This window comes from Nannospalax galili, unplaced genomic scaffold (genome assembly GCF_000622305.1).
Source record: "Nannospalax galili isolate Female #2095 unplaced genomic scaffold, S.galili_v1.0 scaffold445, whole genome shotgun sequence".
NCBI lineage: Eukaryota > Metazoa > Chordata > Mammalia > Rodentia > Spalacidae > Nannospalax > Nannospalax galili.
The window spans coordinates 1,389,267-1,507,186 of record NW_008354184.1 but is presented as its reverse complement, the minus strand read 5'-3'; the positions used below and the strand labels follow the sequence as shown (position 1 = coordinate 1,507,186).

At 48.5% G+C, this 117,920-nt stretch overlaps 3 protein-coding genes across 10 annotated transcripts; 1 reads left to right on the top strand and 2 right to left on the bottom strand.

Moving 5' to 3' along the window:
* Positions 1-43,598: 43,598 nt before the first annotated feature.
* On the bottom strand, positions 43,599-74,840 carry Kcnj4 (potassium voltage-gated channel subfamily J member 4). Of its 4 annotated transcripts, none has more exons than XM_008851261.3 (2): positions 74,818-74,840; positions 43,599-45,429 (listed from the first exon to the last, which is right to left on the bottom strand). In XM_008851261.3, exon 2 carries the CDS (start codon positions 45,388-45,390, stop codon positions 44,056-44,058), a length of 1,335 nt encoding a protein of 444 aa, XP_008849483.1. In that variant the 5' UTR covers positions 45,391-45,429; positions 74,818-74,840; the 3' UTR covers positions 43,599-44,055. The 4 variants fall into 4 exon arrangements, with proteins under 4 accessions (XP_008849483.1, XP_008849481.1, XP_008849480.1 ...); XM_008851259.3 differs by lacking the exon at positions 74,818-74,840 and adding an exon at positions 73,850-74,021; XM_008851258.2 differs by lacking the exon at positions 74,818-74,840 and adding an exon at positions 68,506-68,605.
* Positions 74,841-79,077: 4,237 nt separating this feature from the next.
* Positions 79,078-90,689, top strand: Kdelr3 (KDEL endoplasmic reticulum protein retention receptor 3). The gene is made up of 5 exons (XM_008851257.3): positions 79,078-79,345; positions 83,328-83,428; positions 87,473-87,631; positions 89,058-89,310; positions 89,838-90,689. Exons 1-5 carry the CDS (start codon positions 79,255-79,257, stop codon positions 89,876-89,878), a joined length of 645 nt encoding a protein of 214 aa, XP_008849479.1. The 5' UTR covers positions 79,078-79,254; the 3' UTR covers positions 89,879-90,689.
* Positions 90,689-113,116, bottom strand: Ddx17 (DEAD-box helicase 17). Of its 5 annotated transcripts, XR_003846811.1 has the most exons (14): positions 112,568-112,920; positions 108,455-108,605; positions 107,367-107,466; positions 106,113-106,246; positions 105,855-105,920; positions 102,564-102,705; positions 101,889-102,049; positions 101,628-101,800; positions 100,127-100,237; positions 99,906-99,967; positions 99,093-99,152; positions 98,712-98,829; positions 96,110-96,345; positions 94,928-95,065 (listed from the first exon to the last, which is right to left on the bottom strand). XR_003846811.1 is itself a non-coding variant. In XM_008851253.3 (13 exons), the coding sequence occupies exons 1-13, from the start codon at positions 112,615-112,617 to the stop codon at positions 93,073-93,075; spliced, it is 1,959 nt and encodes a 652-aa protein (XP_008849475.1). In that variant the 5' UTR covers positions 112,618-113,116; the 3' UTR covers positions 90,689-93,072. The 5 variants fall into 5 exon arrangements, 4 of the variants coding, with proteins under 4 accessions (XP_008849475.1, XP_008849476.1, XP_017658240.2 ...); XM_008851253.3 differs by lacking the exons at positions 96,110-96,345; positions 98,712-98,829 and adding an exon at positions 90,689-93,578 and having other exon boundaries at positions 94,823-95,065; positions 112,568-113,116; XM_008851254.3 differs by lacking the exons at positions 96,110-96,345; positions 98,712-98,829 and adding an exon at positions 90,689-93,578 and having other exon boundaries at positions 94,829-95,065; positions 112,568-113,116.
* Positions 113,117-117,920: the final 4,804 nt, after the last annotated feature.

Below are 117,920 nucleotides of genomic sequence, written 5' to 3'. Positions count from 1 at the left end.
TTATTATTGGTCTTTTTGAGACAGGGTCTCCCTGTAGCCCCAGTTGGCCTGGAACTTGCTGTGTAGACCAGACTGGCCTCCAACTCACAGAGATCCACCCGCCTCTGCCTCTCAGTGCTGGGATTAAGATGGGTGCCACCACGCCTGGCTTTATTATTTTTATTTTATGTGTATGAGTGTAACGCCTGCCTGCATGAGTGTAAGTGCACCAGTGTTATGCAATGCCCACAAAGATCAGAAGAGCGTGTTGAATCCCCTGGAACTGGAGTTAGGACAGTTGTTCTAATGGTCTTCTGCAAGAGCAACCAGTGCTCTTAACAGCTGAGCCATCTCTCCAGCCCCTATTTTTATTTTATATGCATGAGTATAATGCCTACATGTAGGCACCCATGTCATGCAATGCCTGGGGAGTCCAGAAGAGGGCATCACATTTCCTGGAATCAGAGTTACAGACTGTTAGCTGCCATGTGGGTGCTGAGATTTGAACCCAGGTCCTCTGCAAGAGCAGCCAGTGCTCCCAACTGCTGAGCCATGTCTCCAGCTCCCATATGTAATTTTTTTTAGCAATAAAAATAAATCTAAAAAATCTTCAAAAGAGAGAAACCCTCCTATGGGTGTCCCATAAACACTCCTCAAGAGAGAGGCTATATCTGGTCTAGAGGTTGAGGTAGGGGGACACGTTCATCCAGGCTGGTCTATGTCTGCCCTGTGGCTCCTCCCTTCTCCCCAGTGGCTCTGTCTTCTGTTACACTGAGAGGTGAGCAATCCTTTCAGCCTCCCCAATTCTGTAGGTCTCCTTTGGGGAGTACATTCCCAGAAGGGCCAGGAATGCCTGTCACCCACTACCTAACACAGGAAACTAAAATCTCCCATATCCCTTTTTTTAAAATTTTTAAAAAATTTTATGTGTATGCGTGTATTGCCTGCATGTATGTAAGTGCACCCGTGTTGTGCAATACCTGAAGAGGTCAGAAGAGGCTGTCAGGTTCCCTGGGACTGGAGTTACAGACAGTTGTTGGCTGCCATGTGGGTGCTGGGATTCAAACCTGGGTCTTCTGCAAGAACTGTCAGTGTTCCTAACTGCTGAGCCATCTCTCCAGCCCCAGGTAATGGTTCTTAAAAAAAAATTTTATTTTTTTAAATTTTATGTGTATGAGTGTATTGCCTGCACGTAAGTAAGTACACCCATGTTCAGTACCCATGGAGGACAGAAGAGGGGGACAGATCTTCTGGAACTGGAGTTACAGATGATTGTTAGCTGCCATGTGGGTGCTGGGAATTGAACCCAGATCCTCTGCCAGAGTGGCCAGTGCTCTTAATCCCTGAGTCATGTCTCCAGCCCCATGTTCTTTTCCAAGGCCCCTTGCCCTGCCCTCAGCTCAGCCCCACCTGGTTACATTTTGCCTGTTACCTCCCCATCTCTCTGGGCTTCTCCGACCCTCTGCTCAGCACAATGTCTTTTGTTTGTGCTGCTGTCAACAGTTTCCAAAAACATCCCCCTCCACCATCTGGGAAGCAAGGATTCCCTCTCCTAGGACACACAACCACTCATTACATGGGCCTCAGGACCAGGATGATGGCTGCTCCTTATCCTGATTCCTCAGCTCAGGAGAGTTGTTATGATTCATGTCCTGGCCATGTCACCTGTCGTTCCACAAACACTTCCTGATGCCAGCTTCTTGCAGGGTCTAAGAAGTCCACTCCAATCCTGCTCATCCAGAGCTGACTGGCCATACATAAGGAAGATGGGCAGACAGTATGGGAAAGAACATTCTAGTCTGAGTTGTCCTCTTGCTCTCTGGGGCAGTCTATGATGCCCACCACACTGTAAGGTTAGCACTTTACCCTTGCTGAGCTATACCCTCGTCCCTGGGGGCTTGCTGAATCGCTGTACTGCCCAGGTTGATCTTAAAGTCTGGATTCAAGGACGCCCATTCCCTCACCCTCCTAAGTGCTGGGACTACAGGTGTACTATCATATCTCTTTTTTGTGTTTTTTTCTTTAACTCTAAGTGAATCACTATCTAAATACAGCTGTGACATGAGTTCCCCATAACCAGACCGCCCCCTTATCCCTCCCTATCTACAGAGAAACTAGGGAGTTGACAATGCGGTGGGAGTTGGCAGGACATGAAAGAAGGTAGAATTTAAATGAGGGAGAGGTGGGGGGATTGGAGGGGAGAGCCCCAGGCAAATGCTCCAGGATCAGAACTTCAGCTCACTGCTACTCTTAGGAAGTCAGACAACCAGGACCCCCTCCCTCGGGAGGTACAGGCATCATGTTCTCTAACCCCAGGACCACTGAGGAGTGTATCCAGCAAATTGCCCAGAACAGCTTTGAGTCTTGTGTATAGAAGGGGAAGGGGGATGAGGTGGGAAGAGTGCACTGGCATTTGAAGCATTGGCAATGTGCCTGGCTCCCCACCAGGCAATTATTATGCATTTGGTTTAATTCCACAGCAATCCTATGGGCAGAAGGTCACCACACCTGTTTATAGGGAGGAACTCTCAAGGCTCAGATAGTTTCAGAGAACCTGAGGCAAGGTTATACAGGGTCTTTTCCACACCCTCCCTGGAGTCTTAGTCTGCTGAGGGGCTGGACCCCACTCTGCTTCTGCCTCCTTGATGTCTACCAACAGGGACCTGACCCTGGCCTCTGAGGCCTCTACTAAAAAGTCTGCTTGCCCTTCAGGATACCTCCTGCCCGACTCCCTAGGGATGCTGGTGACCTCTCTGGTAGCTATGTCTATGGTAGAGCTTCTGTACCTAGAGAGCTCACTGGGTGAGGCAGTGGGTATTCACTTAGAGTTAAAGAAAAGGAGGAAAAACAACAGCTTGTCATCTTAATTGATTTTCAATCTTAGTCTTCTAAATATTCTATTTATTGTGTGTGTGTGTGTGTGTGTGTGTGTGTGTGTATGTGTGTACGTGTGCGCGTGCACACCAGAGGTTGATGTTGGGCATCTTTCTCAATGACTTTTCACCTTATTTATTAGTTTATTTATTTACTTTTGAGACAGGTCTTAGTATGTAGCCCTGGCTGGCCTGGAACTCATAGAGATCTGCCTGCCTCTGCCTTCTGAGTGCTGGGATTAAAGGTGTGCACCACTATGCCCGGCCCTACCTTACCTTTTGACTCAGGGTCTGTCACTAACCCTAAAGCTCTTTAATTTGTCTAGACTAGCTGGCCACAAGTCCTGGGGATCTGCCTCCCCAGCACTGGAATTATAGTGACATCTGTGCCCAGTTTTGCTGAAGATTAAACTCAGACCCTGCCTGTGCTGCAAACACTTTACTAACTGAACCATCTCCTCAGCTTCTAAATATTCTATTTTGAGGGCTGGAGAGATGGCTCAGTGGTTAAGAACACTGGTTGTTCTTGGAGAAGACCCAGATTCAAATCCCAGCACCCACATGGCAGCTAACAACTGTCCATAAATCCAGTTCCAGGGGATCCAACAGCCTCTTCTGACCTCTGTGGGCATTGCATAACATGGGTGCCCTTACCTATATACAGGCATAACACTCATACACATAAAATAAAAATAATAAATAAAATGTTTTTTTAAAAAATTCTATTTTAAAGCCGGGCGTGGTGGCGCATGCCTTTAATCCCAGCACTTGGGAGGCAGAGGCAGGCAGATCTCTGTGAGTTCAAGGCCAGCCTGGTCCACACAGTGAGTTCCAGGACAGCTGGGGCTACAGGGAAACCCTGTCTCAAAAAGACAAAAAAAATCTATTTTAGCTGGGCATGGTGGTGCACGCCTTTAATCCCAGCACTCAGGAGGCAGAGGCAGGCAGATCTTTGTGAGTTCAAGGCCAGCCTGGTCTACATAGTGAGTTCCAGGACAGCTGAGGCTACAGGGAGACCCTGTCTCAAAAAGACCAAAAAATAAAAAAATTAAAAAAATAAAAATTCTATTTTGGAGCTGGGTGTGATGGCGCACGCCTGTAGTCCCAGCACTTGGGAGGCAGAGGCAGGCAGATCTCTGTGAGTTCAAGGCCAGCCTGGTCTACATAGTTCCAGGACAGCTGGGGCTTATAGGGAGACCCTGCTTCAAAAAGACCAAAAAAAATTCTATTTTGATATTGATAATACACATGTCAACATGACATGATCTATACACCTATGCTATGAACAAATAAATGTATATCTGAATACAAAATACATGCTTGGGCTGAAGAGATGGCTCAGCAGTTATGAGTGTTTCCTGTTCTTCCAGAGGACCTGAGTTCTCCTCCCAACACCCACATCCCTCAGTTCACAAATGCCTGTAATTCTAGCTTCAGGGGATGCTCTCTCTGGCTTCTGTGGACACCTGTACTTATATACACCCCCCCACACACAGACACACGACTAAAGAAGACAAAAAAAATGCGTGCTCAGCCAGACATGGTAGTGCATACCTTCAATCCCAGCACTCTGGAGGCAAAGGCGGATCTCTGTGAGAGGTTAGCTTGCTCTACAGAGGGAGTTCCAGGCCAAACAGGGCTATAAAATAAGATCCTGTCTCAAAAAAAAAAAAAAAAAAATCTTAAAATATTTGTTCAGAGCCAGACATGTAGTTTATATATTGTCAGCAAGTATGTGAGACCCTGGGTTCTTCCTCAGCACTTCAAAATCATGCTGTGAGGCTGGAAAAGCTTAAAGAACCTTGCCAAACTGCAGTTTCCTTACCTCGGAAATAGCCTGGCAAGATGGCTCAGCAGGTAAAAGAGCTTGCTGCACAAGCTTGACAACCTGAGTCTAACCTGGAACCCAGGGTAAAAAGAGCTGACTCCACAAAGTTGTCCTCTGACTGCCATATGTGCACTGTGGCACACACCTACCTTCACACACACACACACACACACACAAGCATACACATACCAAAAAATTAATTTTAATTATTTATTTAAGGGGGGGTGCTGGAGAGATGGCTTACTGATTAAGAGCACTGACTGCTCTTGCAGAGGACCTGGGTTTGGTTCCCAGCACCACATGGTGGCTAACAACCATCCATAACTCCAGTTCTAGGGGATCTAATGCCCTCTTCTGGCCTCTGTGGGCACTGTACACATATGGTGCATTTACATACATGTAGGCAAAACACTCATACACATGAAATAAATAAAATTATGTTTAAAAAGAAAGAAATTAGGTTAGCTATACATAGTCCTTGGGTGGATTGAAAGAGAGAATGTGTGAGAAGCCTGTGGCCCAGAGCAGGCAGGTGAATGGAAGATGCAGTTATTCAGTTTCAGAGGACAGAACTGGGCCTGGCTGGGCCTCACAAGAGGTCTCTAGGTGATGGACATAGACCCTGCCGTGGCAGAATTCACCTACTCAGGGAGACCCAGTTTGAGCAGTGCAGACAGAGGTCAGGATACTAGTTCCTGAAATTTGGAGATTCTCCCAGAAACCCCTGATGCCTGGCACAGATGACATAGAGTTGTTTTTGGAAACCAGGCCAGTTGGTTCAGTGGGTAAAGGCACTTGCTGCTAAGACTAGCAATCTGAGCCCCATTTCTGGAAACTACATGGTAGAGAGAGAGAGAAATAACTCCCACAGATTGTCCTCTGACCTCCACATAAATGTAAAAATTTTTTTTAAAAAGGGACTGGACAGATGGCTCAGGGGTTAACAGCACTAACTAACTTCTCTTGCAGAAGACCCAGGTTCAATTCCCAGTACCCACAACCATCTGAAACTCTAGTTCCAGGGGAATTTGATTCCTTCTTCTGACCTCCATGGGCATTACATGACATGGCTACACTTACATACATGCAGGCAATACACTCATACACATAAAATTAAAAATAATAAAATATTTTAAAAATAAATTTAAAAATCGACCAGTTATCAGGCCAGAGAGCCTCTTGGGGGAAAGAGGCAGCCAGTAAAGGAACAAGAAGGTGCTAGCTAGATGTCCTGAGATGGGATCCTGACTCCATCTGGTTCCTCTACTTCTCAGTGTCTATTTCCCCATCTATACGGTTGCAATGTACCTATTTCACAGTATCACTCTAAGGTGGGAGATATTCTTGGTGCAAAGGTACCTGCTTAGCATGCCTGAGTCCCTGGGTTCAATTCCCAGCACTAATAAATAAATAAATAAATAAATAAATAAATAAATAAATAAATAAACAAACTGGGCAGGTATGGTTACACACGCTGGTGATCCTAGGACTTGAGGGAGAAGGCAAAATGTTGAAAAAGTTCAGTGTCATCCTTTGCTACCTAGCCAGCTCAAGGCAAGCCTGGGCTACATGAGGTCTTGTCTGAAGAAAAAATAAATAAATAAAAATAAATAAAAATAAAACCCATGGTAGTACACTCCAACTGCAGCACTTGAGCGGCAGAGGCAGGTGAGTTCAAGGCCAGCCAGGGCTACATAGTAAGAGCCTGTCTCAAAAACAGACAAGGGCTAGAGAGATGGTCCAGTAGTTAAGAACACTTGCTATTCTTCCAGAGGACCCGGGTTAGAATCCCAGCACCCACATGGCAGCTAACAACTGTCCATAACTTCAGTTCCAGGGCATCCAAATCCCTCTTCTGGCCTCTGTGGGACACTGTATGCATGTGGTACACTTACATATATGCAGGTAAAACACTTCATACACATAAAAAAAATAAACAAGCCTGGTATTGCTGTAAAGCACTTGGATCAAGGGCAGGCAGGCAAGGCTTACTGTGTTTTACTGGTCTATTATTCTTTTGTTTCTTGAGACAAGGTCTCCCAATGTAGCCCAGGCTAGCCTGGTACTTGAAAACTCTCAATCCTCTTTCTGCCTCTGTCTCTAGAATTCTGATATTACAGGCATGTGCCTCTATGTCTGACTGGAGGTCCAATTCCTGACTAGACCAGTGGAACAGACAGAACAGTTCCTAGGTCCAAGACTGGGACTTGATTCTGAGTTCTAGGCCCCATGGTCACTCTATAATGACAAAGAATTGTGGCTATGCAATAAAATGTGTCTCAACTCCCCCTCTTCCTTGGGATCCCCAGGGAGCCTGATAGCTCTAATACCTACTACCCAGCAGGCCAGGTGGAAAGGGATGGCCAACTGATGGTGATGTGACTGTCCTGACACTCAAGTGCCACCCCAGCCCTGGGTCTTTGCTTCTTACTTGGTGGGAGTACACAGTGCTGCAGGTCACAGGAAAGCCCAATTAGAGAGCCAGCATGCAGCTGCAGAGCTGGGACCAGTGGGTTGTGGGAATTAGGACTGCCTCCCTAACTAAGGCATGGCCACAATGTCAACTGAGTCTACTGCCATTTACCCAGCCCCCCTGAAGATGGCTAGGGAATTCAGAAGGTAAGGGACAGGGTAGCCGGCATGAGCAAAGGTTGACTGGGCCCCTCAAAGCAGGAGGCCTGGCTACCTGTGGATGGACAGGCCATGAGGGCAGATGGGGGCTTGTCAGACTCATCTCACAGAGGAGGAAATGGAACCTCAAAGAACAGATTCCTGTTTTCTCCAAGCAAGTCCCAGCTGAGCCCAGAGCAGTGATGACTCAGCCTTGACCTTCTGGTTCCACAAATCCTCTGCTCCAGAGCCCCAAGGTCTCAGCCCACCTCATGGCTGCTCCCCACATAGATTTTTTTTTTTTGTCTTTTTGAGAAAGGGTTCCCCTGTAGCCCCAAAGGGATGATACTCACAATGTAGACCAGGCTGCCTCCAGAGTGCTGGGATTAAAGGCAGGTACTACCACGCCTGGCTCCCACATGGAATTTTAATTTGATTTGGGGGATTTTTGAGATAAGGTCTTTTGTGTCCCAGATGAGCTTTGAACTCACTATGATAGCTAAAGCAGATGGCTTTGAATTTCTTTCCCACTTCTGCCTCCACTTCCTAAATGCTGGGATTATAGGAGTGTACCACCACATCTGGTTTGTGCAGTGCTTGGAATCAAACCCAGGGCCTTGTACATGTTAGGCAAGTAATCTACCAACTGAGCTACATACTGGTGCCTTTTTTGTTTTTTGTTCTTCTTGGAAACATCCCATATACCCAAGCTGGCATTGAACTGCATAGTTGAGTTTGACCTTGAACTTCTGATCCTCCTGCCTCTAAGACCTCCCAAGTGCTAGAATTACAGCCGTGGGCCACCAAGCTCATGAGGATCTTGAACAGAGCACATCTTCTGATTGATTACTAAGCTCTGCTTCCCCCTATACCTTTTCTTCCAGTCCCCATACTCTGAGCCTCTTTCCAAAGTTCACGCCAAGGAATTGAACCCACCAGGGGCCTAGTGGTCACTGGCCTTGCCTCAGGGACACCATCTGTGCCTATCCCACACAGAATGGACAAGCACTGACCCTACTGGTGCATGCCCACTTGCTACAGACCCAAAGATACCCCCATTCTGGGAGTTTTCCTGAGCTCAACCCCCTCTTTTCAGCTCTCTCCCTACTCTGGCTCCTGAGCAACTTCCCCTGGTCCAAAGCCTCCTTTCAAACACACCAACCCCTTTCTGCTTAAAGTAGCTGTTTAATCCACACATACCTGAGGAGGTAGCTTTCTGCCTCCACTTTTCAGAGGACAAAGGTCTTTTCTAAGTTCCCATAGTAGGAGGTAGAGTTCCTGATCTCTGGGCCCGGGGAGATCTGCACTACCTCCCTCTCCCTCACTTCCTTCTCCTGGGGCTCAGAATGGAACCCAATCACTGCCCATCCCTCACTCGTAACATTATGCAGCCATTAAAAAGAATGATTACACATGCCCCCAATGACTAATAGCAACACCAGAAGATGCTTGTGAGGATGTTGGGAGAAAAAGCCAGACATAAAAACTGTAAATACGGCAAGAGAAAATGACACCAAAATGACTAGACACCAGAAAATAGACTAGAAGGGAACACACCTAATCCTCATGCCGTTCAGCTTGTGTCTTAACAACACGGAGGATTTCTTAGATACTTCTCTCCTGTCAACTGATACACACTTTTTAAAAAAAAAAACAAGGAAGGCATCACATAAAACAACAACAACAATACTAATGATAATAATAATAATATACTTGTGGTTGAAGTATTTGAGACTTGTTCCTTCCTCCTTAACTTCCCTGGCCTCAAATCCTTCCAAAACCTGCGTTTTCAGGACAAGATAAATATATCCAAGAATCTAGGAAGGAGTTTGGGAGCAACCGGTACCTCCACAGACCTATGCCCAGCACTTTCCAGGCTCTGCCACCCCCCTGCCCGACCCTCTGTCCAGTTCCTACCCTGAGTTTCCTTTCCCTGGCTTACCTGACACTGGGAGGTCTGCCTCCTCCGGGATGCGAGACACGCACACCTGTCGCACCAGGTGAGGACTCGCGGGGGAGGCGCGCGCCAGGAAGGAGGGAGCCAGCGGGAGGGCGGGGCCGTGACGTCACTCTCCGGCCCCGCCCCAGCTTCCCAGCCCTCGGGGTTCAGGGTTCGCGTGCTTGTTGGATGAGACTGGGACACTGCTCTAGACACTCACGCCCTGCATGCCTGGGCTCCTGGCCATCTGTCTGACCTGCCTGCTCCCCACTCCCCACATTCCGCTACTGTTATAGAGCTTTCAGTTCCTGGGACTCTAAGTTCAAGTCACCTGCGGTGAGGAATAAATTCAGGCAGAGTTTCCATCTCTTCGTACTCCACCTCTACTTTTCCCAGACCCCACCTCCAACTCCTAAGAAGGAGACAGGGAGCAGGGAAACGTGGGAGAAAGGAGCCCTGCGGGTCGGGATAAAGTTGCGTTGGGATCTGAACCTGGATGTTAGCAGCTGTCTCCAACCTCTTGTATTATCTGAGATTATAGCTGGCAAAATTCCTGGGTGAAATTGCCAGCTTATAGGTGGCAGCTGAGGTAAAAGAGCTTCACATCTTTGGAAAGGTTCCAACTACCCCCAAAAGCTTTAAAAAGCTGGAATTCCAGCAACCCCATTTTTGGAAATCTATCCTAAAGAACTCATCTGGAATGTATGTATTGTGGAGTACTTTATGCTGGCAAGAACTGGAACAAATCTTTAGTATCCAACAAAGTGGGATTGCTGAATAGCACAAGCATAATGGAATATTAGGCAAGCGTCAAAAGGTATGTTTACAAACAGCTTATAATAATATGAGGAAATGTTATAACATTAAAAGAATTAAAAGTAGGATGTAAATATTTACTGACAGCAAGATTGTAGTCGTAGTCAAAAATAAAACACTGCACTCAGAAGAAAATGCTTGCTGTGAGGGCTATGGGTAGAGGCATGGTGAGGCTGGCTCTTGTTCTGACCTTTCTAACAAATAATGGGTTTGTTTCACTTTATGACGTTCTTTTACTTTTATTTTTCTCTTGTGCTAAGGGCCTTATGGATGCTAGGCCAGCACTCTTCCTTTGAACTACATCTCCATCCTTTTCTTAAAAAGTTCCCATTACTTGGGCCCTACTTCAAACTGGAGAGCCCCCGTCAAGCAATCCTTAAACTGGCCTGAGGTAGTTGCTTCCTTACAAATGAGGAAATGCAAGCCTGAAAGGCAGGTTCCCAAATCACATGGGTAGAAAGGGCCAGAGACCTGTCTTTCTTTCCAAGGCCAAGAAGGTATCTTTAAAAAAAAAAAATGTATGTGAGGCGTGGTGGTACATGCACTTGGGAGACAGAGGCAGGTGGATCTCTGTGAGTTCAAGGCCAGTCTGATCTACATAGCAAGTTCCAGGCCAGCTGGGGCTTACAGGGAGACCCTGTCTTAAAAAGTAAAAAAAAAAAAAGTCCAGGCATGATGGCACATGCCTTTAGTCCCAGCACTTGAGAGGCAGAGGCAGGCAGAGCTCTGTGAGTTTAAGACCACCCTGGTCTACATAGTGAGTGCCAGGCCAGCTGTTGCTACAGAGAGACCCTGTCTCAAAGAGACCAAAAAGAAAGACAAAAAAAAAACCATTTTATTCTATTATTTCTATTTTATGTGTATGAGTGTATATAGCCTGCATGTATGTAAGTGTACCTCTGTTGTGCAATGCATGAAGAAGTCAGAAGAGGGCATCGGATCCCCTGGAACTGGAGTTACAGATGGTTGTTAGCCACAATGTGGGTGCTGGGAACCAAACCTGGGTCCTCTGAAAGAGCAGGCAGTGCTCTTAACCACTGATCCATCTCTCCAGTCCCCAAGAAGTTCACTTAAAGCAGATATCTGGCTAGTTCCTGGACTAAAAGGGCCACCAGCCTCAGTTGGACATAAGGGAGTGGTGGGGGGTGGTCATCTTTGGGCTGACTCAAGGGGAATCTGTGATAGAGGTAACCCATGAGTGTGGGGGAAGAGTCCCAGTATGCCCTCCTCTGGAGGAGGAGCACCTCCCTCCAGAAGGCCCTCCAGGGACAAGAGGACTGAGGTCACTGAGGAAGGAGTGGGCTGAGAGGCCAGTTCAGCTCCCTGTTCCTTCACAGCCTCTGTAGGCTTTTCTGAGCTAAGTGTTGGTAGCACATGGCTGTAAGCTCAGCACTTGGGGAGCTGAGGCAGGAGGACTGTGAGTTCGAGGAAAGTCTATCTCAAAACCAAAAAAGATAAAAGAAGGAGGGAAGGAAAGAAGGAAGGAAGGAAGGAAGGAAGGAAGGAAGGAAGGAAGGAAGGAAGGGAGGGAGGGAAGGAAAGTGATGTAAGGGAAGATTCAAACCTACTTCAATAAATACCTCTAATAAAGACTTCATTAAGACCCTCACAGGATTTCAGCACACTCAGCAAAAGCACTTCTCTTAGACCATTCCGTATTCAATCCTTAGTCGTGTTCCCCAATTTGTATTTTAAATGCCCTTTTTTTTTTTTTTTTTTTTTTTTTTGTTGAGACAGGGTCTCTTTGTGTGGCCCCAGCTAGCTTGGAACTCATTATGTAGATCAGGCTGACCTTGAACTCACATTGATCCTGCCTCTGCCTTCCTGAGTGCTAGGACTAAAGGCATGCACCACCACACCCAAAATATCTTTCTATATTTGATTTGTGTAAATCAAAGGCCTGCATGTTGTGTGTATCCTCCCACATGTGAAGGTCAGAGGTCAACCTATAGGAGTCAGTTTTCTCTTTCCACCATGTGTGTTCTGGGGATTAAGCTCAGGTTGTCAGTGTTACATCACAGAGGCTGCCCCTGTTGAGGGGATCAGCCATGCTTACACCTTATCTAGTACCTTCTCTGTGCTGCCAACTCCTAACTTGTAACAGCTCCAGGGTAGGGTGGAACAAAGGAAGCAACTTCTTAAAAGACCTACACTTCTGTCAGGTCTAGAACTTTGACCAATCTGCTAAACTTAGAGACCCCCTCCCCTCTAAGCTTAGACACCCTTCCCCTCTAAGCTTAGATACCCCTCCCCTTCCCGCTGAGCTCAGAGACCTCTCCCCTCTGAAGTCTAGAAGTGTAGGGAATTTCCTTTGTTCTGTGGGTCACTGCTGGCTCTCAACCATGTCTCAGTTTCCCTGCTTTATTAAAGGTCTTGATCACCTAAAATCTATCTCCGCACCTCCCTCTGCCCTGAGGCTGTGCTAAGTACCTTGAATACAAGACTTATGTCTCCACAGGCTGCTTTTAAATTTTTCTTTTAAATTTTCCCCTTAAATTTTCTTTTGATTTTTTTTTTAATGTATATGAGTATTTTGCCTGCATGTTTGTAAGTGTATCACATGTGTGCAGTACCCATAGAGGCCAGAACAGGGCCAACAGATCTCCTGAAACTGGAGTTATAGATAGTTGTTAGCTGCCATGTGGGTGCTGGGAACTGAACCTGGGTCCTCTGTAAGAGCAGTCAGTGACCTTAACCTCTGAGCCATCTCTCCAGTCCCCATGATTGCCCTCTTTAACTGAGGACATTGAGGCTCCAAATGTGAGGGGACCTGCCTTTGCTGAGTCATTTAGTAATTCCTTTCAGGAGATTCTGCAGGGCAGAGACACCGGGAAGCTCAGTTCCTGCTTTGGTAAATATGGACATGGTTGGACCATCAGAACTGGAAGAGAGAAGAGAGAAGATAGCAATGGTGGGAGTCTTTCCAGAAGGAGGAGTGCCACAGCTGTGCTTCCAAATATGTGTAGGAGTTTGCCATGGGGGATAAAGGCAGAGAACCAGGCCTGCCACCCGAGTAAGGCCTGAGGTGTGCGCTGAGCTATGGCCAAAGACTTCATTACTATCCGAGGACAAATGTCTGCCCTTGGGCAGGAGGAAGCAGGAGAGGCGCGGGCACATGACATGTTTTGTGAGCAGTGCACAGGGCCCAGGCTAGCTAGAAAAGGATGGACATCCACACACTGAGGGCTGGGCTGAGGGCTGCAGGTGGATGTGTCCCTGCCTGGCAAGTGGATGAGGAAACCAGCTGTAATCAGAGGAAACCAGGTAATCCCACACAGTGCTCAGGAGACTGAGACAGGAGGATTATGAGTTCCCAGCCAGCCTAGCCCTCCCCATCTCAAAACAAAACAACATTGGAGATAGAGCTAGGAGGGTCAGTAAATTTACTGCAGAAAGAGGAAAGGCCCCCAGGCCAGGTGCTCAGCTGCAGCCTCAGGGACTCTGACCAGAGATTCAGATCCCTGAACCACTGAGTTGAAAAGAACCCCAACAAATCTAGGGTGAGGCACCCATTGGAAAACATATAGTAAATCTCTGCAGAGGTCCAGAAGAAAAATTGGGGCAAGTCATGTTTTCTTTAGTATATAAAGAATACTTACAAAAAAACACAAGAAACTAAAGCCCATAATATAATGTCAATATGACAAAGAATAGTAACAGGTCAGTCATAGAAAAGAAAACAGGAAGGTAAAGACAGTGGCTTCATGCAAGATAAGAAAAATATAAATTCTGTCCTTCTACCATATGGGACCTAGAGATTGAACTCACTCAGATCATCAGCCTTGTCAGCAGGCACCTTTACCCACTGAGCCATCTTGTTGGCCCATGGTTTACTCTCTTGCTAGAATACTAGATATTGAATCCAGGGCCTTGAGCATGGTAGGCAAGTGTTCCATCACTGAGCTATCAAAACCCCCCTTGCCACAACCTTCCTTCACCCTTAAGGCAGGATTATCCCTATCTAACCCAAGTTGGTATTGAACTTCAGAGTCTCCTGCCTCAACCTCTCAAATGTCTGGGTGAATCTTCGTCATTGCCTCCTTGTTTTCCAGCAGAGGAAACTGAAGCTTAGCATGGGAGAATGACACCCAGGTTCAGAAGCCGGGTACACTGGAGGCCAGTTCACACCAGTGGTGCTGGTACCACCTCCATGCCACCCCAGAGGCAGAGCAGCATGACCAACATCTCGTGGAAGTGGTGCCTGCTTTCTTCAGTCTAAACTCTCTAGTCATTTGACTAAAGTGGACGACTGTTTGCCTAAATCCCATTGTAGTAAAATAAAAAAGAACTAAGCTAACTGAGGTCACAGGGCTGGGGTGGCTGGGCCAGGTTCACCAGGGACTTTGTCCTGAATTTGCTGGCTTTCTGAATAGGCCTGGATTTGCAAAGAAAAGCAGTTAACTGATTCTTTGAGGAAATTAAGAAGATTGCTTTTCTGATTGAATTATGGCACTTTCTTTCAAGACTTAATCCGCCCCCCCCCCAAGCCTTTTAGATCTTTCCAAGGAGCCCCTTAGTTCTGAAGGCTGCCTCCTACTATGTCAGGCCCTGGGCAGCCTCCCTGGAGCTGCCCTGCCTGGCTTTCTGGTCCTTTCCCCACAGCCCTGAGGCATTTCTGGGGTGGATAGAAAGACAGGGAAAGTCTTGGAGGCATGGGGAGAGAAAGGAGCCCCCTGCCCTCCCTGGCCAGCTCAGAAGCAAGGATTTCATGAAGGCTGCCAACATAGTGCTGAGACCAGGCTATGCCCTGCTGTAAGTTACTGCATATTGTATGAAGCAGTGGTCTTCCAGGCTGTGCCTTGCCCTAGGAGACTCCATTCTACAAGTAACTTTTGACTCCACTTTAATGAAGAGAATGGCAGCAGACCCAGACACTGCACCACCTGCCAGGCACCACCCATCCAACACAGACTGATAATGCCTTACTCCTTCAAGTAGAAAGGGGGATACTCTCTAAGTTTAGGGTGAATTAAAACTCTGGGGGCACATGGCATATTCAAATCATGTTAGGGAAACCAGGGCCAAAGAACTTATCAGACATACCAGACTGAGGAAAGGGTGTAAGTCCCTCATCTGTACCCTATAAAGTGATGGACACCCAGCGATGTCCATGATGGACACCACCCAGCCATGATGACATGGCTCCATATCAACCCATCATCTGATACCTGGTGTATGCATTGAGGACAGAGGACTCGGATCAGTCCCCCAAGTTGATGCAGCCTACTCAGTTGCTTGCCCATCCACCTGTTTGTTGATTGGACCTGGACCTGACCAGCCATTTCCTGCTCCAGACAGGTTTGGTCTTTTCTTTCTATTTATTTTTTAAATGTTTTATTATTATTATTAGGTCTTTTTGAGACAGGGTCTCCCTGTAGCCCCAGCTGTCCTGGAACTCACTATGTACACCAGGCTGGCCTTGAACTCACAAAGATCCGCCTGCTTCTGCCTCCCAAGTGCTGGGACTAAAGGCCTGCGCCACCACGCCCAGCTTTATTATTTTAATTTTGTGTGTATGAGTGTATTGCCTGCATGCATGTAAGTGCACCTGTATTGGGCAGTGCCTGCAGAGGTCAGAAGAGGGCATTGGATCCCTTGGAACTGGAGTTATGGATTGTCTTTAGCCACCATGTGGGTGCTGGGAACCAAACCGAGGTCTGCTGCAAGAGCAGCCAGTGCTGTTAACTGCTGAGCCATCTCTCCAGCGCAGGTTTTGTCTTTGAACTCACAGCTGAATTCTGCAGCTTTGCCCTCAAACCTGACTCCAACAGTAGCTCCCTCCCAACACTGGTCTGGTCCTTACCTTATCAATAGAGACTCTTTCTCAGCTGACTTCTGAAACTTCTTTAACCTGTTTTCATTCTGCAGCCCATATATATGTAGAGAGCTTTGTGGATGTATTTTCTGAGTACTGTATGATATGAGTGTCAATATTAGTAATTAATACCGAAATAAAGAACTTGTATTCACATCAGCCAGGATACCGAGGTAGGTGGATTTTATGACAAATTTCTGTCGTTGAAAACACTAAGCCTTATAAATTTATTGTTATTCAATAAATTTAGCCAGGTGTGGTGGTGCATACCTTTGATCCTAGCACTTGGGAGGCTGAAGCGGGCAGATCTCTATGAGTTTGAGGACAGCCTGGTCTACATAGTAAGTGAGTTCAAGACCATTCAAGGTTAAAAATCTATATTCAAATTAATTTTAATTATTAGCCAAGCATGGTGGTACACACATTTAATCCCAGCACCTGGGAAGCAAGAAGATCTGAGTTCTAGGCCAGCCACAGCTAGTGAGACCATGCTTCAAAAAAAATGATTAATCATTATGTGTGTGTGTGTACATGTGTGTATGTGTGTATTTGTGCAGTCACATGCACATGCAATGGAGTATGCGTGGAGGTTTGAAGACAATTTCTTGGAATCTAGTCTCTTCTACCTTTAAGTGGGTACTAGGGATCGAACCCAGGTTGCCAGGCTTGCACACTAAGTGCCTTTACCCATTGAGCCATCTCACTGGCCCCTAAAAATGTTTTTCAATAAACTGCAACTCTGCTTTATACTGGCTCATCCTGACCTTCTGTTCTGTGTTGAAATCAAGGATCAGTTTTACCAGAGTGGAGGAATTCCTCAGGCTGCTGCAGGTGACTCTGAAGCAGTGTCCTCAGCCCTGCTGCCACTGACACTTTAGGACTATCCCCATCAGTCTCTCAGCCTCTTGGGGACAAGGGCTACAGGGTAGCTCCCCTGGATCTCAGCAGCTACAGAGGAATGAGTTAATCACATTGACCTCCCCTTCCCCAGCCTAATGATTCCCAAGGTGGGGACAGAGCTTGGCCTCTTCTTCCTCTCTCTTCCTCTCTCTCTCTCTCTCTCTCTCTCTCTCTCTCTCTCTCATTTTGTTTTGTTCATTTCTTGCTTGTTTTTTCCTTTTCTTTCTTTTTTTTCCCCTTGAGACAAGGTCTTCAGTAGCCCAGGCTGGCCTGGAACTAGATACATAGCTAAGGTTGGTCTTGAACTCCTGATCCTCCTGCCTCTGTGTCCTGGTGCTGGAATTACAGGCTTATGCCACCACACTGGGCTTCTGCTTGGGTTTTTCTGTAAGAGAAGGTGAGATAGGATTTAGGGGTGGGGTGGGAGATGGATTCCATTGACCCAGAGTGAAGTCCCTTCCCAGCCATCTACCACCCTGATCCCAGGCAGCAGGAACCTGCCACCTCAGGTCTAGATCCTCAAAATTTAACATTCTATGCAGCTGACAGAGCTCCCCATCCAGTCTCTAGTCCTCTGGCAAGCCACAGAAGGAAGGGTGGGTTCCCTCTCCACTTGACTTCAGAGGGTGGTCAGGCCTCAGAGAGGGACAGGGCTTTGTCCAAGGTCACACAGCTAGAGGGAGGGAGTGTCAGGACTCTGGGCTCCTGGGGGAGAGATTGTCCTGTGGACAAAGTAGAGAGTCTTGAGGACTGCAGGATCTGGACCCACAGGGCTAAGACTAAGCTGAATCTGGGTGGAGAAGGGTTCTCCATGCTCCTGGGAGGTGTTGAGGTGGCCAGCGGTGAGAAGAAGGAGTGGACGTGGAAATGTTTGGGCAGTTCCAGCAGATCCAAGGGCTTCCAGGGCTGCAGGAGGAATCATCAGGACATGCCTGGGCATGGCACTCTGGAGGCACAAGGTAGGCCAGAGGTGTGAGGCCTGGCAAGGCAGGGAGGCATCTGTCCCTCACCCTGTACATTTGAGAAAGGCCCCAGGAGCCAGGTGTAGTGATGAACACGTGGAGGCTGAGGCAGGATTGAGAGTTTGAGGCTAGCCTATACTACATAGTGGTATGTCTCCAAAACCCAAGGGTTGGGGATGCAGCTCAGTGGTAAAGCACTTGCCTAGCATGGGCCAGGCCTGGTTCTATTACTTGTGCTTCAAAGAAAAGAAAATGAGAAAAGAGAAAAAGAAAAAAGGAAGAGAAAGGCAGGTTCTGAGGAGAGCCAAATCTACCTAGCAGGAGCCAGGAGGTCATGGTGTTTACCAGGCCATGAAGTGCCCCTGGGCGTCTCTCCCACCCATGCCCTGTTTTGTCTTTGGGAACTTTTTTTTTTTTTGGGAAACAAGGCCTCACTATGTAAACCAGGCTGGCTTGGAACTCAGAGATCTGCCTGCCTCTGCCTCCCTGGTGCTGGGATCAAAGGTGTTTGCCACCACTTAACACCCCCAGGCTTTGGTGCCTGAGGTCAGTGACTTGCTCAAGGTCCCATGTGGCTGGCTTTAAATCTGGCAGGAGGCCACCAGGCCTGGCTCTCTTTGAAACATACAGACCTCTAGGAGAAGCAACAGGAGCAAGCCCACAGTGGGAGCATGGGGATGTTCTCCTTTGCTGTTTATTGTCTGGAGGAGCAGGCTTTGAGGCAGGCTGGAAGTAATCCCCACCCTCATCCACTGAAGGATCCAGGCCTCTGTTTTCCCACCTGTAAGTTGGGGGTGAGAATCTCACCTTGAGGACCTCACAGAAGTGAAACCCAGTGTGGGGGGTCCAGCAGGTCCCTCTCCTCCCTCCCATCCAAGGAGTCTGCAAAGTCTGAAGTCTGTGCAACCTGCCCTGTCTGGACAGCTGGCTGCCTCTGGACAGAGGTGCCCTCCGGAGAAGGAAATTCTTTGAACTTCTTGGGGATGATGGAGTGGGATGAGGGTGGACATAAAGATGATGCTGTCACAGCTCTGGCCCCACCCTGACATTCCAGCAGCTGAAGCAGGTTCAGTAAGTGCTGAGAGAGTGCCCAGTCAACTGCTCTAGGCCCTGGCCCTGTCCCTTGGCATGTCCCGCCCTCAGGCATGCATGACTCCTGCTCCAGCTGACAGAGCACATCCCATGGGAATGATACCCCCCCCCCCCAGCAAGCCACATTTCCTAGAAGGTTGTAGCCACAATCCAGAGAAGGAGAAATGTGGACCTAAGATCACACAGCAAATGTAGGACAGCTGGAACCCAGGACTCTAGACTCTCCTGAGTCAGGCTGAGCACTCCATGCATGCTGGGTAGGATCTAGAATTTGTGGAGTTGGAAGGGGCCCACATCTGCACAGTTTTTTCCTCAGAAAAAAACAAGGTCAACCTTGAAAGCTAGAGGAGGTCGTTCCTAGAGAAGAGTAGGTGAAAGCCAGAGAGTGAGGATAAGACAGGCTTCAGGGTCTAGACTGTAGCAAGGTCTTCTGGTAAGATGTTTCTTGAGACCAACACAGGTGCCCATAGGGCCAGTTTAGGGTCTGGCAACTAAATATCCACAGGTGTCTATAGCAGCTGTGTGGGGAGAGGCATGTGAAACCCCCTCCCCAGCTCTCTGCCTCCGGTGGTGCAGGGGTACCACAGGGGTACAGCAGGGGTGCCTCCAGTCTTGTCTACTGTGGCTCTGAGTGTTGGTCAATGGGACAGGGCAAGATGTAAGAGCATGTTGACCTTGTCCTCAGCCTCTGGCCCTGCTCCCTTGTCTCATTTCCTGTTTCCTGCCACTGCCTTTTTGGGACACAGTCTATCTCCTTTCACAATTTTAGGGAACTTATTTATTTCCTTCCCTCCTCATCCTCCTCATCCTCCTTGTTTTCCTCCCCCTCCCCCCTCCTCTATCCTCCTCCTCTTCCTCCTCCTCCCCCTCCTCCTCCTCCTCCTCCTCCTTTTCCTCCTCCTTGTCCTCTTCCTCCTCCTCCTCCTCCTCCTCCTCCTCTTCTTTTCAGTACCCAAGGATGGCCTTGAATTCCTGGTTCCTTTGCTTCTACGTCTCAAGAGCTGAGATCATAGAAACCTTTCTGCTTTTCTGCTTTTTAGTTTTCTAAATTAAAATAATCCTTAAAATTATAGTAAAATGGACACTACATGGAATTTCCCACATCGAGTATCTCTAAGGTTTGATGACATTATACAGATTCACACTACTCTGTAAACATCACCACCATCCATCTCTGGAACTCTCCATCACTCCAAACTGGAACTTAACCCCTCAAGCATGAGCTCCCCACCTGCCCCCATCCCCCAGCACCCACAATTCTTTGCTCTGTCTCTATGCACTCATCTGCTCCAGGTCCCTCACACAAGTGGAACCAGACTCGTAAAAGGTCCTATTTTTGTCTTTTTGGTGGTGCTGGGGATCAAACCCAGGGCCTTGTACATGCTAAGTGAATGCTCTGCCTCTGAGCTACATAGCCAACTCTAATCTGTTCATTTCTTCTTAAACAATTTTTTATTCTCTGGTTTTTAAATATTTTATATTATTTTTATTTTATGTGTATGAGTATATTGCCTGCATGTAGGTAAGCGCACCTGTGTTAGGCAGTGCCTGTGGAGGTCAGAAGAAGGTGTTGGACTCCTGAAACTGGAGTTAGGATGGTTGTAATCCTCCATATGCTAGGAATCAAATCCGGGTTCTCTGCCGGAGCAGCCAGTGTTCTTAACCATTGAGCCATCTCTCCAGCCCCTTAAATAAAATTTTTTAATGAATTTATTTTTTATTTTATCTGTATGAGTATTTTGTCTGCATGTATGTAAGTACAATGCCTATGCAATGCCTGTGGAGGTCAGAAGAGGGTATCAGGACCCCTAGAACTGGAGTTATGGATGGATGTTAGCCATCATGTGGGTGCTGGTAACTAAACCCAGGTCCTCTACAAGAGCAGCCAGTGCTCTTAACACTGAACCATCTCTCCAACCCCACCCTACCTGTTCATTTCTTAAACTCTAGGACAGTCACCTCCTCTAGGAATTAGACCAGGTGTTTGAGTAAGAGGCTTTAGACCTCATTGACCACCCCAAGCCCAGATCCCAACCCTGACTGAGGCCTCCTCACTCCTCACCAGCCTTCTGGCCACAGGAAGAAATTCTTCACATTTCTTTGAAGTCATAATGAGGGTGATTTTGATGTTGGTGATGATGGGGATGATGATGATGGTGGTGATGGTGGTGATGATAATGATGATGATGGACAGGAGGAATCTTAGGCTCTCATTGACATTTTCTCTGGGACAGACATCCTCCCTGGTCAAAGTGGTCTCCAGAGACCAGCATTATGTTTTTCCTACCCCCTGACAAGGCTGTTTCAACTAGATTGGATTTGGGGTGGTGGGAAAGAGTGATCCTAATTCTTACCTTGAAGGCACCAGCTCATCTTACCCCGCCCCTCATGGCCCTACATGGGGACACTGGTGGTTGTCATTGTCCCTGTCCTTCCTCCTTTCTTCAGCCTGGTGGCTCCTAGAAACCTGGCCCAGATTCTCCCAGCCTCCTCCCACTGCTGGTCTGGGATTCCTTATCTGAAAGGCCTTCATAGCCTCAGCCAGGTCTCACAACAGAGGAAGTTGCTCACAGGCTCTGGAACTGCAGCATGCTACCTGGGCCACTGGGAGGGCCCTTTTTTCTTCTTCATTTAATGCTATGAGTGAGGAAGGCTGGGGAAACTGAAGCATGGAGTAGTGTCTTGACTTCTTGGGGTCGCCTTAGGTACCCCCTCTCCTCTGGGCTTTAGAGTCACATAGAGAAGCAGTGTACTGGGCCCCTGCCCGAGAAATGGATGAGACCCAAGGCCAAGCAGAGCTGGGGTCATTCCAGTCAGTCACCCTTCCAGGTGGGGGTTCAGCCTCATCTATAAATGGGATGTAAGATGGCCCCGCCTCTCAGTGGGTGGAGCTGAATCACCTGAAAGGCCTTCAGGTCTGGCCAGTCTCATGCAGGGCTCTATCAACTTCTGCCCCAGCCTTCCTTTTCTGCCCCAATATGCGAAGGTGGCAGTCCACTGATGTAGACAGGGAGACAGGGAGATTCAAGTCCTGGCTCTGCCTTCATTCTCTTTAAACCTCAGGATCTTCTGCTATCTCTGATGGCTATTGTGCTGTGGGTGCAGGATGGATTGTTCTCCTGGCTGCAAAGGCCATAGCTTTGTCCCTCCCTCCTGAGGTGAAAGCCTGTCCTGAGAAGATGGAAAAGAAGAGTAAGAGGCCCAGGCCTGGCAGAGGCCAAGCCCAGGCAGTGGTGAAGGGTGGTGGGTTGAGTCCAGAGCCCTGGAGCCTTCCTGCCTGTATGCACTGGGGTCTGTAGAGTGGGCTGACAGTTGCCAAAGAAAAGTAAAGAAGGGGAATTGCCACAGACCTGGAGGGAGGCGTGAAGACAGAACCTCCATCAGTCTCGGGGTCAGCCCTGCCCTGTTCTCAGTCAGTGTTAGGGGTGTGCAGATCCCTACCCCTTTGGGACTCAATGCCTCCTTTGGGATTTTCATAGGCCAGGAGTTGATCTTGTGGCTGTGTGTCCTCCAGGGACTGGTCTCCCAGCTCTTTGTCTCCCTCTGGAGAGTCTAGGCTTTTGTGAGACCAAGGTAGACCCTACTTTGTGAGCAGGGACACCAGGCCAAATCCTCTCACTGTTAATTGGTAGATCTCCCTCGGAGATTGACAGGTCTGTCAGTAGTCCATTTGACAGATAAGGAAACAGAGGCTACTGGGGTGAGACCACTTAAAGATCTCAGGACTGAGAAGTCCCTCTCACCTTACTCTTCACCCCTCACACCCAGGCTGGGCTGGAGCACTAGGGATACGCTCTGCTGCTGCCCCCATGTGGCCACTGTGGGCCCTACATGCCAGGTACTGAGAGTCTACACATCCAAGTCAAACAGAACAGTGTACACATCCCTGCAGGTGTATTCTGAGCCAGATACATGATGGAGCTCCACCCGCTGTTTCCTCTCTGATGGGGAGGAAAGTCCTAGTCCACATAGGTGGCAGCTAGACAGTACCCATTCAGGATGAATGTGACAGGAATGAATTGAGGGTGTTAAGTGGCAGTGGGATTAGGGACAGAAAGGCCTGGAGCCAGTCAGTGCCCTACTGTTCCAGAAGAAACTCTGTGTGCATTTGTGCAAAGTAACTCCATCGTGTCTCAGCTAGAGCTCACCAGGAAAGCCGGCACCTGCGGAGGAAACATCATCCTCCCGAACGCCTCCTCTAGTCTCCCCACTCCAGTCTGCAATTGATGTGCTCAGAGTTGACACAGCCCCTGCAACATGAGGGACAGAGGCCACCAGGGGTGCTCTGCTGGGAGAAGCTACAGGACTTGGGGGCTGAGAGTGGGGGCCAGGAAAAGATGGCCCTAAGCAGACACTCTGTAGGACTGACCCTGGGAAGGAAGGGTCCTGGGGCCTGGGAACTACGGGGGGGGAGCTGGGGGGGGATGCATCTGTTCTCAAAGGCAGGTGTCCTTATAAGACCCCACCCCAGCTATTTGACAGATGACATAATCAAGGTTCAGAGAACAAGCAGAAGGCCAACCAGCTCAGGCCACCCAGGGTCACCAGGCATGAGTGCCAGAATGCTGAGCTTAGAAGGAAGGGTCCTGGGGCCTGGGAACTACGGGGGGGGAGCTGGGGGGGGATGCATCTGTTCTCAAAGGCAGGTGTCCTTATAAGACCCCACCCCAGCTATTTGACAGATGACATAATCAAGGTTCAGAGAACAAGCAGAAGGCCAACCAGCTCAGGCCACCCAGGGTCACCAGGCATGAGTGCCAGAATGCTGAGCTTACCTGTTCCAACCTCTCCCTGGAGCATTGCTATGGCGGGGGTGGGGGGGGGGAAGCTCTGAGGCTCCCACAGAGGCCAGCTCCATTGGTGGCCTTGAGGAGTCAGCTTACCTCTTGGAGTTTCAGTTGCCCTACTGTAAAATGGTAGAAAATGTCACTCTTTAGAGAGATTGGGAAGATTATATGTAAATGTGTTTGTTTATGCTGCGGATTGAATTTAGAATCTTATGTATGCTAGATAACACTGAGCTACACTCTCTGCCCTCTTCACTTCTTTAAGACAGGGTCTTTTTATTTTTTAGATTTTTTTTTTTTTTGGTCTTTTTGAGACAGGGTCTCCCTGTAGCCCCAGCCATCCTGGAACTCACTATGTAGACCAGGCTGGCCTTGAACTCACAGAGATCCACCTGCCTCTGCCTCCCGAGTGCTGGGATTAAAGGTGTGCACCACCACGCCTGGTACTAGGTTTATTTATTTTAATATTTAGATTTTTTTTTATGTAATATTGCCTGCTTGTCTGTGTGTTCCCATGTCATGTAGTGCTCACAGAGGCCAGAAGAGGGCGTCGAATCCCCCTGGAACTGGAGTTATGGCAGTTGTTAGCCACCATGTGGGTGCTGGGATTTGAACTGGGTCTTCTGCAAGAACAGCCAGTGCTGTTAACCCCTGAGACTTCTCTCCAGCCCCTAGATTTATTATTTGTGCATATATGTATGTCTGTGTATGTATATGGATGTGTGTGCTGATACCCACAGAGGCTAGAAGAGGGAGTCAGATCCTCTAGAGCTGGAGTTATAGTCAATTGTGAGCTGCCTGACATGGATGCTGGGAACTAAACTCAGGTCCTTTGGAAAAGCAGTACGCTCTCTTAACTGCTGAGCCATCTCTCCAGTCCACCCCCTCTCTCTTTTTTTGAGACAGGGTTTCCTGTATCCCTGGCTGGTCTCAAACTTTTTATGTAGTGGAGAATGACTTTGAATTTATAACCCTCCTGCCTCCACTTCTGGAGTGCTGGGATACAGGTGTGTGTAGCACATCTGGACAGAGCCCAGAGTTTTATGCATGCTAGGCAAACACTATGAACTGAGCCATATCCCCAGACCATGAGTTGGGAGGATTAGACTTTTGAAAGATTACTTTTTTTTTTTACTATGTGTATTTTGTGTGTTTGTATGTCCGTGTGAAGGTTTATGCACATGAGTGCAGTTGCCTGAGGAGGCCAGAAGAGGGTGTTGATTCTCTGGAGCTGGAGTTACAGCTGGTTGTGAACCACCCAGTGTGGGTGCTGAAAACCAACTCCTGTCCTCTGCAAGAGCAGTATGTGCTCTTAACCTCTGAGCCATCTCTTCAGCCCTGGATTAGACTTTTTAAAGCATGGTAGTGCCAGGTGGCAGGTGATGGGCAGGGGATGGGCAAGCCTTCCCTTCTCCCATCTAAACTAGAACACTTTCCCCGCCCTCGTGGCCTCTGCCTTTGGCCAAGGCTTGTTTGTCTTTGAGAAGGAAACCAGCATTGACTGAAGGAAAAGTCTACTCTAATCCAATCACCGTGGGAGACTTTGACCCACAGCGCCGCTGACCTGGGACATGGTTGCCATTACCGAAGGAGTATGAGTCCTCCTGAGCCCAGGCATCTGAGTGGCAGAGCCTGGGCTCTGACCACCAGGAGGTATTGCCCTGTGCAAATACTTGGAGGGAACCAAATTCTGGGAACAGGACTTCAGCCTCTCTTGGGAGCATTCAGCAAGCTCCCCCCCACACTCTGGGATGGTGGGGGGGTGGTTTGAGTCAATGGTCAAAAAGACTCAATGAATAACTGTTTCTGGGCGATCCAGAGGCATCACCTTAAGACTCTAAAATGCTACAGCTCTGAAGGGCCAGAGGCTGGATTACTTGGGCACCTATAGTATAGCTTCCACAAAGACACCTTCAGGAACTGTCACTGGTTGTTGCTTCTAGGGATGAGGGTGGAGAATGCAGAGGAGGAAGGCTTACTTTTCTGTTTGAATGTTTCTATTATGGATTATAATATGCATAGATCATAATGTATTATAATTATAATACATCCCCATGTGCCTGTTTAATAAATGAATTCAGAAATAAACACTCACCTGGTGAGCTCCCTAAACATGAGCCGCAGCCCCAGCAGGGCTGGGGGTGGCAGGCAACCATGATGAGTATCCAGGTGATGCTGTCACAGGTGGCCCTGGACTATGTATTGGGAACAAAATCACCAGCTGGGTCTTCTTCCTGCTGGCCACTCAGCCAGGCTCATTTGCATGATTTTCCATATATTTGCATGACGTCCCTAGTTCCAAATAAAGCCTGTGTTATCCTTTGCTTCTACCATCCTAAGGAAAGCTTTTCCCTCTTTCTCCTCCCTTAGACCAGGCTAGCCTCAAAAAACCCCTTCCCCATCACTCCCTATACCCCAAGCTAAATATGTCATCCATGTACATCCCCCAAGGCCCAGCACAGAGGTCACCTCCTTCAAAGTGTTCTAACCCTCCCTGTACTACCCAAACACTCCTCTTTCTGTGTTCCTACACCTCATTCAATAGGCTGCCAGGGATCCCAGGAGACCAGACCCCATTGGACTTATTTTGCAGATTCAGAAACTGAGTCTTGGGGAGGTCACGTGTCACCAGTCCTGTATTTTACTCTTCTTTGAAAAATATTTATTATTTTTATCTTTATGTGTATGAGTGTTTTGTTGTCATGTATGGAAGTGCACCCATGTCATGCAGTGCCTATGGAGGTCACAAAAGGATGTCAGATCCTGAGGCCGGAGTTACAGATGGTTGTTAGCTGCCATGTGGGTGCTGGGAATTAAACCCAGGTCCTCTGCAAGAGCAGCCAGTGCTCTTAACTGCTGAGTCATCTCTCCAGCCCCTCTTCTTTTTTTTTTATTTTATGGCGAAGAGGGAGCCTGTAAATGCCGTAGCACACACGTGTGGAGGTCAGAGGACAACTTGTGGGAGTCAGTTTCCACTGTGGGAGTCAGTTTTCTCCTTTTACCATGTGGGTCCCAGAGATTGAACTTAGGCCATCAGGCTCAGCAACATCTACTGAGCCATCTTGCCAGCCCCTCTTCTTTTTATAATTTTATGTATATATATTGGTCTTTTTTGAGACAGGGTCTCCCTGTAGCCCCAGCTGGCCTGGAACTCCCTATGTAGACCAAGCTGGCCTTGAACTCACAGAGATCTGCCTGCCTGCCTCTGCCTCCCAAGTGCTGGGATTAAAGGCATGCGCCACCATGCCCAGCTAATAATTTATATATTTTTAATTTATGTGGTATGTATGTATGCGTGTGGGTAGGTGCGTGTTCACATGTGTGTACATGCATGTGGAGGCCAGAAGCCAATATGGAATGTCTTTCCTCATTCCTCACTGTCATGGTTGGCTTCAGTTGTCAACCTTACACATAGCTGGAGAATTGCCTCTATCAGATTGACCTGTGGACTTGTCTGTGAGACACTTTCTTGATTGTTGGGTGACATGGGAGGGTTCGGCCCACTGTGGATGTTGCCACCCCTGGGCAGGTGGTCCGGGCTGTATAAGAAAGCAGGCTGAGCACAGGCTAGGTGAGCAAGCCAGTAAGCAATGTTCCTCCATGGTCTGGCTTCATTTCTGCCTCCAGGTTCCTGCCTTGACTTCCCTCAAGGTGGACCGTAACCTGGAAGTGTAACAAATAAACCCTTTTCTCCCCAAGTTGTTTTTGGTCAGAATGTTTTATCACAGCAACAGAAAAACAAACTACAACACTGTCCTTTATTTTTTTGAGACAGGGTCTCTCACTAAACCTGAACTTCAGGGATCCACCTGTTTCCACCCCACTCCCAGCTCTGGGACTGCAGGTCATGCTACCATGCATGCTTTGGGGATCAGAACTCAGGTCCTTATGCTCTCGTGACTGGCACTTGTCTGACTGAGCATCTCCCAGGTCCCTTTTACTCTTTTTTTAATTTTAAATTTTAAATTATTTATTTTTAATATTTTTAATATTTCATGTATTATTTTTATTTTATGTGTATGAGTGTATTGCCTGCATGTGTGTAAATGCACCCATGTTGTGTGATGCTCTCAGAGATCAGAAGAGTATGTCTGATCCCCTGGAACTGGAGTTACAGATGGTTATTTGCTGCCATGTGGGTGCTGAGAATCGAACCCAGGTCCTCTGCAAGAGCAGCCAGTGCCCTTAATGGCTGAGCCATCTCTCCAGGCCCTGATTTACTTATTTTTATTTGTACAAATATTTTGATTGCTGGTATGTTTACCAGTGTGTGTGTGTTTAGTACCCACAAAGGCCAGAAGAAGACAGAACCACTGTGTGGGTACTGAGACTTGAACCCAGGTCCTCTGGAAGAACAGCAACTGCTCTTAACCCCTGAGCCACTTCTCTAGCCCTCTTTTAATTTTTTTAAACTCATATTTATTTCTTTTTTATGTGTATGAGTGTTTCGTCTGCATGTAAGTGCACCACATGTGTGCAGTGCCTGAGGAAGCCAGAAGGGGGCGTGAGATCCCCTGGAATTGGAGTTATGAATGGCTGGTTGTTAGCTGCTATGTGGGTGCTGAGAACTGAACTCAGGTCTTCTGCAAGAGCAGCGAGTGCTCTAAACTGCTAAGCCATCCCCCAGCCCCCTTTACTCTTCTTCTGAGTTAGTGTTTTGTTTGCTTGTTTTGCAGGGCTAGGAATTGAACCTAGGGCCTTGTGCATAGTAAGCAGACACTCTACCACTGTGCTATGTCCCCGGCCCTGAGTCAGTGTCATTTGCATTTTGTTTTGCTTTATTTGCTTTAATTAGGTCTAAAATTACCAAGTCATCTATGCGTAAGTAAAAATATTCCAACTCAGAAATAGCTGGGAAAAAAAAAAAAAAAGGAATCCCTTCTTTTCTACCTCTCTCCCCCAATCACATGCTCTAGGATAAGCCACTGTGAACAGTCTGGGGTCTCTTTACATATCTCATTTGCATTTATATACAGATGCCATATATGCAAATCTATTCACTGTGCTGATTAGTTTTTTAACACAAACTAGAGACACCTGAGGGGGGAAAAAACCTCAATTGTTTTTGTGGAGGAATTTCCTCCCACAGATTGGCTTGTGGGCATGTCTGTTGGTATTTTCTTGATTGTTAGTTGATGCGGGAAGCCCACTGTGGGCAGTGCCATCCCTAGGCAGGTTGTCCTGGGATGTATAAGAAATGTAGCGGAGGGGCTGGAGAGATGGCTCAGTGGTTAAGAGCACTGACTGCTCTTGCAGAGAACCTGGGTTCGATTCCCAGCACCCACATGGCGGCTATGAACCATTCTTAACACCAGTTCCAGGGGAATCTGAAGCCCTCTTCTGACCTCCACAGCATTGCACGACACGGGTGCACTCACATACATGCAGTCAATACAGTCATACACATAAAAAAATAATAAAATATTTTTGAAAAAAAGAAACGTAGCTGAATGTGGCCTGGGAGCAAACCAGTAAACAGGGGTCTTCCACGGTCTCTGTTTGAGTCCCTACTTCCAGGCTCCTGCTTGAGTTCCTGCCCTGACTTCCCTCAATGATGCATCATAACCTATAAGCTAAAATAAACCCATTTCTCCCCCAAGTTAGTTTTGCTCAGTGTACAGCAACAGAGAGGCAAACTAGGACAAAATACAGCATTTTATTATGAGCTATGCATGCAAACGATATTCAGTTGAAAAAAAACAATAGAAATACCCACCCATGCACTCACTGTTCATAAAAATTACATTTTAGGAGCACACCCCTGTTTCCCCCACAGGCGCACCTCCTCCCATTTTTCCTAAGGGATAGACCATATACTATATTTCCCTAAATAATAAGTTTGAAATGAGAATTGCTAGATTATCATGTGTGCAACATGTTCAACTTTATTAGTCAAGACTGAACTATTTTCCAAAGAGATTCGACTAATTTACACTCCCACCAACAGTGGTGAGCGTCTTGGCAGATTCAGATCCTCGCCAGATCTGGCCCTGTTCAACTTCATAACTTCTGCCAAACTGTGGGAGGAAGATTCCAAATCATTGTGCCTCTAATTTGCGTTTCCCTGATTACTAATGATACCGAGTATCTGCTGTGTTTATATCTTCGTGATCTGTCAGTCACTGAAAGGTTGTGATAAAATCTGTAATTAGATACAGGTTTTTTCATTTCTCCGTGTTTTGATAAATATATATATGTATATATCTTTTTAATATTTCATTTTATTTTAAACTTTTTATTTATTTTTATTTTATGTGTATGAGTGTTTTGGCTGCATGTATGTAAGTATACTTATGCATGCAATGCCCGTGGAGGCCAGAAAGAGGTGTTGGATCTCCTGGAACTGGAGTTATAGATGGTTGTGACCCCCTGTGTGGGTGCTGGGAACCAAACCCAGGTCCTCTTTAAGAGCAGCAGGTGCCCTTAACTGCTGAGCCATCTCTCCAGCCCCATGTTCTATGTATTTTGAGATAATGTTCCAAGGCATATAAGAGTTTAGAATCATTACATCTTCCTGGAGTTTTATGTTGCTTCATTGTTTCTAAAAACGCTTTTGCCTTGAAGCCTAGTTTGTCTGACATTATTATAATGACACATCTTTTGATTTTGATCTTTTTCCAGACAAAGAAGGGCAATTCGTTGCCTCCTCCTCTCCTTATCTGAGTCAAATCACTTCCAAATTACAAGTTGGCCTTGTAAGAGGTGACTCAAGTTCTTATTTTTAAAATATTTTTTATTACAGAAGCTTTCAAACATATACAAAAGTACAGAATAGTATAAAATGGATCCCTAAGAGCCATCAGCCAATTTAGATATAAACCAAACAGCACATGTAACCCTCCCATATTAACTTAAGGCAAATCTCATGTCATATAAATGAATCCCTAAAAATGAGTATTATCCTCAAGAAAGGGACTCTTGGGCCAGGCATGGTGGTGAGCACCTTTAATCCCAGCACTCAGGAGGCAGAGGCAGAGGCAGGTGGATCTCTGGGAGATTGAGGCCAGCACAACATGGTCTACATAGTGAGTTTCAGGCCAACTGAGACTACACAGAAAACTTGTCTCAAAAAAACCACAAAAACAAAAACAAAAACAAAACAAACCCAAAAGAAACAACCAAAAGGCTTTCTTTTAAAAGAGGGGACTCTTCATTTTAAAACATCCTGAACCCCATTAGTATTCTATAAGAAAAATTCCCAGCCGGGCATGGTGGCTATGTCTTTAATCCCAGCACTCGGGAGGCAGAGGCAGTCAGATCTCTGTGAGTTCAAAGCTAGCTTGTCTATATAGCGAGTTCCAGGTCAGCTGGGGCAGGGAGACCCTGTCTCAGACAAAATAATAATAATAATAATAATAATAATAATAATTCCCTAACATCGTCAAATGCAATCTTTTAGTTAGTTTTGTTTGAGTTGGAATGTAGACAAAGGCCCCAGGTTATGATTGGTTGGTTAATGTCTCTCAACTGTCACCACTCTGAGTGTTCCACCACTGGTAAACAACACTTTTCAAGTAAATTACACCCCCCCCCATGGCATGCAAGCAACCTCAATTAAATGTGGTAGGGCAAGCATAAGATGTGAACATAGGAGGGGGGCTTGTGGGTACAAAGAAGGGGCTCAATAGGAAGAATAGGGGGACAGGGAGGATAGTGGGGGGATGTGACCCAGTCTCCCCAGCTCCATGGTTCCCACTCCATCTCTTTTGCCTTCTTTGTGATTTGTTTGTTGAAGTTAGGTTCTTTGTGCTTCATATAAAAATGAGTTGCTAGGGCTAGAGAACCAGGTTTGGTTCCCAGCATACACATGGTGGCTAATACCCATCTGTAACTCCAGTTCCAGGGAATTTGATGCCCTCTTCTGGCCTTCACGGGCATTGCACATGGTACACTTACATACATGCAGGCAAAACATTCTTACACATAAAATAAAAATAAATTAATCAAGTAAAAATGTGGGGCTGGAGAGATGGCTCAGTGGTCAAGAACACTGGCTGTTCTGGCAGAAGACCCTGTTTGAATCCTAGCACCACATGGCAGCTAACAACTGTCTGTAACTCCAGTTCCAGGGGATCCGACAGCCTCTTTTGTCTTCCTTGGGCATTGCTGACATGGGTGCACTTACCTACATGCAGGCAATACATGCATACACATTAAAAAAATAAAAATGGTAAAAAAATTGTTTTTGGTCTTTTTGAGACAGGGTCTCCCTGTAGCCCCAGCTGTCCTGGAACTCACTATGTAGACCAGGCTGGCCTTGAACTCACAGAGATGTGCCTGCCTCTGCCTCACCAGTGCTGGGATAAAGGCGTGCACCACCACGCCCAGTGTAAAAATGGTAAACTTAAAAAAAAAAAAAATCAAGTGTTGTTTTGAGGCTGGGTTGACGGCTTGAGGGTTAAGGGCACTTGCTACTCTTGCAGAGTTTGGTTCCCAGTATCCATGTCAAGAAACTCACAACTGCCTGTAACTCCAGCTTCAGGGGATCAGAACCAGCTCTCTGGCCTCTGCAAGCACTCATACACAGCCCCCCACCCCACAAACAATTAATAAAATAAATCTTTTTTAAAAAATATGTTGTTTAGGGGCTGGAGAGATAGCTCTGTGGTTAAGAGCACTGACTGCTCTTATAGAGGACCCTAGTTCTGTTCCCAGCACCCACATGGAGGCTAATGACCATCTGTAACTCCAGTTCCAGGAGACCCAATGCCCTCTTTTGGCCTCCACGGGCATTGCATGCATGGGTGCACTTACATACATGCAAGCCAAACACTCATACACATACAAATTTTAAAATGTGTTGTTTAATAAAATACTACACATAATCATCTTTAGCAACAGAAATTTTTATCATACTAGGAATTGAATCCAGGCTTCATCAATATTGGATAAGCACTCTGCCATGGAGACACAACCCAGTCCTGATGTGTGTGTATGTGTTTCTGGAAATCAAACCCAGGGCCTTGCACAACTAAGACAGACACTCTACCACTGAGCTTCATTCCACTTATTGAGACTCATTGTGTGATGCAGAGGAATTTGCAATACTCCTCCTGTATCAGCCTCTCAGGTGCTGGTGTGCTCACCACACCTGGGTCCAGTTATTGTCATTTATATTTTTATATTTTATTATTTTTATTTTATGTGTATGAGTGTATTGCCTGCATGTGTGTAAGTGATATCTGTGGAGATCAGAAGAGGGTGTCAGATCCCCTGAAACTGGAGGTCAGATCCCCTGGAACTGGAAGTCAGATCCCCTGGAACTGGAATTACAAACAGTTGTTAGCTGCCCTGTGGGTGCTGGGAACTGAACCCAGGTTCTCTGCGAGAGCATCCAGTGCTCTTAACTGCTGATCCAACTCTCTAGTTCCCCCCCCTTTTTTTTTTTGGTCTTTTTGAAACAGGGTCTCCCTGTAGCCTAAGCTGTCCTGGAACTACCTATGTAGACCAGGTTGGCCTTGAACTCAGAGATTTTCGCCTGCCTCTGCCTCCCAAGTGCTGGGATTAAAGGTGTGCGCCACCACACCCGGCCCCAGTCCCCTATTTTTATTTATATGTATATATGTCTGTATGTCTTCATGTGTGTGCAGGTGCCCTCAAAGGACAGAAGAGGGTATTGTATCTCCTGGAGTTACAGGTGGTTGTGAGCTGCCTGATGTGGGTCCTGAGAACCAAACTTGGATCCTCTGAATGAGCAGCAAGGGCTCTTAGCTGTGGAGTCATCCCTCTAGCCCCCAGTTTATATTAATGTTTTATTATTGTTATTACTATTTTTTAATTTTATTTATTATTTTTATTTTATGTGTATGCGTGTATTGTCTGCATGTAGGTAAGTGCACCCATGCAGTGCAATGCCTGCAGAGGTCAGAAGAAGCTGTAAGATCCCCTGGGACTGGAGTTACGGACAGTTGTTAGCTGACATGTGGGTGCTGGGATTCAAACCCAGGTCTTCTGCAAGAACAACCAGTGAGCCATCTCTTCAGCTCCTATTATTACTATTTTTTTTTTTTTTGGTCTTTTTGAGACAGGGTCTCCCTGTAGCCTCAGCTGACCTGGAACTCACTATGTAGACCAGGCTGGCCTTGAACTCACAGAGATCTGCCTGCCTCTGCCTCCCAAGTGCTGGGATTAAAGGTGTGTGCCACCACGCCAGGCCTGTTATTACTATTTCAAAAATATTTTATTTTTATTTTATGTGTATGAGTGTATTGCCTGCATGCATATGAGTGCACCTGTGTCATGCAGTACCCTCAGAAGTCAGAAAAGGACGTCAGATCCCCTGGAACTGGAGCTACCAATGGTTGTTAGCCACCATATGGATACTGAGATCCAAACCCTGGTCCTCTGCAAGAGCAGTCAGTGCTCTTAACCGCTGACCCATCTCTCCAGCCCCTATTATTACTATTTTTGAGACAGGGTCTCACTGTGTATCACTGACTAGCCTGGAACTCACTATGTAGAATAGGCTGGTCTGGAACTCACAGAGATATGCCTGCCTCTGCTTCTCTAGTGATGGATTGAAGGTGTGCACCACCATGCCCAGCTCCCAATTATTATTTTTTAACAATGTTTTAGTTCCTCTCCTTACCTATAAGGTGTATTGGCTCGGGTAATTCACTGAGTATTTAACAGGAACCTAGTATGCTCTGGGCCTCCTCAGATCCTGAGAAGCACAATGTCGATCCAGCCAGACACATTCCTCAAGCTGAATGGCAGACTTTGGTGTCGGCAGATTCCCTTGTGGGTGTGCTTAGCAGGCGGGTTCTTGACCATCCCAGGCAGGTTGTGAGGGACTCAGTGAGCCTGGAAACTGCACGCACTGTCACCAGCAATGCTTCTGTGAAATATGGGATCCACAGAAACAATCTTTATGCATCCGTTTACATTTTTAAGTAATTATATAGAAAAGTAAAAACAGAGGCTGGAGAGGTGGCTCAGTGGTTAAGAGCATTGGTCTGTCTTCCAGAGGACCTGGGTTTGGTTTCCAGCACTCGCATGGCAGCTAACAACTGTTCATAACTCCAGTTCCAGGGGATCTGACATCCTCTTCTTGCCTCTAAGGGCACTGCATGCATTTGGGCATTTACATACATGCAGGTAAAACACTCAGATACATAAAAATAAATAAATAAAAATAGTTTTAAAAGTAAAAGCAGGCTGGTCATGTTCTCAGTGGTTAGAGTCCTTACCTACTACTTAGCAGGGGAGAAGCTCTAGGTCTCCTCATCACTGCAAACAAACAAAACTTGGTGATATTAATTATAATTATATACTTTAGCCCAACATATCAGAAATCTTGTTTTTTAAACAATGTAATCAATGAATCAAAATTATTAATAAGAAGCTGGTTACAAACTGGGCCTGCAGCCTGACTACATAGCGAGTTCCAGGGCAGGCAAGACGGCACGGTGAGACCAGCTGTGATGTGTGTAATATTTTGCATTAGTTTTTAGTACCAAGTTTTTGAAATCGGTGGTTATCTTCCATATATAGCACCTCTTGATGAGACCAGGACTATTTCACCAGCTTAGTGAGGGTCGTGGCTACTGGGTAGTGCAGCTGAGCATCTCATCCCTGGGCCTGTGGTGGCAATGGACTAATGCAGGGGGGGAAATGTGCTTTGTAAACATGGGTGTTTCCAACAAGGACATAGTCAGAGTCCTGCTGAAAGCCTGCCTACAGATCCTCTCTGCTGCCCAATCCATTTCTGCAGTCCCTGAAGCTGACACGGGGTGGCGCTGTGGAGGAGGGGTGGGCCTAGAAAGGGAGAGTGCAATCATTCTGTGGCCCTCTGAGGCAGGAGGGGAAACTGAGGCAAAGAAGCATACCTCTGCCCCCATGTTTCAGCTACTGTGATGGTAGGACCTGAATAACGTGGGGGGGGTCTCCTCAGCCAGCTGAGAGTCTCTGAAGTCACCAGCTCTCTGACTGCCACGGAGCCTACTGGACCTGTTTTCTTACCCATAAGACGCGGCACTAGGATCCCTCAGGGCAGGAGACACCACTGCAGACAATGATTAGAAAGGGCCTTTGCGGCTGCCTGGTAGCCTACCAGAGTCGACCCTGCAATTGAGAGGTGAGTTTTGAAGGATGAGGATAAAAATAACAGCCATTAGCTGGGCTGAGTGCTTCATCTGGCCACTCACAGAGCAGCCCTGAGGTGGTAGGCCTCATGTCCTCCTTGTACAGATGAGCAAATAGGACCTCAGCCACTCAGCCCAGCAGAGCTGGCTAGTTCAGACTTCCTGGTTCCCTGGAGCATCTGACCAGACCTTGGCCAAGGTCACACAGGACAGATCTTTACCTGCTCCTGTGCCTTCTCTCCTCTTCCTGCCTCCTGAGTTCTTTGTCCCTCTGGTCTCCCCGACTTTCTCCCTGGATTGCCAGGGCCCTTAGCCAGCTCCCTCCTACCCCCGGCAAGACCAGTTACTTCTCCATGGGCACAGCAAATGCTGATCATTCAGAGTGGCCCCAGTGGTGGCCAACTCAAGCCTGGGCAATGTGGATGGGTCTGGGACTCTGCCTGGTGTTGATCAGTTTTCTGTCCCTGTAACAAAATGCCTTAAAAAATTCAGCTGAGGGGCTGGAGAAATGGCTCAGCAGTTAAGCAGTTAAGAGTACTGGCTGCTCTTACAGAGGACCCAGGTTCGATTCCCAGTACCCACATGGCAACTAACAACCATCTAGATTCCAGTTCCTCTGAGGGCATTACATGATACGGTTGCGCTCACATACATGCAGGCAATACACTCATACACATAAAATAAAAATAATAAAATATTTTTTTTAAGTCAACTGAATGGTGAAAAGGTATATTTTGAAGTTCCTTTTTTTTTTTGGTTTGGGACAGGGACTCATGTAGCTCAAGCGGACCTCAGATGTATTCTGCAGTTGAAGATGACCTTGAACTCTTGATCCTCTTGCCTTAATCTCCCAAGTACTAGGATTAGAAGTGTGCACCACCACACCTTATTTATGTGGTGCTAGGGATCCAACCTAGGGCCTCATGCACGCTAGCTAGGCAAGCACTCTACCAGCAGAGCCACATCCCCAGCCTGAAAGGTATATTTGACTCATGGTTTCTCAGGTTTCAGCCGGTAGTGGATCCACCCTGTTGTCTTTGGATCTGTGGCATGTGAAGGTGGGGTGGACACACATGCAGTGCAAACTGTCACCTCAGGGCAGCCTTCAAGGTTTTGACCCCAATGACCTTCCACTGACCCCACTTCCAAAGATTCTATACCTCTCTAGAGGACCACGGGCTGGTAACCAAACCTTTAGCACTGAGACCTTTGGGGAGCATTCAGGATCCAAATCAGGACATGCCCTCAGACCAAGAGGCTGTGAGCTGTGTTCATGTTGCTGGAGTTCCTGGTTCACCTCCAGTTGTCTACCTACTCAACCTGCTCCTGTCATCCACTGCCCACCTCCCTACCATTGCCCCTTAACCTGAGTCCTGGGCTGCCAGGGTATGAGAAAGCCACTGGGGGAGGGGCTTCCTCACTCACTCCTTCCCTGCGGGGATTGGGCCATAAATAGCCTGTTCTCTCTTTCCACCTCTGCCTGCTCAATTGCGCATGTCCTGCCTCCTCTCACCTGTCTTGAGAGAGCAATGGCTGCTCTATCCCTTTGGCTCCCTGTCATTAACCTGTCCCTGCTCCCCATCCAAAGGCTTCTCATGGGGTTTTGCAGGTTTCTTTCCTGAGTCCCAGGCTGTCCCCCATTCCTGCTGTCCCCACTAGCTTCCTTCAGGGGGCCACCTTGAGATATGGAGAGTGATGAAATTCCACAGCTCTCATTGCCCACCCAACTCTGGCCCACTTAGCCACCACAGAAGCTTCCAGAATTCCACCTCCATTTCTCCCTCCCTCTCTCAGACAGCTTGACCACTGACTCCAAGGAAAGGCCCCAGTTCCTCCATCTGACATCCCAACTCCCCAGTTCTGCTGTCCCCACACCATATATACCTTTGCCCAGCCTCATTCTGCTGGGGCTAAAGAAATTCCAGATGTCAGCCCATGGCCTCAGGTTTGTCTCTTTCCTGTATATGAGGCACCCACAGTGCCCTTATCTTTCTTTCCACAATGACACTGGGGGATCTGACACCAGCTCCCATCCAGCAGGGGCAGGGGTTTGTCTGTGGTCCCAGGCTAGAGACTGGCCTCAGGACTTAGCCCAAGCTCTTTCTGAAAGCTACAACCCAGTGCTGAAGAGCAGCAGAGCAGGCAGCCACATCTTTGGTTCAGTGCCAAAGCCCCTTGCCTGGGACAAGGGCCTCCACCACTTATGGTAGGGAATCATCAACTATTTGTTGGATGAATGAGCTCTTTAAAATCAGTCATGATCACTTCTGGGCCATCTGCTAAGGTCAAGGGGAGAATTGGGGATGGGTAGGGCTGACATCGATGCTGACCACTGGAGGTTCCTTCTGGGCCCACAAGGTGATTTTTATGCTATATTTGAGGGAGTTAATAGATGGAGTGAGGGTGGGCCCCAGAGGTCCCCAGGGCTTGAGGGAGGTAACAAAGAGGGCTGGCTGATTTTGCTAAGTAACAGTTCTGTCCTGACCTGCCCTCTTCCTAAGACCTTCCACCATCTTCTAAAAGAGGAATAAAATCCAAAGTTGTCCAACACAATGCTGGGAGAATGCTGGGAGTCAGGAAGCTTAACCTCTCTCCCTGAAGATGAGGAAATGAGGTCCGGAGAGATGAAATGAGCCTGAGCCACCACAGTGTGTCAGAAACCAAACTCTTTCTCTTGCCTCCAAGCTCACAAGCACCGACAGCTAAGTACTACATCAGGGTTTCTTCCCCCACTGTTGCCACGAAGCTCCAAGTGTTTTCTCTCAAACTATCTGTGTCATTTATTATAAACCAATCGAAACCCTTCCTAAAAGGCAACTCACATTTATTTGGGTCCATTAGTGTGCCTGGTGCTACACCTGCTGTGTCCAGCCACCACCAGATCTTAGCTATCCATACAAGAATGTGAGATAGATGTATGAATGTCCTCTTTCCCATGCAAAGAAGGATACAGGCTCAGAGACATAAATTAACCTGCCTAAAGGCACACAGCTGGTAAATGGCAAGGGCAGAAGTCATGCTAGGAGTCTCTGGCTCTCACATTGGTGCTCTTTCCTCTCAGTGGTAGACACAAAAGTGCTAGTGGTCTTGGCATTGTGCTCTGGGATCTCTTCCTCATCAGCACTCTCTCTCCTGCTGGGAGCCCCTTGTGTTGCTGTGGTAGGAGCTTGGTTTTGAAGTTCCTCCCTTCCCAATCCTGAAAAGGTCTAATTTGTTTTTGTGGAAGGATTTGGATGCCAAATGCTCTAGCTTTGGAGAGTCTGGCAACAACAGCCCAGGATCCTGTCTGCCTTTTTACTTAGTACCTACATGAGCAAACAGCCACAAGAAGGAGGAGGAAGGGGGAAGAAGAGGAGGAAGAATTGAGGAGGGGAGAAAGGAGGAGAAGTGGAGGGAGAGAGGAGAAAGGAGAGGATGAGAGGAAGAAGGGAGAACGGAGGAAGAGGAGGAGATGCTAAGAGGAAGGAAAAGGCTAGAAGAGTAGAGAAGGAGGAGGAAGGGAGGAGGGGAGGAGGGAGGGAGGAAGAAGAGGAGGGGGAAAGAAGGAGAAGTGCAAAAAGACATTCACCACAGTGCTGTGTACCTTGGAGAAAAGTTGAAATCCTGGTGGACTAGGAGCCGCACTGTGGAAGAAGGCCTGGGCCCAAAGAGCTCGCCACAGGGCTGGCTCCATGGCCAAGGCTCACGCTTGTCCTAAGGCTCTACATCTTTGTCTTGAAATGCTTAATTTTGTCTTTGAACATAGATTGTTTTTTATTTTATATGTTTGTTTTGCCTGCAGGTATATAAGTGCATGTAATGCTCATGCCTACAATGCCTGTGGAAGCCAGAAAATAGAGTCAGATCCCCTGAAACTGAAGTTATGGACAGTTGTTAGTTGTCATGTGTATGCTGGGACCCAAACCTGCATCCTCTGCAAGAGCAGTCATCTCTCCAGCCACCACTTCAGAGCCTTGCACAGCACTATGTCCTGACTTTTGCATTAGGGCCCCACATTTTCTTGTAGCCGTGGCCCCCTGAATTACAGACCTGGTCCAATGGGAGACAATGAGAGAGGGCCCTGACCTGGGAGCTCCAGGGAGTGAGGGGTTATCCTCAGGGTCCCTGAGATTCTCTGGGCTCTGCAGCTTTATCAACTTATGTCCTCATTAAAATGGAAAGTAGAGAGCCAGAGCCAGGTGTGGTGGTGAACACCTGTAATTCCAGCACTTGGGAGCTGAGGGCAGCAGGATCAGGAAGTCAAGGTTATCCTCAGCCACATAGTAAGTTTGAGGCCAGCCTGGGCTACATGTGACTCTGTCTTAAAAACAACAAAACAAACAAAGGGCATTATGTTCAAACGACAATACCCAGAAAAACCTGTACCCAGAAAAAAATGTCAATGAAGAGAAGCCGCACAAAGAGATGACTGGAGGGATGGCTCAGAAGTTAAGAGCACTGGCTGCTCTTGCAGAGGACCTGGGTTCGATTCCCAGCACCTACATACCGTTTCTTCTGTAACTCCAGTTCTAGGGGATCCGACGCCCTCTTCTGTCCTCCGGGGGCATTGCACGACACAGATGACCTTTAATACATGCAGGCAAAACACTCATATACATACAATATAATATTTTTTTTAAAAAAAAGGAAGAGGGGGCTGATGGCTCAGCGGTTAAGAACACTGGCTGTTCTTGCAGAAGACCCAGGTTCGAATCCCAGCACCCACATGGCAGCTAACAACTGTCTGTAACTCCAGTTCCAGGGGATCCGACGGCCTCTTCTGTCCACTGCTGGCATTGCACCGCACGGGTGTACTTACCTACATGCAGGCAATACACGAATACACATAAAATAAAAATAATAAATAAATAAAAGAAAAAAAGGAAGAGAGCCTGGGTAGTCGCAGAAACGACTGACAGACGGAAAAGTCTGGTGACACTGCTCATCTCGGCGCGCCTCTAGATCTCTGTAAGGTATTTAAGTTCCTAAGGAGAACACGACTCCAGAAGCCAGCTTTAAGGAAGCCAAGGAGAGTCAGCTAGGAATAGGCTCGGCTTTCCCGGAAGCAGCCAAGCAGCCGGCAGGTGCGGGGGCGGAGTCTCATCAGACCACACCCTCCTCCCCCTCTGCCCCACCTAGGTCACCCCTCCCTTCAACCTATGCTCCGTTCCTGCCCTCCCGGTCCCCTCCTAGTGACTGAAGGAACCCAAGCGCGAGGCAGGGCACCGCAAGGCTGGCACATCTTCCCTGGGCTGGGCAGGGAAGGGCGTGGCAGCACCTCCGAGCCCTTGCAGCTGCCAGCCAGTTTGCATGAGTGAGCTCCAAGATATCTGAGCTTCTGCCGCCCCCAGACGCAGCCACCAGAGGCCTGGAAGGAAGGAGAGATCAGAGGAGTTGCACACGGAGCAGAGAGGCAGGTGGGAGGGCTGCGAAAGGGGAACAGGTGGGAGAGGGAAGGTGAGTCAGCTGTAGCAGAGCTCAGTCAGCCAGCCCAGCTTGCATCAGAGCAACCTGCACCCCAGCAGCCTGCATGGAGCCGTCAGTCCAGGCCCTCTTGTACCCGGAGTCTGCCCTGGCCTCAGACGAAGTCCTGGCTTTGGGTTCTTGTCAAGCCTCTCCTGTGTTCACCACTGTGTTGCATGTGGCCCGAGAGATGGAAGGGGTTGTCTGAAAAGACATAGCTGTCACAGGAGTCTGTGCAAGTGGCAAACTGGTGACAGATGTTTCCAAGGGGACCTGGGATGGCTCTATGTTGCTCCTAGGGTGGATCTCAACTCATGTTGAGATCCCACAAGGGCCTGCAGAGCTGGACAGAAGGATATCTTTGGGGAGGTATCCAAGTCAGGGGCAAGACTCCAGGGTGGTTCCCATTGGCAGAAGGGCCACTGGGACAGTTGCAGGGGCAACTGAGCAATTGAAGGGTTTTGAACGTTTGTTTTGTTTTGTTTTGTTTTGTTTTTCTGACTGAGGGCTCCTTTCTCCATCCCTCCTCCAGTTCTTTGAGATTGCTAAAGTCATCAGTACACTTGGAATACCACGCTGGGGAAAGAGGAAGACAACCCATTACTGTCCCTGAAGGATGGGAGAGGAGAGAGTGAACCCCTTAGCTTCTGATAATCACCTGGTACAAGCCAGTCTTTACTTGTCGGGCAGATACCTTCATCTGTCAAATGAGACCACAGTGTTTGATCTGCCTCTGCAGAGAGATGCTACAGTCAGTTACCTGTTGGGGGCCTTGGATCACAAGCTAGCTCTCTCCAGAAAAGTGGCCTCAGGTTCCCTTATGAAACTGTTAAGCATGTAGGATATGCAACATTTACCCCAATGGCAGCTTTGTAGCCAGTGCTGGTGAAGTATGATCATTCACAGAGGAGCCCGTCACTTCACAGTAGGTAAGCTTGCCGAATGAGTCCCTTTATATCCTGAGCTAGCTGGACCTTGGCCACACATCAGGTGCTTTGTGATTTCCTGCAGCCTGGGTGCTGGATACATAGCCAGCACGTGGGGTGGAGTGCAAGCTGAAGGCAGTTCCTCAAAGGGCGTGGGGTAGCTCACCCAGCAGAGCCATGCTTCCCCTGCTGCCAGGCCCTCTGCCCTGACTTTCCACTCTCCCAAAAGATGGGGCCTAACCTCCCCCCATTGCCTTACATCAGGTGACCTCCTGGTGACCTGGATTGGCCAATGGATTGCGTTGGAAGTGATGTTGAAGTTGAGGCCTTCAGAGACCTTACAGAGCCTGCTTCACTCTTAGATTCCTGCCCTAAAGGAATCTGATGAAACCCATGGGAGGAGGAGTGGCCAAAATCCCAACTCACTACCAGACCACCAGCCATCATGTGGATGAGGCCAACTTGACTCTTTCCCCCAGCTGGCATTCCAGCTAAGCACAGCTGCCCCTCTGAGCCCAGGAGAAATCAACTGCGAGCGCTCAGCCCAGCCACAGGAACTTGAGGAAGAATGGACAACAGTGTCCTGAGTGTGGGGATGGCTCTTTACACAGCACAGGCCATGGAAGCCCAAAGGAGGGAAGGACCTGCAAAGATACCACAGCAAGGCAGAGACCACATCTGGCCTGTCACCAGATTTCCAGCAGGTTCCTGGAGCCTTTCACACTGTGTATCCTGCAGACTACCTGAGTCAAAGCTTTGACTCAGACCTAGGTTCTCAGACAGAGTGAAACCCTTGGTCTCTGACAGTCAGTCACCTGGCACAAGCTAGTCTTTAGTTGTCAGACCCAATATCTTCATCTGTCAAATGAGATCACAGTCCTGTGATGCCCCACCCAGGGTCTTCCATTGACTTCTGGGTGGCATAGGTCCCTGTGAGGGAACTCAGTATCTCAGAAAGGGGTGCGCACCCCTGAGATAGTTCAGTATCAGCAAACACGAGGTCCTAAATTCATCCCCAGCACCCATGGGGAAAAAGCTGGCATTTGGTAGAGACAGGCAGATCCCTGGGGCTCTTTGGTCAGCTAGACTCACCTAATCATGAGCTCTAGACCAGCGAGAGATAGTCTCAAAAAAACAAGGTGGATGGCTCCTGAGGAACAACACTGAGGTTGTCCTCTGGCCTCTACATGCATGCTCACACAAGCACAAATAATGTTAAAAGGGGCCACACACAGACACACGCTCTCTCTCTCTCTGTGTCTCTTTCTTCCCCTTCCCTCTATCTCCACCAGCCTACCCTTAGTGGACCATATGCTTTATTAAAAATAGTTACAAATGCCATCATCAATCTGGGGACTGGAGGAATGGCAAGGAGAGAGGGAGGGGGTCCTCATCCCTCCTGGGATCCTCCTCTGTACCCAAACCCAGCACCACCCAGGGCAAGGGGCCAGCCAGCTGGGCAGGACTAGAGCTGGGCTGGATGTGGGGGAGGTACCCAGAGAAAGTTTCTCCTTGTCTCACAGGTAGAAAACGGGCAGAGGTGGACTGGTGTCTCCATCTCCTCCATTTATAGATATTTACAAAAGTCAAGAGCACAGACCACAGTCATGCAAAAGAAATGCGCCCCTCCCCCTCCCTAGACCCACCCTGCCCACCCAGAACCCAGTGATGCCCCCCCCCAGTAGTCCAGCCGCCTTCCTCAAGGTCCTGAGAGCAGGGGGGGAGCGCATCCTTGAAGGGTCAGCGGGGAAAGGGTGGAAGGTCTAGGGGTCCAGAGCCACCCCTGGGGAGGTGCTGGGGGGCTTAGGCCAACAGGGCAGAGTACTTGGGTCCTTCTGAGTCCTGGACTATGCAGGCAACAGGAAGGGATTCCCCAGTCTTTGAAACCCCCACCTTCCTCCAGGTCCACGGAGCCAGGGTCAGCATTGTCCTGAGAGCCGAGGCAGGTCTGGCATCCCACCCCTGAGGCTCTTTCCGGAAGTGAGGAGGGCAGGGCCTGGAGGTCAGATGGCAGACTCCCTGCGGTAGGAGATGTTGTCCAGTGGGAGGGTGGCTTGCATGCGCTCCAGATCCAGGTGGCTGCCAAACTCAAGCATCCGGATGATGCCTGCCTCCTCCTTGGAACCCGCCTCCAGTCCCAGGCCCGCAGCCACCGCAGCCGCAGCCGCAGCTTCCTCCTCCATCTCCTCTTCCTCCTGGCTCATGAGAGCCAGCTCGTTTTCATAGCAGAAGGCACTGGGCGGGGGCGGCGGGGCAGGCAGAACCGTGATCTTGCTCTCCTGCAGCTCACGGGCAGAGCAGCAGGGTGTGCCAGCCACCTCGTAGGTCTTGTGGAAGCGAGAGTAGTCCACTTTGTAGTGGCTCTTCTCCTCAAAGACCACAGGCTCAAAGCGGTGGCCCCACAAGATCTCACTGGCCAGGTAGGAACTGCGGGCTTGCGTGGTCATAGCCGTGGCCTCCACCATACCCTCTAGGATGACCACAATCTCGAAGTCCTCCGACTCCAGCTCCTCCTTGCCCATGCCATAGAGGGGACTGTCCTCGTCAATCTCGTGCACGATGATGATGGGCGACACCAGGAAGATACGGTCCAGACCGATGTCATAGCCCACGTTGAGGTCCCGCTGGTCCAGCGGCAGGTATTCACCCTCCTGGGTCATGTAGGGCTTGATGAGCTGGGCCCGCACGTGGGCCTCCACGATGTGGCTCTTACGCAGGTTGCCCACGCGCCACATCAGGCAGAGCTTGCCGTCTCGCACCGAGATGACCGCATGATGACTGAACAGCAGCGTCTGTGCCCGCTTCTTCGGCCGTGCCATCTTGGCCATGATAGTGCCGATCATGAAAGAGTCGATGACGCAGCCCACGATGGACTGGACGACCACCGCGATGACAGCCAGTGGGCACTCCTCTGTCACGCACCGGAACCCATAACCTATGGTTGTCTGCGTCTCCACTGAGAACAGAAAGGCTCCCAGAAAGCCATTCACATGCATGATGCAGGGCTTGGGGGCCGTTGGGACTGCCCCTCCATTCCCCCCTGGACCCCCCGACGTGGGCACCGAGGGGCTGGCCTCCAGGTCACCGTGGAAGAAGGCGATGCACCAGAAGAGGAGGCCAAAAAAGAGCCAAGAGACGAGGAAGGCGGCAGAAAAGATCATGAGCATGTAGCGCCAGCGCGTGTCCACGCAGGTGGTGAAGATGTCTGCCATGTAGCGCTGGGACTTGTTGCTCAGGTTGGCAAAGTAGACGTTGCATTGGCCGTTCTTCTTAACAAAGCGGTTGCGGCGTTTCCGCCGGGGCACATGGGCCTGCCCGTTGCGGCTGTGTCCGTGCATGACCTGAGGCCGGCGTGGTCACCTGGGGAGACGCAGGGCCTGTGGAGCAGAAGGGACAGGTGAGGTGCTGGGGAGCGAGGGGCTATTGAGGGAAGACCCCCTCCCCAGAGACTCTCAGGACCAGAAAAGCCCACACAGGAGCTCAAGATGTGACAGAGAGGGTGGTCCTGTGACCAGGCCTAAGCTTGTGGCTGACCCAACCTCAAGACCGGGGTCTGCCCAACCAGGAAATGAAGGCCGCCAGAATCCAGGTCCTAGTCCCTGGTGCTCATTGTGGCTCTTACAGCTATTCTTTGCTACTGTTCTGGAAGTTTCTTGATATGCATCATCTTTTTCATTTCAGTTTATTATTGTTGTTGTTGTGGGCCCGAATATGGCATGGAGTCCTTGTCTCTTCCACTGAGGAATTGAACTCACACCAGTAGGCCTGCATAGCAAGCACTTTTATCATGCCCATTTACCTACCTGGACTTAGCCTCCACACTGGCCACCTGGAGCTGTTTCTTGCCATTAAATTTCTCTTTTGCACTAGCCTTGCAAATGCTCAGAGCTCTAGTGGCTAATGGTTACCACTGGGTGAGGGACTACAAAGGAAGACTTAGGCCTTCCCCATCTCTTCAGGAAGTTCCCCTGGACGGTACTAGGGTCTGCTGCCCCACATCTTCATCTGACCTCTTCTCTTGGATCATCTCTCTCAGGGTTGCTATGAGCCACTGATCCCCAGATTCTTGTCCTGTCCCCAGGCTTGCTGAGAGCAGGGCAGGGACTGCCTGAGTGTTTGGTGTGATGATCAAGATGGAGGAAGAACCCGGAGCTTTGGGCCTTGTTTGGGCACCACTATCTACAGTGGGCTCAAAGAGGGAAAATGGACTGCTGGAAAGAACATGGATCCAGATTTGGGGGATGCGGGGTGTAGGGGTATGTCAACATCAGGAGAACTCCTGTGTGAAGACTGGGTGTGGGTGAGGCAGACACACCTCCTGTCTCCTACCCACCTCAGACCATTCAGTTTCCCTCTCTGAGCCTTGACTTCCTCATCTGTAGAATGAGGATTAAAATCTCTACCTTATGAGACCTCAGGAGACAAAACTCAGTCACCCTTCTGCTTCCCACTTCCTGGGAGCCTGTGAGGGGCATGCAAGCAGGCCTGGCCAAGGTCGCCAGCTGTTTCAGCAGAGGCATGTCACCCCCATATGGCAGGCCCACCAGCTGGACTCACAGAAGGCAGACTCTCAACCCAGTGCTCCCTGCCATTGAGGCCCTAACACCAAGTTGATATTGCCTCACCGCCCCCCCCCCCAGGCTGGCAGGGCCAGGACAGGGCCTGGCTTCCTGATAATATTTTGGCCCAGAATTATATAAGGCTGGAAGCTTCTATTTTCTGTTCTATTCTTCCTGGTCTAATTGTGCATCTGCGGCAATGTTTATACACTTCTCTGGTTCAGGACAACTTGGTTGCCGCAGCAACCGGTGCGCGCCAATGCTATAATTTAGAGATCAACAGCCTGGGAGCCTGCCTCTTCCCTTGCCTCTTCCTCGAGTCTCCCTTTCCCCCTCCCTCACAGCCACCCTACCCGACCCTGCTTCTCCCTTTCCTGCCCACCCCAAGAGGCTCCCTGGGCTCTGATTCTGGGCTAAAGTCTCGGATCTGCCCTGTGATGGGACAAGTCATAACAGATTGAACCTCAGTTTCCTCATCTGGGACAAGAAACCAGTGAGCTGAACAAGAGGAATATCCATCAGGCTTTGTAGGTGTGGCCCCAATGCTATACTGGTCCTTCAAAGCTCCAAACTGTACCCCGGGTTCCCCTGATACGTCTTACTGAGTTCTTCAACTTCTCCATCAGCACCAAAGACATATAGCAGAGGAACACATGGTAGCCCCAAATTTAAGACCCTTGTTCTATGGCTGAGGCCAAAGAGGCCCAGAGATGGAAGGGAGCTGCTGAGGGTTTCAGAGTGAAGCAGGCAGGCCCACCCCAAAAGGTTGCTCATACCCACCCTAGTATTTAGAAAGAGAGCCTTTGGGGCCTTCCTCTCTGAAGGGGTCTAGGGGACCGAGGCCAGGAAAGAGAATATGCCAACCCCACCATGACAGGCTCTTGATCACTTTTTGCACATCTGCAAGAGGCAAAGGGGACAAGGCATGGCATGTGGGCCTTTGATGGATGCCACTGAGCTGTCCAAGGAATGTTCTGCCCAAGGCTGCTACCGTAGGATACAAGGGGCCCTTGGCTCTTGGTTGACAGGGCAGGTTCACCAGTGCTGCAGAAGCAGCTCATCCTGGGGTCCACCCACAGAAGGGTTCGGGGCAAATGACTGAGGGAGCCCCCCCCTCCGTGGCTCTAGGCTACTGGGGCCCTCTCTCTCAGCACTGCCTACAGCTCTGATTAGTGGGTGGAGGTGAGGGAGCCTCTGCCAGTCCATGGCCAGCATCGGCCCCGAGACTCTATACCTCCCCACACCAGACACTCATTCCTTGTTCAACACTCACTCCTCACCCTGTCCCATCGTCTGCCCCCACAGTCCCATGGGCCCCTGGGCATCCTCTCAAGTCCCCAGCAGTCTTTCAGCCCTCTCTGTGCCTTCCCCATGGTGGGTTCTTTTTTTTTTAAGATTTAATTTTATTTTTATTTATATGTATGTGTGTGTGAATGTGTGTCATTTTTGTGTATGTAGGGTGCCTGAAGAGACCAGAAGTGGATGTCAGATCCCATGGAGCTGGAGTTAAAAACAGTTATGAGCCACCTAATGTGGGTGCTGAGATCTGAATTCGGGTCCTCTGAAAGAGCAAGAAGTGCTCTTAACCACAGAGCCATCTCTCTGCCTCTCACCCATGGTGTTCTTTTTTTTTTGTCTTTTTGAGACAGGGTCTTCCTGTAGCCTCCAACTGGCCTGGAACTCACTATGTAGACAAAGCTTGTCTCTATCTCACAGAGATCCACTTACCTCTGCCTGCCAAGTGCTGGGATTAAAGGTGTGTGCCATCATGCCCAGTTCATGGTGGGTTCTTAAGGCTTTCCTATCCCAGTACTCAGCTGTGCATAAGTCCCCAGATCTGTCCCCTTGGCTACAGAGAGGAGTGACTGTGTGCAGCCCAGCTTCATGGAGCCCCTCATGGTGATGGCCTGCTCAGATCAGCAGGTGCTCTGGCCACTGTTGGCTCTTTCAGTAGGGACATGAGGCTCACCTGCTAGTGCATGGGCTGAGCACACAAAACTTTGCCAGTGGGAAGTGCCAGATCAGCATTGTTTCCACGTGACAACTGCATGGACGTGGCCAGGGTCTCTTCTGATCACACAGGGCTTCTGGGAGAAGGCACACAAGCCAGAGGGAAAGCTCAGAGGAGAGACACAGAAGGTAGGATGGGACACGATACTCCTCCTTTGAGTAGAATTTATTTTGATAAAGGAGATCCTTGTGGGTCCAGGCGGCAGCAAGACTCCTATCATAGACCACATTGTTCTGGAAGGCCAGTCTCCACCCTGCACATAGAATATGCACTGAAGGATGGGGGCAAGGGAGAAGGGAGGTTGGACCCCTCTGCAATGCCTTGTAGAAGGACCTCTGTCAAGTTCTTCCCTTTTTGGCCTTGGTGCCTTCCTATTTGTCCTCCAAGATTGCCTTGGGCTTTTTGATGTCACAGAGCTTGTATAAAACAGTAGAAACGGGGAGGTGAGGTGGCCCAGGGCTTCCCCAGCTTCAAGGGCAGTCTGCCTGAGCTGTAGGAATGGAGTCACCCCCTTTCTCTCAGATTGCATCCTGAGGTAGTCCAGTGGCAAAGGCTCTTTTAGGAAGTGATGTCCTTTCTTTCTTGGAAAGATGAAGTGACAATGCTATACATACTTCCAAACGTTCGTCCATTTTTATTACGTTTATTTGTGTGTGTATGGGGCACATGCAGGCCATGGCATGTGTGTGGAAGTCAGAGGACAACTTGTGGTCCTTAGTTTTCTCCTTCTACCATGTGAGAGGACCAAACTCAAGTTTCCAGTCTTGGTGGCATGCGCCTTTACCTGCCAAGTCATTTCACTGGCTATGTTTGTTTGGTTTTTTGTTTTTTATTTTTATTTTTTGTCTTTTTGAGACAAGGTCTCTCTGTAGCCCCAGCTGGCCCGGAACTCGCTATGTAGACCAGGCTGGCCTCAACTCACAGAGATCTGCCTGCCTCTGCCTCCCAAGTGCTGGGATTAAAGGTGTGTACCACCATGCCCAGCTCCCATGTGTGTTTTTTAAGACCTGGTTTCTGGTAGTCCAGACTGGCTTCAAACTTATGCAGCTGAAGAGGACCTTGAACTCCTTATCCTCCTGCCTCCCCTTCCCAGGTGCTGAGATTACAAGTATACACCATGCCCAGTACTTTTTTTTTTTTTTTTTTTGAGACAGGTAGTCTGGGTTGGCCTCCAACTCCCAGAGATCCACCTGCCTCTGCCTCCTGGGGATTGGGATTAAAGGGATGCACTACCATGCCTGGCCTTTTTTTTTTTTTTTTTTTTGAGACAGGTAGTCTGGGTTGGCCTCCAACTCCCAGAGATCCACCTGCCTCTGCCTCCTGGGGATTGGGATTAAAGGGATGCACTACCATGCCTGGCCTTTTTTTTTTTTTTTTTTTTCATATTCTATGAACACCCAAAATCTAGAAGCACTTATTCCAAACTTCACCGTACAAATGCAGTCAGAGCAGATTCAGGGGTGACACAGCAATTCAACCGCTGCCAGTGGAAACTCAGGCCTGGGGCAGTGGGAGGCATGAATGGACCCACAGGACTGTCATGACTGGCCTCATCCCTGTTCTGTCCCACATCCTGAGGAATTAGAAGATCTTACAAACCTGCCCTCCAGGGGACCTGGAGTTTAGGTAAGAGCACCCTGCTCCTGCCGTTTCTTAGGTTTTTCCCTAGGATTTTTAGGGCAAGAAATGTCCTCTACCCACAATTCCCTATGTGAGAGGAACATGGTAAGTCTCAGTACCCAGTAAGCTGAAGGGACAACCATTTCCCCACCCCCACCCCCACATCCTGGCCACCTGTGACAGAGTGAAATACACCTCCCTGGGAACCTCCGTCAGCCCCCTCCCGGCCCAGCAGTAGCCCCAGCCCTCTGCACTCAGCTGCAGGGCCAGGAGGGCAGTGGAAGTGCCATCCTGCTGGAGCTTTTTTTCCACGTGATCCCTCCAAGGCATTGTGTTGGTAAGACAACAGGGGAGGTGACAGGACCTGCTGGAGGTCTCATACCTCTGGCCCTGGGAACTTGTCTCTGAAGTTTTTCTCAGAGATAGAACACTCTGGAAGTGCAAACACCATGACAGGCACAGCCTTCCTGTCTCACTGAAGCATCATTGAGTCTCTGTTTGGCTAATGTCTATTTTTTAACCAGATACTGAAACACAAGAAAGTTCAGCTGCTCTTCCCCACATGAGGAATGACAGGCTCCAGGGCTGGAGAGATGAGCATGGTGACCACACCAAGAAGTAGCAACACGTCCATCCAGGTCTGCCTAGCCCTGGTCTGTGACCTGCCCTAGTCCCCAACTCTCGTCCTTGTCCCTGGCCTGCCCTGGTCTGTGGCCTACCCTAGTCCCCAACTCTCATCCTGGTCCCTGGCCTGCCCTGGTCCCTAGCTTTCCCTGGTTCCGGGCTTCTAGCCTCCTTTACCAGCAGTGGTGCTCTGCTCGGTCTGGTTCCCCTGAGGCCCTGCCCTCGGCACTGCCAAGTTTTGGTTCTCCCCTACTTCCTTGCTGCCCCCGAAGGCCAGGCCCCCTCCCTCCTCTGCAATCCAGCCCCACCTCCTCTGCACCCTTTCACCTTTGCTATCTCACTCCCATTTGGCTTTGGATCAGCTTTATGAAAGTGACCCACTGGCTGCACCCATATGCTTGGTGACGCAAGACCTAGTTCTCTATCTCAGCTCTATACCTGCTTTGAGCCTGAGTGTCCCTGTCTACGCATGGAGACAGTGATCAGAGTGTTGACCTCAGCAGGGTGATCCTAAGGACTGATGCCCTGAGAAGCCTCCCACCCCACTGTGGCCAGAGGGACCAGCACGTACTGCAGGTAAAACTCCAAAGGTGGTGATCAAGATACAGTGACTCAGGGACACAGGATGGGAATTGAGACAGCCCTGCAGGTCTGGCTCCACCACACATGGGTTCTGGACAGGTATACCCTTTGTTCTGTGCAAAGGAGGGATGGTCACAACTCCTTGAGTCGGAAAACAGGCACAGCCTGCCATAAGGCAGTGAAGGGAGGGTCCTCCTAGTTGCTAGACCCCTCGCCCCCCTCACCCGAGCCTCAGGCAGGCACCTGGGATGGTGAGCTTCCCGAGGGTGGGCAGATTACCCTGGGAGAAGTGGAAGGAATTCACAGCAGCATCTCATTTCCTAGCCTTTGAGGGTGCAGGACTACCTCCAACTCTAGCTTTGAGGCATCTCAAGCCTGGACTCACTAGGCTAAATGGGGGTCCTTTTTCATTCTAACACATGGGCGTCTGAAGTGGGTTAGGGACTCAAAGCCCCAGGCAGGTGAACTGTATGCCTCAAAGAGTAAAGGGGGAACTGAAGACAGAGCTAGTCACAGGGGACATTGTCCCTACCTGGCACAGCCTTCTGCAGGCCTCTCCCTCCTCTCTAACTTTCCCTCCCAATGATAAAGCCTCAAATCTGGAATCTCAATACTATTTTTTTATTATTTTAATTTTTTGTGTATGAGTGTATTGCCTGCATGTATGTGAGTGCACCTATGTTGTGCAATGCCTCAGAGGGCAGAAGAGGGCTTCAGATTCCCCTGGGACTGGAGTTAAGGATGGCTCATAGACATCATGTGGGTGCTGGGAATTGAACCCAGGTCCTCTGTAAGAGTAGTCAGTGCTCTTAACCACTGAGCCATCTCTCCAGCCCCAATACTACTATTTTTAAAATGCAGTGCATGTGCACCTGTGTGCATGTGGAAGCCAGAGAACAGCCTTGGATGTCGTCCTCAGAAACACCATCCACTTCATTTGAATAGGGTTTCTCACTGGCCTGGAGCTCACAGAGTAGGCTAGGCTGGCTGGCCAGTGAGCTTCAGGAATCCTCCTGTCTCTGCCTCCCCAGTGCTGGGATTACAAGCTTGTGCCACTACATCTGACATTTTTATGTGAATTCTTGGGATGGAACTCAAATCCTCTTGCAAAGCAAGCACTTTACTGACTGAACTCTTCCAGGCCCTTCAAACCACTTTGTGTCTGTTTGCGTTCAGGCAGGTTATGTCACCTCTCTGGTCCCTGCATACTCCATCAGCAGGTAAAGCTAATTCTAGATCTCACTGCCTAAGACTACAGAGGAAATAAATGGGATAACACATACCACTTGCCCGCACAAGGTAAACGATCGATACAAATGTGTATTACTCAGAGGATGAATATTCCTGCTCTGGATGCCAGAAGGTATCTCAAAGAGTGGGCAACCCACCCATACCCATCTATACCATAAGGTTGTCATCCACACTGCCCTGGGAAGCAAACAGGCAACAGCAGTGGCTCCCTGAATGGAATCACATAGACTGGGCTCAGTGGGGCCACCCCAGAAGCTTCACCCACACCTCTGAACCTCAGCATCTCCATTCACAATTGGAGCACAGCAGTGCCTCTTGCACACAGCACACACAGCTCACCCGGTGGCCCCGAAGGTCAGTGTAGACTGTCACCAAATTGCCACACAGTGTCTATCGTGCTGCCTCCCTGTCCCCAGCCTTCCTCTAGACCCTGAAATCCCACTGTACACCTGCTCCTCCCCCCTGACCAAAGCTGTGACTGCAGAATCCACAGTGAGCATTTAGTTCATATTCACTCTGCGCTGGAGACGTTCAGAGTGCTTTGCACTGATCGATTCCTCCCAGCCTCACGGTGACCTCAGAAAAGGTATTCTTATCATTCCTGTTTTAGAAGTTAAAAGACCAAGGCACAGAGAGGTTCAACAGCCTGCTCAAGGTTACACAGCTCATAGGTGGTGGAGCCAAGATGCAGACTCAGGTGGTCTGCATCAGAGCACACTGACAAGGCATGCTGTCTTCCTGTCATACCACGTTTACTTCTGCTTGACAAACATCACTGAGTCCTACTGTGTGCTGGGTTCTGTGAGGTCAGTCCTACTGGGGAAGGAAAAAGTGGGCCAGCAGATAAGCTGGAGCAAAAGCCAGGACACACAGGGGTGTCTGGTCTCCAGAGGAGCTGAATAGTTCCGCACCCTCCCTGGCCTCCCAGCCAGAACATTTGCCAGGTTGTAAGAGCTGGTGGCCGGAGGACCCAGAGGCCACTTGCTGCCACCCACAAGCTCACATTTTGCTGCCCCTGCCCTTGATGCGGCATAAAGGGACCAATCTAGATGTCTGTGCTCCTCTCCCCTGCAGGGATTTGAAGGAGAGCTGGTTTCCAAAGAACTGCCAAGGCAAGCTCTGCCCCTCAGTGGTGCGGGCTTTGAGCTGCCTTCCTGTGGCTTCTTGGGTCCTGCTCTTCCTCCGAGTGGCACACCTGCGGAGGGCAGACCAGGCCTGGACTCCCTCAGATTGTAATGAATCCAACTGGAGATCTGAAAGAGAGAGGCGTGGCATGAGATAGCAGATGAAGGAACCTAACTCAAAGGCAAATGGGAACCAATCAGAAGTGTGTTAAAAATGGAGTATAGAAGGTTCAGGAAGAAATTTGGTGTGTTGAGCTGGCAAGATGGATGACCAGAAAAAGGTGCTTGCTGCTAAGCCTGACAACTGAATTTGATCCCAGGGACCCATATGATAGAAGGAGAGAACCAACCTCCACCAGTGATCTCACACACACATCTATACAAAATAATTAGTTAATTAATTAAATTTTTTTTTCAGGGCTGGAGAAATGGCTCAACAGTTAAGAGCACTGGCTGTTCTTGCAGAGGACCCAGGTTTGGTTCCCAGAACCCACATGGTGGCTAACAACTGTCCATTACTCCAGTTCCATGGAACTGGATCCATCCAGTGCTCTCTTCTGACCTCCAGGGGCATTGCACGATACAGGTGCACTTACACACATGCAGGCAATACACTCACGTGCATAAAAACAAAATAAAACAAAACAAAAAACAAAAAAACCCAGTCAACTAGGCATGGTGGCACACACCTTTAATCCCAGCACTTGGACCTAGAGACAGGCAGATCTCTATGAGTCTGAGGCCAGCCTGGTCAACATAGTGAGACCCTGTCTCAAAAAAAAATTTTTTTTTAAAGAAATCTTGTATGTTGAGAATTTCCTCCAGGCCCAGTTGTAGCAGGCCTGGCAGGGCTGTGAACTGCCTAGAGTGAGGCAGGAGGTGGTCAAGGCAGTGGCTCATATCCTCAGGGCCTCAGGAAGCCAGAGAGAAAATTATCTGGTTTTGTCTTTTAAATTTTTACAAGAAATCTTTTAAAAATATTTTATTTATTTTTATTTTTTAAATATTTTATTTATTATTTTTATCTTATGTGTGTGAGTGTATTGCCTGCATGTATGTGAGTGCACCTGTGTCGTGCAAAGCCGCGGAGGTCAGAAGAGGGCGTCAGATTCCCTGGAACTGGAGTTAAGGACGGTTCGTAGCCACTATGTGGGTGCCGGGAATCAAACCCGGGTCCTCTGCAAGAGTAGTCAGTGCTCTTAACCACCGAGCCATCTCTCCAGCCCCTTATTTATTATTTTAATCTTATGTGTATACGTGTATTGCCTGCATGAATGTAAGTGCACCTGTATCATGCAATGGCTGCAGAGGTCAGAAGAGGGCGTTGGATCTGGAACTGAAGTTAAAGACAGTTGTTATCCACCATGTGGGTACTGGGAACTGAACCCAGGTCCTCTGCAAGAGCAATCAGTGCTCTTAACTACTCAGCCATCTCTCTAGCCCCTTCACATGAAATTTCTAAGACAAATTGAAATAAGGACTAGTGCACTAGCCTTGTGCATCTTCACCAGGCATCTTAGAAAGCAAATGTCCCAGCCAGGTAGTCGCATCTAGAATCCCAGCATTCAGAACACTGTGACAGGAAGATACCTGAGTCTGAGTCCAGCTCAGACTATATGGTGAGTTCCAGGCCAGTCTGGGCTCAAACAGTCCTTATACATCCTCCTGTGTCTGACCTTGACCACCTATTAGGTCCGCAGATTCTAGGCTTTGGGTCGCATCACCCTGTGCATTGAGAAGGGGCAGCAGCCTCTATTTCCCAGAGCCTCTGTAGCTGCTGTATGGGGTCCAGTTGCAAGCAGAAGGCATTAACAGTGGTGTGGAGCTGCCAGGATGGTGGGAGTGGAGCTGGAGAGAAGGAAAGGGACTGGGGACATTCCAGACAAAGCCTACAGGATTTGGAGGCTGATCAGATGTAGAGGCAGGGAGGGAGATGTCAAGTGATATGCTGCAGGGAACTAGTCCATGTAGTGGTCTTGGGCCCTCCAGATGGAGCTGTACAACCATCAGTTGCTACTGGTCTCCAGAACTTCTGGATGACTGTGAAGAGTGTGGGGTCAGGTGTGAATGGGCAGAGGAGAGAGAGGGTCTCAGACCCAGCCAGAATCCACAAGGTGGGAACTCAAGCAGGGTGACCCCCTGACCTACCTAGCCAGCCCCCTGAATTCACATGTAGCTCCCCAAGATGGGAAATACCTTCTGGGTTGGGGGAGGAATGAAGCCCAATGGGCCCAGAGCTGAGGTGGCCCAGGAACAGAAACAGACATGACCCACACAGAGCCCATGTCTGTCCAAGATGGGTGTGGAGGAAAATGTCCTCGTCACTGCCCATCCCCCAGTGCTGCTTCATCCCTGGTTCTCAGCAAACAAGACTGTCAGCTTAGTGGGAGCTATGGTGGTGGTGGTGAGGTCCCTAGAGCCTTGGGGAGTTGGGGGGCTGCTGTCTGTCACTGAATATAAATGATTGGCACCACCTACCACCTACGGAACAGATACACGGCCCAGCGTGGTGGTGGTGCGACTGTAATCCCAGCACTTAGGAGGTAGGGGCAGGAGGATCAGGAGTTCAAGGTCATCCTTGGCTGCAAAGTGACTTTGAGGCCAACCTGGGTTACAGGAGACCCTGTCTCAATAAATAAATAAATATTAAAAACAAAACCAGAAATGGTATAGGAGAACTGGGGGCTGCAGAGCCAGGCTGGGTCCTCCCCTTGCCTCTGTCCTTGCTCTGGGCAGCTTTGCCCAGGCCTCCACCGAGGGCAGCCCTGCCTGCGCCGTCTCCTCTCGCAGCCGGAGACTGTCACACAGTCACACACGCACACGTGGGGAGCGAGGCAGGCAGCTTTGCTCTCTGCAGCACGGCTTGGAGGCAGCCCAGCTGCCCATCCATGAACGGCACCACGCAGCCACGGAAGCCGAGGAGGCAGCTCTTTCGGGAGACATGTGGGTCTTCGAGATGTATTTTTAAGTGAAAAAAGGCACCAGCAATGAGCAGAGAGTAGAGTAGCTACTGCTTGTGTGAAAAGGGAGAGAGGAGAAATTTATAGCTACACGTATTTGCTTGTCTCTGCTTGTGTCTGGATGGAGACCCAGGAAACTGGTGACACTGGCTGCCTCGAGGGAGGGGAAGCAGGTGGCTGGGGATGGGGTGGGAGGCAGACTTCTCACTGTTTTTTCATTTGTGTCTTTTTAATTTTAGAACCATCTAAATGTATTACCTATGGAAAAAATATCCACGAGAAGTTTTAAAATTAGCACTGGACATATGTGTATTTGTCAGAGAAGGGTCACAGCATTCGGAAGGTCTTCAACACATAGTATGATCCCAGACAGTCCAGGAACACTTCTGCTAGGGCTATGTGACTTTGCAGAAATGCTTCAACTTCTCTGAGTCACATCTACAAAGTGGGGAAGAGCCCCCACTACTTAGAATACTGCAAAGATGAACAGTGGAGGGCAGGGGGTAGAAACTGTAACGGGCAGAGGGCAGGGAGTGTAAACAGTAAAATGCAGAAACTGTTCTGTGCGTGCGTGTGTGTGTGCGTGCGTGTGTGTGTGCGTGCGTGTGTGTGTGCGTGCATGCGCGGGCATGTGTGTGGGTGTGTGCGTGCGCGTGTGTGTGCGTGCGTGCGTGTGTGTGTGTGCGTGCATGTGTGTGTGTGCGTGTGTGTATACGTGGTACAAACATGCTTACCTCTATCATTCCCATGTGGGTACATTCAGAGGCCAGAGGTTGGCATCAGGTGTCTTCCTTAATTGCTCTTGTCCTTATCTTTTGAGACAGGATCTCTCACTAAACCTGGAGCTCACCATTTTAGCTTGACTGGCCAGCCAGTCTCCCAGGATCTGCCTGTCTTCACCCCCTAGTGCTGGGGTTATAAGTACATTACACTGTTTTTTACAAGTGTTCTGAGGATCCAATCCACAGCAAGCATTTTACCTACTGAGTCATCTCTCCAGAAGCCTCTCTTGAAAGGGTGACTTGTGCCTGTTATTATCCCTCTGCCCCCTAGGGATCCTCTGATGGAAGCCTGTGGCTAGCCCCCATCTTGCTCCTGGTTCCTCCAGACCTGACAGCCTTTCTCAGGTTGCCCTGCCTCCTCCAACCTCTATAGGCCACATACCCTTGAAGCACAGGCTCAGCCCTCAGCCATCACCATCAGTTGTGGACCTCCCTCCTCAGCTTCTCTGCTGTCCTCCCTGTGATCTCATCCAGTCCTTAGCCTTAAAATACCAGCCGGATCTCCCTCACTCCTGTTCTGAGTGCTTGCTGACCGGCTAAGAGGCATCTCAAGCCATTTACATCAGGAGTGAGTGGTGCTCCCATTGCCTCCAGCCTTCTGTTCAATCTGTGAACTCTCTCGGGGTGGTTCAGGCTGAAACCCTGCACCTCCTCCTCTAGCCCCTGAAACCCAGAGGCAGGGAGGGAACACACTCAGCATACACTTTGGCTGAGCACCAGCTGTGCTGTGGTCCTCATCCCAGCTGTGGAGTCACCCTATGAGGACTCAGGAACAGGCAGGCCCATAGGACTGGGTCCTGGATGTTGACTCCATCCTAGTCACAGCCTCAACTCTAGTCAACACCTGCCTTCTGGCCTCCCCGGCCAAGGACTCCCACCTCTCCCCAGCTCCCAGGCTCCCAATGGCCCTCGGAGAAATCTGGGCCCAGACAACATTCTGCCCTTACACTGACCTTGCCCACTCCACTCCCCATCCTAACCTTGGCCACACAGCCCCATGGTTTTTCTTCCTGTCCTTTGAACACACCAAGTTGTCCTGCCTCTCCACTGGTTGTTCCTGTAACTCTGGCTGAAATTTTTTGTGGCTCTATGGCTCCTAGCCCCGTCCCACTGGGGTATTGATTAAGAGGCTGTGGGCTCCCAGAGGTCTCCAAATCTCCCTTTGTATCCTCTTCTTCTTCACAGACCTTATGGACCCAACTGATGCCATCGGCCAACACAGGGCCCTTGACTGTTCATCCTGCCAGAGCCTGGCGCCAAATAGACGCTTCACACACATCTGACAAGAGACAAGGACGTGAGATCCATGCAGCCTGTCATAATTCCCATGAAGGGCCTGAGCAGGACGATGTCACAGAATGTGACAAGCTATTTTTGACGCTGTAATGAGGGAGCAGAGGTGGCCCTGAGCACAGACCAGGAGGAGACCTTCTGTGCTACTGTACCTCAGGACACGGCACAATGGCTGTGAGCAGAAAAAATGGGGGCTGGGACAGCTGAAGTCTGGATGTCCCGGGTAGAGGGAAGTGACAGGCATGACCCAAGAGCCTGGACTCCAGGGAGAAGCTGGAGAAACAGGAACAGAGCTTAAAGGAGAGGGCACAGCAGACAGAGGCCTTGGGAGGGCTAAGGGCAGTGGTCACACTGCTCAGCCCCTGCTCCTATCCCAACACCATTCAGTAACAGCCAAAGGGCTGTGGCTAAGGGAACATCTATGTGCTTGGCTGAGTGCCACGTGTTTACTCATAGATTTGGACCATCTCCCCCACCCCCACCCTGGCTCCTAAGGCCAGGGACTCTCTAGTTCCAGCTAAACCATTCATTCATTCATTCATTCATTCATTCATTCATTGTCCTGAAGGCATCCCAGGTTGGCCCAGCACCTGCCTGTCTGGCATGTCTTGAGCATGGCAAAGAGCCGTGCCTTGGAGAGTGTGCTGTGATATTTTGGGCACCCACTATGTGCTGGGGGAAAAGAAGTGAGTTCTACCCAGGCCTACTTAGTTCAGATCTTGCGAAGCATCTTATTAGAGGACAGGACTCAAAGGGTCTATACAGTCAGGAGAGTAAAGAGATGGTCCCTAGGAAGATGTGAGAAAGATGGAGCAGAGAGGACGTCAGGCAAGGCAGAGGTAGGAATACCGCCCAGGTGGACTAAAGCCCTGGGATGGCTATTCACAAGTGGCTAAGGATCTGGGCTGACTGAGCTGCTGTGTATACAGAAAGAGGTTGCTCTGAGGTAGAGCCACAGCTTCCTGGAGTTCTTGGTACTTAGTCCCCAGGAGCCCAGGGCCAGGGAGAAAAGAAATCTAAGTATCCAACCAAGTCTCTACCAGGGCTGTCTCTGGGATCTCGACCAGGGCTGTCTCTGGGATCTCGACCAGGGCTGTCTCTGGGATCTCGACCAGGGCTGTCTCTGGGATCTCTACCAGGGCTGTCTCTGGGATCTCGACCTAGGGCAGCGACTTTTCAGTTCTAATCAAGACCCAGAGTAAAAGCAATATACTGTTTATACTATGTGTCACTGATAAATAGACACAATCACAAAAACCCCTTACCCTCACTGCCTGAGTATTTTTTGAAGTGTTCTTTTGTTATTTCATTTTTGAAAAGTAAGTAGTATCATTCAGTCCCTTCTGTAGCCCACAAACAGGCCAAGCCCTGCATGTGACTTTGTTATCATTTTGGGTTTTTTTTGTTTTGTTTTTTTTGAGATATTTTGTAACGGAGGCTGACTCAAACTCAGCACATAGCCCATACTGGTCTTAAAACTTGTGATCCTCCTGTCTCAGCCTATCAAGTGCTCAGATTATAAGCAGAAGCTGTCACATCTAGCTCTTCCTTCATTTGACTTTAAAAGCTCTGGTCTGAAGGGTGATGAAGGGCTGAGAACCACTGGAAAGAGTCATTAGGGCTTGTTTCAAAGCCAGGTCTGATAGGACAGAACATACCTGGCATCCCTGTTCCTGGAGAGACTGAGGCAGGAAAACTACAAATTCAAGGCTAGCCTGAGCTACAGAACAAGTTCAGTCTAGGCAGCTCAACAGTATCCTGTCTCAAAACACAAAGTGAAAGAAAAAGACATGGGGGCAGGCTACAGATGTAGCTCAGTGGTAGCACACTTGCCTAGCATGCTTGAGGCCTGGGGTTCAATTACTGTACTATAAAAAACAAACAAAAATATCTACGGGTGATACCTCAGGCTCAGGGAGGGAGGCAGAAGCACAGGGACTTCTCTTTTTATTTTTTTCTTTCTTTCTTTTGGTCTTTTTGAGACAGGGTCTCCCTCTAGCCCTTGGAACTGGAACTCACTATGTAGACCAGGCTGGCCTTGAACTCACAGAGATCCACTTGCTTCTGCCTCCCCAAGTGCTGGGATTAAAGGTGTGCACCACCACTCCTGGCTTTTTGTTGTATTTCTTAAGGATATTTGGGGACAACAGGCTATTTGACCCCTGGACCTGTGAGACCCTATAACTGCAGTTCTCATAAGACATTCACTTTAGGTTTTGGGTCCCTTCCCCTTGCCTAGTGCCTTCTGCTGCCCCAGCAGCTGCCGTTCAGCAGTTACTCACACACCTCCCAGGACAGGCAGTCCAGTTGGCTGTAGGGAGTGAGGCTCAGCTGGGTAAGAGATGCAGCTGAGGACTTAGGGACCTGGGACAGTCTTCGTGTATGATCCTAGCTCTCTTTGTCCTGCCTGTCCCCTCTCCTTTCCTGCTCAGTCATCATCCGGTGTCTGGAGGATGGTCCTGTTGCCCAGCAAGGACTTTTCCAAGGTCAGGTGGCCTTAGGATCTGCAGCTGCATGGCCTGGTGCCCACTCAGTGCCCCACCCCCACTGGATCAGGTCTGGGGATGGGAAGACATGGGTGGGGTTCAAGGACAGGGCTCAGCAGGGTAGGAGGGGCCAGATATCAAGTGACTAGAGTCAAAGTATCTAAAAGTAATTGTTGTTGTCTATACCTCCCCTGTATCCCCTAATCACTGACCCCCCCATCCGTATCTGTCTCCCAGGCCCATGATGTCTTAACATGGGCAGGACAGAGGGAAACTCATAGTGGGGTGGGGAGAGGCCAGATGGGAAAACTTGGTACCAGCTCCACCACTTCCTTGAGTTGGCACAACCCTGCCCTAGGGCTGGATCTCTTAGTGAAGGTGGGACCACCTCCACAGGACATCTGGCCCCTCCTCTCTGTCCCCTCTCATCCCTGTGGTCAATGGAGTTGGGACTCCTGGCAACAAAGAGGGAAAGAAGGGGAAAGCCAGGCACATTTCACTGTCCCCATGTCCCCACAAGTGGCCTTTGTTTCACAGAGCTCAGAGAACTTCCCAGAGGGGACAGTGACCTGGTGAAGGTCACAAAGGGTTGCAAGTGGCTGAGTGCCTTCCTTCTACTGCTGTGAAGGTCTTTTTTCCCCCCTTCTCCAATCTAGGGGCTTGCTCAAAAGAGGAGTGTGGAAAGATCCAGTCCCCCTTCCCCTCCCCTGGTCCCCAAAGATACAGGCATCTGAAAGACAGAGGAAGGTGTCAGGGGCCCCAGAGCTTGTTAGGAGCAGAAGCAGGTCCAGCCCCAGCTCTGCCACCTTCATGAGGCAAATGCTTATCTGACACTAGGCAAAGCCGTGTGGTCTCTGAGCCATTTCTACCCCCAGGGTGGATGCTAGAGGGAAGGCAGGTGAATAGATGCGGCTAAAGTTAAGGTGAGGTTTCTCTTCAGCCCAGTCCCAGGAGCTTCTCTGCCACCTGTACCTACACTCTACCTCCTCTGGGGATCCCACTACTCTTGGGCATCTTTAACCTATGCTCTCAGTAGGAGGCCACCATGACAACGCTGCCTCTTTGCATGACTCCTCTGGGGTGAGAAACATGGAGGACCACCCTTCTTTGTGGCCTATAGGGACCTGCGCTCTAACCTGATGGTATCTCACAGGGGCACTTCATCTCACCCTGCCTACTGAGGCTACACGCTGGCTGAGGACTGGCCAGATAGACATGGGGAGGCAATCACAGAGAGAACGGGCAGTGCCAGACTGGAGGCAAGAGAGGGACCTGGGACTGTTGGGGGCTGGCACACAAGTAAGTCTTAAGGGCTGCCTGCAGACCTTGGGCAAACACTTGCTTCTTACTGAACTTTGGGTTTCTCATGTGAAAACTGGGGTGATGTGCTCACCAGACAGAATTGAGTGAGATTACACAGAAGTCCAGTACACTCAACTCACTATGTCAAGATGTCTAAGCGCTGGGGAGGTAGCTCAGTTGGTAGAATACTTGCCTCGTATGCCAAAACACCTCCGGTACTGCATAAACTGGATATGTGGTGTAAACTGGGTGTGTGGTGTACACCTGTAATCCTAGCACTCGGGAGGTGGAGGCGGGTGGACAAAAGTTCAAGGTCACTCTTGGCTATATAGTGAGTTCAAAGCCAGCCTGGGATATACAAGACCCTGTCTAAAATAAAATAACATAAATAAAATGACAATCTCTGTGTCACCCAGGTCACCAAGCAATAGCACCATCAACCCCAGCAATGCTCTTGTGCATGTGTAAAGCATTCAAGTGTGTTGGTAGGAGGCTGTGAGAAGGCAGAGGGAGGCAAGACAGGCAACATAAGGAGTCAGGGCCCAGCCCCAGTACCCCCCATTTCCCTGGCCTGAGTGCCCTGAAACAGAATCACGTCCTCAGGATCAGGCAAAACCCATATTCAAATTCAGTCCCACATCCTTCCCACCTGTTTCCAGCAGCTAGCCACTCCCTCTAATGGAGCCTCAGTTTCCCCTTCTGTAAATGAGAATTAATCATGCCCTAAGTCATCCAGGTTCACCCAGGAACCAAAGGGCTGGCTGTGGGTACAGTACCCACCTAGGCCTTTGGGAGTTGGAGTTTAAGACCCAGAGCTAGCTTAGTGTGAGCCCCCTGCCCCCTACCCCACGCCCCACCCACCACCCATGAGCGGAGCGCGCGCCTGCAGGAGCGCGCATGTGTGACTCAGGCTCTATTCATAGCTGAGCTCTGCCAGCTGCAGTATCACAGGCGGAGGGGCCTCGGCCCATGTTATTATTACAATTACCATGTGAATTAAAAGTTTGAGCAGCGATCAGCCCACGTCGCCAGGGAAGAGGGAGCAGGAGAAAAATAAAGATGAAAAAGAAGAAGAACTGAGCCTGGAGATCCCCCCACACCCCAAGGAGGGCTGAGTCTGCCTGAGGAGGCTTAAAGGTTATGCCAGCCCCCAAGGTTCCTGCCTGCCCTTTGCCAGGGCCCTGGGTCCTGGTGAGGAAGGGAGGAGCATTTTGAGATGACAGCCCAATGGCAGCTACTCGAGGGCAGATAGATTGTTCTTTCCAGAGTTTTGTCACACTATTGGGCAGACCAACCTCAGAATGGGTGATTAACTGACCTAAGGTCACACAATGAACTACAGTCAAGACTACTGTCTATATTAAATAGACTCTGTCTATTTTTGTCAGGCTGGTCCAACACTCTGCACACCCCACCCCCACCCGGCCAGACCATGACTGTGATGTCTATAGATGGTCCTAGGGGCAAAGCAAGAAGATCAGAGTAGAACCCGTTTTTTTTCTCTCTGCTCGCTGGAATGACAGAACTTGGCTCTCCTTCTGGAAGTCCTAACCCAAAGCCATCACTGTCTCTGGCTTCTGCACCCATATACACAATTATGTCACCATCCACCCAAAGTACCCTCCTCCTTACCCACTGATGCAGGTGACAGAGCCTCAGGCTAGATCTGTAAAATGAGTTTGTCCCGACGGTTCATGACTATGTCTGTCTCCAGAATGGAGGCCCCCAGAGGATTCCTGAGCAGGTATCATGCTGAGGGGGCGACTAGGCCATCTCCTGCCAAACCCCAGCCACTCTTCCTGGGGAAGCCCCAAAGACAGTCCCTAAGAATCAGATCAGTCTAAACTCAAACGCAGCCTCACCATACTTCAAGGTGTGTGACCTTGGTGCAGGTAACACAGGCCCTCTGGGCCAAAGGTTCTCCATCTGGTGAACATCACCAGTTAGGGGGTGCTGGGAAGATTAAGGGAGATTTTGCTAAAGCTCCTAGCCTAGTACCTGGTCAGGCAGTGTGTCTCTTAGCTGGATAGCAGTTGAGTAGTATGCACAGCTTCAAAGTGTATTTTTGGGAACTATCAAAGCCCTGAGGATTTCCAAGGTGGGGATGTCATTCACCCTCACCTATAAAGTGGAAGTCAGCAGGTCAAAAGGCCCCATTCTGCTTGATTGGTCCCAGAAACAAGGAGCTTACTTTTTCTCCAAACATCCTTAGTTACTCCCCACCTTTCCCTGCCTCCTTGGAGCACAGACTACCTGACTGAACTCAGACTCTGGATTCCTCTGGCCAGCTCAATCCTTTCCCGTCTATAAAAAGTCCTCCCTGACAGTCCATGACTATGTCTGTCTCCAGAACGGAGCCCCAGGAGGATCCCGGAGAGGGTGTCATGCTCTGGGGGCGACTTAGACCATCTCCTGCCAAAGCCCAGCCTAGGGGAGAAATAGTCTAGAATGGAATTTTCTAGAATGGACCAAAACCTTCTAGTTTAACCCTAAATCCAGTCTGTTTCTTGTAGGGAATACCTGAAATTAGCTTTTAAATGAGTTCTAAAGGAATTCCTTAAGTAGACAAAATGAGGAACACAATCAAAGCCTTGGATGGGGGGGTCAGAGAACAGAGAAGGAAGGGGGTGAGAAGGAAGAGGGAGGGGGCTGAAGTCAGAGCTAAGTCCTCAGGGCTTCAGTTCTGTCAGGCCACAGTGACCCACTGGGGATAAAGAGGTGGTGGGGGAGTGTCCTCCAGGAAGTGTCTACTTCCAGGAGGAGGTTGGGAGCCAGAAGGCAGAAACCTTGTTTCTTTTACCCCCAGGCCGCTACTGTGACCCCTAGGGCCCACTTCTCCCTCTGGGACTCAGTTTCCACTTTTGTAAAATGACAGTATCAGACCAGTGCTATAAATGCCAAGCCACCCTTCCACCCCACCTCCCCCACATCACAGCCAGGTTGGCCTGACCCCACTTCTGGCCAGCATGTGGGAGCCGTAGAACTCCTGTGTCTGTGGCTTTGGGACTAGAATTGCCTCCTCTCTTGCACCCCAGCTCATGCTCAGGGCCTAGGTTTCCACCATTCCCACTTCACAGATGAGGAGATGCAAACACAAGGAGGAAATCCACTGCTCAAAGTCACAAGATCCCTCCTGGGGCCCAGAAAAGCCAAAGTGCCCTAGGGCTCAGGAGGATCACAAAACTCTGAGTGACCAATGTTCACTATATACATGTGGATTCTACACAGGGGCCTGCCCAAGGTCAAACGGCCAGGCAATGACACATTACGTCCTGAGCCTCTGAAGCCTCACATAGCCAGGAGGGCAGTAGCGCGGCCTGACTTCCTGCCCCCAGTGGTGGGCCCTCCCTAAAATTAAAATCTTTGTCCCACAACTAGACTCTGCATGGCCGCCCCCAGAATTCCCTACATTTACGACTGAGGTGGGAAGAATGAATAGAAAATAGGCAAAAAAGTTGAGGGCTGGTCTCTTGCCCCCTCCCCCAGGCCTGGCCTCAGTCCTTCCCTTCCCTCCCCCAGTGCAGGGGGATTGGCGCTGATGTAATGCACACGGCTTTCGTCCCCGTGCCAATCTCAGAAGAGAGACGACAGATTGCGTGAGCCAAATTTGGCATTCTAGGGGGAGAGGCATGAAAAGTGGAGATGTGGAGGAGAAGAGAGGAGCCTGGGGAGGTACCAGAGAAGCCCCCATGCCCAGTAGACCCCTCTCTGGGGGCACCTCCTCTCCCTCTTCTTACACCACCCATTCCTTTCCAGCCCACCTGACTTGCACTCCCTGCAGGCCAGCCATGCCACCCTATCACTGACCCTCCAGCCTAGGTGCTGCCAGCCTTGCCCTCCCCCCAACCCCGACACACCGCTCCAGCTCCATTCCCACCACTAGTTTCCTGGTTACCATGTTGCTCGTTGTCATGTCGCTTACATGTCCTCGTGACTCAGTGGTCCCTGCAGAGGGGGCCCCCTCCTCCTCACACCCCCCTTAGCACTTGCCCCCGCCTCCCCCAGATCCACATTAAGAACCAGCCCGCACTGTGTGAGCCCACACGGTCCCCCTCCCCTTCCCTCTCATCCTAAGCCCTGAATCTTCCCACATCGCATCCTGGAGCGACTTCGTCCTCAGATCCACAAACGTTTCTTCAGAACCCGTGTGCTCACGGCTCCTGCAAGCTGCTTTCCCTGTCTGTGAGCCACTTGCTACCAGTCCCATTTTGCGGCTGAAGAAACTGAGGCTCACAGAAGTCAAGCCAGCTGCCCAAGGTCACCGTAGCAAAAGCCCACAGCCTATTCTGTCTGGTCACAATCACCTCAAAGGTGCCCCCCCCCACACTATGGGAACTGTTTCTTCAAGGGCAGACACAAGGAGTCATCTGGAACAGCTCCCAAGTCCCAGGTGCTCCCCCCAACCCGTGCATGGACACCTTTATTCTTATCGGTTTGTGCTTCCAGTCATATTCCTGCCATCCCCCAAACCCTCAGTAGCTACTCATCCCCCTTGAAGCAGAGTGAGCCCTTACTCCCATCTGCCCAGTCCTTTCCCCAGCCTGCCAGCAGCCTTCTGCTCAGGGAGCCCAGGGCCCTCCATTGGAGGTCAGTGGGGCAGATCTGGTGTCCCCATTTCACAGATGTGTTGGCTAAGACTCGGGGACGTACGTAACTTGCCCAAGCTGCTAGTTTCTCAGCTGGCTGGACTCATTTCTAGAAGCCTGGACCAAGGATCTATGAGGCTTGATGCCCAGTATGGAAAACCTCAGCAACGAACCTCTTTTCTTCCAAGGGAGAAAAGAATCGAATGTTCTAGGCTCAGCTCTCCAAGCTCCAGCCCAGTGACCAGGAGCCCTTATTCCTACTGTGTTGCACTCAACTGTCCGGTTTTTCCCATTTGCTCCCTTCAGGAGAGGCTAAGACAAGGCCATGGGTTGCTCTTGGGTCCCAAACAGCCTTGGAAGGTGCAGAACTGATGTCCAGGAGGAGGAAGTAGATATTGCACATGGAGGGCTCCAGCCCTTCTCTGTCCCAGGGACCTGGCCCAAAGCTCTGTCCTGTTCCCAGCTCCTTCAGTGTGGTGCTTGACATTGTCCTTGAGACCCTTGTCTGTCAGTCCAGTCCAGCCATCCTGCCTCACCCTGCCTCTCCAATGACTCCCAGGGGCTCCAGCCTGCCCTTCTAGGCCACCTCTCCCTGCTCTGCAGTCTGGGTCCCTGGTAGAGTGTGAGTGGGGACAACAGGCTGACCCTGATTGGTGGAGGTTCTGAAGTGATAGGGCACGTTTTTCCCTGCTTGGGGCTCTGGTCAGCACTCTTTCCTGCGGAGGAAACGCATTTTCTTTCTCTCTGCAGCCTCAGTTTCCATCACTATAAACCTTGAAATGCTTCATTTACGGAACCCCTCTCCACTCACACTCTGGGGTCATCCTGCCCCAGGCTCAACACAGAAGGGTTTATGTCAAACTCAGGACCATTAGCAGAGGCTGCAGGTGGGAGGTGGGAAAAAAAGAACATCCCCTTCCCACCTTGCTGCAAGTCACCTGCCTTGAGGTTCCTGGCATGACAACTAGAGGGTCAGGACGGGGGGAAAGGGGGGCAAAGAAGGACCATGGCCAGGAGGTCAAGATCTCTTCCATCCATCTCCTTTATCTTGCCAGCCGCCACCCAGACGCGACGCTCCGACGGCCAAAAGGACTGAGCGCGCCAGCTCCGGGGAAGTCACGGGGCCTTGCGGAGCGCGCGCGGGGGCCGGTCAGGACCCAGGTCAGAGAGATGAGTGCAGGGCGGGTACAAGCCAGAGTGGCGGACCTGGGAACACACAACCACTCACGCGGTCGGACGGACAGCGCTCGAGATGGGTGAGCGCCGGGCTTACCGCTGGGCGCAGGATCCGAGGAGGGTCTGGGTGCCGGCGAGCGGCCGCTACATCGCCCGGGGGCGTCCGGGGCGTCCGGCGTGGGTGTCGGGGTCTCGACGCTCCGGGCTGTCCCGCGCCGCTCCCGGCGGGCCGTACAACTTTCAGCACTGCCCAGCGCCGCGCGCTGGGCGCCGCCCGGGCTGCAGCATCGTCCGGCCCGGGCTGGGAGCGCGGGGTCCCGGGACCCAGGGCGCCCGCCGGCCAGCGCGATCACTCGCTGTCACTGGCGTTCTGCGCTCCAACTCCCGGCCACGCACCCCTCTCGGCGTCCCGGTCTGGGGTCGCCACTGTGCTCCGGGCTCCGCGGCCACCTGGCTCCGGCTGCCCGGTCCCCGCCGCTGCGTCCAGGTCCCGCGAGGGTCTGTGGCACCCCGGCCCCCGACACTGTCTCGTCCCGCTGTCTCCCTGGCGGGTTCTGTCCTCCCCTGTCGCCGTCCCTCCCACTCCCGCGGCCGCCCCCTCCGTCTGGGACCCAGGCCCCAGCCGCCTCCCCGGCTCGCCCGGGAGCCCGAGCTCCCGCCGCCCGCGGCGCGCCGAGAACTCCCAACTCGCCGCACGCCGCCCCGCTTTGCGAGACTTTCGCCCCTCCTCACACGTGACCCGCGCCCCGCAGCGGAGGCCGCTGCGCCCCCGGCGCCCAGCCCAGCCCGCCCCAGTGCCCGGCCCTGTCCCCTGCACCCGACCCACGTCGCGTGTCACTAGCTCCAGCCGGCGGGAGTCGCGGGCCGGGGGCCGGGGCCGGGGCCAGGGACTGCGCCGACCCGCTCGCTCCTGGATCCTGCCCGGGTTTTCCTCCTCACCCCGCAGCGCTCCTCCCAGAACCCGTTCCGACATCCACTCCCGGGTTTGCCAGGTCCCCGGAGGCAGGTGGGGAGGGTTTCTCTGAGCCTAGGAGAAGGTAGGTGGGAGCCGGTCAAGTTGGGGGGGGGCGGTCCCCGGGCGCCTGGCCCCTCTCCTTGGAAGTCTGCGCTCTCTCTGGAAGCTCCAGCAACCATGAGTTCTAAGTCGTGGTCCCGTCCGTCCGAGTCGTCCCCCCCCCCCCCCGCCTCCCCGCTTTGGGAGACCCAGGTAGTCCTTTTGGTGGGACCCTAACAATCACCTAATCAGTATGGCTCCAGTTTACAGAGAGAAACTGAGGACCATGGAGGCCCAGAAGTTTGCCCAAGGTCACCCAGTGGTGTCCAAGTCAAAGCAAACCCTAGTCCCTAGTCTCTTCTTTGTCCTATTAAACTGTCCTTTTTCTTTTCATTTTTCTTTTTTATTAATGTGTCTGTGTGTTTTCCTGCCAGAGCTTATGTGCATCATGTGCATGCAGAAGCCGGTGGAGGCCAGAAGAGGCCGTCAGATTCCCTGGAACTGGAGTTAGATATGGTTATGAGATGTCATGTGGGAGCTGGGTCCTCTGCAGGAGCAGTAAGCACTCTTTAACCACTGAACCATCTCTCCAGCTGGTATTAAGCTGTCTGGATAAGAGAGCATCAGGACCTTTCCTCCCATTCACTGCCAACAGGCCTGGGTCTGGGTCCCATACTCTGGTAGCACTTCACAGTCCCCAGGGAGCCAGCCACTTCTGTGGCCATTTTACCACCTTACTCCAACCTTCTAAGGAGACAGGAGAGAAAGTAGTCTAGAACATCTGCAGATAGACAGCTAGAACTTGCTGGAGTCTGGCCATGATCAGAGAGGGAGAGGATCTGAATTGGGGCTCCACAGCAAGCCAAGCTTGTGGAGAACTGGCTGAGCCTCCAATCCCTTCTGGCTCTCTGCCAAGCAGACCTCCAGGATGAGCCTAACAATACACAAGCTACTACAACCATCTCCTTTTCTGTGGGCTCTCCCTACCTCAAAGGTCCCAGTTCCAATGCCTCAGTATGATACGCTGTCAGGCCCCCGCCTTATCCCACACACCACATAGCCACACATGTCCTCCAATTTCCACAGGTTCTAGAACACACCAGGTGCCTTCATACCTCTCTCTGCATGCTCTGTTCCTCCTGCCTGAAATGCACTTGATCTTCTTTGCCTTCAAGAACCTTTCTGTTGTTCTCTAAGACCTGCTTCATTGCCACCTCCCAAGGCAGAAGTCATTCATTTCTGATTCACTCAATCAGCAACACCAGGGACCCAGCTATTACAAGCCTCTGGGCTAGGCACAGGGATGGCCCTTGCTCATGGGTCTGGAAGTCAGACCAACCTGGTCTCAAAAGCACTTAGAAACAGTATGACCTTGAGTAAGATTCTATTTAACTTGTCCACAAAATGCACAGGGCCTATGAAAGCAGGTAAGTGCCTGCAGTAGGGGCTCATGGCTGTTCCTCTGGTGCTGTCTCAGCACTGTGGACCTCCACCATGCACAGCATCTGTTCTCTGCCTGTCTCCCTTCCTTACCCTGCTGTGCCCTCGGGCAGACAGCCAGGACTGACGTTCCCTGGCATGAATCTTCAGTGTGTATACATGGATCCAGGGCCCCCAGAAACCTGAGTGTTCACTTAGCAACTGATGGATGCCTCTGCATGGACTGAACATGACAGGATGCAGGCTGGGCAAATGACCTGCAGTCTCTTTCCCTGGGGGCTGCCCTGGAAGTGGGCGACTCAGAGGAAGGAGAGATCAGAAAGAAAAAGCAGGGATACAGAGTCGGGGATGGCTAGATCTAACACATCTGCTCTTGCAGGCTCAGTAACCACATCAGGTCACTGGGACCAAGTTTGAGAAAGGGCACCTGGCTGGACTTAGGTTGCACTGTAGGGGGTGGCTGCTGAGTCCCTGGAGGGAGGCTGGGTTGGGAGGAGGTAAGAAGCAGAACAGCTCCAAGTCAAAAGAAGTCCAGGGATGCCAGGAAAGAAAGTACTTCCTCTACCATCAGATACCCATGTGACCCAGAGAGCTAGCCTCCCAACTATGGGCCTTGGTATCCCCCTATGTAAAGTGAGAAGGATAAAATTTAAGATCCTCTCCCTCTCTTTGAGCAGTTGTTCTGAGGATTGAAAACTACTGGGAGCTTTTTTCCTGCTTTCTGTGTGGGGAGTCGGGGTGGGGTCTTAGGGAAAGAAAGAATGGCTTGGGTGTCTGAACCTGTGTGATTCTGAGTAAATTGCTTATCTTCTCTGGACCCGCCTCAGAGGCCTCATCTGTAATGTAATGAGACAGTCTGTTCTGAGATGCCAAAGGCCAGGCGAACTTTGTCTCCACCCAACAGAGAAGCTGGCCTGGATGGGGTGGAGAGAACAAAACTCAGCAGACTCATCCTATCAGCCCAGCACTGGTCTGAGCCCTCATAAATTCCATCTCAATCCCCACAAGAATCCTACACTGCAGACACTGCCAGTGGGGAGACTGAGGCCTCGGATTATTATGAGTGCCCAGCCTCTATGGCCTGAGACAACAGCCTAAAAGAATAAGTGTTATGCCGGGCATAGTGGCGCACACCTTTAATCCCAGGCAGAGGCAGGCAGAGCTCTCTGAGATTGAGGCCAGCCTGGTTTACATGAGTTTCAAACCAGCTGGAGGCTATAGGGAGACCCTGTTTCAAAAGAAAGTGTTATGCTGAAGTTTGATAGGGAATGACAGCAAGTCCTTTGTCTGCCAGTCCTGGCTATCACAGCCCCCTGCTCAGTCCAATCTTCCATTTGATCCTCACAACTCTATAAGGCTTTGGCTCTCCTTAATTCACAGGTGCAGAGATGGACGGAGGCACAAAGAGGCTTTGGGTCCCCCAGCTTCACAGGTGCAGAGATGGCCTAGGGCACAGAGGGGAAGTACCCTGCTTTGAGTCAGTCAGAAAAGGCAAACACAGAAGACAAAATGGGAACCATGGAACCAGGAATCACTCCTTGATTCTAGAGAAGGGTCATTCCAGGCCAGCAGAGAGCTCACTAACTTGCCCACTCTGTGAGCCTGTTAGGGCCTTCTGGACCCCACAGTGGCCTTAGGAGCCTATTCAGAGGTCTGGGAAGGTTAAAGGGCAGGAGAACCAGTTGGGGGACAGCCAGGTGGGGAGTGCACGTGGAAATACCAGCATCTCAGAGTCCAGAGGTTTGGAGCCTAGAAATTTCCTGAAAGTCCAAACAGCCCATTCCACAGATGAGGCAAACTGAAGCCACTCAGCTGCTTAGATGAAAAATCAGATCAGGACCCAGCTGGCTTGCCTCAGAGTCCCACATTCCCAGCATCTCCAAGGGTGAGGGTCCAGAGCCGGGAAAGGGATGTTGATGGTCCAAGGGCTAGTGCCCATCCCAGCATGCTGGGCCTTGGGATGAAGGAGTGTAGGGGTCTCTCCCACCCTCAGTCCCTGTCTTCACCCACTGCCAGCACTCAGTAGTCACCAGGGTGGAATATTTTAGCACCTATAGAAAAACCGCCACAGACGGCCGTGGCAGCTGTTGCTAAGGAGATGCTCCCAAAATAGCCCCCCTCCGCCAACCTTTCCTGCTGCTGCTCCTGCTGTGGGGAGGGGAGGAGGCCAGGCAGCGAGGGGTGTCACATGATCCCTGGCCCCAGGCTCACCCACCCAATCTAGCCCCTGGTGGTCACTGTGGCCATAGACCTGAGCAGCCACAGGTCTGTTGAGGGGGCAGAAGCTGGCCTGCACATGCCCATGGCCTCACCACAGTCCTCAGCTGAGGAAAGAAGGTCACCAGGTGACCAGAGACGAGAAGAAGCCCCTGTATCCAAGACCCTCAGCACACCCCACATCATTCCGATGCATGTCGGACCTTACATCCCAACAGTTACACACATCCACTCAGGCACATGATGTGCACAGTCCACATAAGCCCACCTAGAGCTGCATCCACACCAAAAGACACACATAGATGCCCAGTAAACACATATGCTGGGAATGTAAAACACATACCACACAACACTCCATACAGCCATAAATATACACATTCGCATATACAGACTCAAACACACATCGCAAGTGCACACACACTAAAGCCTGTGTGCCAGGCAGACACACACACACACACACACACACACACACACACACACATACACATCCCTTACCACACATGGACACACATGCTTACAGATACAACCATCCAAACACATGCCCAGCATGTGGCATTCAAAGGGCATTCAGTTACCCAATGGGCTTTGCCCAGAGGGCAGGTCCTGTGCTTCCAGACAGCCTCACTGAGAGAGGAACTTCTACAGTTCAGCCACAGTAGGGGTAAAGGTGGGTGGGTGGAAGGCCATGCCTCTCTGAACCACTCTTAAGTCTGGGGATCATAGCATCCTAGGTCCCAGGTGGGTTGCTCTGGGCTCCATCCATGGAGAGAGGAAAGTGGGGTGGACTCACCTGCAGGCTTGACACCTCAGGCATGGACGGTTCTGAGACCCAGCTTCACAGTGCAGCTGGCTGTCCCTGAGGCTGCCCTTCCAGCTGGGGTGACAGACAGGACAAGAACAGTAGTGGCTGCGATGGCCATTGGCATATGCAAGGCACTTTGAAGTTCACCAGCTGCTTTTAAACTCAGTGACTATTTCCTGCACTTGGTGACAGCTACTCTGAGACATTGGTACTGGTGTCCCATATATCTGAGACCCTGAAGGAGTGGGGACTTCCAGACCACACAGCGAAATACTAGCAGAGCTGGACATAAAACCCAAGGAGGTGCCAGCGCCCAGAACTGCGTGTCTCCACTTTGCAAAGTTCTCTGGAGGGATGCAGACTACCGAGGGGCAGGGCCTGGCTTTGCCCAACTTCACCCAGTATCATGATACTGGGGCGCAGCCAAGCCCTCTGTCACCCCACCTGGAAAGCGAAGTAGGAATTCCCAAGGATGTATCAGGCCGCAGCAGGTGGCCACACTCAGAATGGGGAGTGGCGTTTGCAAAGATGCCCTCGGGGAAGCCTGTGCAAGGACGAAGGACGGCGGAGTGGCTCCCCTCTTCACTTGGCCAGCCGCGATCCAGCCTCGCTCTGTGGCTCCGGTTCCTGACTCTAGGCTCCGGGTGTTTGCTCGCTCCTCGTCACTCTGGAGACTCGGAGAGCGGCTTGCGGTTGCCGTGGGAACCTTGCCCGGGCCAAGGGGCGCAGTGCACGACTCGAGGCGCCGGGGCGCATGGCCTGAGCAGTCGCGCAGACAGCAGCGTTTTGGGTCTCGGAAAAAGACACCTGTCACCAGCGGCGAGGGCGGGGGCGTCGCGGCCCAGGTGTCACAGACTGTGGCGCACACATCTCAGAAGCTGGATGGATACGCGACCAAACCCGTGCCACCGCCTCGCACGGTCAAGATAACACTTCCAGCGCCCCAGAAATCTTACCCGTCCAGGAGGAAGCTGCTGAGGGGAATTCGCCCTCTGAGGCCGGGTGGGTTCCGTGCTTTTCTTGGGTCTGCATTTCGGGCCCTCTTTGGACCTCGGTTTCCTGCAAAGGGGAGCGAGGAACTGACATGTTCCTCATCTATTCCTTGCAAAGCGCTTCAAGCACTTGGTTAACTTTGACCCTGATGTCCACCCTATGAGGTCAGGGCTTGGTTTACAACCAAGTTACCGACATGAAAACCATGCTCAGAGAAATTCAATAGTCTAAACTCGGGCAGCTCTGAGGCTGGTGGAGCCTGGGACTCCAACTCCTCTGCCAAACCCGAAGTTCATGGTTTTCATATCCATCCCGCCCCACCCCCCACCGCCTCCTTAAAGAGCCTCCAGAGCAGCATAGACAGGGTCACTGGGAGCCTGCATACCCTATCTCCCTGTCCTTATGAATTTCCTTATTTCTCCTTGGAACTGTTTTTCTCCAGGTTTTGTCATTGGTGTTGGAAAGCTCCTACTCACCCTTCAAAACTTGCCCTGACACCTTCCTCAACTACAATTCTGACTGCAACTCCCTCAAGCCAGGGTTCCTACACCCTCCACTGTGTCTTGTGATTTCTGTGTCCTCCCTTCCCCAACCCCATGCCAAAGAACTCCTGGAGGCTATGATGATTTTCAGCCCTCAGAGTACCTGGCACACAGCTGGTCTTCAATAAATGTCCTTGGCTCTGAAAGTGGAAGGAAGGTTTCACAACCTTGGCTGGCTGATCTGTAGTAAAATGCCACCAGCCCTGGACCTGCTGAGCATCTCTGGAGACACTAAACCAGGAAAGATCTCCCTGGGGTGGAGCTGCAGGCAAAGAAAGGCAGCTGGAAGCTCACCTCTGCCAGGCTGTCTGGGGCAGACCTGGGACCCTTAGGGAGTCTAGGAATCCCTGGCTATAGAGTCTTCTTTCCTTCTGGGACCTTGCTGGAGAGCCAGCCCATTTCCTGCCACACAGAATTTGAAGCAGTCTACAGGATATTCAACACAATGGTGCAACGTAACAAAGGTCCAGGACCAGTAAGGAAAAAAAACGATTATGTTTATGCATTTTTTTGCTATAGTTGAACAACTCCCTCATTCTCTAGCCACTTTGACCGCAAACATACAAGCTGCTTTGTTGATGACAAGGACCGTTCCTTGCTCTTTGAGCTGAGGAAAATGTCCTTCTGGGGTGCTGAGGGAGGCACATTTTTGGGTGTCAGGATATTGAGACTTGGAGAGGTGAGAGACTTGCCCTGATCCACCAACATCAGGAACAGTTAGGTATGATGATAGAATGAGTGACCAGAGGCAGGGCTTGCTCTGGAGCGAAGTGCTTTAACCAAGTAAGGGATTTATACTCTCTCTCTCTCTCTCTCTCTCTCTCTCTCTGATCAGAGAGAGAGAAAGAGAGAGACAGAGACAGAAGCACAGAGACAGAGAGAGACAGGGTCTCACAACTTAAGCCAATCCCCCTGGTTCTGTCTCCCTGATGGGATTACAGGTGTGAGCCACCACACCCACTTTCCATGGTGCTTTGAAAGCTGCTTCACCTTGGATATGGGATGGGTATGAAGAGGATGTGCTGATTACTAAACACAGCAAGATAAAGCAATGAGAAGAGGGAGTTGATGTGGCCTGTAGGCATAAGAAACAACTTCAAGCCCCCTCTTTCCCATCTGTAGAATGAGAACACAGCATCCATCTCATAGGAGACTTAGTAAGACTGGACACCAGAATCAGAAAATACAGAGTCACCAAATCTTCATTTTTTCCCATTTAACAGATGGGAGAGTTGAGGCTTGGAGAAGGGGCATCATGGTAGGATCAAGGCCACAGTGGCAGGCCCAGGATAGTGTCCAGGTCCTGTAGCCACCCAGCCTGAATATTTTCTACCACCATGATGGTCACTCCTCAGGTATCTAGCCTTGGCCAGTCAGCCCTGCCAGGGTCTCCTGGGAGAAATGAAAGGAAAGGAGAGGAATCAGCCCCATCCCAGCCCCCACTGACAGCTGGGCTGCTTCCCAGGAAGACAGATGTGCTGCCAAATGATAGATGCAAGTGCTTCTCTTGGGCTTAGGGAGGAGGTGGGTGCTGAGCAGTAGATGCCAGCTGGTTGGGCAGCCTCACCTGAGGGTTTTAAATAGCTGCCGCCTTCTCTGGGCAGCGACTTGAGGGGAGGCATCTGAGCAGGGTTGAGGGAAGCAGGAACAGAGGCCTGAGGGCTACTTATCTTTCCAGAAGGTCATGGTCCAAGCACCTCACCTCTCAGACTTCAGGCTCCATTGTCTACTCCTGGGAGTTCTAAGGTTGAGCAGGGAGGAGCTGTCCAACACAGCCAAGGTATGCCACCTTACCAAGGTGTGCAGTCCTCATAGTGTTCTCATTACAGGAAAGCTCTGTGCCAGGTGGAAATCCTCACTGACATGGGCCCTGCCTCCACACACACCTGTTCTAGCTGGGTGTTCCCACCTGTCATGGCTACCCATAGGGCAGGAAAAGGGTGCAACTGCAGGCATCCTGGAGTCAGACTGGGGCTGGCCTCAGGCTTTGAGCTGACATGGTATCTGTGTGATCATTAGAAATGGTTTCACCTCTCTGAGAGGACTTCATGAGAACAATAGTACCCACCTGGGTGCCTGGTCCTGCACGTTGTCCTGATCATGCCCTTAAGCTTTTGTTGTGCACATGTCTCCTCTGGGGTCTTTTCTCAGCCGCTGTGTGTGTGTGTGTGTGTGTGTGTGTGTGTGTGTGTGTGATGTAGTCCAGGCTGGCCTGTGCCTTGAATTTCTGATCTTTCTGTCTCCCTCTCTCAAATGCTGGAATTATAGGTATATACCACCACATCTGGTTTTTTAAAAATTACACTATTTATTGTGTATGGGGGTGTGCACCTGTGTGGTCATCAGAGGACAACTTTCGGGAGTCAGTTCTCTCCTTCCACCATGTGGGTTCTGGGGATCAAATTCAGATGATAAGGCTTGGCAACAAGCACCTTTATTGGCTGAGTCATCTTGCTGGCCCCTATACCCTATTTTTTTTTAATGTGGTGCTGGGGCTCGAATCCAGGCCTTTGTGTATGACACTTGGGCAAGTACTCTACCAGCTGAGCCACATTCCCAGCCCTACAACTTGAGGGTCTTCTTAACTACAGATTCACAGCAGGCCTGACCTGGGGCCTAGATTCTGCACTCCCATGGGCCTTGGCCTTGCTGCTGGTTCTAGGGTCACATGCCAGACCTCCCAGGATTGCTTTGTGTTGGGAGTCATGGTGAAGGGATTCCAGGACCAGGTAAGGGTTTGTGAACAGGGAAGTGATAGGTCTTCATCCTGACAAAGCCTCTCTGGCTGTCTGTGGCAGGCAATGAGGATGGGAGGAGATGAGGGTCTTCATGGGGAAAGGATGCTGGGATCAAAGAGAGGCCAGTAAGGCCCTTTTATAGATTCAGAGACCTGTTCCCAGAGAGGGTGGCTGCCCTGCTCAAGGGCACTCAGCCCTGGAAGGACTGCCACCCACCAAAGGTTCTTCACCCTCCACCCTGCCCACTACTCAGCCCTTTGAAGGCTTTCCTGGTCAATGAAATTCTTTCCAGCATCTTAGTACATGAAGAAGAGAGAGTGGAAAAAAGATCCGGGATTTTCTGGACACACTTGGCCTCTTTGATATTCCCTACAGCTCCACTATACAGAGGTCAACATTGAGGCCCAGAGAGGGGAGCCAGGGGTCAGCCTGTCTTCCACAGCTGAGAGTCGTCGCTGTCCACCAACAAGGTTAGGTCAAAGCTATCCAGATGAACAGGTGAGAAGGTGGGGACCTGTTTCAGCTCCCCTCACCCAAGTTCAGTCCTTACTTGGAGTAGGGAGAGGAGGAGGGGGAGGGGAAAGGGGAGGAGAAGGGGGAGGAGGAGAGGGATAGGACAGTGGGCCTTCACTTTCAGCCTGCTTCCATCCACAGCAGAGCCCCCGCAGTCAGGACTCAGGTTTCACCCTGGTGTCAGTGCCATCAGACCACGAGCACGGAGAGCTGGGGCTCCTGCCCACAGTCCTTGCCGACTACTGGTTTCTGGAGAAGTGGGGATCTTGGGATGCGTACTGCAGGACCAGCGTCTCTGAGCCGCTGTGAGCAAGGCCAGAAACCAGGACTACCCAGGCTGTCCCGCCCCAGTGCAAGGCCGGGATGTGGGAGGCGGGCTCTGGGGCGGCGGCGCTTCCTGGCTCCCCACCCGCGTCCGGAGGCCTGGCCACGTCACCGCCTGTCCAAGAGTGCGTGGCGGAGGCGCGCCGGGCGGGGTCGCGCAAGCTGGGAGGCGCGGCAGGGGCTTGGAGCGCCGCGAGTCGGGCGGGGGACGTGGCAGCGCCCCACGCGCTAGAAAGTTCCCAGGAAGTTTGCAGGACGCGGCGCGGGAGCGGCGGGCTGGATCATGAACGTGTTCCGAATCCTTGGAGACCTGAGCCACCTCCTGGCCATGATCTTGCTGCTGGGGAAGATTTGGAGGTCCAAGAGCTGCGCGGGTGAGGGGCCCTCGGAGGGGAGGGAGACCCTAGCCGGCCAGCCCCAGGCCGAGCACTTCGCTCTACTGTGGCTTAGGGTGGGAACTTCTGCTGGGGCGGGGGTGGGGGTGGTCCTAGGAACGCAAAAAGAACCGCTCCTCCAAAAACTTCAGGAAAGTTTCAATATCATAGAAGGATCCTGGACATCATGTGGGAAGCTAGCCCCTGCGTCCCCAGAGAGGCCCCCACTCACCCCCATTCACCCCGTCCCCTACCCCTACTGGCACAGGCACTGTTGGACCAGGAGGAGGAGAGGTTTCTACTGGGCCACCGCTCTAGTGTCAGGATCTTCCCCTCCCCTTTCTCCTTCCTCCAGCCAGACCCTTCTTTCTTCTGCCTGTTGGTGACACCTCACCATGACTATGATGTGGCAGGAGGGGCACCAGCCTGGCTAGGTGGTGTGGAGCTGGTTCTGAGGGGAAGTAGGGAGTTATTGGAAAGCTCCCCTGTTTACCCAGTGGTTTGGCTGCCCTGCAGGGATGCGAGGTGGCTTAAGAGAAGTTTCCAGGCTAGACTGGTGACTGCAGACCCAGTGTAGTGAGTTGCTGCCCAACTCTTTCTCAGCTGTCTTTGTCCCTGGTGTCCCCTCCTGTGCTAGACACCCAGAAGCAAGGCACTGGGTAAGGGCAGGCGCCACTGGAGCTGGGGAAGCAGAGAGCAGCTGAAGGCTGCATGGAGGGAGTAGTTCTGCCTGTTGGAGGTTGGGCAGGGTGTCTGCCCAGGAACAGAGCCCCATGGTGCAAAAGCATAGAGGTCATAGGACATGGGGCATGTCCTGGGCAGGACACCGGGGGGAAGAAGAGTCCAGAAAGGAGGGTGGTTCAAATGTGAAAGGGCCTTTTCTGTCCTGCTAGGGAGTCAGGACTTGGGAGCAGACCAGTGGGTTCAGGAGGGGACCCAAAGCAAGAGTTTCTGAAATCTGGAGAGAGAGGTTGACAGTGCAAGCTGTCACCTGGGAGGCTGGATAGGAGAGGGACAGGGCTGGGTGCAGATGGAAAGCCACTTTGGAGCCAGTGGCTCTGGACTGAGTAGAAATTCTTTGAATTTAATGTCTCTGGAGAGATTGTCACCCAGCCCTTCAGGGTCCAACTCATGGGAAGTACGCCAAGGATTCCCAGGGGCCCTGGAGGCTGCAGGCCCATGAGGGATGTCACTGGACCTGTGCACATACTTCATGGAAGGCCAGGCAGGGAGAGGAGGGAGTGCTGTTGCATTCCCTAACTCCCTCCTGGGCACTGTGCTAAGCCCTGGGATGAAGCCCCATCACCCTACCTAGGACAGCTGGCCTACCCAGAGACCAGCAGAAGGGACAGTCAGTGCTGGGTATGGTGGTGCAGGCCTTTAATCCCAGGACATGGGAAGCAGAAGCAGGCAGATCTCTATGAGTTTGAGGCCATTCTGGGCTACATAGTAAGTTCTGGGCTAGCCAGGGCTATATAGTGAGACCCTGTCTCAAAAATGGGGTTGGTGCCAGGAAGAATCATCGATGATCCTCAGGGTCCAAGGCACAGGGCCTGGTAAGCCTTTGAGTAAGCCAGCCCCAAATGCCAGAGACCCTGGCTGCTGTTTCACTGTGTTGCATGACCCTTGGCCTCCATTTTCCCATCAGTCAAATGGGAAGGGAGCTGCCCTGACCAGTGGTCCCCTTGGGAACTGGCCAAGCTCAGACTCAGTCTAAAAAAAAATAGAGAAGCAGGTAGATGAGGTGACAGAGGCTGATGTGGGATTGGTCTAATGGGGAAGGAGAGAAAGGAGGTACCTGGCCCTCGGAACCAATTCCATGATCACCAACAGTGGTCAGATGACCCCAAGGGGCATTCTACATAGGGACATTCTGCATAGGGACATTGTGGGGCCTCAGCTTGGGCCCTGAGCTGGGAAGTGTGCAGCAGACACTGATGAGATGGAAAGGGGTCAGGAGTAGAGTGGTTGGGGGGAAGGGGGACTGGAGAGATGGCTCAGCAGGTAAGAGCACTTCCGTAGGACCCAGGTTTGGTTCCCAGCATCCATACAGCAACTCTGTCACCTTCTTCTGGCCTCCCCAGGTTCTGCATACACACCAGGTACATATATATATATATATATATATATACAGGTAAAATACTTAAAATGCATAAAATAAAAATAAACCTTTAAAAAAAGAGTAGAGCTGTTTTATTGTTTGTTTTCTGGTGTGGGGGATGGAACCCAGAGCCTGTGCCACTAGGCTACACTGCCCCCATATCCTGGGATAGGCTCCTTGTGTAGCCCAGGCTGACCTTGAACTCTCAGGCCCTCTGCCTCTGGCTTCTGCATGCTGGGATTATGTGCTACATCACTGCACCAAGGTTCAGCCCTTGTTCTTGATTTCTTGATCAACCCGATGGCTACCAGATCTGATGTCAACTTTAGTGGAAGCGAAAGTATGAGAGAGCTTAGTATGCTCTAAAACTCTTTCATTAAAACATCTCCAGCCGTGGTGGCACATACCTGCAATTCTAACACTCAGGAAAAGAGATGGTAGGAGTTCAAGGCCAGCCTTGTTTATGTAGAGTTTGAGGCTAACCTGAGCTACATCAGATGTCATCTCAAAACAAAACCCAAAGATTGGCTGAGAGATGACTCAGTGAGTTAAGGCACTAGTTACCAGTCCTGACAACCTGAGTTCAGTCCTTTGAACTCATATGGTAGAAGGAGAGAGCCAGCCCTCACCTGTGGCATATGCACACCCACATCCACACACCCCTATACCCACAATAAATAGATAAATGTTATAAAGAATTTTTTAAAAACAACATTTGACTTTAATTCCAGCACTTGGGAGGCAGAGGCAGGCGGCTCTCTGTGAGTTCAAACCCAGCCTGGTCTACATAGTGAGTTCTAGCTGGGGCTGCAGGGAGACCCTGTTTCAAAAAGACCAAAAAAAAAAAACCTTTGAGAGGCTGAGAATTGGGAGTTCAAGGCCAGCCTGGGATACATAGCAAGTCCAAAGCTTAGATAAATGAATAATAAAAGAAGGAAGGAAGGGCCTGAGGATTGTCAAAAGCTTAAGGCTAGTCTTCCCCTCACCCCTTCCTCCATCCTCTTCCTCATCCTCTTTTTCTTGAGATAGGTTCTCACTATCTGACCCTGAATCTATGTGGACCAGGCTGGCCCCAAACACACAGAGATCCACCTGAGTCTGCCTCCCGTGTGCTGGGTTTAAAGGCATGTCACACCAGGCCCAAGTCCAGTTTATTCTACATAGCAAGTTCCAGTCCAGCCAGGACCACATAGGGAGACTCTACCTCAAAAGAAAGAAACAGCATGGAGAAAAAGATGTCATGTTTGATGAGTCCATGACCTGTGACCAGAGATCCCTACACTAAGGCTTTTTCGTTTGCGTTTTTATATACCGTCTGGTACTTTTTCTTATTGCAACATTAGGGGTGAACTCAGGGCCTCACACATGGTTGGTAAATGCTCTATTACTGAGATACACCCCTGATTTTTGTTTTATAAGGAGTAAAAATAGGTGTAACCTTTTTAAGTAGGAAAGGGCTTTTTTAATTTGTGCATTTTGGAAAACAGAGAGCTGCTGGCCTGGACCTTCCTCCGTCTTTTTGTCTCCCTAGTGAATCAGCACATGCAGTCAATCCCTTGTTCTCCCAGGACAGAGCTCTGGGGTTGCCACTGGAGCTCTGGGGGTGGCACACGGAGCAGCCTGAACACCCCCACCCAGGCGACACACTACCCCCGCAGCCTCCACAGAGAAGCAGCAAGGTGACGCACGCAGGGTGACGGGAACTCAGTGTTCGAATCTTTATTTGGAGACAGGAGCCATAGCAGAGTGGCTCAAGGAGAAGTGCAGGGACTCCAGTGACTTGGAGCTGGGCAGCCTGTGTATACACCAGGCTCTGTGCTGCTCAAGTGGGCGGCCACTCTGAATGTTGTGTTCTTCCTGTCTCCTGTCCACCCTGTGCAGGCATCTCTGGAAAGAGCCAGATCCTTTTTGCTCTTGTCTTCACCACCAGGTACCTGGACCTCTTCTCCAATTTCATCTCCATCTACAACACAGTGATGAAGGTGAGGACTTGGGGGTGCTGATGCACTGGGGAGCTCAGGCTGGGGCTGCAACTGGCTCATTCAGCTGCCTGCACTGCTGCCCAGCATCTTTGGGATGTGGACCTCTGTACTATTTATCAGGGGTGAGCAGAGGTAGTACTTAGCTCTGAGGGGTGACTGAAATTTATCGAGATCATAAATGTAAATGTGGGAGCCGGGTGTTGTGGCGAATGCCTTTAATCCCAGCACTTGGGAGGCAGAGGCAGGTGGATCTCTGTGAGTTCAGGGCCAGCCTGGTCTCCATAAGGATTCCAGGTCAGCTGTGGCTACAGGGAAACCCTGTCTCAAAAAGACCAAAAAAAAATTTTTTTTTAATTAAAAAAAAAAAAGTTAATGTGGGGCAGATATCATGGTGCAATCCTATAACCTCAGCCCTGGGGAGGCAGAGAGGCAGAAGGATTGCTGCAAATTCAAGGCCTGTGTAGTGCACATACTGGGTTCCAGGCCAGCCAGGACTACATGATAAAGCAATGTCTCAAAAAATGTGAGACTAGGTACCCTGCATGAACTGAAATTCCCTAAGTCATTCCATAGGTTAAACAATAAAATCAGATACTGTGCCTTGACTGGTCAGAGATCTGATTTGGTCTTCTGTGCCACAAATGTATTCTACTTTTGCTGTGCCAGGCACTTGAGGACATGTGAGATACAGATCCTACACCTTCATGGGGGGATGTCACAAGCAAGCAAGAACATTGGTTATGGATGGGGCTGAGCAAAAGATTGAAATCTTTAATTGATCTTTCCTCCAGAGACAGGAAGGAGCTGTTGTCAACAGGTGGTGCAGTGGAATCTCTGTGGGTAGTAGGGAGGCCAGCAGGGACTGGGTGAGGAGGGCCAGATCGGTAGCAGGGACCAAAGGTTGTCATGGTAGCTATGACTTGGAAGCATGGACCGATGCCCCATGTCTGTGCCATAGACTGTTGGGTTCTGTTGGGGTGAACTTTTCTGCTTCTCACCAACCCTTCTGGCTTTGAGGCAGTATTCATTAGTGGAACAACTTGATAGTTGGCAAACTGGAGCACAACAGCTCAGATGCTGCCAACAGACTTTAAAGTAAGTGACTCTAGCAAGGTAGGCTCTGAACACTCCTGTAACATGAAATCCAGGTTGACAGCTCCATTGATGTCCTAAGCGCCTTTTAACTCTTTGCTCTGACATTTTAGTGTGACCAGGACTCATGGACACCTGTAATATGCAGTTGTCAAGCAGAACCCCATGCTGCCATTTCTGAGGGGCCTGGTAAATGACATAGCCAGCCATGAATGTAATATCTGGACAAAGTAGCTGCTGTCGCTCCTCCTGTCACATCATATTCTAGGCAGCAAAGAATCAGGAGTACAGTATTGTACCTGCCAGCTGGGTAAAACCCATGCTTTTTTTAAATAAAAAATTTTTTTGGTCTTTTTGAGGCAGGGTCTCCCTTTAGTCCCAACCGGCCTGGAACTCGCTATGTAGACCAGGCTGGCCTTGAACTTGCAGAGACCTGCCTGTCTCTGCCTCCCTAGTACTGGGATTAAAGGTGTGTGCCACCATGCCTGGCTTATTTTTATGTGTAACAGTGTATTGTCTGTGTGTGTGTGAGTGTACCCGTGTTGTACAGTGCTGTGGAAGTCAGATGGAAAAGTCAGTGCTCTTAACCGCCGATCCCTCTCTCTAGCCTGTTTTTTGAGAAGGGTCTCACTATGTAGCTCTGGTTCACCTGGAATTTGCCATGTAGACTAGGCTGGTCTTGAACACACAGGAATCCACCTACCTCTGCCTTCCTAGTGCTGGAATAACAGGAGTACGCTGCCACTATGGCTTTTTTAAAAAAAATTAATGTTTATGTGTATGAGTGTTTTGCCTGCATATAAGTGCACCACATGCATGCAGTGCCTGTGGAGGCCAGAAGAGGGTGTTGGATCCCTTGGAACTGGAGTTATGGATGGTTGCTAGCCATCATGTGGGTGTTGGGAACCAAACCCAGGTCCTCTGCAAGAGCAGCCAGGCAGCCAGTGCTCTTAACTGCTGAGCCATCTCTCCAGCCCGTTTTTGTTTTGTAGCACAGGTTGGCCTTGAACTTGAAATTGTTCTGCCCTAACCTCCCATATGCTTCTTGCCTCAGTCCCCTACATGTTGAAATTATAGAGAAAGTGCTTTTAAAATAGCTTATCCAAACTGCAATGGTAATATACCCAAGAGGCTGAGACAGGGGAATGGTGAGTTCTAGGTCAATCTGGGCTACGCATCAAGACCTTGGGCTGGTGAGATGGCTCATCAGGTAAAGTGTCTGCCACCACCAAGCCTGATGACCTGAATTTGAGCCCCAGAGCTCACAGTGTGGAAGGAATCAACTTCTACAAGCTGTCCTTTGATCCCCACATGCATACCATGGCACTTGTGCACCCATACAAATACACTTTTTTTTTTTGTCTTTTTGAGATAGGGTCTTCTTGTAGTCCCAGCTGGCCTGACACTCAGAGATCCTCCTGCCTCTGCCTCCAGAGTGCTGGGATCAAAGGTGTACGCCACCACGCCCAGCTGCAAGTACACATTTTTATCCAGCTATGGTGGCACATGTCTTAAAACCCAACACTTGGGAGGCAGAGGCAAAGGCAGGTGGATCTCTGAGTTCAAGGCCATTCAAGGCTATAGGGAGACTGTCTCAACAAAGATTTTTAAACATTTATCTAAAAACAAAATAAACCTTTCTGCAAACTCCACCCAGTGATTTCCATCTGCATTTCAGTCTGTTCTTACTTGCAAAGGAGACTGAGAAGTGTTTTTGGTTGGGCACATTATAGAAAGCCTCAGTTCTGAGAAAGGGCTCATGGTAGGGTAGGGGTATCCCATCTTGTAACTCTGAAGATTCCATGAGATAATACATAGCACTTTGAAGATATTTAACCAAAGGGAATGCTCTGTCTCAGATATCCCTTGGGATTCTAAGCATCTGGTCACCAGGAGTGGTAGACCGAACAGTGCTGTTACTTGTAAGGCATTGGACTACCTGAGTCTAGGGTTCTTGAAATCACCACCTGCTTAGACTCACCAGAGGACCACATGCCTGATTCGTATCTCCACAGACCCATCCTTGGCATGGCAGGATGAGGCCACTCAGTCTGTTATGAAATGGGAAGGTATCACCACTTTCTCCATTCATTTCCTTATTAATCTGCCGAGTTAGGAGATTTGGATTCAGAGGTGGTCCCTGCCTTCGATGAACCCTCTTGTAGGGGAGACAGATTAGCACATATTTACAAGACATTCAATCCCAGGCTGCAGGGAGTATTTTCTCATGGAGTGATGGTGCCCATATGTACCCTTCATTCTAGTGAAGGGCCACTGTAGTCTAGTGCCAGTCAGCAGCATCCTCGTTACCTGAGAAGTTAGAAATGGAATTTCAAGACTGCGGAGATCTACAAAAGAAAAAATCTAGCTGGGAATGGTGGCACAAAACTTTTAATTCCAGTATTGTGGAGGCAGAGGGAGGGGTATCTCAAGACCAAGGCCGGCCTGGTCTACATAGTGAGTTCTAGGTCAGCTGGGGTTACAGGGACACCATCTCAAAAAGCAAAACAAAAACAAGCAGAAAAACCACCAAAAAACAAGCCATTCATGATTCTGATGAAAACCTCCAACCCAGGAGGCTAGGAGCTGGAGAAGGCCTAGCAATTCAAGCTCATCAGTCCTCTTGAGTGCGGCCACCATGCTTGGTGTTGGGAGACCTAGGATGCCATTGTTAAATCCTTTGAAAAGGACTGTTTTGCCAAGTGCCTCACAGATGGAAGGTAAAACCAGGCACCCTTTTGTTTTTAAAGATCAGATCTCAATTGGTCAGCAAGAACCTATCTCAAAAAAAGTGGGAGGCAGATTATCCAGTTTGGATTTTAGGGATTCTAGGCCGATGGATTACAGAAGCATCCTACAGTGTTCAGGGATGACAAGGCACTGGCTCTCGGGGTTACAGGCATCACGGCTTAACCTCAAGGGTAGGAAATGACACTTGACATCTCTCTTTAGGTGGTTTTTCTCCTCTGTGCCTATGTCACAGTGTACATGATCTATGGGAAGTTCCGGAAAACCTTTGACATCGAGAATGACACGTTTCGCCTGGAATTTCTTTTGGTCCCAGTGATCGGCCTTTCCTTTCTGGAGAACTACAGTTTCACACCTCTGGAGGTGAGGTGCTCATGGGTCTAATCCCAAGGCTAGGGTGCGCTCCAGCATTATTCTCTTCAGCCTGTGGGGGCACTTGGACCTGTGTTCTACAAGCCCTTTATTCAGACTGTTCACAGTGCTCCCCCTGAAAGGGCACATCTGTTAATTCATGAGGCTCAAAATCAAGCAGGTGGCAACCCCACTTCTGTTGAGGCCTTATGTCCAATGTAATTAACAGAACCCCAAGAGTGGTCCAGGTTGACTATAACTCATGCGGCCTGGGTGATGGCCTTGCCTGTGGGTAAGCACCTCTGAAGTCCTTATGTTGGTGTTTATGGGTTGTACCAAGACACTCTAGCTTCAAATATGTCGTTTTATTAACTGTGCAGTCTGTGAAAATTATTCCACGGAAATGTCTGTACTGTTATAAAACAAGCAGTATGTATTGCATACCTGAATTTGTATTTACACAAAGATGGCAAAGTACAGTGACAACTATTACAATTTCAGGGCTGATGACAGGAGTGTGTGGTGGGGGGCAGAAGCAGGAAATTCTGTGCAGGCCACCCTGTTCCTGCAAAACACACACACACAACACACACACACACACACAACACACACACACACACACACACACACACACACATCACACACACACACACACACACACACACACACACACACACACACCAAGCAAGCAAGCAAACGAACAAAAAAAACCCCTTCAGGTCTGGGAATGCTGTTTGCACATGGCCCTGGATTGTATCCTTAACACTAAAAAGCAACAGATTAAAACTCTTAGTCCAGGGGCTGGAGAGATGGCTCAGCAGGTAAGACCACTAGTTCTTGCAGAAGACACAGGTTTGAATCCCAGCAACCCCATGGCAGCTAACAAGTGTCTGTAACTCCAGTCCCAGGGGATCTGACAGCCTCTTCTGACCTCCACGGGCACTGCAAGACACGGGTGTGCTTACCTACATGCAGGCAATACACACATACACATAAAGTTTAAAAAAAAAAAAAAAAACCGGCTGGAGATGGCTCAGTGGTTGAGTACTGATTGTTTTTGTAGAGGACCCGGGTTTGATTTCCAGCACCCACATGGCAGCTACGAACTGTCCTTAACTCTACTTCCAGGGGGATCTGAAGCCCTCTTCTGACCTCTGCAGCATTGCACAACACAGGTGCACTCACATACACATAGGCAACACACTATATACATAAAATAAAAATTAAATTTTAAAACAAAACTTAAGTCTGGTATTGTGACCCAGGCCTATCAGCCTTTGAGGCCGTTATCTCAAAGCCAACCCAGGCTGCATTGTGAAAGCTGTAGGAAGCACCTGTATAACAGTCTAATAACCATGTTCTCCAGCAAACATATTCAATACATTTGTTCCTTTAAAGTGATGGAACCCACCCAGCCTTCTTTGCTGCTCCCTCACAGATCCTCTGGACCTTCTCCATCTACCTGGAGTCAGTGGCCATCCTGCCCCAGCTCTTCATGATCAGCAAGACCGGAGAGGCCGAAACCATCACCACTCACTACCTGTTCTTCCTGGGACTGTACCGGGCACTCTACCTGGCCAACTGGATCAGGCGGTACCAGACTGAGAATTTCTATGACCAGATTGCAGTGGTGTCTGGAGTAGTCCAAACCATCTTTTATTGTGACTTCTTCTATTTGTATGTTACCAAAGGTAGGCATTGACCAAGTTACCACCCACTCCAGGATATACTGGGATGTATGTGAATTTGTGTGTATAAGCAAGAGAACTAGGAGACATCTGACAGACTTGATTGGGGAAACCTAGCTCATTTACAAATTCCAAGGCAGAAACCAGCTTGGTCTGGTAGAGGAACAAAAATACAGAAACATCATCAAGCCTCAGGACAACCAAGAGTTCACACTGGGCCTTGGGCCAAGATAAAGGGTCTGCACTACTGATCACCAAGGGCAGCTGCTAAGTCAGTGGAGAGATGTGGACAGAGGGGTATGCGAGTGGAGCTGAGGGATGGAGGAACTGAAGCCAACTGCTAAGTTTACAGTTATGTAAGGGGGGGACAGCCAGTAATCAACATGGACACCATGGTTAACCCAAGATGGACTTTCTGGTGACTTCAATTAACCCTCCCGTGAGTTGGGAACTGACACTACAATCACGTTGTGCTATAAAGCAATGCTCTGTTTAGTACAATTTCTAATTTCATCTTCCTTTCCTTCCAGTCCTTAAAGGAAAGAAGTTAAGTCTACCAATGCCGATTTGAAGGCCCTCTGAGATAGGCCATATGATTACAAGGTCACAAACCAAATGATCCGGGAATGTTCTCCTTGGTGACGTGGCCCTCAGCCAAGACTTGGTACCAAATGTTAAAGCCAGAAAAATGCTTCAGTGTGAATCTGAGCAAAGCACTGACAGAACATTCTATCTAGACCTCAACAGAGGGACCTCCCTTAAATACTCATCATGGTCGTAATGAAACACCTGGGCCAAGTGCCCAAGTATGGTGTCCTTACCACGGCAACTCTAAACTCCTCAGGAGCAAATCATCATTACAACCCCATTCCCCCCAGTAAAGCTCATGTCAAGGAATGGCCAGATCACCTTGGAAAGATTCCCTGAGTTCAGAGTTCTGAAACAGGATGGGCTGGAGCATATCCTTATAGTTATTTCCCAGAAAGTTGGCAACAGAACTGCAGTCAGCACAATCCACTGCCATCCTGTTTTCAAGGCACAAGCGATCCAAGTTACCGGCTCTACAAGAGTTTAGTTTGGTGCCTCACCTTTAAAACTGGCCAAGTTTTTCACAATGGTTCATGTGGGCCATACTCATCTCATCCACAGCAGCCTAGGTGGGCACTATGAGCTCCATCACTGTTTACTAAGGAGCTAGATACCACCAACCATTTACTCACCAGGTATCCTGCCTTGTTCTGTGACTCAAGACCCATCAATCCCACCTTCTTCCCAGTTTTAGGTGCTAACTAGGGTGGTTAGTCCATCTAACGTCCCGACTTTTGTCTTAAGCAAAAAATTAAGACTACACTGTATTCAGAAGTAATAAAAAGTTCACACCTCATTGTCAACAAGTGTTTTTATTTGTACCTACAAAAGAAAACAAGATGGTATCAAAAGGACAATTTACAAACTAAGAATAGTAACATAGCTCTTAGCATCCTGTGCCTTACTTAACATCACACCTAAAATTCAAGTCTTAACGTGACAGGAATGTGTTGAGAGACCAGCAAGGGCATATGAGTAGAGCACTGATCCCAAGCAAAAGCCACCAACCTTTTTGATGAGAAGTCCACACAATACATTGTTAGGGAGGGATGGGGAGTAGCAGCCCACAGCTTCACATCAAAGCCTTTTCCCTATGCAATAACCAGAGACAAAGGATTTGCCTGCACCTGTTCTGAGAGCAGAATTCAAATGACAGACAAGCCACTCGAGTTCAATAGGAAAAAAACTCTACTACAGTTCTGCTGTACTTGGCCCAAAAGAGCTCTTGGAATCTGGAATCTGGTGTTATTTTGCTTATAATGCCTCTGGTGAAAAGGGGAAGCAAGCAATTCAATTACTGCTTGATCCCCAGGGACCTTTCTCAGCAATGGATGCTTTTAAGAGCTGTGGTAGCACAGGACACCCCCTGTGGTAGAATCTGTTTAATGAAAAAATAAACCTGAATTTGGTTGTAGAAAGAAATGTCCGTAACAGGTCAGTGCTTGGACACTTTCTTTTGGTGGGATGAGGGACAGACAGAAGGGACACAACACTTTGGTTTGAAAGCACAGAGAGCAGTGTTACCACAGTTGTTCTGTGCCTATCACTCTCCCTTGTCCTCATCTGTGAGATGACAGAGAAGGAAAAGTGAGAAACAAAACAGGATGCCAAGTTTGTACATGCACAAATTTGGCTTATGCCGAAAACCTACCTGTATGGTGACATTGAATCAAACTTTCAGAGCCCCTCAGAAACCATCCCTTTTCTCTCCCTAAAGGATTTTAAAGGGAGAACAAAATAAACCACAAATACCTTGATACTTATAGATCTTACAAACCAGCACACACTCTCAGGGCATAGCCAAGGAATGCAGTGGAACCTTCTCCCTCTAACTGTGCTGTGAAGGAACAGTACAGATAACAGCATAAAAGGAAGTCTCCTCCACAGTGACCTAAAGAGGCACCTGGGGTCAACTAATTGTCCTATGCTGAGAGTGAAGAACAGAAAACTCTTCAGGTGCATCTGTTGCTACTGAAGCCTCAGTAAGACAGCATTTTAACAAAGGGGATGAGACAAACTCACCCACCTTTACGTGGAGGACCACAGCTTTGGCCCTCTAGTGTACTTCCTAAGCACTACCTACCTGTGAAAAGCTGAGTGCAAGGAATGCTGAGGGCAAAGTGCATTCAGCTGTTACAAAGCCCTGCAGAAAACTGGAGACTAGAACTTCACAAGTCTTAAGAACCTGGCTAACCAGGCAGAGCAGGTGGCCACTAGTTGCTCGAAAATACTGAGTTTAACAAGGAAAATCTGCCCATTTGGAGTACATTAATAATTAAAGGAGGTTTGTATACTGTAGACCCAACTGCTTAGGGAGTATCCAGTGAGCACTGATGTTTGTTGTGCACCATGGCTATCTGGCTAGAAAAATGAATTTCAGATGGTCCCCCCAGTTATATGGGGAAAGACAAATGGGTAGCTTCCAGACAGATGCTACCGCCTAACCAGCAAGACAAATGCTTTGTAGTTTTTAACTTAAAAGATACACTTGAACTCAGAATGAGAAATTCAATTCCTAATTCAACACTAACCTGGTTAATTTTTAGTAACTGGAAGAGAAAGGGAAGGCAGAGTGTGAACGGGACAAATTCCAATTGGGAATTTTTAACTGTTAAATGCACTTAAGCCATCAGCCAAAATGACAATGACAAAACAGTCTTAAAAACTCACTGGGCCTGAGGAACCCTGATCCAACTTCACACTAACATTAAAACCCACTATGGGAAATGTGCAGGGAAACCCCACTTGGTTTTCTACCCCAGTAAGGAGAGAGCAACGTTAAAGCACAGATTCCTTCTTCTGCAGGTAAGTCTGCCCTCCCCTCCCTCCCTCCCCTCCAATGATAAACAGGCTCCGCAAAAGCGCCTAATACCTTTTAAGATGAAAAATAGCTCAATATCCTCAACATGCAATAAGTTGGGGGAAGAAATTAATCTCTTCCAGTCAGTTATATATATATATATATTTTTTTTTTCCTTACAAAATGTTATTACAGACTGGACCATTTGGGCAGGAAGAAACCTGGCAGTGAATTCTAACTAACCTGCATGAAAAGACAAATCACAATGGTTGTGAATTAAAAAAAAAAAAGAATGAAAAGGGTAAGAAGGAAAAGAGAAAAGACAGTGTTCCATTAGATGTAATTAAGTCTGCAGGAGGCACTCCCACCAAGCAGTTTCATTTACGTGAAGGGGGAGGAGGAGGGGGAGGGGGAGGGTACTGGTAGGCAGTCTGCCCCATGTAACCTATCATATTGGTAGCTCCTGGAGGCTGTGCGAACTGCTGTGACATCAGTGGCTGTGGCTGCTGCCCAGACCGGCCTATCCCACTAAATTGCTGGCTGGAGCTCTGTGAACTCCTCCCGGTTGAGGTGGTGCTACTAGCTCCGTAAGTGCCAGCAGCATACTCCTGGGCTGTGTAGCCACTGGTGCCATAAGCAGCTGCCCCATAGGTGCCTTGAGCATAGGTATATTGGCCTGTTTGTGCTCCAAAGGCAGAATTAGGACTTCCATAGCCACTGCCATTAGCATAACTGGCTCTATCGGTTTCACTGCGATCCCGATAACTCGTGGAGTCTCTCCGGCCACCATCCTTGACTCCTCGAAGCCTCCGATCACACTCATCCTGATACATCAAATTGGGGTTGTTGGCTGAAGAAGTAGTCCGGTATCGAGAGCGACCTCCTGATGGGGGATACAAGGTATCTTTTAATGCTAAGTATGCGATCCAAGCACAAATAAACATTAAAAACTCAAATGGACACAAAAATACTCACTACATCTCCATCTTCAGCTAGGCCGGCCTCTAAGTTAATAGTTTACAATCACAACACACCAAACTAGGGAGCCAGAAGCTCAGTGCATAGTCTATTTCAAAACCATAGACCTAACTGTAACGCCTCAGCTGCTAAACAGCATGAAGTGGTATAAAATTACCAATTTCTTCACATGTAAAACTGAAAGCCTAATAAGCATTTTAAAGGTATTAAGAAGCAACTATAGCTTAGCTTTATATATACACATATATTTTGAGACAGGATCTAGCTATGTTGCTCAGGCTGTCTTTAAAAGAGATACGTCCTTGGCTGGAGAGGTGGTTCAGAAGAGCATTTGCTGTTCTTGCAGAGGACCTGGTTTCAGTTCCCAGTACCCACAGAATGGCTCACAACTACCTATAACTCCAGTTCCAAGGGATCTGACACATTCTTCTGGCCTCCACGGACACCTGCACACATGTGGTACACATACAGACAAGCAGACACACCCACATACGTATAAATAAAAATTATAGCTGGGCGTGGTGGCGCATGCCTTTAACCCCAGCACTTGGGAGGCAGAGGCAGGCGGATCTTTGTGATTTCAAGGCCAGCCTGGTCTACATAGTGAGTTCCAGGACAGCTGGGGCTACAGAGAGACCCTGTCTCAAAGACAAAAAAAGTCAAAATAAAAACAAGATGCTCTTGGCCTTGCTCTCCAGGTGTTAAGATTATAGGCATGTACTATCACATCCAGCTGGTTTAATTGTGAACATGTACCATTTAATTAAAAACTTAAATATGAGCCAGGTATGGTGGCGCATGCCTTTAATATCAGCACTCAGGAAGCAGAGGCAGGCAGATCTCTGTGACATCGACACCAGTCTAGTCTACATAGTGAGTTCCAGGCAAGCTAGGGTTACAGAGAGACCCTGTGTGGAACAACAAAAACAAAACAAAACAAATTTAAATGTGAGTTTTAGGTTTTAATCTACGGAAATACAGGGCTACAATAGTAGCACAATGACAAACTTACTTTCTAGCTTACAGGTTACAAAAACCACTAGGCATTCTACTGCTTCTAAGCAACATAGAACCTTCAAATTAAAAAAAAAGGCACAAGGAGCATTAAGAAAGATACCTTGGTAGTACCTGGAAAATTCCAGGACTTACCCTTACCCCCTCCTCCGCCGCCTCCTCTGTGGTCCACCAGCTGCATTAATTTTGGATTGATGGCCTGATTGGCCTCTTCCAGCACTTTGATTAGCTCTCTGGCCTGCTTTAGGTTCCCTGGAGTGAAGAAGGTATAGGCAGTGCCCTTGTTGGTGCTCCGGGCTGTTCGGCCAATACGGTGAACATAATCCTCTGAGCTGTTTGGATAGTCATAGTTGATCACAAACTTGACATCTTCCACATCTTCCAAGTCAATGATGAGTCAGTGTGTAGGTTGATGTGGCAGAGAAAGAGAAGGTAAAGGACATGCCAACAGGTGGGAAGCACGAATGCAGATGACAGCAAGAGGAGAGAAGATGAAGTTAGTAACCACTCTGAACAGGAACCAAAAAAAAAAAAAAGACTCATCCCAACAGAGTAAAAGAGGATTAGTGACTTTCGGGACATGCACGGGACAGCGCGTCTTTACTTGCTATGGGAATCCCATCCAAGCATCCCAACTCCTGCCTCTTCTATAACAATATACTGACAGGAGCCACACTAAGATTGGTGTTCAGACTGACACATTCCAGTGCCATCCTTTTGCAAAGCTGGAATGTAGAAGCAGAAACCACCACTGAACTGCAGGGCCAAATCACTTCTACTCTGTTGGGAGAAGCCTGGCAAAAATCTACCAACACAACAAACTTACCTTGAAACCAGTCACAGAGCAAAATGAAAAAAGGAACTTCACATACTTACACACTTCAAAAACTTAAAAAACATTTAGGTTCTTTCTTGCTCTTATATTTTAAAAAATGATCAAAGGAAACACCTATTTGCTTCAACACCCAGGTATCTTTACCCTTTTTAATGACCACAGAATACATTACACTAAAATTTTACTGTACTACCAAGCCCAGCTTCTCTCAAATCAGTTTTCTTCTACTCAAGGTTATTTCAGACTTAGCACTTGCTTCAATGATCAGATTGTCTATGTAACCTGAAAATTAAGTAGACAAAGAACTTGGGGCAAACCATGAACCTTGAGACACACATTTAATTCTGTACATTGCTAGGAATTTGGCTGGGTGACCTCCTACTGCTTAAAAGTATGTAAATGTTAGTGTAATGCTTTCAGCCTAATGTAGTTTTTTTTAACCTACTTAGACAAACAAATTTACTATAACAGATTCCTAATTTTTGTGGAAAAAAAATCTGCATTTTACAAAGAATATTCAGAAATATCCTAGATAAAACACAGATTTTTGTGATATAAATAATTAAAAAACATTCTCTGTTTGTTACCAGACCGATGCACACTCCCTCCTCCTTTGGGAAACCGCTGCAGCCGATCCCGTCTCTTTGCCTTTTATATTTGGCGGCCTCCTTTCGAAAACTCCGCCTTCTGACACGGGACCACTGGAGCGCGGGGAGCATGCATCAAGGGTCCGTGGCAGTGAGAAGTCCCCACACACGCTCGCTCTGTGAACTGGCTTAGATGCTTCTCTGTAGCCCCATTTGGTTGCCAAGCGCCGGAGAACCTGGGTTCAGGTAAAAATTTCAGGTCCTCCAACGCCTCCCCCAAGGTAATTGGGGTGATTGTAGAAAAAAATGTAAGTTACATCCAAAGGGTCAGACTGCATCTATTGCCCAGACTGGATTAATTTCAGGGGAAAAGGGTAGATGATTAAAAAAAAAAAAAAAAATTCAGCTGTTAGGGGTTTGTGAAGAAGGGGCATTATGTCTGTTTCTTATTACAATAAAGGCTCCTCGGTCTTTACTGACCCCTAAAGTCCTGAATCACACCAGAAAGACGAGAAGGCACTTATCACAGGGGGCAGCGTGAGTCTCCGGCTGGGGTTGTTGATGCCACAAAGAAAAAAGTTACAGAGTAAAGATGGATGGAAGATTGGGGTAGGGAGGTGAGGGGTTATACTCCATGACCACATCTTCAGAGCTTGGATAATGCTCCTTAGTCACTCCCACTGAATGAGACCATGGGAAATAGAGCACGCTGAATTACTGCACTGGATGCACACCAAGTGTGCTTCCCAAGCAGCAAGCACTGGGGGCTGCAGTCAACAGTTCAGATGTTAAGACTTGGGAGCACTTCTGGAGGGGCTCGATAGGGGGTGGGCATGGTGCAAGTTCTTCATACTAGAAGGGTGTCCTGTGTGTGCACACAGCTGGCTGAAGGCACCTAAGAGCAAGCGCAGAATTTGGTTTTCTCCAGTCAAGCCTGCCCTGATGTTATTTGTGCACTGCCACAATATTATCTTGCTGTCTTTATAGAAGATGCTGTAGCAGAGTAAGAAACTGAAAGTTACATGTTTTGGCCAGCTGCTTGGGATGAGAACCTTTGGTTTGGAAAGCCCTATGACATGGCCTGAAATTCCAATCATTAATTGGGAGGGTCTAAGGCTAGCCAGCAGGCTCATCTAGAGCGGCTTCGGGCCAATGTAGATTTGCCTCAGCCATGTACTGAGTGATCTGCAGCTGATATCAAAGCTTCTGTTAAAAAACAAAACAAAATAAATTCAATACTTTTAGTTCAACAATGTGTAATTTAAACACACAAAAAAAAGCGAAATTAAAAAAAAATATCCCAGTGAAAAGGGAACAGTGGTTGCCTGAAGATGACTATTATAAAACTATGGGAATCAAAGAACTTACCTGAAGGGATCATTTAAGAGACCATCATTCGACAGGAAGTGAAAAAAGGCCTGGTGACTCAGCTGAAAATCGCACCCCTGTCTATGAGGTAGAAGCCTTCACTTTCCAGGATCTTGTAGGACCTTGGTCAGATTCTGCCATTTTGGTGGGTTTTCTCCCTCCTTTTGATTTTTACAAGGCAGCAAACAAAGGGGCCCAAAACAATCTCTGATGTTGAGTAACAAGAAACAGACTCAAGTACCTTCCCTCTCCCCTCACTTGAATGAGGGAGGGATGAAGAGTCTAAGTTATTCTAATAGTAGCCAATTGATTTGGTTTAAAATGCAAGGGGACATGGAACAAAGATTTTTAATTGTGTAGGCAAGATGCACAAAGAAGCTACCAGCACATAGCAAGCCTGTTTCAAAAACCATCATGACTGAAAGCTTTTATGTGAACTGCTTTCAGGCCTCCACCTCCTCTCCCAACAGGCCCAAGTTCTACTGCACAGACCCAGACATGACCTCAGAGGGCAGAGACAACTTTCCGTCATGGCTGCAGGTCACCACCTCTGAAGGAGGAACGTCAATCCAATGCATAAAAAGGCTGCACCACTGCTGCATTCCAATTTCAATACTTATTGTGTGTGTTAAATTGCACAGGGAAATATGGTACCGCTCACCTCACTGGCCAAAAAATTAAATTCCTGTCAATAAAGATTTCCTTGTGATACAAAAATTATTTGTCACTCTTAGAAACAAGATCGTGCTACCTAACCCAGGCTGGCCCTAAACTCTCCATGTAGCCCAGACTGGCCTGAAACACACAATTCTCCTGCCTCAGACGTCTAAGAGCTGGGATGTAGGCATGTGCCACCATGTCCAGCTAAAATAATCTTTTAAAATATAAACGTTTTGGGTCAGACCTGTTTGGTTCAGAATGAGAGGCCAAAGTCCTACAGGGGATCTGTATGTATCTTACATAATAATGAGTTGAAAACTCCAGAAGAATATCTTTAAAGTTCTTAAATCGGACAACACATTTATGGCAAGATAAAGGATAAGGAGGGGAATAACTGCCCTTTATTTTACCTAAGTAACACTGGACAATGCAGATTTAATGGAGTGACACTATATAAACCCTTTTTAGTATGTGTGCATGGAACTGGGCTTCTACGTATTTTATAATACATATTGGCATAAGGAAAAGAATAACTGAAGAAACTAGCTTTTGATAGCTAGATTCAATTAAATACCTTCTATCCAGCCAGAAAACAGAACAAAACCAGGAAGAAGTTAAGTTGTTCAACTGAATGTCTCTTCTCCCTCTAACTGAATAGTCAGCCATGCCTAGGCCTTGCTGCAGACCAAAGCCTGTTTGTTAGGAACAGGAAGAGACTTTGAAAATAAAAAGGGGAAAGAAAAAAAAACCCCAAACCCCTCCCACCAAAATCAACAACAAAAAAACCCCCCATGAACGCTAAAAATAAAATGAGGTTGGGAATCACACTTACACTTTTTACTAAAATCATGTATATACATATGACTCTAAATTTTATATGACCGAAAAAAAAAAAAAAAAAAAAAATTGAACCAAAACATACAAACTGATGACACAGACAGCAATCTATACAAACCTAGCCCACGGGAGGCTACGTCAGTGGCAATGAGGATAGGAGCCTTTCCAGATCGGAATTCTGAAACAACAACGGAAACAGTTGCCAAGTTATGTAATTGAGGCCAAATGACATTCCTAAAAAATTCATAACCCCCCTCAATGCAAGGCTCTTTTCCTAAAGATGGCTTCTTTCATTTCACTCAATGGCCCTCCTGTAACAGTCATGAAAGACAAGTAGACTAAAAGCTAACACACTAAAATGATTCAATGATTAAGAACAATGTACATTTAAGCATTTCAGCATTCAAACTTAGGATGGTTCAGTGAGAAAAGGCATCTACTGCCAAGCCTGGCCACATGAATTCAATCCCCCGAACTCACAAGGTAGGAGGAGAGAACCAACTCGTTCAAATTGTCCTGACTGCCACGCATGTGCCTTGGTATATACACATACATGTACACATAAGAACTACAAGTCAAGTCTAGTACAACACCTATTTTTACCAACAAAATCATTGCTGGGATGCAGCCAGGCCACATCTTCACATATTGTCTGTGGCTAGCTGTTTGTGTATAGAAATCACTCAATTCACTATTTGGTCTTCAAAGCAAAGACTATTTAGTATCCGGTTCTATATAGACTATTTTTTTTGGGGGGTGGTATATACAACAAAAATTGCTTTGTTTTGCCAGGCAGATCTCTCCAAGTTCCAAAGCCAACTTGGTTCACACAGGATGTTTCCGGAGATATACAGTGAGATCTTGTCTCAAAAGAAAAAACAGACAGACACACACACACACAAATCCAAAGACCCCTTAGTTTTATTCTTACCATTAAGTACCCAATCTCTTTCTGGTTGACTCTTGTCTCCATGGATACACATAGCTGGCCAACTACCAAAAGAATATCATGTATTAGAAATCTGTACACAAGAAAACTAAGATTTAAAAAGGAAATAATTACAAACTACATATTAAGCATTATTAAAATGTCTGTAACACCTTTTTGGAAATGGCTTCTCAGTATAAAGATCACCTAGATACCATACTCACCCATCTCTGCGCATCCTTCGAGTGAGGTCATCACAGCGCCTCTTTGTCTCTACAAATATTATTGTCTTATTTTCCTTTTCAGCCATGATTTCCTCCATCAGTTGGATCAATCTAAAAACAAGACCAACAAAGCAGTCATCACTAAGAAAAGATCTTCCTGTACATTACATAGATGACTGCTGCAATATTAACTCCCAAGGCTACTGCATGGTGATCAGCATGCCTATAATCCCACCTGAAAGGGTAAGGCGGAATGGAGAGTTCAAGGTCAGCCTCAGCTTCATAGCAAGATTTCAAAAAATAATCAAATAAAACAAAAAAGGACAAACCCTCAACACTGTAATAAATATACATAAAAAGCACTGAGTCTATACTCCTCAGAAATACTAATTCAGGAGCTAGAGAGGGCTCAGCAATTAGTGCTTGCTGCTCTTGCAGAGGACTAGTTTCTTTCCTGGCACCCACAGTGGGCAGTTCACAACTGCCTGTTAACTCCGCATCCAGGGATCTGGTGCCCTCTTCTGGCCTCCTTGGGCACCCACACACATATGTGCATATAAACACAATCACATACATGCACATAAAACAAAAACAAATGACAACAAGGCAAACATGCTGGGCATGGTGGTGCACACCTTTAATCACAGCACTGAGGAAGCGCGGAAATCAATTTGTGTATGAGGTCAGCCTGGTCTACATAGTAAGATCCTGTCCCAAAAAGCCAAACCAAAACCAAACAAATAAAAACTAATTCAGGCTGTGGCTATAGTCTAGCACACACAATGCCCTGGATTTAATATGTAGCACCACATAAGCCACATGTAGTTTTGCATGCCTGCCATCCTGGTACATAGGAGGTAGAGATAAGTGGATCAGGAATTCAAGGTCATTCTCTAATACCTAGCCAGTCTGAGACGAGCCTGGGATACATGAGACCCTGCTACAAACAAAACAAAACCACAAAACCCTAAAGACAGAATTTATACTAGCCCCAAAACAAGTCTGATGTAAATTAGCCTCATTTCAAAAATTAAGAAATGATTAAGCACTGAGAGGTACACTTAAGCTTGCCTAAAACGATATAGTTTGGGACTGGAGAGATGGCTCAGCAGTTAAGAACACTTGCAAAGGACCCAGATTTGGTTCCCAGCACCCACATTGTAGCTAACAACGATCCTATTAAAGTTGCAGGGGTCTGAAGCCCTCTTCTGGTCTCTCTGAGCACTGCATACATGGGTGCATTTACAAGCAGACAAAACATTCATACACATAAGATAAAGGATGTTTTCAACACCAAAAAATTCTGGCTTTCCAACCCTATCTGGTATGATATACACCTATAACCCTAGCACTTGGGAAGCTGAAGAGGAAAGATCATGCATTTGAGAGCAGCTTGGAATACCCAGAGTCAGGCTTTCTCAAAACAAAAATCCCAACTCCCAAACAAAACACAAAGCTTATCTATCAGTATGATCAAAAGAGACAATGTAGTCTTTCATACTTGTGGTCCTTTTCACTTTCCATGCAGACATCCACAATCTGAAGGATATTGTGGTTGGCACTCAACTCCAGATTGCCCACATTGATCTGGGTGTAATCACGAAGGAAATCCTCTGCAAGTTGTCTTACTTCTTTTGGCCAGGTTGCACTCCACATTAGTGTCTGCCGGTCAGGCTATCAGGAAAGAAAGGTTTTCCTTTGATTAAGAAATGGCATGATAGTAAAACAGGTATAAAAATAGTGAAGTATCAACTTTACGCACCCTGATTTGGTCAACAATTTTACGAATCTGGGGCTCAAAGCCCATATCAAGCATTCTGTCAGCCTCATCCAATACAAGGTAAGTGCATCGGCGAAGATTTGTCTTTCCTGACTCCAAGAAATCTATTAGGCGCCCAGGAGTAGCTATGCAAATCTCAACACCTGTAAAGCAAAACCAAAGATCTAGCCATAAAGAGCTTTTTTTTTTTTTAATAAACTATCCAAACCTCAGCACACAAACTAGGAAACATGAACTCTGGTGGTTACACTCAATGCTACAATAGCTGTAAAATCTACAGTACCCAAAAAGCTTAATGTTAAGAACTTTACAAATATAAAATTCTAGGTTAAATCTCTCACTAGCTATGAATTTCCTCTGCTAATAGAACCATATCACAAGAATTTTTTTTTTTTTTTTTTTGGTCTTTTTGAGACAGGGTCTCCCTGTAGCCCCAGCTGTCCTGGAGCTCACTATGTAGACCACGCTGGCCTTGAACTCAGAAAGATCCACCTGCCTTTGCCTACCAAGTGCTGGGATTAAAGGCGTGCACCACCACGCCTGGAACCAAGAACTTTTATACTGTTCAAAGACTGACTTTTCTCACAAGAATTTGCTATTTTGTTCAATTTCATTCACAGAAATTGCCAAAGTACAATGATTTTTTTTTTCTTTTACCTCTTTCCAAGTCTCGAATCTGGGGACCTTTAGGAGCACCTCCATAAATGCATGTACTCTTCAATCTAGAACATTTGCCATAATCATCAGCCACCTGCTGTACCTGCTGAGCAAGCTCTCTGGTAGGAGCCAGCACTAGACACTGAAACAAGCAAAAATATAAAAAATAAACTTAGGACATTTGTTCCAAGCTAAAACACACACACACACCCCCAAATCATCTTCCCTTACTATTTAATCTACTGTTTTTGTTCATTTTGGTTTTTTGAAATAGGGTTTCCTTGTAGCCCCATCTGGACAGGAACTAGACCAGGCTGGCCTCAACCTCAGAGATCCACCTACTTCCCACTGGCCTTATGATTTCTTGTAGTATATATATAGGACTATGATCAATTTATACATTGTATTACCTACTTTTTAAATTACCTACAAGGTCTTACATAGTCCAGGCTGGCCTTGAACCTACTAGTCAGGTTGCCAGACTGACCGTCAACGTCTGATCTTCCTATCTCAACCTCCCCAGTACTGGGATTAGAAGCATGTGTCACCATACCTGGTTTTCTATCACCTACTTTTTTTTTTTTGTCTTTTTGAGACAGGGTCTCCCTGTAGCCCCAGCTGTCCTGGAACTCACTATGTAGACCAGGCTGGCCTTGAACTCACAGAGATCCACCTGCTTCTGCCTCCCGAGTTCTGGGATTAAAGGCGTGCGCCACCACGCCCGGCCTATCACCTACTTTTAATTTCAAAAAATGAACACAGTCCTTTACAATATCCCTTCAACAAAATTATAAAAACTACCAAAAAGAAATAAAAATGAAGTTGGGCTTGGTGACACATGCCTCAGCACTTAGGAATCAATCTTAGCACTTAGGATGTTGCGGCAGGAGGACTAGTTCAAGGCCAGCCTTGGTCACACAGTGAATTGGAGGCCAACCTTGGCTATCTGAGACCCTGTCTTAAACAGTGAAATATAATCTGACAGTATTCTGAACGTGTTATATACATTCTTAATAATGGTTCCTGCCATGTACAGAGCGATTATATCAGCCAATGGTAATAGAACTAACTCAGTCATTAAGAATCAAAATAATTTTGAAATGTTAAGATGTACCTGTTTGCTGGGTCCACCTGCTCAGAATGCAGAGGCAGGAGAACCCCAAGTTCAAGAGCAGTCTGAGCTACTTAGTAAAATAAAAGATAAAGAGAGACAGTGTGGTGGTTTAATTAATTAACTGTCCCCTATAGGCTCCAAATATTTGAATACTTTGTCCCAATGGCCCTGTCTGCTGAGGTTTACGAGGAATGGCCTTGCTGGAGGAAGCACAGCACTAAGGACAGGCTTTGAGAGTATATATATAGCTTGCCCACTCCCAGTCTGTCTCTCTCTACTTTCTGTGCCTGTTTGAAGATGCCAGCACTCAGCTTTCTGGTCCAGCTGCCTTCTGCCATGCCTACCCTGGAACCATAAACCAAATAAACTCTTCCTTCCATAAGTTGCCTTAGTCATGATGTTTATCACAGCTATAGGAAAGTAATGAAGATAGCTTAGGTTGTGGCTCAGGGTGGAGTGCGTGCTTAGTATGCACAAAGATGGGACACTGGGTTCAATTCATTAAAACTTCATTAGAGAGAAAAGAAAAAAACACACCAAGATAACTACATGTAATTTTAAAAAATTAAACAGGTCGGATATGGTGGTATATGTCTTTAATCCCAGCAATAAGGAGGCAGAGGCAGGAGGATCTTTGTGAGACTGGAGCCAGCTGGTCTACATAGTGAGTTCTAGGGCAGCTGGGTAGAATGACCGTTTCAAAAAAAACAAAAATCAATAGGGGCTGGAGGGATAGCCGAGAGGTTAAGAGCACTTACTGCTCTTGGAGAGGACCCAGCACCCACATGGCAGCTATGGCACCTTCTTGTGTCCCCAGTAACACACATACATAGCAGCAGGCAAAACATGTGCACACATAATAAATTTAAAAAATCAAACAGGCTGGACGTGGTGGTGCATGCCTTTAATCCCAGCACTGGGGAGAGGCAGGTGGATCTCTGTGAGTTTGAAGCTAGCCTGGTCTACACAGTGAGTTCTAGGCCAGCTGGGGCTACAGGGAAACCCTATCTCAAAAATATCAAAATAAATAAATAAATTAAATTAAACAATAAAAAAACGGGTTATGATGGGTGTGATGATGCATGCTTTTAGTCCCAGCACTTGGGAGGCAGAGGCAGGCAGAGCTCTCCAAGTTCTAGGCCAGCAAGGCTACAGGGAGACCGTCTCAAAAAGACCAAAAGAAAAAACTCAACAGGTTATGAATATACTTATAAGTATGTACACTTTGAGTACTGTTACTCATATCTTGTTTTCATTTTCTGGTCTTTTTGAGACAGGTCTCCCTATAGCTCAGCTAACTTGGCACTATGTAGATCTACCTGCCTCTGCCTCCCAAGTGCTAGAATTAAAGGCCTGTGCTATCGCTCCCAGTTCACTACTCAAATCTTACAGGAGGCAGCATAAGTGAAAATGACAGATCATAAAGTTCTGCTGTTCCATAAAACCATTCACAGCTGGGCATGGTGGCATACACCTTTAATCCCAGCACTTGGGAGGCAGAGGCAGGTGGATCTCTGTGAGTTCAAGGCCAGTCTGGTCTACATAGTGAATTCCAGGACATCTGGGTCTACAGGGAGACCCTGTCTCAAAAAGACAAAAAAAAACAAAAAACAAAACAAAACAAAAAAAAAACCCATTCACAAGCCCCACAAAGATACACATATTCCCAGCTTGATTTTTAAGGGCCACAGGGACCCCATCTAATACCTCTTTGGTATCCCTCATATTACTAATCAATTAAGAATTTCATATGAGGGCTGGGAACATAACTCAGTGGTGGAGCCTAGCAAGCTCAAGGCCCCAGGTTTAATCCTCAAAATAAAGATATCCTCCCACACAAAACAACCCCCAAACAAAGAATTGTACTTGAATTTATTGTAAAGACTGGTCTTTTGGTGAGGTAGCTCAGTTGTGGAGTATTTGCCTAGCACATGCAAGAGCATATGTAAAATACTCAGATTTACATAAACAAAAGAGGAAGGAAGGTTGGCCCATATTCACACTCAGTCACTTCATCCTCTGTGACTTTGGGCAAGTCATTTAATTCCACAAAAGGCGGGGACAGTACCACTTCCACATATGGAGAAGGAGTTAAGAACTAAAATGACCTTTAAACACACAGCGCCTAAAACTCAACAGTAGTTCTTAAAATTATCAACAAATTGAAACACACTTACAATTGGGCCATCTCCTCTTTCCAAGTATGGCTGGTGGTTTATATGAACAATTGCAGGCAGCAAATACTGAGGAGGAAAAGTAATCAACAATGTCACGCTACTATTATCTTAACAGTTCCAAGTCAAACCAGTAATAGGAAAGTTTAAAAAAAAAAAAAAAAAAAAAAAAAAGGTCACCATTACCACATTCAAATACAATGTATGTGACAACTAGGATGCCAAAATAATTTACCACAATGTCAAAGATCTGGTACCTACCGCCAATGTCTTCCCAGAACCAGTCTGAGCAATGCCCACCATATCCCGGCCACTAAGAGCCAATGGAAATCCCTGGCACTGAATAGGAGTTGGTTCTGTAAAGTGCTGATCCATCAACACATCCATTACATATTCTGTAAGAGAATAAGTATGTTATTACTTTTAAATAAAACTAAGGACATCTAAGAGAAGATATTCAGCTTTACATTTCTCCAAGAAGTTTTTTAAATGAAATCTCTATCAAGGTCAACATTACCTTTCTATCCCATTGCATCGAACAGCATTGGCACATGACAGTCATTTACTATTGCCCAAGTTCATAATATGTCCTACAGAAAGCAATTTCATTAGGAGACTGGACACCCTCTTTTGGCCTCCTCAGACACCCCCACATATCATGGTGTGCACACATACAAATATATTTATTTTTGAAAACATTTAATTTTTTTGGTCTTTTTGAGACAGGGTCCCCCTGTAGCCCCAGCTGGCCTGGAACTCACTATGTAGACCAGGCTGGCCTTGAACTCACAGAGATCTGCCTGCCTCCACCTCCCAAGTGCTGGGATTAAAGGTGTGTGCCACCACATCCAGCCCTTTATTATTATTTTTATTTTATGTGTATAAGTGCCTGGATGTTATGCAGTTCTCAGAGGTCAGACATGGGCATCAGATCCCCTGGAACCGGAGTTACAGACAGTGTTAGCTGCCATGTGGGTGCTGGGAGTTGAATCCAGGTCCTCCTCAAGAGCAGTCAGTGCTCTTAACCCTTGAGCTATCTCTCCAGCCCCCAAAATAAATCTTTAAAGAACAAAATAAAAACTGAAACATATTAACACCAGTAGCCTTCAGCAAGTTCTTAATTTTGAAAACTATATAAATTACTATCTTTTTATTATTATGTGTGTGCTAGATGTGTGAGATAGAGGCACATGTGTCAGGACATGCATGCAGAGGTCAGAGGACAACCTTACGGAGATGGTGCTCTTTCCACTTTTATGTGGGTTCCAAGGATTGAACTATCAAGCTTGTATGACAAGCACTTTTACCCACTGAGCCATCTTGCTGGCCCCTAATGAGTATCTTTATGTTTCTCTCTGCACAACACAATCCCAAGGCTTTCAAACTTTTTAAAAAATATTTATTTTTATGTGTATGAGTGTATTGCCTGCACATGCACCCGCTAAAGCCATCTCTCCAGCCCCATCCAAACTTTTAAATATCCTACCGCTTGACGCTGGATCAAAGAATACTTACGTGGGAAGTTAGCATGATGGAAGGCAAAGACAGGTTTAGGACAAACATCTCCCCCTCTCACTGTAATTTCTTTCTTTCGTCGTAGCTCATCAACCTCATACTACAAGGAAAAACAATGAAGCTATTCTCAACATAGCTTTATTATCTGAACCAGCTTAGTAATTATCACAATAAAAACATCTAATGCTTTTACATATGACTTCAAGTTTGGGAGGCTCCTTCAACTTTTTATGTTAGGATGCACATAATTAAGGGGCTCTGTTTTCCATAGGAAAACAACTGAAAAAAAAGAGTAACGTGAGGCTAGAGTGGAGAGGGAGGAGGACCACTTAAAAGTTGGAAGCTAACCTAGGTCTACAGTTCCAAGCCAGCCAGGGAAGCATAATATCCTTGTCTATAAACAGAAATGTCTGTCTAAAATCAGAATTAGGAAGAGAAAATAAGAGTTTGTTATTTTAATGTTCTTTCCATTATACAATTTTTCTGAAGTAATCATTTCCCAAGTGGGATCCAAAACAACATGAGGTCAAAAATACACCAGTACAGGGTGTCATTTAATTTTTTGGTTTATTATTAATTATTTGAGATAGGATTGCCCTATAGCCTTGACTGGCCTGGAACTCATTAGGTAGACCAGGTTGTTCTCAATCTCACAAGAGCTCCACCTGCCTCTGTTGGAATTAAAGGTGTTCATCACCACGCCTGGCTTTATTTTTAAAATTATTTTTATGAGGATGTATTTCAGTGGTAAGACTTTAAATTTTACACACAGAAGCTGTGGGGTGTGAGCTCCAGCACTGCTAAAAGAAAATTAGCTGGAGATGTAAGTAGGTGACTGAGGCCTTGCCCATGCAGGGTCTGACAGAAGCCAGGTGTGGGAGCCCAGCCTCTAAATCCCAGCAGCCAGGGAGCAGAAGCAGCAGGATGCCAAGTTTAGAGGCCAGCCTGAGACAAACACATAAACACAACCATTTTATTCCATAAAACTACAAAACACCTAATATAGAAAACAGCAGTAACAGCCTACAAAAACAAGTACTTTGGCCCATTAATCTGTATTTTTTTAAAAAAGTAAAACACGCGCTTACCGGAGTCAGTCTTGCCACCTCTGGATGTTCCACATAAAAATTCTTCTCAAACTTAGGGAGCTCACTCAAATCCCACTTCTTTTTACGTAAACGCTCCCCAGGATTACCAAATTTTTTGGGGGGAAGGCCACCGCTACCTCTTGTTCCAAATCTAGAAACACCAAAACATTGTAATTCATTAGCATGTATCCTGATGGCATGTGCATACTACCAACTGCCACCCCCCCACCAATGTATACAGATCAAAAGTGGAGACATCTACATTCTGAGGATTAGACCACAGATTCTGGAACCATGCAAGGTTTGGATTCTGTTTTGTGTTTTGGTGTTTTTTTCTTTTCTTTTTTTTTAATCCATTTAACAAAATTAATGGGCACACACACTACATACCAGATGTGGTTTTAAGCGGTACTGGATATACTTCACTGAATAAAACAGGTCTCTATTCTTGTGGAGAGGAATTTTTAAGAGTAAAGATAGTAGACAGGCAGAAAAATACTTCAAGCAACTCTCTCAAACTTGGAACCCATCCTGACTTAAGCTCTAAGCACTCCTCTGCTAATCTGCAAAGGTAAACCACTGGGACCTATCAGACTGGTAGGTTAGACTTCACTTTTAAGTTTTTATTTATGAAACAATCAGAGTAAGCCGGGTGTGAGAGCACATGCCTTTAACCCTAGCACTCCAGAAGTAGAGGTAGGCGGATCTCTCTGAGTGTAAGGCCACCCTGGTCTACATAGTGAGTTCCAGGCCAGCTAGAACTAGAGAGGCTGTCTCAAAGACAATACCCTTGGAGATCAGAAGAGGGTGTCAGATCCTCTGCAACTGGAGTTACAGACAGTTGTTAGCTACCACATGGGTACTGGGATTCAAAACTGGGTCCTCTGATAGAACAGGCAGTGAGTGCTCTTAACTGTTGAGTCATTTCTTCAGCCCCAGGATTACTTTTCTTGAGGCAAGGTCTCACTCGGGAGCCAGACTACCCTAGCCAATCCTGCCTCAGCCTCCTAAGTGCTAAGATTATAAGTGTGAGCCACCACACCAGACTCAAATGATACTACTGAGTTATAGACTGTCTCAAAACAAAACAAAAAAGGCCTTCAAACTCAACAGATTTAAAGTTAATTCTTCTTTATAAAATACAGTGCTTTGGGGCTGGAGAGATGGCTCAGTGGTTAAGAGCACTGACTGCTCTTGCAGAGGACCTGGGTTCGATTTCCAGCACCCACATGGCAGCTACAAACCGTCCTTAACTCCAGTTCCAGGGGAATCCGAAGCTGTCTTCTGACCTCTTCCTTCTGACCTCCTCCATGGCATTGCACAACACAGGTGCACTCACATACATGCAGGCAATACACTCATACACATAAAATAAAAAATTAGCTGGGCGTGATGGGCACACCTTTAGTCCCAGCACTACTCCGGAGGCAGAGGCAGGCGGATCTCTGTGAGTTCAAGGCCAGCCTGGTCTACATAGTGAGTTCCAGGACCGCTGGGGCTACAGGGAGACCCTGCTTCAAAAAGACAAAACAACAACAAAACCAGTGCTTTGATATATACATATTTTTTAAAATTTCATTTTCCTTAGTCTTTGTAATAGTACTGAATTATAGAAATCCCAGGGTAGCTATTTTAGAAGGTTATTTCCTGTAATTCAAAGCACCAAAACTCTTTGGCTTCAAGTAGAGGGAGAGGGGCACAAAAATCACATCAAAAACGTGTACTTTTAGAGCCTGGTGTGGTAGTCCACACTTGTGATCGCAGAACTTGAGAGGTTGAAGCAGGTAGGCAGATGGCACATTAAAGGCCAGCCTGGGCTACATGAGTTCCAGGGCAGATTAAGCTACACGGCAAGACCCTGTCTCAGACAAACAAACCAACCCATCAAAGATTTATGGTAGAAAATTTTATTGGATAGCTACATTCAGTAGGCAGAATTCGGGTAACTCCATTTATACTGTGGCTATTCCACTAAGAGAAATCAAGAAACAGAACAAAAAGCACATAGCCAAGCACATTCATCGGTATCTCACACTTTCAGCTCAGTACTACAGAGAAAAGACCACCTGGTTGGCCACTCCACCCCATTTGTCAATGGTGCAATTCTGAAGAAGGTACTTGATACACAAAAAACGTCAGGTTTTTATCAGTCTTGCAAACATGATCAAAACTCAATTTTTGGCCTAATTCAAATAAACTTATGTGGTTCCTATGTGTTGTTTCCATTGATCTTGCTCTAATCCAATGTTCCTTGAACCCTAAAATAATGATTTAGGAGGAAATAAAGCTTCTAAAATTAAGATTCCTTTCCAAGACTTGTTATAAACGGAATTATTTCTTTTTACAATCTTTAGCATCACAACTACTTTGAATTTTGTTAGCCATTCCCTTGGAGGTCTGCCTTTGTTTTTGAGACAGGATCTAACTATATAGCCTAGGCTGGCTGGCCTTGAACTTTTAAGCTCCTGCCTCAGCCTCTCTAGTGTTAGGACTGGGATCAAAAGAGGCATGTGAAACCTTTGGGGGGTTCTCTTGATTTTTAGTTTTATCTGTAATGAATGGTTTGTTTTGCTAAGACTTTAAAAAACATACTCCCACCACAACCACACACATACATATGGGGGGGGGTGTGCACATGAATGCAGTGCCCATGGAGGACAGAAGAGGACGTTGGATCCAAAGTTAGAGGCGTTTGTGAACAACAACGTAGGTAGTGAGAACCAAACTAAGGTTTTCTGAAACAACAGCAGTATGCACTCCTATCTACTAAGTCTTTTCTCCAGCCCCTCCCCCTTTCTGTTTTGAAGACAGTACCTTGTTAAGTAACTCAAGCTAGCCTGGAACTGCAGTCTCCAGCCTCAGTGTCCCAAGGGCTTTGACTTTTTTTTTCAGTGCTGTATTGTATTCAAATATAAAAATATCCACAGAGTTTATCTAGACATCTGAATCATTTCCAGTATCTTGGTGTCAGGAACAATGTTGGTATAAACCTTTTTGTATATTGATCCTAGGGGCACATCCCTTAGGGAGATACTGTAGGGTTGCTTTTAACTTTACCAGTCATTTCCTAAGTGGCTGTATTTATTTCTAAACTTAGCAGCTAAGTGTGAATACTATGCAAACATTCCACTTCTAGCCCTCCGAATTTGCACCAAGACAAAAATTTTCCTTCTCAATAAGTCAAAATCTTATTTTGTATATTAAGTGGTAAGTGAAGTGCACACACACACAGGGTCTCATATAGCTGAGATGGGGCTATGACCTTCCAGCCTCCACTTCTCCAGTGCTGGGGTTACAAGGCATGATCACCATACCCAGGCTACATTATCCTCCTAAAGGCCTTCCTCTTTTTCAGAACAAATACTGACAAAAGTTAAAGGAACTTACCTAAGGGCACAGATACGTGTAATTAAGAAGTGGCGTCACATTGCCCTTATCCAGAAATACTTTTATAACCAAAACAGTGACAGCACAATATGTTATTTCGTCAACAGTAGTTTGGGCAACTTTAAAAGATTTGACTCTTCCTATCTGAGAGGGCTTCAGGTTGAATCCCACACTAACTTTCGACCACGACATCTCGACATCAAAAACTTCCTAGCTTAGACCCAGAAGTGAATGCTGCAGCCAGACCAACTGGATTGTTCAAAGGCAAAAATATATATAAATAAAAAACCCTAACACGTCACCTGCCCACCCAGCCCTCCCAATCTCACTCCTTTAGAAAGCAATTATCCCAATATGCTTCCAATTATTCGAAACATGAGTGGAACCGATTAAAGTCGCGTTTCCAATAAGAAAAGCCCCTGTAACACTCCAGCCCCTTTAACAGAGCGCGGGAGACATAACGGAAACCATGTCGAGGCTGAACCAGAGCACCCGGATTCTTCCGGGACAGACGCTGCGGCCAGCGAGGAACCCAGCGACCTGCCCAAGCAAGGCGAGCCAGTTCGGGCCGGCCAGGGCTGCAGAAGCCAGTCAGGCCTCCGGGCCCCCTCGAGGCGGCGCCACGACAGCCGCCCGCCGAGACCCGCGCCCGGCCGCCATTGTACACCGCAAGCCCGCGGGCTCCTCGGGCCACCCCGCCCCCCGCGCCCTCACCTTCCCCCTTACCCTCCACGGTCCCGGTCCCGGTCCCGGTCTCCAAAGCCGCCTCCGCGCATGGTCCCGAATGGATAGAGATCTGGGAGCGGGGCACGGATGGCCGGGCTCGGGAGGGCCTGCGGCTCCGGTCTGGTGACGACCGATGGCGGCGGCGCCTCCGCTGTTGGGGCGGCGGTAGGCGCGGCGCTCTCTCGCTCCGACGCGCTGTCTCCCGTCGCAGACGCCACCGTCGCCGCCTCTCTCGTCGGAGACGGGAGCAAAACACAGAGAATCGGGGTGAAGAAGGACGCCGGGGAGGTTTCGGCCGCAATTAAACCTGCGGTGCCGCTGTTTAGGCGTCTCCTTTCCTTCCCAGCGACTGCACAAAATGGCGGCCGCCGCGGAGACTGCTCCGACTTAACGCTAAGCACGGCCGAGACACTACGTAAACAGCGTCTCGGAATAGCCCGAGGGCTCCACGGGGTGCTGCGTAGATTCTTGGAAGCTTTTTACGTCACTGACGTAGCTGGGCGCCCTCGGCGGTCAGCCTGAGAAAGACCCAGTACGCAACGGGCGTAGCGTTCTCGCGCCACCAGAAATAGAATGTAGGGCGGGGCGCGAGGAGGGGGGTGTTGCCCCCGGAGGGACGTAACATTGTTTGCGTCGTTACCCGGCCCTCTGTAGTGAGGATGCGCAGTCTGCGTAACGCATTCTGTGTCGAGAATAGAGGCCTTTCCCCGCGTTCTGACCGCCAAACGGAATTTGGGATCTCCTTTTGCAAGACAATACGGGGCCTCCATGTTGCTGTGGTCGGGTTTCGAGGCTTCAGGTGGCAGAGCCCGGACGCTCTTCAGGCTCTCTCGCGTGGCCTTGGCCCCACGCCCCAGCCTGGTCTCGGGTGCGCCGAGCCTGGCCGCGCGCCCGGGCGCCATTTTCCTATCGGTTGCTCTTCGTCGTTCTGTCTCCGGCAGCCGTGATGACGCCCCTTGTCCCTTTCTCTATTGAAAAGCCCTCAGTTCCTGCTGAGGTGCCGAAGGTCGCCACGGCTGAACACGGTGGATGCTCACGGCCAGGCCCCACCTGCCCGCAGCCCCTCCTTAGGTGGACGCCAGGGGCCTTGCCGCTATTAAAGCGCGCCCCTTGGGTGCGGGCCCGGCCCAGGCCGCGGTCCTCGCCGGTCGCCGAGGTGGCTCCCAACTGCTTCCTCGCCCCTCACACCGCACTTGGCCACGCGCTTCCCAGCACTGCGTCTGGGGTCAGACCAGAAGGGCGGCCGCCAGCCTGAACCCGGGCCTTGCTTCCTATTGTGTTTCCCAAAGTATTGGAAAATCCGGACAGGAGCTTCCGGGAGGCTGTTTTGGTCACTTGGGGCCGTAGAGACACGTGTGAGGGAACGGGTTCACTCCCTGGAGTTGGAGTCAGGTGACAGGTGTTTGTTAGGATGGGATGGGTGCTGGCACTGGGACTGTAGCCCGGAACCTGGGTTTACTGATCATGACTATGGCCCTGGGTTCGGTGCCCAGCACCCCTCAAAACAGGACGTGTGATGCAGTCCAGAGAATAATTTGAGAGAGAGCTGGGGCAGAAAGGAAGGTAGTGCAGTAATCCAGGCAAGAGATGGTGCAGGTTAGGTGCTGTGGATTAGGGAGAAATGGTTTGTGAAGATGGAGCCAGTGATTTCCTTATGGTTAGGATATGGAGGACAGAAGAGGAGACACTGGGTGATGTCTGGAGGTGTTACTGAACTTGGCAATCTGTACCCCAAGAAGTCCAGTTTGACCACCCATCCTTGAAAGCTGATTAAAACAGCGATATTAATTAGTAAAAAACAAAGTTTATTCAGAGTGGCGACATTGGGAAGATGGACTTGAGAAGGATCACTGGGATCACTGTCCCTCTTCCCAAAGTGGCCACATTGAATAAATCTTTTTCTACTTTTTACTGTAGTCTGTACTCCAGAAGTCAAGTTTTGTAACAGAGGCATTCTTAGTGTCCTGATGGGAGAGGAAGGAGAGCTACTGACATAGAGAATAGAGGCCAGGCAGGGATGCCACTGAACATCTCCAAACCTAAAATGTTGATGCCAAGTCAAAATCTTATGAGAGGGACTGGATAGAGGGCTCAGCAGTTAAGAGCACTGGCTGTTCTTACAGAGGACCTGGGTTTGGTTCCCAGCACCCACTTTAACAACCATCTTTAACTCCAGTTCCAGGGGCTCTGACCTCCCCACTTCTGGCCTCCAGGGGCACTGCACACATGGGTGCACTTATATACATGCAAGCAAAACAAACACAAATGCAAGCAAAACAAACAAATGATAAGTAAATAAAAACAGCCAGGTAGGGTGGTGCATTGCTTTAATCCCAGCACTTGGGAGTCAGAAGCAGGCAAGATCTCTGTGAGTTCAAGGCCAGCCTGGTCTTCATAAGTGAATTCCAGGCCAGCTGGGGCTACAGGGAGACCCTGTCTCAAAAAGACCAAAAAAAATTTTTTTTTAATGTTTTAAAATCTTATGAGAGCAGTCAGCCAATGAATATTAAGCTCCAGAGTTTGAGAATGTGGCTCAGTTGGTAATGTGCTTGCTTAACAGACACAAAGCTTTGGGTTTAAACTGTGAAGCCCTGGGTTCGAGCCTAGCACTACATTAACCAGGTGTGGCACATAACCTGCAATCTCAGCAGTTGGGAAGTAGAAGTAAGAGGATCAGAAATTCAAAGTCGTCCTAAATTACATAGTGAGTTGAAGGCCAGCCTGAGATAAGATTCTGTCTCAAAAACAAAAAACCAACAGTGTTGCTTACCCTGGACTAGACGGAGTTATTTGGCCTGGTTTGTCTAATAACAGTAAGTGGCTTATAAAGTAAGGTAAGCCCCATGAAGCTCTCACTACATATTGCCTCCTGGAAATAATTCATACTTTACTATTAGATCAGGTCTCTGTGTTCTAGTATCTTGGTGTCCTTGTCTTCAGAAAGCATCACAGTCATTTAATTTCACCCTCCAAAGAAATGAGTTTTGTGTCTCTCTAGTAGACAGGTTTCTGATTATAAAGTGAACCCATACAATATAGTTCACATTCTTGGGAGCACTGGCAAGATGGTTCACAGAGCAACAGTGCCTGATGATCTGAGTTCCAGCCCCAGAACCCAAGTAAAAAGCTAGATGCAGTGGCAGGCATTGTTATCCCAGCACTCCTGTGGTGAGATGGGAGGAAGACACTGCAGAATTGTCTGGAAGCTCTCAGTCTAGCTACCTCTGAGTACAATGAGGCAGAAACAGCAAGAAGAGACTCTGCCTCAGACAAAGTGGAAAGAGAATTCCTGAAAGTTGCCCCCTGATCGCCACACACATGCTTTGGTACACAAGCCTGTGCAATCGGCCACAAAATAATAAAAATTCTAAAAAGAATGCATTTCACATTCTTGATATTTTTATCCCAAAGATGGTTGAAGTTTTCCAGGGTTTTTTTTTGTTTTTGTAAGTATGGAAAAAAGTAATATTAGTTAAAGAAGTCAGTGACCAAGGGCTCTCATTAGTGATAAACTGTTGATATTAGTGAAAATGTGCTTAACTCAGTCCATCATTTTTTAAAAACCTAGTAAATGGCTGAGCACTCACACTATGTTCCAGGCATGTGCTGTGTGTTTTCATTATCTTAGTTCATCTGTTAATGAAATAACAATGGAGCTCTCACACAAGGGACACATGTCTGGAAGAACAATGAAGTACCACTTAGAGTTGAACCTGGTATATAACATTCAGTAAATGTTATCATCACTTTACAGATGAGAAAACTGAAGGTCCAAAAGGTTAAGTAGCTAGTCCAGGATTACACATTTAGCAAACAGAATTGTAAGGTGTTCAGTGGCATCCTTGGCCTCCACACTCTAGATGCAATAGATCTCCCTCTTCTCCCAAGTCGTAACAGTAAGAATGTCTCCAGACAATGCCCATCGCCTCTCAGGATACATTGAGAATGGTGCCAGGAGCGAACCACTACTCAGAAACCACTATGCTAATCTATGTTCCTGTGGGATGACAGAGTCTATTTTTATGTGTATGAGTATATTGCCTGCATGTATGTGAGCGCACCAGTGTTGTGCAATACCTTGGAGGTCAGAAGAGGGCTTCGGATTCCCCTGGAACTGGAGTTAAGGACGGTTTGTAGCTGCCATGTGAGTGCTGGGAATCGAACCCGGGTCCTCTGCAAGAGCAGTCAGTGCTCTTAACCGCTGAGCCATCTCTCCAGTCCCCAATTTCCTTTTTTTAAAACTGTCATGTTTTTTTCTATTTGCCTTCTTCAGACTCTCCCTGCCAACAATACCCTTGCTGTTACTCATACTTTGTTTTATTATAGCAGCAAAATTTATTCTTGACTCAACTTTCAGACACTGTTGCTCTTGTTTAGATATGAAACTGATAAGATCTAATTTTGTTAATATTTTATGTGTATGAGTGTACTGCCTGCATGTATGTAAGTGCACCCGTGTTGTGCAGTGCCCAAGGAGGTCAGAAGAACGTGTCAGATTCCCCTGGAACTGGAGTTTTGAACTGTTAGCCGCCATGTGGGTGCTGGGACTTGAACCCAGGTCCTCTGTAAGAGCAGCCAGTGTGCTTAACTGCTGAGCCAGCTCTCTAGCCCAAGATTTCATTTGTAAGTTATTTTTCTGGTGAGCACATAAGTTCTGTGTGAACATTCTATCTAGTTTTTACAGCTCTGCAATTTCATAGTCCTTAAACTCACCGAAATGTGAACTACGATGACTCTTTTGTCTTTATGTGGGTTTTCTGATATCTTGGTTCATTATACTTCAGACATAAAAGTTTGAGAATATGAATATACTTATGTCAACAAAGTAACCTGAAGCAGATGCCATCATAGTATATGAGAGACACAGATGAGCGGAGGGCATTTACAAATCTAATATTAGATCTTGACAAAATCCATATGACTGGTATATTAGTTCATAACGCACCATCCCTGACAACAAAGACAAAACTTCTCTCCACTATGGACTTTGTCACAAATGTAATACTCTCCTACATGACAAATACAGGGACAATAAGAAACCCTGGTATCAGTGCAGGAAAAACAAATGATTCAAAGTAATTTGTAGTATCTTTTGTGAGATTTCCACCATCACTGGGGAGATTGAAGGCCCTAGGCCAGCCTGGGATCCATAGTAAGACTCGACCATATATATAATAAATATAATACAATATAACAAATATATATGTGTATATATACATAGGGAGAGTGTGCAGGAAAAACAAATGATTCAAAGTAATTTGTAGTATCTTTTTGTGAGATTTCCACCATCACTGGGGAGGATAGCAAGTTCTAGGCCAGGCTGGGATCCGTAGTAAGACTCGACCATATATAT

Bases quoted from the DNA above. Each gene is read 5' to 3' on its own strand.
- Kcnj4 (XM_008851261.3), bottom strand. From the start codon at position 45,390: ATGCACGGACACAGCCGCAACGGGCAGGCCCATGTGCCCCGGCGGAAA.
- Kdelr3 (XM_008851257.3), top strand. From the start codon at position 79,255: ATGAACGTGTTCCGAATCCTTGGAGACCTGAGCCACCTCCTGGCCATG. The intron at 79,346-83,327 runs GTGAGGGGCCCT...CACCCTGTGCAG, and splicing joins GAGGTCCAAGAGCTGCGCGG to GCATCTCTGGAAAGAGCCAG. The intron at 89,311-89,837 runs GTAGGCATTGAC...CTTTCCTTCCAG, and splicing joins CTATTTGTATGTTACCAAAG to TCCTTAAAGGAAAGAAGTTA.
- Ddx17 (XM_008851253.3), bottom strand. From the start codon at position 112,617: ATGCGCGGAGGCGGCTTTGGAGACCGGGACCGGGACCGGGACCGTGGA. The intron at 105,921-106,112 runs GTAGGTACCAGA...TTTCCTCCTCAG, and splicing joins GTTCTGGGAAGACATTGGCG to TATTTGCTGCCTGCAATTGT. The intron at 101,801-101,888 runs GTGCGTAAAGTT...CTTTCCTGATAG, and splicing joins AAATTGTTGACCAAATCAGG to CCTGACCGGCAGACACTAAT.